Raw genomic sequence first — 106018 nt, 5'->3', positions numbered from 1 at the left:
ACACCATTGTGTTCCTGCGGCTCATACAAGTTGAATGGTACCATTTTTAGGTAAGAACTCCTTCAAAAACCTTAGTTTTTCTCGATCTCCGATTATGGTACTATTCATGCAAACGTAAAATCTCATGTTTTTGGAGATTTCAAGCTTATAGGTAGCTTAAGGAGGTCCTCACGAGGCTAGGAGTGGTTTGTTGGAAGATTTTAGACGTCAGAATAGTGAGATTCGACGAGTTGCAGGTTTGGCCGGAATATCGTGGAGTTTTCCAGCGAATCCCGTGGGTTTTAGGACTCGAAAAAGGTATGGCTTTGTTCGTCTTGATGAGATCTTCAAAATGGTTCAAATTTCATACAGTTTGGAGTTGAAATGAGGTAGAAATTATAGTTAGAAGTTTTTCCAGAAACCGGCGAACAGTTGCCGGCATCCAGTGACTCGTCGAGGAAGAAGGAGCACATTCCGTCAGTTTTGACGGAATATGCTAACGGCGTAAGGTAACGTCATTAGTTTTTAGACGGAATATTCTAGAATTTAACGAAATATTCCCTAACGCTGTTATTGCCACTGTCAGTGTGCCAGGCACGTGCCTGCGCATGGGTGGCGAGTCTGGCCGTGCCTTGGCCGGCATGTGGGGGCGCGTGGGTGGTCGGAAAAATTTTCTAAAAATATGGGGATGTTCGTGGAGTTGTGTAGATCACGTTGGTATGTTCAAACACCCCATTTGAGGATTGTATGAGAAGTTATTAGCTAGTTGTCTATATGCTTTAAATAACATTTTTATAGTTAATTCGCATATAGGTAAGACTTATCCCAATGACGAGTGCAGACAAGGGCCACTCGAGGGCTACGACCTTTCGACATACCAGTGAGTGGGATTTTGGTTTTTAGTATATATTTATATACTTGATATTTTCCCAAAAAATGCATTTAAATGAAAGTATGCCTTGAATGCCATGCATATAAATTTATATTTCGTATATAAATTAGTATATGATGCATATATATTATTGTGGTACTGTGGACGCTCAGGTAAGCCCAGGTGAGTTATGCATTGTGATGTGATTCAAAGTTGTGATTAATTGAGAAACATAGAGCTCATAAAACTGCACCTAGGGTGATTGTGATTTAGCCAAAGATATGGTACATGCATGTTATTAATGTTACCTCCCGCACCATATGCTCACATTGGATCCAATTTAGGTGCACAATCATGTCTACAGACCATTTTAGGTGGTTTCGATTCGTAGGTGACTAGCGATTAATCGCCTAGCTATTATGAGAGAATAGTATTGAGCATAATTATATTACACCAAGTCCTGTTGTACATACCTTTTCATTGGTTCCAACTCGTGTGCAGTATAATGTCGTATAGGTCATAGTAGTGACTCCGGTTAGATTTGATTATTAAGCTATGAATTCAGCCGTACAGACTTCCACAGGGGTTCCGGCTAATATGTTATATTTCCATGAATTTATTCTCACCTGAATTACTTACTCTGTTATATATTGGCATGGCATACTTATGATTATGAATATGTGAAGCATGATTTGAATTGTTATATTTACATATATATTTACGCATATGTTTATATTCTACTTCTGGGAAAATTATACATGTTTTACGGCGAGGGGTTAGAACTTTGAGAACTGAAATGGTTTTGTAAAAATTTATTTTTGCCAACTCACACTTTCTGTTTTGCGCCCCTCCAGGTTTTAGGTAGACTATTGTTGGTGGCGTACGAGGATTCCGTCGGTTCTGACCTATTAAAATAATTGTAGGACATCTTATGGTACTGTATAATTAGTAGTTGTCCTACTGGACTGCACCTAAACTTTCTATGCTCTGATTAGGAGTATTTACACTTGTATTTCACTCTCAGCACTTCATGTTATTAGTGCACATTAGTAGTTTCTGGTTTTTATTTATTCATATATTTCTTATCCTTATTGCTTCTGCACTGTGCACATGGCTACGTCACCCTCACGTGATGGCCATCATACCTTGATCTTGGTCGGGGTGTGTCAGTTTGGTATCAGAGCCTAGGTTTAGCAGTCTTGTATGGTTCATGAATATTCTAATTCTTGTGATGTCTTATTTCAGAACTATGTCATCTCGTAGAGAGCCTCGTCACTCAGCTGAGCCTAGTTTCCCTGATATTGCTCAATTAGGAGAAGTTATAGTTAATGTCATTCAGTCTACGTTCCATCCTCCTTAAATGACACCTTTTGAGACTGTGTATAACCTAAAGCTAACTCATTTGATGGGAAATGAAGGACATGAGGGAGTGAAGAAGTGGCTTAATCATGTTGAGAAGACTTTCCTTGTGATGTAGAGTCAGGGGAATCTTTCTCCTGATAGGTGGGTTAAGATGACTACTTGGTTTTTGGGTCCGGAGCCTACATCCTGGTGGAGACATGAGTCATATCAGATGACACCAGAGGTTGTAGCGGATTGGGAAGTGTTTAAACAGTTGTATTGGAAAAGGTTCATTCCTTATGAGTACATTGATCACAAGAAACAAGAGTTTACCCATTTGAAGCAAGGAAAGATGTTAGCAAATGAGTACTATAGGAAGTTCACTGATTTGTCTCGATATGATCCGGAGGTTGCTGCTAATCCAGTTGAGATGCTTCGTCGTTTCAGGTTGGGTACTAAGGAGAAATGGCGTTTTATAGCGACATTGACTCCCTGTGCCACTTACCAGGAATTTTATGAGGTTTTACTGCAGATTGAGAACTCAGAGAACATGCCTTGTGAAAGTGAGGATGAGGAAGAAAAGAATGTGAACCTAAGGCGAGATGATAAAGGTAAAGCGCAAACATCTCAGGGAGCTCGTAAGACCCACAATTTTAAGAGAAGTGGTGGCAGTTCCAGCTCTTCTAGTGGAGGTTTGAGCTCTAATATGCAGATGAGAGGTGGTAGATTTACTGGAGGCCCTAGATTTCAGAGGCAGAGATATTTAAGTGGTTCAGGTGGATCCAATACTCCTTTATGTCGTAGGTGTAATAATAGGCATTTTGGGGGAATGTAGGAGAGGCAGCGGTGGATGCTACACTTGTGGATAGATGGGTCATAGGACTGCTCAATGCCTTCAGAATCATCAGTAAATGCCCCAACAGCCTTCCTTACCACCACCTGCGCCAACCTAGCAAGCTTCAGGATATAGTGGTTATGCCCAGACTGGACGATGAGGTGCTTATCATTATCAGGGTGACGCCGCTCCTTATACCTCATGACAATATCAGTACTTTCAGGACCCTCAGTATCAGGGAGGTTGTATGTCATATTAACCTTATTCAGCCGGTGGATCTCAATGGTACCAAGGGGGACAGCCTCAGCAGGTAGAGATTATTGCTAGCAGTGTAGGATATTCGAGGCAGTTTGGTCAGCCAAGACAAGAACGTGGTGTTCATGCTAACATAGGTCATGGGAGACGACAACAGAATTAGGGACGTATCCATAACATGACACTGTAAGATGCTCAGAACAATCCTGATTTAATCATGGGTACGTTAAATGTTCTTGGTCATTTTGCTAGAGTATTGATTGATTGTGGTGCTACGAATTCTGTTATTTCTCATACATTTGCTCAAGTGACGCAATCTTATCATACACCCCTAGGATATGATTTAGAGTTTTCTATGCCTAGATGGGATAAATGTTTTGTAGATCGAGTATATCCAGGAAGCCCAGTGATGGTGAAGTATGTTATGCCGGCTAATCTTATGCCGTTAGATATTATGGATTTTGATGTTATTTTAGGCACTGATTGGTTGCACTATAATCGTGCCAAGATAGATTGTTATGGAAAGACAATCACTTTTCATCGTCCTGGATTACCTGAAGTTACATTTGTAGGAGAACCTAGCGGAGTGAGGCATGGTGTTATTTCTGCCATGAATATTTGGCTCATGTGATGTTGAACGATGATGCGGCTAGTAGTGTGGAGGATGTGCATGTGGTTAGGTATTTTCCAGATGTATTTCCTGAGGATTTGCCTGGATTGCCGCCAGACAGAGATGTGGAGTTCGTTATTGATCTACTTCCAGGTACGAATCCTATATCTTTGACTCCTTATAGAATGGCTCCTGCTGAATTAAAGGAATTGAAAGTTCAGTTGCAAGAATTAGTGGATAAAGGTTTTATTTAGCCTAGTACTTCACCTTGGGGAGCTCCAGTTTTATTTGTGAGGACGAAAGACGGAACTTTGAGACTATGCATTGATTACAGGCAATTGAATAAGGTAACCATTAAGAATCGTTATCCATTGCCTCTTATAGATGATTTATTTGATCAACTACGAAGTGCCTGTGTGTTCTCTAAGATTGACTTAAGGTTTGGTTACTACCAGTTGAAGATTAACAGTGAAGATGTCGCTAAGACCGCATTCAGGACTCGATATGGTCATTATGAGTTTCTTGTGATGCCATTCGGGTTAACTAATGCACCAGCAACTTTTATGGATTTGATGAATCGAGTATTCCAGATTTGTTATTGTCTTCATTGACAATATGCTGGTATACTCTAAGTCTAAGGTTGAGCATGCTAGACATCTTAAATTGGTGTTGAAAAGTTTGAGGGAACACCAGTTATATGCTAAGTTTAGCAAATGTCAATTTTGTTGGATCAAGTGGCATTTTTGGGACATGTTATTTCTGCTCAAGGTATCCAAGTGTAATCTCAGAAAGTGGCAGTTGTAGAGAATTGGGAGCAACCTCGAACCGTCACCGAGGTACGGAGTTTTCTTGGCCTAGCAGGCTATTATAGACGGTTTGTTAAGGAATTTTCATTGATTGCTTTACCATTGACGAGGTTGACTCGGAAGGATGTTAAGTTTGAGTGGGATGATAATTGTGAGCAAAGTTTTCAGCAGTTGAAGTATTATCTCACTCATGCACCTGTTTTAGCACTCCTAGATGATAGTGGTAATTTTGAGGTCTACAGTGATGCTTCTTTGAATGGTTTAGATTGTGTATTAATGCAACATGGTAGGGTGATTGCTTATGCTTCGAGACAGTTGAAACCTCATGAGAAGAATTACCCTACTCATGATTTGGAGTTAGCAGTTATCATCTTTGCTTTGAAGATTTGGAGACATTATCTTTATGGTGAGAAATGTAAGATCTTCACAGATCATAAGAGTCTTCAGTACCTGTTTACTCAGAGGGATCTTAATCTTCGGCAGCGGAGGTGGATTGAGTTACTTAATGATTATGATTGCACGACTGAGTATCACCCTGGTTGTGCGAATGCAGTGGTGAATGCACTTAGTAGGAAGACTTCAGCTAGACTTAATGCCATCTATGATTGTTATGTTCCTCTTCTTGCGGATTTGAGGTCCACTGAAGTAGAGCTAGACGTGGAAGATCAAGAGGAAGCCTTGCTAATTTTCAAGTTAGACCAATTTTAATTGATCGTGTGCTCGAGGCCCAGATGAATGATGAAGAGACCCAGGAAATAATTCAAGCAAGGAATCAAGGGAAAAAGAAAGATTTCAGGATTCGAGAAACTGATGGTATGCTTATGCATGAAAACATGATGTATGTGCCAAATAATACAGAGTTAAAGAAAGAAATCTTGGATGAAGCACATATTTCGGCATATGCGATGCATCCAGGAGGCACCAAGATGTATCATACCATTCGACCATTTTATTATTGGCCGGGTATGAAAAGGGAAATTGCCAAATATGTGAGTAGGTGTGCCATTTTCCAACAGGTTAAAGCTAAAAGGAAGAAGCCGTTTGTGTTGATGCAGCCACTTCCCATTCCACAATAGAAGTGGGAAAATATTACTATGGATTTTGTGTACAAGCTTCCTCGCACACAGAATGGTTATGATGACATTTAGGTAATAGTTGATCGGCTTACTAAGTCAGCATATTTTATTTCGGTGAGGGAGAAGTATTCATTAAGCCGATTAGCTAAGTTATTCATATCACAAATTGTGAAGTACCATGGAGTTCCGGTTAACATTATTTGGAATCGGGATCCTTTATTCACTTCTAAGTTCTGGATAGCATTTCAGGAAGCTTTTGGTACGAGATTACTTTATAGTACGGCATATCATCCTCAGACAGACGGACAATCTGAAAGGACTATTTAGACATTAGAGGATATGCTGAGATCTTCAGTACTTCAGTTTGGCGATAGTTGGCATGATTGTTTGGATGTGATGGAGTTCGCCTACAACAACAGTTACCATTCGAGCATTGGTATGGCACCATTTGAAGCACTTTACAGAAATCTTGTCGTACACCATTATGTTGGTCAGAGGTTGGCGAAAGAGTTTTAGTGGGCCCTGGGATTGTGGACGAGACTACTCAAAATGTTCAGGTAATTAAGTCTAACCTGAAAGCGGCCCATGATCGACAAAAGAGCTTAGCAGACAAGCATGCCACTGACTAGAAGTATAATATAAGTGATTGGGTATTTATGAAGCTATCACCTTGGAAAGGTGTTGTACGATTTGGAAACAAAGGCAGGTTGAGTCCTAGGTACATCAGACCATATTTGATCACCGAGCGAGTCGGTGAGGTTGCTTACAGGCTTGAGTTACCTCCAGAGTTGTCCAAGGTACACAATGTGTTTCATGTTTCGATGCTTCGACATTATGTCTTAGATCCTTCACATGGGATTCCTCCTCAACCTGTGGAAATTAATCTAGATTTAACTTATGATGAGGAACCAGTGACTATTTTGGATTGGAAAGATAAAGAGCTGAGGAATAAGACAGTGTGTTTGGTGAAAGTATTATGGAGAAATCATTCAATGGAAGAAGCTACTTGGGAGACAGAGGACCGGATGAGAGAGATGTATCCACGTCTATTTTATGGTTTTAGTGGATATATTGGTTGTGTGTAATTTCGAGGATGAAATTTTATAAGGTGGGTAGATTGTCACAGCCCGTCTCGAAATAAATTATCGATGATGTGAATTGACTATTTTACCCTTGGATGTGAGCATTATGGTGTGTTATGCATGTAAATGGTGGTCCAAATTTGTATTTCCCTAATTTTTGGAACAAAAATTGAAAATTGGTTTTGTGGTTTTGGTTGGTGACCACGTGGACCACTCACACACACACACAAACTCTTTCTCTCACTTCTTTCCCGTGCTCTCTCACCCTCAGACTCACTCTCTCTCATTCCCTCACGTACGGACAAACATCAAATTTAGAAGGAAGCTTGCAGATCGAGGGTTTAAAGGACGCCATTGTGTTCCTGAGGCTTATACAAGTTGAATGGTACAATTTTTAGGTAAGAACTCATTCAAAAACCCTAGGTTTTCTCGATCTCCGATTATGGTACTATTCATGCAAACATAAAATGATTTCAAGCTTATAGGTAGCTTAAGGAGGTCATCACGAGGCTAGGAGTGGTTCGTTTGAAGATTTTGGACGTCGAAATAGTGAGATTCGACGAGTTGCAGGTTTGGCCGGAATATCGTGGAGTTTTTCGTCGAATCCCGTGGGTTTTAGGACTCGAAAAAGGTATGGTTTTGTTCGTAAAGTTTGGAGTTAAAATGAGGTAGAAATTATAGTTAGAAGTTTTTCCAGAAACCAGTGAACAGTCGCTGGCGTCCGGTGACTTGTCGGGGAAAAAAGAGCATATTCCGTCAGTTTTGACGGAACATGCTAACGGCGTAAGGTAACGCCGTTAGTTTTTAGACAGAATATTCCAGAATTTAACGGAATATTCCCTAATGCCGTTACTGCCACCATTAGTGTGCCAGGCACGTGCCCGCGAGTGGGTGGTCGAAATTTTTTTCTAAAAATATGGGGATGTTCATGGAGTTGTGTAGATCACGTTGGTATATTCAAACACCCCATTTGAGCATTGTATGAGAAGTTATTAGCTAGTTTTGTCTATGTGCTTTAAATAACGTTTTTATAGTTAATTCGCATATAGGTGAGACTTATCCCGAGGACGAGCGCAGTCAAGGGCAACTCAGGGGCTACGACCCTTCGACATACCAGTGAGTGGGCTTTTGGTTTTCACTATATATTTATATACTTGATATTTTCCTAGAAAATGCGTTTAAATGAAAGTATGCCTTGAATGCCATGCATATAAATTTATATTTTGTATATAAATTAGTATATGATGCATATATATAATTGTGGTGTTGTGGACGCTCAGGTAAGCCCAGGTGAGTAATGCATTGTGGTGTGATTCAAAGTTGTGATTAATTGAGAAACATAGAGCTCATAAAACTACACCTAGGGTGATTGTGATTTAGCCAAAGATATGGCACATGCCTGTTATTAATGTCACCTCCCGCGCCATATGCTCACATTGGATCCAATTTAGGTGCATAGTCCTGTCGTACAGACCATTATAGGTGGTTTTGACTCGTAGGTGACTAGCGATTAATCGCCTAGCTATTATGAAAGAGTAGTATTGAGCATAATTATATTACACCCAGTCCAATCGTACAGACCTTTTCATTGGTTCCGACTCGTGTGCAGTATAATGTCGTATAGGTCATAGTAGTGACTCCGGCTAGATTTGACTATTGAGCTATGAATTCAGCCGTACAAACTTCCACATGGGTTTCGGCTAATATGTTATATTTCCACTAATTTATTCTCACCTGAATTACTTACTCTGTTTTATTTTGGCATGACATACTTATGATTATGAATATGTGAACCATGATTTGAATTGTTATATTTACATATATATTTAGGCATATGTTTATATTCTACTTCTGAGAAAATTATACATGTTTTACGGCGAGGGGTTAGAACTTTGAGAACTGAAATGGTTTTGTAAAACATTTGTTTTTGCCAACTCACACTTTCTGTTTTGCGCCCCTCCAGGTTTTAGGTAGACTGCTGTTGGTGGCGTACAAAGATTCCGGCGGTTCTGACCTATTAAAATAATTGTTGGACATATTATGGTACTGTATAATTAGTAGTTGTCCTACTGGACTGCACCTAGACTTTTTATGCTCTGATTATGAGTATTTACACTTGTATTTCACTTTCAGCACTTCCTGTTATTAGTGCACATTAGTAGTTTACGGTTTTTATTTATTCGTATATTTCTTATCCTTATTGCTTCTGCACTGTGTACATGGCTACGTCACCTTCACGTGACGGCTAGCATGCATTGATCTCGGTCGGGGTGTGTCACAAATCCCCTTCCTTCCCCCTCACCTCTTTGCAACTCCTCCCTCTCTTCCTCCATCTCCACCTCCCCTCTTATGGCACTCCTCCCCCTCCTACACACCCATCACCCTTTCTCCCTTCGTTTACCTTCCTCGTCTGATATCCCCATCCATCTTCCCCGTCCATCGCCCTCACGGTCCATTGTTGTCACTGTCTTCCTCCTTATGTGCTCAGTGTAGGTCAAGGCGTCACGGGTCACATTCTCCAAGAAGATCTTGGGCACTCCACGCATCTACGAGAAGACCCAGATCTCGTCGAACAACAAGATAATTGCCTAGATCTCGTCGGCTGGGTTCGGGATGGTGTAGGGGGTTGCGGGGGCGTTGGCCGTGGGGAGAGAAGGGAGGGAGGGTTGTTTAGGGGTTGCGGGTGGGGAGAAGGCGTGGGGAAGACAAATTAGGTTTTGGATTTTTTTTTAATTAATTATTTTAATATTTTTAATATTTTTATTAAGTGTTTAGCCATGTGGCATAAATGTAGCAGCTACGTCAGTACAAATGGGGACTCCTTATTTGTCATGTCATCACTTAATGATTTACTTTATAGATTTTCTAACGGATGTATGAAATTGAAATAAAATGATAAGTAAATGTATGAAATTGAAATATTTTAAAGATGTTATAATGAATTGAAATCGATCCCAAACTTAAAGGGATAAAATGTAATTTACCCAAAAAAAAGAGAGGAATGAATGACGTGAGAGAGAGCAGTGGACACGGATAAGGATGAGGGAGGAGAGGGAGGAGAGGGAATAGGGTGAGGACCAGTGAGAGAGAATAGTGACGGGAGATAGAGGCGTGGGTGCCACAGCAAGGTGTATACACAGGATTTCAACGGGCAACACTTTTCCCGCATCATTGAGCTTTTTTTTTACTTTATTGTATTATTTTTGATCTTATCGTTAATAAAACTTGTTGAATGCTTTTGATTAAGAAAAAGTTGGATGAAACCTTTTTTATTAGGGCTCCTTAAGAAACATTGTTGGTGAAGAAAAAGGAGATTTGATTTGATTGCTTTTTCTTTTGTGTACAGAGAACCCTAATGGCCGGGCACACCACTGGTATCACATGGATCAGCATCCAAGGAATCTTTAGTTCCATGAGACTTTACAAATCGACGTACATACATGCATATCACAAGCTAGTTCAACTAGATGATTGAGGACCACATACCCTATGTCATGTGGCTTGAATAAAAGTTTCCTAGGAGTCTAGGGCACCATATCCATATGGGGTGTGCTATTTACACATCCTAAATTATTTCTCACACACCCTTTGTTAATTTCTATCCGTTGATCTTCTTCATTTCGTTCGATCTGACGGCCGAAAATTAGAAAAATGTGTGAGAAATAAAATAGGATGTGTGGATATCATACCTCTATCCATATATATATCAGCTTTGGTAATTCATGAGCCGCTCAAGTTGGCTGGTTCAGGACCTCAAAGGAAAAGGTGTCCGTGGAAAATATTAGAGGCTTAGAGCATCGTGTTCACACGACCTTTTTAATCATCTTTTGCTTTATTTTTACTTTTCCTTTTTACATGTAGGTATACGTACTCTGCCTACCAGTTGTTTTCAGATTATAAGATTGTTTCGTGACCATGAAATGGTTACAAGTTACAACCCATTTAATTTGGAATTAATCTTGAGTCGTTTTTTTTTTTTTAATGAAAAAACGATATAATATTATTGATGAGTTTTCCAGTACAAAAGAGAAAAATTGGAATTAAAATTTATTGAGTAAGAGATGACAGATTACGCAAGTGTAACTGCATATACGATTTTAATCATCGAACTACTATTGTAGCCTTACTCTTATTTACCACAAGGCGTTCAGAAAGAACCAAGACCCCGGAATTTGGTTATCAACTACTATTGTTGGCTACTGTCTTCCCGCTCAAAAGAATTAGAAAGAACCAACCTCCCGATATAGAGATGCACCCCTTCCCTTCAACATCTTCCAAACAAAATCAACAATTACAATTTTTGAAATAACATCAGTAATTAAATCAGGGGCTCTCCGATCCAAGAGCTAACCACACCACTACGAAGTCCGTAACGCGCCGACAAATATGGGTAAAACAAACTCCAGTAATCTAGAATGCCAAAGCTCTTGTATCCTCCACCAGGTGCCCAATTAATACTTGACATATTTGGTGATGAATCCCGCACAAGCATCGGGCAATTTTTGTTTAAAAGGGCACAAGTCCACACAAGAAAGCAATCGTAGTGTATTTCCCAATTCATGTACCATGAAAAACTTTCCAGTTGAATATAGAGGTCTTTTTAATAAGGCCAAAATGATTGAAATTCTTTAAAAAATTAACTGAATTATATGCAACAATCAAGATCTTGAAAATGGATGCCACTAGGATATTGGAATGACAACTAGCGAGGTGCAATCAAATTCTACCGATGTATGTTTCATATCTAGAGACAAAAGAGTCAACTGAGTGCGCTATTCTATTATAACTATGTGATGCCAAAAGAAACAAGTAAAACGTACAACGGATTTATGGTTTGATAAGGATCCCAAGAATATGATGGACAAATTAAGCACAACACTTTCTTCGTCGTCAGAATGTTTGAACTGCACATGAGATTTGAGAATTGAAATAAACAACCTGGAGAAAATGACAAATTCGTCAAGAGGAAAAGAGTCCCGCAAACTTTGCTCGATCCTCCCGAATTCAACTTTTTTAGAGTTTGGTGCTAAATTCAATCTCTTCTACAACATAACGTATATATTTATTTGCACTTCAGAGCCACAAATAATAATTTGTACACTGCATGACCTTTGTACAATTTATGGCGATAAAGCTCCATATAATTACATGCACAAGTATATACTTTCCCCTATATATAGTAGTTAACCATTTTTATTGTAAATTATTACATTTTTTACAAATTAATTATACAATACAAATATATCAGAATTAGTATTTCTCACATATCTCAGACGCTATTGGGATTTCAATGGCACTTACTTCCTCCTGGCATCCATTGCCGTTAAGAGGAAGATAAATATAATCATCAGCAGGGTCGTCTTTGGTGTCAATATGAATGCATGAAAAGTGCTGCAGAGACGCAAAAAAGGCTGCTGCCATGTTGTTAAGCAGCCAGCCAGCCAATCCGTCGAGCTTTTTGTAGACAGGAATGCAACAAGAGCTTGTGTTGGTTGATGTTGTTAGGGTTTTGGGGTCGTCCTCCACGTTGGGGTCTTGACAGGCTTTGAAATAGCACAAGTTGCAGCTCTTGGAATTGGCTGTTGAATCCATTGTTTAGAAGAAAATGAGTACGATGGTAACCAAGCCATAGGCTAAGAGCTATAGAGGGACTTGAGGGTGCGAAACAATTTAATGGGTTTTTGTGATGTGTTTAAATCAAGAAGCTTCTTGATATATGCCTTATCGATATAAAAATGAGGAATCCGTAAAAGAAGCCACGGTTGTGGTAATTTTAAGCTAACACATGGAATGTTAGGTGTAGGGAAAGCTATGACTTTTATTGTGGTGTTTATTTCAAATTCTTCTTTTGTAAATGTTTATTTCACGTTAAGGTTAATGATTCGTCTAATTTTCAAATTTTTATTGTGCGATCATCCTTACAACAAATCAGATTAATGAGATTGCGAAAATGCTATAATGGGAAAATTTATAATTTAATTGAAACGTAAATAGTTGTTGGGGTAGAATATTCATGCCTCATAAAATTGCACTGGTACAAGCAAGTGGACCTAGCTACACTCAAACGTGGCTATGAATTGAGAATAAAATAGCAGACGAGAATCAGGAAAAGGAATGGCTTTATATTGGAGTAACTTAAAGAATTTACACTGGAATCTGAACTTTGGCACTAGGGAGTTTAGAAGCCATACTTTGCTTACAAATTAGTTTAAGGATCAAAGCAGCAGTATCAAGTAAGCATAGTTACGGTGGCAACGCAAATAAAAATTGGTAGTCTGCCATACTACGTAGAAGTTATCAAAACCTAAATTGCAAAACATTCTTTGTCCAGCACTAGTTGGCAAATCGAAGCGCAAGGTTGCACTAATGAATCGCTTTGTAGTCCTCCCTCATTGATTGGCAAGAGAAAACAGTGACGTGCTTCTCAAACATGGATTGAAGATATTTGTGACCTAAAGTTGTATGCTCCAACAATGAGATAAACTTGAATTTTCAGGGTATACTCTAGAGATGGTCCAGTTATACCTCTATTATGCGACAAGCCCAAATCAATACACACGCACAATAAACACATAGGAATTGGCTCGATAATGTAGATCCGTGGAGAATCTTCTCTATAAGTTTTCTTTGACGGTTTGTTTTTTAACCCACTTAAGTTGAACTTAAGCCTTAACTTGAATTATGTTACAATGCTAGATTGATTTTGGGTTGACCCTTTCACCAATCAGTCTTAACTTGCTTCAGTTGCATCTTGACACCTGCATAACATATGGCGGTTGTGGGGTTTCATAAGAACAAAAAACCTCAATTTATTTGGAAGTGGAACTACTCAATCCAAGTCGTATTTAATTTTGTCAATTCTCTATTGTAGGATTCTTACGTTCTCTAACATGTCTCTTCACGTGTGACCATTAAATAGTGAGTCATATGTGCAACTGCACCAATATTTTCTTGGTTTCCCTGAACTTTTTGTTGGGAATGAATCACACCTTGATGAGAGGATGAACCTTGCATGAGCTTATAAGTAAGTTGAGCTACTCTCCATATTACTAATTGGTTTTATGTTGAAACCTCAGCTTTCTTCATGGTATCAGAGCAGGTTGTCCCACGTGTGAAGCTAAACGGCCACACGCGCTCCACGTCACCCTATTGTGTTGTCCACGTGTTAGACTTGAAAATTCACCACACGTGAGGGGGCATGTTGAGAATGAATCTCACATTGATGTGAGGAGAGACCTTAGAACTAAGTTGGGCTAGTGGAACCTCAACTTTCATTACTTCTATCTTACCACATGCACAACATGACAGGTGTCGGAATTCCAATTGTAATTTTGAAAAGTCACGAGCACCATTCACATGGGAAGTTTCAGTCTTTTCATCAAACTTTGATTGCGTTTCAAGCTCTTGGTCACAATATTTCGAAGTATAAGAAACGGGTCTGGTCAATGTCTTCTAGCTGCATAAAGTCTACTACTATTAATTGTTTGAGAATTGTTGCAATGAGACAAGCATGCAATGGAACAACACTGTAATGAGTCCACTTCAATTGAGACTTTTGCTGCAATCTCAAACTGGGAAAACTCCAATTGAGATAGACGGGAGCATTGATACGTGCCGAAGGATGAGTGGCTGGGATATAAACAGAGGGTAACGGTCCAACTCAGCTGATCAGTTTAGAGGTTGTTAGTGTTTGTTAGTATGTTAAGTATGTGTCTAGAGAGCAAAGCAAGGTGATTAGTTGTCCTATAAATTGCTAGCTCTCTCTCTGTTGTAGGTTAGTCAATTCATTCATACAATTACACAGCAACTATTATTCCTTTTCTCTTTTGCATATTCAAGTTTATCAGAGTAAAAAAAATTTCGAGACATTTAATGTTAGTGAAAATTATTGGTGGCTAATGAAGAAGAAACTAAAGCTTCAAAGGTATGTCAAGAATGTCGTTGTCTTTAAGAAAAAAAATTTCCCCCACCAGGGCCTTGTATGCACAATTGGTCTATACGTACGATCAAATGAAGCTCCATTTCCAAGTTGCTTGCTGACATTGAGAGTCATCCTAGACGTAATCCCACTAGACATGAACTGTCAGTTACAGAGATCATTCGCACTCTATATATTGGTAAACTGTCTTCTTATTTCAACCCTTGGTCTTGGTTTTATATGGATAAAAGTAGACATGACTATCCCTTTTCAAAATCCACTCACATAAAAAGAATTAAATCCCTTATTATATAGATAAACCCCCGCTAATCAAACTTCTCACTGTATAACTGTTTTTTCTTAGTCGAACGACCTTCAAATATATAACGATGATTGTTCACTGGATAAGAAGAAGAAAAAAAGACCTCAAATTTCTTCAAAGCTCTCCTATCCACTATTTGTCATATGGAGCTCAAAGCTTATTATGGATTCTGAAAATCATATCGTTAGTCTCATTACTGCTGGTTAAACTTATCATTTTGTTGAAATTTTTCGTCTGAATTGCATCCCCTTAAGCCTTGTTGATTGGTGCAGTAAGAGTGTGGGACACAACTGATGAACCCTCTTTTGTCTTAATAAATTAAATCCCCTTCGCCATAATTGTCCTCTGCGCGCACTTTATATTAAAGATGTGTAACATAAGTTGAGAATCACTCTTTTTCTTCTGGTTTGATTTGATACTTTGTGCTTACACTAAAAAACAGAAACCCATTTCCACTCTTTTGACTCTTTTGCACTAAACGTATACATGGAGATCATTCATTGATCAACCTTTCATCGATCTATTCTCCAATTATTTCAGAGACTTTTGTACGACAGTAACATTAAGGTGGTATTGGTGTTACAAATTCACAAATGTTAAGTTATCAATATAGGAGCACTAGTTAAACCCTCGTGTTGCATCCTCCTTTTTATTTTATTTTTTCGCAAGTGATGAGTTATTTCAGTGGTTAGAATATTTAACTTCAGCCCACTACATTTGAAGTTCAACTTCTCCCCCCTACTCTTAGTGTAGTTTAGAATAGAAATATTCTTGTATCCAAAAGTAAACCCTAGCTAAACGTTTAAACTCATCTCTTGTAGTAATTGTACTTGTTATGGTTTGGGCTTGACACCATATAGTATTACCTTCCCACAATAATGTTTCCAATCATTGATCAAAACCTCCACTGCTAAATTATTGCATACTGATTGCACTAGAGCGTCCTCACATAACTTTCAGAGATTCCCCTTTTTTCGATGCAAATGATGGAACCTTTTTTTGGTCAAGTCCAAACTTTAGGCTCGGCTCTGTGTCACAATGCGACGATGAGACAACACTGAGGTTTGCTAATTGTCAGCGACAATTGCAAAAGTTTGAAAGACATGTCCATGAAGCTGAAAGACAATTATATAACAAAATCCTGCAAATGTGAATCATACTCAATAAGGCAAACCACTGAAAAAGGGCAACTGGGTAAAGGACATGAAACCACATATTTTCCTTGAACAAAATCTCAGCATGGAATGCAGACACAGAGCCAAGATTTGTTGTTGTCTTTGCTGTAGTCAAAAGCCGGTTTTGGTTTCATATGTGTGAATTCAGCAGAGGTGGGAAAGGAACCTTGGGTGTTTTCTGTAATGGAGCCCACGGCCATTACTTGCAATGCAATTATACATCATTGTGGATAACCCTTTATATTTTATGTGTTCTCTGTTAATTCATGACTATATATATATCAGTTCTAAGAGCTAATTAATTATTATCTTAATAAGGCGCTAATTACTTGTTTGAGTTTACTCAACAGTGTAATCCCATAATCAAAATCATTAGAAATTTTCAGATATCAGTATTGGATTATCTTTGCAAAATTTCATTTGAAACAAAAATCGTTTAACTCTTAACTATTATTGTAAACATTTTATTATTATTTATCAACAATTGACAACAATTAAATAATTACCCGGCTTTTGATTCAGTGAATTTTTGCAAGGATAATTTTTCAATAAACCTAAAAAATGATATGTTTAGATTATGAAAAATATTGTTCTTGAGTACCAAAGAATGGTTATGTTCGAATTAAAATACTAACTGGTTAGCTCACTTTTGACACACACACACACACATGTGTATATATATATATACAAGTAACGCTAGGAAGATGATATATTATATCACATTGGTGTACCATCTAATGTGGCAAGTAATACATACAACCAACATGAAATAAGATAAATTCATGAATCGATGTCACATATAACCACCACTTACCACATTAATGTGATAAAAAATATAATCTCCCTAATATTTCCAATACACACACACATACATGTTAGTGCTAGAATTACTATATTCATGTGTACGGCCTCAAGGATATACAGTGATTGGAAGGCGACCTGATAAATAATTGAAGATAAAAGCAAAATATCACGTGTATTTAAGTAATGAAACGTGGATTTATCGTTAGTTAACTTGGAGATCACCTTTGTGTTTTTTTTTTTTTTTTTTTTTGGTCGTGAGATCACCTTTGTTTGTTTGATACAAATACAATTATGAAATTCGTTGCTTATCAAACTCACATGCATTGAATGTTGCAACAATTATTGTTATTTTTTTTTCTGTCAAAGGTAGGTAATAATCATTAAACCAAGTCCAGACGGATGAATTCCATCTTACATGGTTTGGAAGGAACCGGCATATAGAAAAAAGACGCTACTTATGCAAACAAAGCATGAGTAATGGTTCTTCACTGCAATAATTACAAAATAGTACATAAATGAAAAAACATAAATGCGTTTTAACCCAAGATGATTAGTCATCAATCTAAAGGTAGCTAGTAAAGAAAACCCTAAAAGCCCAGGTGCTAGATGACTTGCCGCAGCTACCTGGAAACCAGAAGTGGCCAACAACTCACACCACCAATTCTGCACCACAAAATAACATTTGTTCATCTCCCATCTTTCCATACAAAGACCTTCAATAGCCCCAAATACCCTATTAAAAAATTTAAAAAAAAAAAAAACTAAAATTTGTCACCAATTAACATACAAACCGACAGAAGCAGCCAAACCGCACAATTATATCCACCGTACAGGGACCAGCAAGAACATAGCTCCAATGACGGCAAATTAGGACATGAATTCATAACCATAGAAGGAGGCGGGGCAAAACTTCACTTCAAAACCAATGTCTTTGTTTCGCACACTTTCACCTGAATGGGCGACGATTCGCTCTTAAGGTGGGCAGCGGACACAGAAGCACAGTTGGACTTCTTAATTGAAAGCGGGCAAAATGATGGTAAAAGATAGTCTTGAGGGTTGGATCTGTAGTATGGATTAAGGATTTGAGGTTTATTTGGGGCTAATGAAAATTTGTTACATAAATAGGGAGAAATTAGAGGATAATCAAATATGGCAAATCAAGTTTCCGAATTGAAAAGTTTATGAAGCCCACAAAGACCGACACTCGGAGATTGGAGCACACCACCATTTGAGAAGAGATGGGGCAAGCCACCATCATTGGGGAGATGGGGCAAGCTACCATCTTGACCGAATTGAAATACAACAAGCAATAAGGGAAAACAAAAGGGGGGAGAGAAGGGAAAATAAAAGGAAGAGAGAAGAGGGAGGGGAAGGGAAAAACAGGAGAGAAATGGTGGATAAAAGGATGGATGCGAGAGAATAAGGGAAGGGAGTAGACTAGAAATGGAGTGATATGAGGGAAGAAACATAGGGAAGGTGGGGGAATATAAAAGATTCAGAGGGTGAAAATGGAAGATGAAGGGGAAGAAAAGGGAGGACTAAAAGATGATGGGAGGGGCTGCCGCCGACCTCAAGCTGGAGCAAGGGGCGGCAGCTATGAGGATTCAGATTTTGAATTTTTAGGGCAAGAAAAGGCGCGGGGCTCCAGTTGGGGTTGTAACAATTGGGTGAAGTACTATTCACCAGTTTGTTGCTTGTCATCGTGCACAAAAGAGTGGTCAAGTTAGAAGTGGTATTAAATGTGATATAAATTAACTTTGACTTTCTATGATTCATCGGCCATATGAAACATTGATCTTTAAGTGCTTTGTACTCGATTTTTCATTTATTTTTATTAGAAATGATATTACACTAACCTGTATTAAAAGGGATATGAAAGGATTTGAACACAAAACGTAATGAGTTTGAAGATAATTACTCTACTACCAGAACAATCCATTTACCTTGTTCTCAATTTCTCTCATTTCTAAAATTTAACAATTTTGTTTACACATTAGCAATGCGCACACAACAAAATATGTGTCATAATTTTCTTGTAAACCCTAGTTTCCTAAAGCATATCATAAAGACAACTAAGGTTCCACCATAAAAGCAATTGGCAATATGGAAAGTAGCCCAACTTACTTATAGCCCATGCAATGTCTTCTTCCATCAATATAAGATTCATTTTCAACACGTCCTCTCACGTGTGGTGAATTTTCAAGCCAAACACGTAGACAACACAATAGACATGATGTGGAGCACGTTTGGCCATCAGGTTTCACACGTCGGACAACCTACTCTGATACCATGAAGAATATTGAGGTTTAACCATAAAACCAATTGGCAACATAAGCAGTAGCCTAATTTACTTATAAGCTCATGCAAGGTCCTTTTTCTCATCAATGTGGGATTCATTTTATCATAGGTCCCTTTCCTCATCAATGTGGGATTCATTTTATCATTCACACCATATACTTTTCTAGCTAACTATTCATTCTACTAATATACTAGCATGAGTTCTTGTACGAATTTCTAAAGCTAGTTCTCAATCAATAGATCCAAAAAAATGTATATATACCCAACGCTCAGTTTACTTATACCAAGAGAATTACAACTTCATTTTGGGTTGATAAACTTATTCTCTCAACTGCTCTCCATCCCCAAAAAAACTTAAGTTTGAAGCCTATCAGTCGTTGGCCTTTTGCTTTGGCTTGGGGCCAATGGCAACCCATTTCCTAGTTCTTCTCCCACCAAATTTCTTCCCTTCCCACTCATGCATCGCGTCTTTCCATCACTTACCTCATCTACACCTTACCTCTATTCTTCATCTCTTCTCCAAGGTTGTGCCTCATCGTTCTTTAATTGTAACATGTATCTCCCCTTTTCCATTCTCTTCCCCACCAATTTGTGAACAACCCTTCAGAATTCAACGAAGTAATCTTCTTAAATACGAGCTATGCCTTATGATTAGACTACTTTTGTAGGTAAGATTTGTGGTGGTGGATTGGATCCGCCTCCTATGATCCATCTTCCATGGTGTTTAAATGCTCATCAGCCAACCCATGGTTGTCCTGCCTTACCTAGACAAACTTATGGTGGACCCTTTGCGGACGTTATGAATCTTTCTTTTAGCAGTGTTATCCTCGTGATGGAGACGAGTTGATTGGTAGTCCTTTATTAGATTAGACAATTTTTTTAGTTTTAGGGCATAGTTACTTAATCATGGGGACATGTGAATGTGCAACAAAGGGATCTCTAACCTTGAAACCGTTAAGGGAAAATACTCTATGATATGATTAAGAATATCTGGCCAGAGAAGTCATTCCAAATCACATTCAAGGTAATCATACAAGTAAGAGAATCATATTGGGTAGTAGATATGAATAAACTATCAAACCAAACAATGTGATCAAGAGTATTGAATTAAAGAAATATCGTACTGCATTGTAATCCTAAATTGAATAAGTTCTCTAACCTATTTTGATTAGCGTGGGTGGTTATGACAAGCTACTAAGTACCATTCATGGTTTGTGAAAGCCTGAAGATGTATAATCACTAAAAGAAGAATTGAAAATAAGTTTCAATTCACAATCGATTAGTAAGAGTTCTAATTGCCACTACCTTACTAAAAGGAACCTAATGGATCACAAACTGTGTAAGGTAATGATTGCAGGATATAATGAAAACAGGTAAGGATAATTTAATTGTATATGGCAATGATTAATTAATATGTTAACTAATCATACGTAAGGTTCATATTGAGCTTTAAGTAAGTTTCATGTTTCATAACCCAAATAGGTTTTGGTCCACAAGACCCGTTGAGTTTAAGTTGTATGACAACTAAAACAAAATGGGAATTAACCCAAACACACTTAGCAAAACCGGCCAAAGAGAGAAATGAGTGATGGTTCACTTATTACAAGTTTGCCACACACTTAGAATGAGGTGTAAAGATAACTTTATAGCTTCATCATTCATTAGGGTCTTCTATGAGGCAAAGAGGGAGAAACAAAAACTCTCTCTTTCCTTAGAGAGGTTGGCCACCATGGAGAACATTGCTAGCATTTTGTTCTTCCATGGTCACTCATCTTCTTCCTCAACCATCCTTGGTGTAGGAACTTAGAGGCTTTCAACTTTGAAGGCTTTTGGAGAACCCATTCCATCATCCATATCCAAGAAGTCATGGAGCCAAGAAACAAAATTCATACTGGCATATCCATGGAGCCAAGGAGCAAGGAGGCAAAAGAAAGAAGGCCCTATTATGGGTGATAAACATTTGCTAGGCAAAGAGATGCTTCAAAAGTATAATGTTTCTCAAGCCATTTTGTTCTTTGAGTTGAGTCTTGGTTCACCACCACCACTAGGCTTTGAATTTCATGGTTTAAGGTTTTATTTTTTTTCTTTTTTTATTTTTTATTTTTTAAGTGCATACAAGCATGCTTTCGTCATTTAAATTTTAAATGGATATAGTATGTTGCTTAATGAACTTAGTTTATCAAATATTTTCCTTCACCGACTTTGCTGAGTTAACCATTTTTGTTCCGCATGACACGAAAACCTGATCTGATTGAGGATTAAATAAGTATCTTGTATTCTTGGAGATTCCTACAATCCAAGATATCCGTTGGGGCTCAAATTTGGGAGGTTAATAATGACTAGTGCTGTCGACCCTTAGTGGACTTGGGGTTGAAATGATAAGAACTGAATAACAAGATTTAAGTGGTTCACGTCTGAAAATTTGACCATGTCTACTGTGGTGCTTGAATATACTAGATAAAGGTTACAAATATCGGTCAAAGTAATCTGGTCTCTTTTCTTTCTCTTTTTGTTCGATAAAGGAGGACTCCTTATATAAGTCCTTAATAAGCCCTAAGTTTTTGGGCTCAAGTCTTCCACTACCTTTGCATTTAATGCACCAAGTATGTAGACGTGACCTACTAGTTACCCCACCGTTCTTTAGTTAACACATGGTGATGAAATGACATTCGTTCAGGTCCACTTGCTTGTTATCTTGGGACAACGTGTACTGAGCACCTTGCTCGGCTTTAGGGTTTGTGGGAACTGGAGTCCAACGCTTGATCAATCAGTCTTTATGTCCCTTCATAGGCTCATACTCCTGTTGATAACCACAACGTGGCTTGGGATTGGTGTCCCAGTAGGCCTGCTTTTAGGACTTCATGCTATAAAGTTGTGTTAACCCTAAAAATTACCAAGTCTACGTGGCGTCTAGGCTGGGTAACTAGTGTTCTGACTATGTTCTTCGGTTGATGCAGGGTATCCCAACTCATCGACCGATCTCGGCTGAGGAGTAAAATATGTTGATGTTACGTTGGGTGCGCTGCTGACTTCTCGATCTTGTGATTGCAGCTAAGGAAGAAACACTCTTGACCTTTGGGTTTTAGAGCCTGAAGACAAGGTTGCTAATTCTGCGAAGTTCACAAATCGTTGGCACTGGATTCAGTCACGGTGATTATATTTGTAAGGGTATAAGCATGCCAAATCAACACCAAAGTATAGTGGCACAGATACTCAAAACAGATGTACGTTTTAATTGTAAACGTGGTTTGGCCGTTAGAATGCCGAACTCTAAATCCAACTTGTGAGTATCCAATCATAAAACAACTCGACGTTCAATATGCCGAGCACTAGTAAACCGTAACACCTCACTTCACCGAAAAGGCTAATGAGATGACCTCTGCCAATAAAGACCTAAAAGTCTTCCTCAACCGAGACTTGGATAGATAACCAGTTGACCTCGACGCAGTGCTGTTTATCTAAACTGAAGGTGCTTCGCGATCGGCTGATTCTACGGTGACATTGCTATTTATCTAAACTCAAGATGTTCGGCAGTTACCTTCACAGTGCTGTTTATCCAAACTGTAGATGTGTCGACGAAAAAGAAAATAAAAATCTCAAGGTTGTTGAGAGGTTTCGTGTAAAGCGAGAGTTTGCGCATGGCAATTTGTGTGTTGAATTTGAGGGGGTTTGAATGATGCACCCCTCCCTCTATTTATAGTAGCAAACCTGTTTTTGATCAAATTAAAACTTTACTCGAATTAGGACTCCTTACCCCGATCCAATCTTATCTCGGCCAGTCCTACTCCTATTAGGACTTTGAACTCATCCCTTTATCAGGCCGTATTCATTCCCAAGTTTCAACATCCTCATCCTACCGAGACTCCTTATTGTATCAGGATTCAACTACCCTATCCTGATAGGACATGGCCGGCCCCTGAGCAACGCTTCTGGGCCAAGAACAATCCTAAACTCGGCCCAAACCAATATTTTAGGCCCAAACTTTACCCCCTCGCTTCTGAGGTTGTCGACCTACACTCCTTGGTCCTAACCTCAACCTTGAAGAAGTGAAACCAACCTAAAACAAACATTGAACCCTCTCAAGAAATACCACCATGCGTATTTATGAGACATGATCCCACGATCTCCGTTTTCCCAAACGTCCTGCCATGGTCGGTCATTTGGCTAACCTAGCAGCCCTTAATCATGACCCTCGAAAACGTGCAATCGCCAAAATGTCTCTTTTACACTAAACCCGTCGCAACACGCAATCGTGCAACCTCAAACCTCGAAAACCTTTGTTTTTTCGCCTAGATTCTCTGAATATCTACAATGATTAGCAACTTCCCGCTCGATTCGATCCCCAATTTTGAAAATCAAACGTTTAACCTTCCTTCTAAAATGCCTATAAATACCTAAATCTTTTCCATTCGTACTTTACGCTTTTTAAAACCCTTGAAACCTTCTTGCCATTTTGGTTTAAAAAAAAGCAGAAAACCCCAAGCTCTCAACCCATAAATCCTCGAGCTTTCATCAATGGCCTCATTCATTTCCTAACTTTTCGACGAATGCAACAAGTGCAAGGACTTCATTGACCGGAGCGCCGTCAAGATTTTACGCTTTAAAAGGATGCAGTGCCATCGTCCATCATCAACCTCTTCAAAGACCATTGCCTAACACATTTGCTACAAGGGTTTTATTGGTCGAAATGGTGCTTAACAAAGCCCCAAAAAGCCTGGCCTTCGACCAACGCAACATGGGCGGCCTAGGTCGAACGGATGGAAAAGTTCTTCGGCAAAGAATGGGAGGCTTTCAGCATCCAAGCCTCCATTAGACTTTCGACGATGGAGATTGCCATGGATAAAGAACTCCTTATGGCAGCTCTAAGCTTCTGGTGCTCGGCTACCAACACCATGATCCTTCCTTTCGGCCCTATCACCCCTACCATCCTCGACATCTCAACCATTCTTGGGACCTCTCCCTTGGGCATCCCAGTAGATTCCATCCTTTTTAGGTGCCCGTCGAATCTCAACCTTAAAGCACTATTCGACGGACGGGCTGTCGAGACGCTGAGCCAAGAAGGTCAAGAGCCTTCAAAAGAAGAAGTTCAGAAGTTGCATAAAAACTTCTTCAACTACAACACCCTCATCTTCCATTTTGCTGGCCGATGAGAGGAAAGTCTGTGGAAGAAGGAACATGAAGCTTTCCTATTTTACTGGTACGACAAGTTTATTTGTTGTACCAAGTCAAATAAATGCTTAGTCAAAAATATACCGGCGGCTGAAGCTCTGGCTAGTGGTCACTCTCTAGCGTTCAGTCCAGCTATTCTTGCTAACCTCCTGCGTTGTTTGGCCAAGACGACCATCAACAAGATCAACCCGTACCAGAGTGGACCTCTCTGGGTATTCCAAATTTGGCTGCAAGTCTATTTTTCCACATTTTAGCCAAAGATCCCTAACTTTCAGTCCACTGCAGCGCTTAGCCTTCAATTAGCCTCTCAATAGGCGCCTCATCACCGGGCTGAAGAAGTCTTCATATACTTCTTCAACCTAGATGTCATCTCAAATGACGAGTTTTTTATCTGTCATCGTCAAGAGTACCATTTTCCCTCAGGCTTCCATTATCAACATGGAATGAAAGTGAGGATGCTGGTCTTCGTCAAAACTGGGGATCATTCGTGATAACACACGACCCTTCCCTTGGCTACGACACTCGCCGAGTGAGCTGGAAGGTCTACCACACCCACTTTGCTGCCCGATAACTCGGCTAGCTCTAAGGTTGCCTAGTGCCTTTACTTACATCCCACTCCCTCATAAGCCGATGACGCCTCTCTGGTCCCTCAGAGAGGGAGTGCCGAGATACCGAGAAAGAGTTTCAGGAACGATGCAAAAAATTTCATCTCCGACCAACTGTTCCTGAATCTCTCGGCACTGACACCTTCGGCGACTGGTGAGAATGATACACTCACGACTTTTTTAGCACTTCGGTCGATGACTTGATCAATAAATTTTTTGGTGACCAACCTAAAAAAACCCCTGCCTCTCAATCCATAGAGACAACCCAAGGTATATGGCTATTTCTACCTTTATTCTTCAAACATTTGCTTGATTTTACTAACTTGACTTCATTTTCCCAGGCGGTCGAGTATTGAAGCAAGCAGACATGATCGTCGTGGCTGCGGCCAAGAAACAATTACCTATTTCCTCCAAGAAAACTACAATTACCACGTAAACCCCGCCGAGCAAATAGCCTAGCCAGGAAACCGAGACGACAGGTGCAGCTTCTCGTCCCATAAAATGCATCAAGAAATTGGCGAAGAAAGGGGAACGAGAAATTCATGTTATCTCCAGTCAGACCACGAGAGCGACAACTCCTAGTGCCTCTCATTCTGCTCATGTTGTCTAGGCCTCAACAGAGAAGCGACCAACTCCGACTAATCTAGCACCCCAAATTCCACCCGCCCCTAATGTTCCTGAGGCCGTGATCGAACAAGTTGCTGCACCGCTGGTCAAAAATCTTGCAGCTCCGGTGCCGACCTTTGCACCCATCTTGGAAGAGGTAACCCCTTCGGTTAGGAAACATCCCCCCAAAAATCCAAAATAATTACCAATCATCTTGGAAGAGGTATGATTATGTTGTCGATAACTCCATTCTCTCATTAAATTAAAAAAGTATTAACCGCTTTTTATTTCAGGATGATGAGAACGACGAAACTCCGCTGGCAAGTCATCCTCGACTAACCAAACCTCCTTCCATTGAGCCTCCCCCTGTGGTTGAGGCGACTGACCAAGTCAATCCTTCTGTAGCCAATCATGGAAAAAGGCCTCAAGTTGAGCCTGAAGTGACGGCAGAAACACCAATTTATCCACAGGATCAAGACCTCGGCATTCCTCCTCCAGAAGTGACTTCGGCTTTTGTAGGACTCGATTACTCTCTCTTGTTAACTTTGTTATAACAAGTCTGAACTGATAAAAATATTACACGTCAGGTGCCCAATCATTCTTTTCATCAAAAATTTTATGCGCCGAAGGGCATTATCTATATTTCCTAGCCACCTCAGTGGCCATCGAATGTAGATAACCTTCATCGGCCGTGTGAACTAAGAAGCAGTCTAAAACATTGGGCTTGGCCATTAAGCTTTCTAGGTTCGAGCAATGAACCAGGAGACATAGCCGGTATATTCTTTTACGTTTTCCTTTTGCCTAAAATCTTTTCATGTGCATCCTTCATGTGAAGTCGAGTTCGATGATCTTCTTTTGAATACTTTGAGAATGGCCGGCCCTTCGGTAGCTACAACCGGGTCATCCATACCGACGACCGAATCAAATGCTCTTATTAGGCTACAAGAGCTCTTGTCTCTATCGACTTCACAGGTTCTCGAATGCCAGGGTCTCAGTTCCATGGGTGCATGTCTGAACGATCTTGCAACTGACGATCAATTGAGCACTGAAGCTATTACTCGAGTATCTTCTACCCTGGAAAGAACCAAAGAATGCTTTGGTATTTTCGAGAAAGGTCTTCGGGCCGAAGATGACTTGAAAGCTACAATGGTCGTTTAAAAAGCTCTTCGTCCAAAGGTCAAAGTTTTGAAGGCAAAGAAAGCAACACTGGCCGACCTTGACCGCCAAATTGCCGATCTCCAAAATCGGAGGTCGGCAGTTGCTTCCAAGCTTGCAAAGGATTTTGAGTTGCGCGGTAAATCTTGCTTAACCGAATACGTGGCTAGTGTGAAGTAGGTCGAACAACTGAAGATTGATAAGAGGAATCGGCAAGCTGAGGTCACTATGGGCGAGGTGAGGTGGTTGGAGTTGAAGTCTGTTCTTGAATCTCTCATTCCTTCATCACCTTAGAATTATTTATTTGTAAACTGATCGACCAACTTTATTTGTACATCCTTTTGTAAATGAAATGAACTTTTATTCTCACATTTCCCATGTGATTGAATAATATTTCTTTAAAAACTTCCCATTCATTGGAAACTTGTGAATTACACTAGTTCAATCCCTAAGACGATATGTCCCATTTCCGAGAACTTTATGAATAACGAATGGCCCTTCCCAATTCAGCGACCACTAGCCAAACCTGGGGTCTTTAATTCCTACGGGTAATACGGTTTGCCAAACCAACTCCCCTTCATCGAACGTTTTTTCTCTGACCCGTTGATTATAAGCTCATTCAGCGATCTTCTTTTGTGCCACTAATAAGTTATAAGCATCGAGCCGAGCTTCTTCTAGATCTTCTAACTCTTATCTCATAGCCTGACTGTACTCGGCACTTAACAAACTACTTTGTTCAATTACTCGCAACGAGTTTATACTTAGCTCGACCAGCAACATTGTGTCGTGTCCGTAAGTCAATACGTATGGAGTCGTTCTAGTGGTTGACCGAAGAAAAGTTCGATAGGCCCATAACGTTTCGTTTAGCTTTAGATGCCACATACCGGGCCTTTCTCTCACCATTTTTTTCAAGAATACCAATCAAAACTTTATTACTTGCTTCAGCCTGCCCGTTTGCCTACGGGTAATATGGCGTAGACTATTCAAGTCAAATTTTCAAATTCGCTGTCTACTTTTTAAACCTGTCGGATTTAAAGATCGTACCATTATCTGTTATGATTGTTTCTGGTACGCCGAATTTAGTCACGATGTTTTCTTCTATGAAATTACAAACTTCTTTAGACGTTAACTCAGCATATGACTTCGCTTCGACCCATTTGGTGAAGTAGTCCATCGCGACAAGTATCCATGCATGCTTTGCGGACCTGGAAGACGGCGTAATTTTACCAATTACATCCATGGCCCATCCTCTGAACAGCCATGGCTTAGTGACCGAATGTAGTGATTTGGCTGGGACCCTCTATATATGACCATGAATTTGGCACTGCACACATCCTCATGCAAACTCAATGCAATCCTTCAGTATACTTGGCCAGAAATAGCATTGTTAGCGAAGCAACCATCGCATCTTTCAGCCGAACTGATGAGCTCTGTAAATCCCTTTGTGAACTTCTATGATTGCTTGGGTAACCTCTTACGGTTTGAGGCATAACAGTAATAAACTATCCTTACCCTTTCGGTATAATTCATTTTGGTATAATACGTAGTTTGAGGCATAGGCCCTTGTCCGTCGGTCGTGTTTTTCGTTGGGGTTATCAATATATTGCATAATCGCCATTCTCCAATCGTCTGGTAATGCCTCACCAACACAAACTTCAATGGTGTCCTTCCATTTTAATAACGAAGGTAAAGACATGACCCGTGTACGAATCATGCAATCGCGTTGGAAAACTTGCTGATTAATCAAGGCCGAGTGTGCTTGTCGTGACACATGTATTTCTTGACCTAATTTGCCCCTCAGGAGTTGTGCTTCAGAGGCTATTTGAGCTAATTTGTCGACATCGGTGTTATGAACTCGTGCAATGTGTTTGAAAGTAACGCCGTCAAAAGACTCAGCCAAATAACTGGTAATCATATGGTAGGTGCCAGAGTACAATTCATGCAACGAAAAGTCCCATTCAGTTGATTAATGACAAGTTCAGAGTCACCAAGAACAAGGACACGAGTCGCCCGTAAATCGTGTAGTGCACCGAGGTCGATGACAAGGGCTTCGTATTCGGCCTGATTATTCGTACAATCAAAATCGAGCTTAAGAGAAAAATACCAGCGGTTATGAGTGGGGGACTGAATAACAATCCCAACGCCAACCGACACTGAAGTACTAGAACTATCAAAGTACATCGTCCAGTACTTATCACGTGTTTCTACCATGTCGATTTCAACATCATCACCCCCGAACTCGGCCAACGCTTGACCTTTGACAACTTTCTGGGGCACATATGCAAGCTGAACTCAGAGAAGGCCATCGTCCACTTGCTGATTTGGCCCTTCACGATCGGCCGAGTGAGCATGTAACGAATGACATCAGTTTAAGCGATGACCTGAGTGACTGACGGGAGCATGTAATGTCTGAGTTTTGACGCAACGAAAAATAGGGTGAGATAAAGTTTCTCGACAATGGAGTAATTAATCTATAATGGGTTGAGATTTCGACTAAGGTAAAAAATGGCCCGTTCTCGCCCAGCGTCATTATCTTGTGCAAGAAGGCATCTGATGGATTCTTCGGCCACCGAGATATATAGTTTAAGAGGTCTGCCACATCGTGGTTAGACAAGGACATGTGGAGTTATTAAAGAGACCTTGATTTATGTAAATTCTTCTTGGTGTTCTGCACGCCATTTGAAAATGTCGAAGTCTTTAAGTTTCAAAAGCATGGAGAAGGCTTTCATTTTCCCGGCCGAATTAGCAATAAATCGACAGAGAAAGTTAATCTTGCCGAGCAACGATTGTAGTTGTTTCTTAGTCATTGGGGATAAAGCATTGATGATTGTGCGAGCCTTGTTGTCGTCCACTTCAATACCACAATAATGTACGAGGAATCCTAAAAAAATTACCAACTGATATGCCGAAAGCATATTTGGCGGGATTCATCTTAAGATTGTGCCAATGCATACAAAGGAATGCCTGACGGAAGTCATTCAAATGTGTCTGTCGACGTTTTGATTTGATTACAATATCGTCGATGTAGACTTCGACGATGGTACCAATCAAATCATGGAAAATAGTCGTCATAGCTCGTTGGTATGTGGCACTAGTGTTCTTGAGGCCGAATGGCATGACGACCCATTCGTATGTGATGAGTCCCCCGGGGCAATGAAAAGCGGTTTTATGGACATAAGCTTTGGCGATGAAAATCTGGTTATAACCAGCATGTCCATCCATAAAGGATAGGATCTCGTGGTGTGCTGTTGTGTTGATTAACAAATCTGAAACTGGTATTGGATACTCATCTTTAGGTGTTGCCAGGTTCAAATTTCGAAAATCAATATAGATGCGCATGGCATCATTTTTCTTTAAAACATGGACGATATTCACCAGTCATTCGACGTACAGTGATGTCCGAATAAACCCAGCTTTTAAAACTCAAAAGAGTTCATCTTTTATGCCGAGTTGTACTTCGGTCGAGAATCATCGAGGTGGTTGGCGGAATGGTTTACACCCAGTTTTGATGTGCAATTCATGTTCAACTAGTGTATGATCTAGACTAGGCATCTCATGGTAACTCCAAGCAAAACAATCCTTAAATTCTTTTAGCGGATTACAAAGCTCAATTTTCACATGTTGGGGTAACAAAGCACTAATGAACAAAGGTCGTGGCTCTTCGGCCATTCCAACATTTATTTCCTCTAAGGGATCTTTTAACTTGAGGTTGACTATCCTCGAGTTCGGCCGGTGCAACCTGAACTTTGTCTAGTGATAGTATGGGGCCGTTGTCTCCCTCGGCCAAAAATTTGATTAAGTTTATGCCCGAATGTTGATGCTTGGAAATAGCATACCAATGAGCCAGCAGACGTTCCATATTGGATGAAACCATGGCCCGATGCCTTTCTCTTTTGGCGTCAGTCATCAGTGTTGGTAATTAAGTCAGCCAAGCCGCCAAATCCTGGTGTACAATCTCGGCGTCTACCTCGATAGCTTTCTGGACTGAGATCCGAGTTGACCGTCCATCTTCATTAAAACCCTACAGGGTAATGTAGCCGATGTGATCGTCATAATAGCGGGCCTAAATCATGTTGGTTTTGAATGGCTGATTATCGGCTGGGTGAACCACAACCAATTTACCGTCCCAAAAAATGAGAACTTGGTATAAAGAAGAGGGAATGCAATTCATTTGATGAATCTAATCCTGACGAAGCTGTGATGTTTACCTCCAAAGGGAGCACTCATTTGGTTTGAGATTTGTCACCGACGAAGCTGCTTATGGTTATTCCTGATGGGATGAGTTCGTCATTAAATCTTCGTAATGCCTTCATGACGGATATGGGCATCGACAAAAATCTTGGAGATTGGATAACCTTCAATGTGGGTCGTACAACGGCTTTAAATGTTGAATATTAGCTGAGAATGAGTAGGGAAACAATATGGCTAGGGCAGTTTTAAGTTTGTCGTCGTTATTTGCTTGTCCATCTTTGGCTATGTTCTCAATAACTGAATGGCCCATCGGATTCTGGTCGTCGTCTTTTGGGTTATCGAGGACTGCAACATCATGTGTTAGAGCATCATCAGCCTGATTATCGTGTGCCTCAACGGGTACTTGCAATTCTGTCATTTAACCCGACCTTGCTTCCTTTTGATTGTTGACTTTGCCCTTGCAGTGCTTTACGGGCTCGTTCTTCATAGACGATCCAGACGTCCCTTGTGTCTAGGTAGGCGTCCAGACATGCCACCTGATCTTTTTCATCGACCGTAAGATCGAAGAGAGATACGACCGAAAAGACTTCGAAGTGGCGTCGTAAATATTAAAGGTCTTCAAGAGAAAAAAGAAGCTCGACCATATTAATGTCCACGTATGGATCGACCTTGAAGCCAGGGACCCTAGCTTCTCATATATGCTGAAACCTGGCCTTCATTATTGGGTCGATGGTTTTTTGGATAATCTGTTCAGCATCAGGGCAAGTTAGTGCCAGGTCGAGAGCTTCTTGACATGCCTTGGGCAGGCCATACAAGTCATTGGCATATTGTTCCTTGTGAAATTCTCGCATGTACTCCAAGGATTCGCCATGGAATGGACGGTGTAGATTAAGCTGGACCTTTATTAATGGCTCTTGCAGGGGCAATGGCGGAAGCTTGCTTTTGGCTTCTTTTCGGAAATGCTCAAAATGAGTTTTCATCTCCCTGGGCCGAATAAGGAATTTGATGTGTTTCTCGGACTCTTCAATAGTGGTTTCAAAATCGCGATCAACTGTCTTTTTCTCTTGAAGTAATTCGGCCATGATGGTCGGGGTTTGTCGGTCATCTTCTTTTCCTGTTGCCTATTTCAACTGCCACTTGGTAGTTGGAGTAACCTGTGTTACCTGTCATCGAGCCATACAATCTATCCGCTGGCATCGACATTTTTGAGATTTGGATAGTGCAACATACATGCCAGAGGGAGAGTTATCAATGTACCAATGTTGGTCACGTGGCTCAGGTGGCTTGAAGGTTTTTTAATTCGCCGATGAACTTGAACTGTAGAATTACTCGAGTAATAATCCTCGTTATAAAACGACGCGGCAAAATCAAGACGCTGTCTGATCGAGGTAGGGTCGTCTGTTCGTTCTTGAGGGTCGAGCTTACCAAACACTTTCTGGTACTAGCCTCTGCCAAGTTCCTTTGCAAGTGTCGTCGCGGACTTGGATGGTTACCATGGCATTGGTTTCTCCTTCGGTTCGGTTAATACGACGTGTGCTCTACAATTGATGTACAATACCATCAACTCGTCAGTTTCTTTTGCACTGGAGTCTGACAGATGAGCGGTTCATTAGCAAATAGATCAATTTTAAGTCGTGGCTAAAAGTTTTACTTTGGGACGTGTTGTACTGGGACAAACTCGGCCTTCCCTTTCTTTTTGCTTTTGGGCAAATGGGCATCTACCATGCCAACTGTTGTTGAATGGAATGGATCAACGTCGACCATCATTCGTTTTTCAGGAAACTTTAGCTTACCTTTGTCAATCCAGCTTTGAATATCATCACGGAACACGACACAATTGCTCCTGGTATGCTTAGTCGAGTTATGGTATTTGCAATACCTCTTTCCTTTAAGCTCTTCATCCTTGGGAATGTTATGTCCTGGCCGAAGTTTAATAATCTTTGCTAGCAACAATTGGTCAAAAATTGCATCGGCCTTGGGAATCTTCGCCTTCGGCTGATACGTAGCTGATCGTGGGATTTTTGTAAATTGTTCCTTGGTATAGGGATTTCGAGATCTTTTCCTCTCGAAGCAAATAATCATATTGCTCGACATGTTGGGCTAATTCGTACATATCTCAAAAGTTTGCCCTTAGGAATTTCTTTTTGTACTCCACGTCTAGCCCATTCAGAGCGAGCCTAACAAATTTGACTTCGGGAAGAGGTACGCGGCACCAATTCCTAGCCAATTTAAACTTGGTAAAATAGTCCATTGGTGACTCATCAGATGCTTGAGTCATCCTAACCAATGAAGAGACTGACATTTCCATCCTCGGTCGATAGAATTGTTCGTGAAATTTCTCGACCAGCTCCTCCCAACTTTGGATGGAATTAGGTAAGAGGTTGATATACCATGCAAATGCTAAGCCTGTCAACGAAAAGTTGAACAACGCAGTTTATGGAAATCACTATTAACATCTCCACATTGCGCAGTGAACCAGGCCACATGTTATAACGATGACAAAGACGATTCTCCAGCAAAAAGGTTGAAATCTGGGATCTTGAAGCCTTTAGGATATTCGAATTTTTCCACATAAGATGGATATGGATGGATGAATTTCGGGAACTTCGGCCCTTTTTTCATGGCCGAATCTATCATCCTTTGAACCTCGATAATATCGATGGATGCTATTTCTATTCTCTACTCAGATCCGTCTGACCTACTACTTGATACTCCCTTTTTTTCCAAGTCAATTGTTTTGGGCCGAATATATTCTACTTCGACTTGTAGCGGATTACTTTTTAGTGGAAATTGTCGAGACTGATCAACAGGTCCCCCTGCAAAGACTCTGCTAACTAATAATTCGAGCAATTGAGTGTGTGTCTCACCATTACTTAGTATGACCTCGAGCAAACTATTCATTTTTTGGATAACTGTCTGTTCAACCTGCCGAGATTGCTCGTCTAGTCATCTTCGAAGAAACGGCCTAGTTGGAGGGTCAAAACCTTCACCACCATCTTCGTCGCAGTCCTCCATTATTCCTTCAATGAAAACGCATGCTGTTCGGTTAGGTATTTTTATGTTTCGAGGCTGGGTACCAAGACAAACTTCCTTTTCTCGGTGTGTCACACTTGCAGTCTCAAAGGTCACAGCAACGAGTGGATTTCGCGCATGTGACACTTATTGTCCATGACTCTGAACTGGCAGATCGGTCGTTGACTTTCCCATGTTAGTTTTCTTTTTAACCGATCATGTCTCGATGGTCATGAATTTCGTAGTTTTAGCACTTGGTCCCACTGGGCGTGCCAAAATGTTGACCCTAAAAACTACCAAGCCAATGTGGTGCACAGGCCGAATAACTAGTGAGCTAACTACGTCTTTCGGTTGATGCGGGGCGTGCCAACTCGTCAGCAGAGCTTGACCGAGGAGTAAAATATGTTAATGTTATGTTGGGTGCGCTGCTGACTTCTCGATCTTGCGATTGCGGCCGAGGAAGAAACACTCTCGGCCTTCGGGTTCTAGAGCCTGAAGATAAGGCTGCTAATTCTGCGAAGTTCACAAATCGTCGGCTCCAGATTCAGTCACGGTGATTATATTTGTAAGGGTATAAGCACGCCGAATCGACACTTAGAGTATAGAGGCACAGATACTCAAAACAAATGTACGTTTTAATCGTAAACGTGGTTTGACCGTTAGAATAACGAACTCTAAATCCAACTAATGAGTATCCAATCATAAAACAACTCGGTGTTCAATGTGACGAGCCCTAGTAAACCGTAACACCTCACTTCACCGAAAAGGCTAATGAGATGACCTCTGCCAATAAAGACCCGAAAGTCTTCCTCGACCGAGACTTAGATAAATTACCAGCCGGCCTCGACACAATGCTGTTTTTCCAAATTGAAGGTGCTTCGCGATTGACTGATTCTACGGCGACAGTGCTGTTTATCCAAACTAAAGATGTTCGCCGGCTACCTTCACAGTGTTGTTTATCCAAACTGAAGATGTGTCGGCGAAAAAGAAAATAAAAATCTCAAGGTTGTTGAGAGGTTTCGCGTAGAGCGAGAGTTTGCGCAGGGCAATTTGTGTGTTGAATTGGAGGAGGTTTGAATGTTACACCCTTCCCTCTATTTATAGTAGCAAACCTGTTTCTCATCAAATCAAAACTATACTCAGCTTAGGACTTCTTACCCCGATCCAATCTTATCTCGGTTAGTCCTACTCCTATTAGGACTTTGAATTCATCCCCTTATCAGGCCGTATTCATTCCCAAGTTTCAGCATCCCCATCCTACCAAGACTCCTTATTGTATCAAGATTCAACTACCCGATCCTGATAGGACACGGCCGGCCCCTGAGCAACGCTTATGGGCCGAGAACAATCCCAAACTTGGCCTAAACCAATATTTTGGGCCCAAACAAGTTGTCAGTATGTCAACTTGCCATCATGACCGAAAAGTACTTTATGTGGAAGCAGTCGGCTTTGTTGCTAGCAGGCAAACCAGACCACCAAGTAATCAACTATAATGCTCGAAATCGTCCTTTGTAGTTTTGTTGGGCCTTGGTCTTTCTTCCTTCCTTAGGGCCTGTACTATTGTAGTAGTTGGAAAGGACCATATGTTAACAATATCCTTTTGGATTATCCCAGTATAATACAGATTCCGTATCCTAAAAGGTCTCTCCTAACTAGCATAAATATACACTTTTAGGATTTTCTGGCAATACAATCGCATACTCTATTCTCTTGCCCACTGCTTGAGTTTCATATATTTCTTACTAACTTGACAGTTGGAGAGACTTGGCTAGTACACCGATGACAAAGTTGTCTTACATGTGTTTGCTCTTTTATAGTTTGTCAAGTTTGTGCATCTCCTCCACATGGTGGTGCACGAATTTGGTCCAACACTCGGCTTTAGTTGTGGTGTTGTGTGTGCTTGCGGTAGTTTTGTGATAGCATTTAGGGGGTTTAACTTATTTATCAGTTGTGTAAATTAATCTCTACATTAAGTAATTGATGATTGGAAAAATGTACTCATATAGCACCTTCGTGTATTTGTTTGGTTCGTATTAATAAAATTATTTGATCGTTGTTAGTAAAAAAACACAAATGGAACTTTAACGAAAAGTTCCCGGTACTGTTCACTTTAATGAAAAATCACATTTTTATATTAAAAAGTCAATCATGGTACTATTCACTTTATCGTTTATTTTGTCCTTATCATTAAAACTCAAAGTTTTCAAACTATTTTTATTAATTTTCCCAAAAAACAAAAGGAATTTCAACTTCGAAATCTTTTGACTCAATCAAGTACTGCCTTTCGGCTGCACAAAACCCTAAACATATATGCATGCCTTAAACTTGCATTATTCTCTTTATTTACTTTATTTTGCTCGAGCGTGCTTTATTATTTATAACTGTCTTTGGTCAAATTCGGTAAAGATAGGTATATTTTTTCTGTTCTCTTCCTTCATTAGCAAAAACATGATTATTGATTCTAAAAAAATCTGTGTAAATTAAGATCAATTTGTACTTTCATTAACCTAGATTATTTCTTCTGTCAAAGTAGTACGGCACAAGTGGCGCAATTGATTGTCAATTGTTAGACTGCCGAGTGTGGATGGAAGAAAATATATTACTACATATCGTATTATTCTTACTTTGTTTCATGATGCAATAGTTTTTCCTCATGTATCAAATATATATTATATCACTCCTTAGTTTGAAGTCGGCTCTGTTTAATTACTGCATTATAGTGATACTTGATATATAATAGACAAAAGGCTGGTATTGTAAGAAAAACTGTTAGAAGAGGAACCCTTTTTTCATGAATTGAGTCAACAGGTATAATTACGCGTAATTAATCTCAAGATCTAAGATACTGAAGTCGAACGGCATAAATACTTGGTGCTGCCAAAAAAAAAAAATGAAAGAAAACCATGCATGATGCACATGTCATGGTGACTTATAACATGACTGCAAAACGAAAGAATGAATGGTAAACGAAAGAATGAATGACGTTCTAGAATATGACTGTCAAATGGTTTTTATTCTTTTGAATAATCAACCAGAGTAAAAAGCTAAAGAACATTCCAGTTTCGTCGACCCCTACTTTCGGTGAGATTAAATCCATCTAAAATTTTTTGTGACATTCCTGTAACCTGTTGACACTTATTATTTATTTGAATTCTACTTAACATATTGTTAACTCTTAATAAAAAATAAAAACTAAAGATAAATTAAGTCAAATAACACGTGTCACTTCAGTATATAGGTCATAGAGAAGCCATAAAGATTTTTAGATGCAAAAGATTTGAACTCAATTTCGATATAATACTTAAAAATCTCTGCTTTGATTGTTAAATGGTTAATGTATTAAGTAAAAGTCAAATCCTTAAAGCTAGTGAAAAAATTGAACATAGAAGTATTGCCACAGGAGATGAAAACGGGCCAACTTTTGGCTATCCCATATCGGTGGGGGAAGTAAAAAATAATGACTTTAAATAGGATTACTCCACTCTAGCTAATACTGAATTTTTTTGTGATAAAATCCTACAACTGGCAGATTAAGTATGTGGTAATTATAGTGGGCATGCCGAGCCCGTTTATCTGAAAATTTCAACACCGACTCAAATGAACGTTCTAATGCCATAATAGAGAATACAGGAAACAATAGTATCATAGTGAGGATTGATATAAGCTTCTCCAAACTTAATTACCTTATAACACATTGTAAAAAAACCTTTTTTAAACACACATTGCAAGGAACATGTGTTTCGCACACAAAATCATGTGTTAATCACAAAGTATTGTAATTATAAAACAGATGCTGCCTGCAATGGATGCACGCAAATTTTCTTATGCATGCAAATTATTTTCAAAATCAAACATCAAACTGAATTATACTTTATTTTGCTTGAAGTATGACATCATTAGCTAAATATAGTTTTCTTCTTCAGTTTATTCTTAACCAACAAAGAATCATTTTTGGATTCGTTGGCCTCTTTCATGTTTAATGACCGAAAAGCCTCTTCAAGATGTTCAAGTGTAGGTCGGCTAAAGCCATTAATCTACCAACAACATGCAATGAAACAAATCCCCGGCGATATCAGCAAGACGAGTTTTCACACCTTTTTATGTTTGATTAATACTTCTTTCAGCGGTAGCTTCTTTTTTTTTCCTACCAATTAATTAATTTGGTCATAAGCTAGAATTGCATGAAAATAATAATCAAAATTTGAAAGAAATAGAAAAAGTCTGCCTTTAATTAATTATGTTTTATCAAATACATTGTGGCCTATTACGTACAAAACGTTTGGGTCCTTAAAATTCTGCTACATAAAGTCGTCCTTCTATCGCCCTTAGTTCACACAATCATAGAGCCTAAAATGGTCATCTTGTTATCCCATTTCTAGAATTCATTAAATCTCTCACCCTATATATGCCCCTACCCTTTGCATATAGCAGTGGTACAATAACACAGAGAGAAATGGCCGGATCAGTTAAAGCCCTCTTCTTCTTAGTTCTCGTCCTGTGCTCTACTTTATTAGTCTATGCAGCAAGACCAGAACCAGCTTTTTCAGCAGTCAATTATGCAAAAACCCGACTCGAGGTTTGTTAAGTTTTAACGTTTTTATTGTGTTTTAGTATTACACTGTGATGTTTTTATAATGTTTTAGTACTGGGATTATGAGTTTGATATATAGTTTGTGTGTGTGTGTGTGTGTGTGTGTTAATTAGGGTGTTGAAACAGAACAGGTTGATGAGGTGATGGGTGAGAGCTGTGAAGGAGTTACAGAGGAGGAGTGCTTGATGAGAAGGACTCTGGCTGCTCATGTCGATTACATCTATACACAGAAGCATAATCCTTGAAGTTTCTTTGTTAACTACATGTATTGTGATTATGTACTGAATATGTACGAAATACTTGTTTGTAATAACAAGAAATATTCTTAGCAGTTTAGCTGATATTATAATTAAAGTATCCCGTGCTTTCTTTGTCTTTCTCTCTCTCCATCATACTCTCTGGTAATACATACTGTAAATTTGAACCATTGATCGGTTTGGTTCTTGCTCAAATGTATCATCCCAAATTTATATTTTGACAAAATATGTATCTGGCAACATGTTTAGTAAGAGAACATTACAAAATTAGTCCTGCAAAAGAACACATAAATGTGAAACTTATATATTTAATTCATTGCCAAAGTAGTAAAGAATGATGTTCTGTTATTATTGCCAAGTAAAAAGACGATATAAAAAAAATAAGCCAACCATAGGTCATGAATCCCTGCTTATACGACCATTTACCATTAACCTTCAGTAATCTAGATTTATATTTTGTTTTTCTGGTAATCTAGAAAGTCCGCCAGCATGAGGCCCCAGAGTCCTTGGTCTATATGTCAAAGCATTAAAGGTGAGATTAAAATACCATGCAATCTAGAAACTTTATCTTCCAGAATACATCTTGAACTTTTCCGCATGCAGCATTTTACAAACTGTTATAATTACATCACCATATATAAAAGGCTTTTTAGTCAAAATGGTCAATGAGATTTGTATAACACATCACTTTGGTCCTTGAGATTGAAAATCAATAGAAATTGTCCCTGAGATTGTCCATCATTCATTAGTTTAGTCATTCAGTTAAAAACTCTGTTAAGTATCCTGGAAGTTTGGGCAATTTTCAAAACTTCGTAACTCAATCGTTTCTTAACCAAATTTGACCTATAATATATCAAAATGAAGATAGTAAAGTGTAGAACAAGATTATACCAATTGGAAGGCCAATGGTTGCCGGATATGGCCGGAAAATAGCCTAAAAGGTGACTGGTTCGAGGGAAAACTGGAAAACTCGCTGAAAACTGGGTAAACTTTAAATGTTCATAACTTCTTCAATACTCAACGAAATCGAGTGATTCAAAAGCAAAAATAATACTCCTCAATGAGACGAAGAGAATGGTATCTTTTGATATGGATAATTCGCAGTGGTTTAACCGAAAATGGCTAACTCTAGACTAAGACAGCCATTTTCGAGCCATTTTCCTGCTAAAATACGGCGAGTTAGCTGTCGAGAAATATATCATTCTCTTCATCTTGTCGATAAGTATGATTTTTGTTTTTTAATCACTCGATTTCGTTAAGTATTGAAGAAGTTATGAATGTTTAAAGTTTGCCCAGTTTCTGGCGAGTTTTCCAGTTTTCCTGCGGAACAGTCACTTTTCAGACTATTTTCCAGCCATCTCCGGTAACCATTGGGCTTCCAGATATATATAATTTTGTTCTACACTTTCCTATCTTTATTTTGATATATTATGGGTCGAATTTGGTTAACGATTGCATTACGAAACTTTGAAAATTGACTAAACTTTCGACCAGGAGCTCCGGGACACTTAACGTAGTTTTTAACCAAAATAATGGATGGTGGACAATCACAGAAACCATTTCTATTGATTTTCAATCTCAAGGATCAAAGTAATATGTTATACAAATCTCAGAGACCATTTTGACTAAAAAGCCTATATAAAATTAACTTTAAAAAAAAAAATGAAACAGTACATGGTCTGTTTAAAACCAACCATCTCTTTATTATTCTCCGAAGCTAGCTGCTGCTTTCAAACTTCCTACTTTTGCTTTTATCAAAGCTTAATTAAGAGTAACCTGGGAAGGGATTTAGATCCTCTCTAGATCCCATTTGGGAATGCTGTGGATCAATGCATAGTAATCGTTTATCAAAGATCGTGTAGCCATAATTTTTTCTTTTTTATATTTTTTAAGCAAAACGAGGTTGTTTTACTTTTAAAAATATAAAAAGAGTAAATTGTAACAATGGTCCCCCAACTTTAATCAAATTAGAACATTGGTCCATCAACTAAAAATTCATTACCATTGGTCCCTCAACTTATCAAAATGTGTAGCTATAGTACTTTTCATCAATTTCATCAAAATTTTGTCAAAATAAGTTATGTTGGAATAACCATTTATATAATTAGGGCCCATCAACTCATCAAAATGTGTAATTATGGTCATTTTCGTCAACTACGTCAAAAATTTTGTCAAAACGAGTTATGTTGGAAGGACCATTGCTACAATTTGGTTAGAGTTAATAGACTATTTCTCCAGTTGAATTAAAGTTTAGGGACCAATGGTAATGAATTTTTAGTTAAGAGACTATAGCTGCACATTTTGATGAGTTGAGGGACCAATGGTAATGGATTTTTAGTTGAGGGATCATTACTCTAATTGAGTTAAAGTTAAGGGACCATAGCTATAATTTTCTCATATAAAAAATATTCAATTGTGACCACACGATATTTGATGAACGGTTACTATGCATTGATTATGCATTGATTCCCAGTATTCCCAGCGATGGGATCCGTAGAGGATCTAAATCCCCTGGGAAGTAACCAGTAGAAGTGAGTGTGGTTGAACTGCGTGTGAATTGAATGCTTTCCTCTTCCTCATCTCTACACCTGTAAGAAATTCATGAATGTCTGCAACCACTTAAAAGTAATTTCAGTTGGGGTTCGTTTACCAAAGGTGAAAATCAACAAAAAACAATTATTGTTCTCATCGGTGATAAATTGGACAACGTCCAACTCAAAAGTTATAAGTTATTAGGTGAAAGTATTTATGTCATTCATAGTAACATTACATAGATCATTCTATCTGTTTTTATCTGCGCAATTTCTGGTTTCTAACTAAGCTATCTATACTAGAACTCATGGGTGCTATATTTTTTGTTTTACAATAAATCTTTGAACAAGATTAGAGAACCCTTAGATTTCTTTTTTCTTTTGTTTTTGTTGATTAAACATGAAAAATGAGAAGTTGTGATTTGCTACCCACCCATTGAGGTTTGGATGTGTCGTACAAGCCTAAGGAGCTTCAGACATGCTTAATATGACATCAATATAACATGATAGTAAATCTTTCTCCTCTAACTTATTTTCCACACAACCAATCACTTTAGTGCTTACAAAGTCACACCACTACAAGTACAAACTATTTAGGCAAGGTATAAATTAACCAAACTAAATAATTTGTTTTCTTTTAACTCTCCAGTTGAACTCCAAAACTGAGACAAATCTAAATTTGTTTCCATACCAATGGTTACAATGCACACATATACTTGTATTAAAAAGTCATATATATAAGGAGTAATTAGGTTTTCATCCTTATTTTTACTACTCTATTGATTAAAACCTTTTTACTTTTCAATTTTTGATCAAGGTCCTTTGTATTAATAATATCATTAATTATTTCAATAATAAAATATTTTTTATTTCTAAATATATTCATTTAATATTTAAAATGTTACAATTAGTATATTTATATTTATGGCTAAATTTTTTATCATATATTTTTATTTTTAGTTTGTACCCATTTTTAATTTGCAACCCTTTTTTAATTTGTACCAATTTTCCTTTCAGTTTTAATTTGTACCCATATATTAATTTCTTTTTGTGCCCATATTTTTTAAAGTTTTATTTGTATTGTACCCATATTTTTTTATTTATTTGTACCCATTTTTATTTTTGCTAAATGTACCCATTTTGAAGAATGTACCCATGTTTTGATACAATAATTTTTTGGTTATTTTTATGAATGTACCCATGTTTACACACACACACACACTAGTATATTTATATTTTAATATTTTTAATCCCACAAATTATGGTTTTTTATTTAAAATCTCATTACTATAAACAACTATAAATTTTAATTTTTAATTTAAAAAATATAGTAACATACATAGAAATAAATTATCAATTAATTTCAGGGACTTGGATCAAAAATTGAAAACCAATAAGGTTTCAGTCAAAGACTGTTCATAACTAGGGACCGCATCCAAAGTCTCCCTATATATAATCATGTTGGTAATTTTTTCGCAAAAAATGCTTAGCTGGTATTGTAGGTAGGCTCATATAACCAATAAGAAGCCTTTAGATAGCTTTTAAGCGCATGTGGTTTGGGGTTTCAATATTCCAAAATCTGAAAAAATAGTTCTGACCCTTGCTAGTGGAGTTTGGCTTTTTTACAGCACTAAACTAAAATTAAATCAGTGACGAATGAAGTTAGTTGGATTGTAACTACATAAACATGATGGCTCTCCTCTCCCACTTTAAACTACCACCACTCTATATAGCTTTTGACTATGACTCTTCACGCTGCACGCTCCGATTTTATGGTCCTTTGCATTGCATCAGTTTGAACTTTATCTGCAAGTCGCATAGCTCCTAAGTCTAAACGCGTACAAAGTCTATAAAAATTGATCAATGATCGAACAATGAGGTAAACAGAATTTTGATCTCAGACAGATTATTACATTGTTCTAGACAAGGATGTTTTTCGTGTTGGCGGGACACACTTGGATGGTTTGCAAGAATTTGGTAATGAAGTCCATATGATTATAGAAAGCTCATATGAGGTTGTTCCAGCTACGTTGAGGTGATATAATATTAAAACGGGGTGTGATATCCACACACCCCATTTTACTTCTCACACAATTTTTTAATTTTCGGCCGTCGAATCAGATGAATTGAAAAAGATCAACGGACATAAATTATCAAGGAGTGTGTGAGAAGTAAAATGAGGTTTGTGAATAGCACATCCCTATTAAAACTAATTAGAATGTGGAAGCTCATTCACCTTTGACCTTCCTTGTATTCAACTGCTTCAAGATAGTACGCGGTAGATGTGCGACTTGCCAATGCGCGTACGACCATCCCATGCTCTATACATTAGGTCGGTATAGATGGTCCTCCAATTTTTAGTCGGCTAGAAATAGAGGCCAGGAAGAATCTAAATGATGTAGTTAAAAATGGAAAAGTGCAATAAGATAAATTGGACATAAAGTAGATGCATGGGTGGGGGTCCACAGCTATCATCTTCGATATTCCTTTAATATCATGACCCACTACTAATCAACATCGATATTGTCTTAAACCTAGAGTTTGAGATTCAATCCAACTACTAATCAACGACGATATATCATAAACTTAACCACATGTTGTTTCCCTCTTTTAGACTGGGTTGGGCAGCCTAGAAGAGCAATCTAATAGGGTGTAGGATTTTTCAATTTGTGGTCCCAGTTCGGGTTTAATCGTGACTAAAACTCGGCTCTCTATTGTAACATGTCATGCCCCAAAACCAAGTACGTAAGATTGTCGTGAATATAAAAAGTACACAAGAATATAAGGTCCAAGCATTCAGAAGATTCTTAAAAATTTAATGTAAATGGTGCTTGGGAGAGTGACGAAGAGGTTGAGTGTGTAGGGGTTGTTGTTCGTGACTTTATTGAAAGCTTTGTTCGATGGTTTAGCATGTTTTAACAATGTTTTTTCTCCCCAGCTCGTCAAACCTTAGTTGCAAGGGAGAACTTTGGCGTTGTACTTGTACAAGGTGTTACCTTATAAATTTTCCAGAGTGAATCACTCTAAATCCTTTCAGCTTTAAAGATTCGACTTCAAACATGACTAGCATTGGCTATGTCAAAGATGAAAATTTTTCTTTTAAATGTCACCGGTTACTCATATTTCGTCATGCCAATGAAGTTACACATTATTTTACTCGTTTTGCATCTTAAATTCACCAAGTTATGATAATAAAGATTTAAAATTGGGTTTAGAGGATATAACACAAAAATAGGTAGCGAATTCGATACCAAATTAAATTACTCATTGTGTGACTTAGCCGAATTATCTCTCTCTTCTTAGTATAAAAATATCGATGTTAAAAATATCGATGTACTAAAAAACACACACATACAAATCAACTCGACTAAACTCACATATGCACCCTAGTTTTCTCTTTTACAAAAGGGGTAAAGTTGTCTTTGAATAAAACATGCGGCAAACCGGGGGAAAACCGATTTCTTCCAAAAGTTGCAGCAAACCGGTCTAAATTACAAACCCTCAAAAGCAAGAAGCTGAAAACCCCTGAATTTTGGCAAGCATACAAATTGCAACGAGATCCAGAGTGTTTGTGCAGAAAATGTTTCGAAGACGATTCCTCTCGTTTCCTTTGGTAATTGGAGCAGCCGTGTAAGTCCCTTTCTTTACGATTCAAGTCGAGTCTGTTGATTAACAAAATGGAGCAATACCCTTTATGTCTTACTGTGTTCATCGGCGATCCTGCACTTTCTTTATCTCTCAGAACGCTCCATTTGGTGTTTGGGTCTTTGGCCCAGATTGATTTGCAGATGCATACATGATATTTTTGTTGATTCATTGTTTGTGCTGTTTTTGTTTAAAAGCGTTTGGGTGTGACTGCCTGCCTGAAGTTCTGATATTGTTAATTTTGTGATTGATTGACATAACCAACTCGATATGTAAATTGGTAGGAAACGGCAATGTGGAAGTTTGGAATGTGCAGTAGTTGCAGATAAATCGATAAAAGGGGAAAACAAATCTTTATGTGGTGTTTGTTATTGTTTATCATGGGCTATGTATTGGTATAAGATGAGACATTTGTATTTAGGGTGCCAAGACATGAGACGTTCCTTCTTTGAAACGCTTCATAGGCAATACGTAACGTGGCTTTCAATGCTGCGCTCGTAGGACAGCTATGTGCAGTTCATGAGTAGTTTCTTCAATGGCAATGATTGTCTGCAGCAACCCTCGTTTTCTCATGTGTACATTGTTTTGCTTTGTTTATTTATAAGGTTAGTTTGCTTCATCATTTGCCTTTCCTTTACATTTTGTAACGGTAATCCCTGCATGAAATTGATAGCCGAGATCCTAACAGGCTAACACGATGAGTTATTTTTAAACCCTGCATGAAATTAATGTATTCAAAACTGCAACTGTCTGTTTAGTCCTATGGAAAAAGTCTGGCCATTAGCAACTTCTTGCAGGTTCCACTTTCTTATTTCCATTCATGAGGCATATAATATATTTGATATTATGGAACCACTAGGTCCACAACGAAGTAAATGATAGTCTGTGGCCTTTCTTTCATTCTGGCATCTATTTACTGGATTGGTGAGTCTACTCTCTCGTGATAGAAGTACCTCAATCTCTGTGTTTGTGATTGTGATTGTGCTGTGGTTTTTTAAGTTCTTAACTGCAAGCATAGTCTTGTAGTCTGTTTTTGTTCTTCTATCTCTTCACTGGATTGGTGAGGTTACTGAATCCTTGAGATAGGGATAGGGAGATCTTGAAGCATTCAGGTACACAAAAAGTGCAGTGACTTTAGTAGAAGCAATTGAATTACCAAAAACAACTGCATCTTATTTACACTTTTTTCCAGATTGCGTATATTGTTCTTTTTACTACAGATATATATATGAATGAAGAATCTGTATTTTGTGTTGAGATTCCTTAATAACCCAATATTTGCATTACATCCCATCGGTTCTTTTTGTGTAATTTGTTGATCTTGTTACTGTGTTATCTGTCCTTTGTGTGTAGAGAAAATGATCTGACATTAAGACTAGGAGACCTTCAGTCATCTAGTTGATTGTTAATGAGAGAATCATTAAAAAAATTGCATTTCGTATCAGATAGCAATTTGAGCTTAGTTTATTTTCTTGCCTGAATTTCAGCTATGAATGGCCTAACAAAGTTTTAATGCTGGGATTTACCCTTTTTCATTTAATATAGTGTCCCGAGAGCCATGGTACTTGGTATCCTGTTCGTGTACCTTAATATTTCCCCCCCCCCCCCCCCCCATTTTTCAGTCAGCTATAGAAACTTGTGTGCATATTTGTGATCTGATTTTGAGTGACATTCAAGCTAACCCGACGATTGTACATGAAATTTGCAGGATTGGAGTTGTTTCAGGCAAGGCAATATTTGGACCCCCACTTGATGAGTACTGGAAAAAGAAGCAGCAGGAAGATGCAGCGGCAAAGGAGACTGATGCAAACTCAAGTTAACCACTGTATACTGAAACCTCTCATGTTCGGTCGTTTCATAGAGTAAAGCGATGGGATGGGAATTGTTATTTCATTTGTTTGCACTTAAACAGTAGGATCATGGCAACAGCTAACAGCTAGTTTTTTTTAACACGTTACGTGTGGGATCCCGTACGTTTGTTGGGATGGAAAACGGGATACTAACATGACCAGAAACCGATGTCGTTGGACTATCGATCACAATCGTGTGTGTGGATATGTCTCAGAGAAGGGATGGAATGATTAAGCGTTGGAATGAATTTCCTCTGACACTGCCATCAGTCTTATAGACTTATACTGAAGAGGCATGAAGAAGTCTATATAAAACTGATGCCATTGTCAGAGAAAATTCATTCCAACGCTTAACCATTCCATCCCTTCTTTGAGACATTCACACACACCATTGTGATTGATAATTCGACATCGGTTTCTGATCTTGTTTGTATTCCATTTTCCAAAGAGATTTTTTAGTATCAGTACACCAAATGTAATAATACAAGTGATTGGATACTTGAAAATTTTCAACCACTTATGTCACGACAACTGGAGTATCGGGCTGTGTTTCTAACACGTTGAAATATTTTTCCATTTTCCATCACGTTGAGACTGTCATAGTGAGGGTGCTCAAAATCTTTTAATTCAAACAGGGGGAGGCCAAAGTTGAATTCCTGTTGTGGATTGTGACGAAGCAAGTGATCGACGACTACAACTCCTGCAAACCTTGACTATTTATTTAGTTGGACAATTTCTTGGAACTCTATCAATGAAATCCGGGATGATGATCCAAAATCCCAAGGCAAAACTATCCATAACACGTAATGTAATGACCTTACTGAGAAAAGATGACATTTATGGATTTGGAAATAATATAATTTTTGTTGACCCTGGATGTATTCTAACCTCTCAACCGAATTCGAATTCTTTTCCGTTGTTTCTTCTTACCAACAAGGCAAGCAAGTTCTCTTGCATCAGACATTCAGGTTAAGAACCAAGTTCAAGAGCAAGACTCATTTGGTGTCTATAAATGGATTGGACTAGATAGCGAAAATTTCTACAATACTTGAGTACTGGATATTTCCGGTGTTTTAACCTTGAGATCTTTGTTTAAAAATACAAAAATCAAGATTTAACGGTTGAAATATCAAGAGTACTGGTTTTTTGCTGGATAACTCATAGCTATAAGTGAAGGTAGAGTTAAGTGATTTTTCTATTGAGAGGATTAGGGATTAGACATTGAAGGAAACTCATCCCTTCTAATCTTCCCATTTTGTGGGACTGGAAGGGGTAAGTTTTCTTCCAAAGTAATCTATCGTCTACCTTAATTTATACAAAATTTCTACATTTCTGCCTTCAACGTACCTTAAATATATCAAGTTATCCTATCCACTTTAATTCTAAGCACCAAACAACCCAAGTTCCAATCTACAAATGTACAATAAATCAACAACAGTACTAATCTACAAGAATTAAATGGTTGAATATATTTGCAGTCAGAACAAATGAGATGCACAAACATGTAATAGATAGCAGCAATCATATAACATAAAATTATTATGTTCTATAAGTAAGTATACTGTTTATGATTCATCTAAACAACAATGAAGGTTCTTTCTTTTGCAAATTCTGAAACGTTTGATCTCACCAACATCGACCGGTGCAGAGCAGCATGTCATCAAAGTTGAATCACCCAAACATAAATTCTCCTCTGTCGTAAGCAGCCGACTCTAATCAGTTCTTCGATCGAATATCCAAATGAAATTTACGGCCTTAGACGGAATATGTACAAGCAGTTTCCAAAAGATAAGATTCATGGCAAACTAAGATGGAACCAATGCCCATGGACTGTCAAGTATGTGTAAGCACAAAGACAGAGATATAGTAGCAATAACAGAAGATTTTGCAGCAGCATATCTCACTACCTCAAGACCCCTGTCCACGGTTTCCTCACGAACAGAATTAACGCATTTTTTCATCCCATCGTTTAGTCTGTCCAACAAAAACTCCAGGAATGATCTGACTGTTTCAGATGTAACCCTCCCGGTGACATCAAGAACAAACCGCCGGTTGCTTGGCACTGCCAAAGTAGTGGACACTTTACCAACCCAACCGCTATTGTTCCTCTCATTCTCCACATTTCTTGCCTTTGAATGCAACGATAATGCCTGTTGCCTCAAGCCCTCGTCTCTAGTTGGAGTTGAGCCTTCATCAATTGCCAAATAGGAACTCGAGTTTGATTTCGAAGGGTTTGCATTTGAAGTTGAATCTGTTAATACTTGGTGAGATGTTCTGATAAGAGTTTCCACCGCGCCATTGCAGACAGACGACAGCATGTCTCTCACTTTTGTTTCATGCTTGGAGTTGGTTAACCCAGAAAAGATGTCATCATAGGTGTTGATACCCATGGTCTTGTCAAGATAAACCGCAACAGCTGTGCTTACAAATAACTGGATACAATCACCAATCAAGTCTCTGAACTTTTCGCTCGAAACCACATCCACCCATCTCGGAACATCATCCATTTCCGTCACATAATCGTCCATACTCGACGAATTGTTTGAGTTAGATCCTCCACCAGACTTCCCATCTGAATAGAAAGCTAATACCACATTCCTAGCAAAGTTTCCAACAACAACAGAAGCAAAACCCGACCCGGCCTTGGTAAAAAGCTTATCCATAACCTGGTCTGTAAAGCTTGAATCTCCACCATCCCCATCACTCGTTGTGTTCAATCCATAACCCCGCAATACCCCCAAACTTACAGCCTGCGTGACCGTAACAACAGATTCCGAAAACTCATCACACCTAGCGATTTTCGATAATTGCTTTAAACTATTTGGAATTTTATCAGAATCAGACTTCAGAAAGTCCTTCAAATCCTTAGACACAACTCCAATTGACTCAGCAGAGTCAGAAACTACTTCAGCTACGGAAACTAATGCCCCTAGAAGCTTTAAAATTCTCTTTCTTTTCTGAGATACTGAAGGCAAGTGATATAACCTATACACACCATAACCGGAGAAGCCTAAAGCGGCCGCTACAACGAGCCACTTCGTCCTTTTCCGGGAAAAATCGACACCGTTTATCGCCAATTGCAGGTCCATCAAGAATTCGAAATCTCGAGGACCCAGTTTTGATATTTGCTTCAAACTTTCACCAGCTATTTGGTTCCTGCTAAAAGTGTGCAAGGCTTGCGTCTCACGGTGTTGGATTTAAAGAGATAAAGACGAAGTACTTACCTCAACTGAGACCAATAGCTGAGCAAAGAAAGCATCAAGATTTCTATTATTTTATGGATACCAAACACAAATGGTCATTGGCTTTTTCAACAAACAGTTGGGGGTCTTTTTATCCCAAATTTGAAGACTACGTTGCAGAGAGAGAGAGAGAGAACCTGTGAAAGTGAGAAGCGGATGACCTAAAAGCCGTTGCAGAGAGAGAGAGAGAGAGTATGCGTGTACTAGTTTCTCTGGTTCTGATTTCTGAAAGGGTTAGAGGTGAGAACGCAAACGATCTTCAGCGTCATTTTCTTTCTTCAACCACCACCGTAAGCAATTTATTTTTGTGGCCTTTTATTTTCGCACCTAAACTTTACATTATTGCCAAGGATTATTACATTTTTTTTAATAAAAATAAATAATAAAAAAAAAAAAGATCACTTCGTTTTTCTCCTTCAAATGGAGAGAAACTCTCATGTGTAACAAGAGATACTTTGTGTTAAACATTTATTGGATAGGTGAAGTACTTTTTAAGCACATAATAAATATTTATTGGACGACTAATGTCATTACAATTATATAAGAGAATTTCTCTCATTCAGAAGAGGTGCTATGCACACTTTATGATGAATGGGACATCAACACATTTCTTAACACGACTACCTAGAACGGAATGACGAGAATTTTGTGTATGCAAGTTTTATGTAACAATTCGACCAAAAAGAAAATAGGTTTCCTTTGTGCAGGCCTTTTAAGGGAATAGGTACTCATTTTATTCAAAAAACGGGGATTAGTTGTGGGACCTACTCAACATCGAACTCCAACGATCCAAACCGTCTATATTTTAAGTCTCGATTCATGGATCATCCTTACAAAAATTTCTTTCGATCTGCAACCATTTGACTATTCAATTATCACGATGAAATTTTAATGTTTTTCTTAGAACAAAGTGTTCGTCAATTTCTTTGAACTTAATTAAATGCCTCAAATATTTCTGATTTCGTTAATATTTTGCAAGGATAATCTATGAAGTTCAACTTGAAAAATAGACGGTTCAGATCATTCAATTTCGATGTGATGTGGGCCACACATCTCCCCTTTTTTTAAAAAAAAAAAAATGGGAATCCCTTCCTTAAAGGCCTTCTCTTTTGTGACTATAAAACCAACTCATGTTTTTTAAAGGTCTAGGTTAGAGTCCTAATGCATGCAATTTCTTTTGGTGGGGATCTATAAAAACCAAAAAATGGGCTAAGACCCCATCTGTAAGTCCTCAAAGAGGCTTGTGTCTGCCCTTATGATGGGGTAACCTTCCCTCTCCCTAAACCTTTTGTCAGTGGTGGAGTCAGCATGGGGTCATTGGTTGTCCTGGATCTCAACAACTTCAAAAATCTCATGTATATTTGTTAGTGTATTGTATTTACCCCTATAAACAGTTAAGGCAAACTAAATTACAACCTCCTCCTTCTACTTCTTCTATTTTCTTCTATATATTTATCTTTCTTTTCTCTCTTCTTGTTTGTGACTCTATTTTGCGCATCATGTGCTCGGTAAAATACTCTAGTTGAAAAGCCTTGGCAAGCTTCAATATTACTCTACAGTATCCTGCATCTACCCTCGACAAGTCTCCACAAATAATATTAGTTGTTGACATATGTTGCATAAACTTTTGACATATGTTGACAGGAACTGGCACGTGCCTACTAGCTGCTCAACCTAATGAAGCTTTTTTTGTTTATATTATGACCCCATTATTTTAAAATCCTAGCTACACCACTGTTTTTTTTTTTTTTTTTTATCAAACAATTAGCTAGGTATCATTTTTAGGGTTAGGGTTGAAAATTTTATGACATTACACAATAACAAAGAAGAAATTAAGGGGTGATCCAGGAACCTTTCTTGACTCGTTTATTAATTCTTAACCGAAATTTGATTTAGAAGAAACTGAGTTGATGAGAATCAAAATATGAATTTCCATTATAGTTGTTTATTGAAATTTTCTGAAATTGGAGTAGAAACATTGATTCCATATAAGTTGTTTCACTAATTACCAAAAGAAAAAAAAATCATATAAGCTAGTTCTATATGAGTTGTTTTTCAGAATGAGAGTAGAAAACCCTATATGACATTGAAAACGTGAATGTAGCAGCTGAACCAATCTACTATCTATTACCAGGAGCCTCAAAACAATAAGATTCATACACACATATCCAATTGGAGTACCTTTCTTTCAAGCATTTCTTATAGTTGAGACAATCTTTCGTCATGTCTCCCTCCTTATTGTAGAACATGCATTTGCGCTTATCGGTATTTTCCTTGTGTACTTAAGAAACACCATTGCCTTTCTTGGCCTTTCCCATTGCATGTGTCAATCTCTAAGGATAAGGTGAGCTTCAATGTCCCTTCTTGCCCATAATGTGCTCACACACTCTTAGGATTGTCGTGCTTCATGCTAGAAAGCTAATGCATCACGAACGGTGCTAGCAAGTGCCTTATTAAGGGACAGTTTGATAACCATTTCATTTTCTATTTTTGGTTTTTACTTTTCATTATTTTGAAAATTGAAAAACTGAAATCTTTTTTTATAACTACCTTTAGTTAAAAAAAAAATCAAAACTAAAAATAAAAAAAAGTAAAAACTCAAGATCAAATTTTGAAAACTCAAGAAAGTAATTTTCAATTTTCAAAACAGTGTAAACAAAAATTGAAAATAAAATGGTTATTAAATAGCCCTAAGCTCCTCATCTTTTTGCATTCCTGGGATTGAACGCTTTTACTTAAGATGGTCCCACCATCTTTTTTTTTTTTATAGTTGCACGTCTTCGCCCTTTTAAATAGTCTCCATCATCTTCTTTTTACTTTTTTTTCTTCTCTCTTAAATATCACCTTTATGTTTACTTTTATGAGGTTTTATTACCCTATTTTAAGATCACACCACATATACCTTTATTATGTACCTAAAAGGTTAAAACTCTCACTTTTTTGAAAAATGACATTATTTAATATTCAAATTAATTAGTTTATATAATAAATAATAAATTATTCAAATCCGCCTTATCCGACTAGGTTCGTATACGAAAATAACTATCATCTTCACTCTAGTATTTTCCCTTGGTGTAAGATGTCGTCTCTGTAATCTAACAATTCACTCATTTATTGAATGTAATAAGTAACATTGTAACAATAGAAAAAATGATTGGAATTTAGCGTACTGGGTATGGACTTCTCTTTGGGTTTGAATTGGTTGAAAAATTAGATTATGTAAACTTAATAAGTGCATTTGCATCTATAAACGCAAGACGGGTAATATTTGAGTAATGTTTGTATATCTTTCTTCTTCTTTTTTATATTAATTTGTAATGATATTTGATGTAATAGACTTTTCATGTATTTAATGAATTTTTTTTTACACATGTCAATGAACAAAGGGTCGGGAGTCAAAGAACTCTAGGGCCCCACTTAGAAGGCTCACCTAGGGCTCCCAAATTCCTAGGGTCAGCCCTGGGACTAGTGCAGCTCACGTGATGTAGTAATAGAATGTAAAACCAACACACAGTCTATTCCATTGTTTGAATGTCTCTACAATGGACTTGTGTGCCTACATAAATTAATGAGCATTGATTTCTTGTGATAACGAATTGACATTTGATGTTGAAATACCTTGTTGTCACTTGTATTGCAAGGTATCTATTACATACTATTATTATAATATTTTTGAAAATTATATACTTGTTTTACTGCGATGGGAACATCATATGCTTCCATGTTAGCTTCTCAATTTTGTGAGTATAAATCAACATCGGACAAAGAAGGAACTTTTGTGCGATTATAAGTTGTTGCAGGGCTAATATTGTCAATTAGTTTTATGATGAAACCTCAACTTTCTCCATAGTATCAGGACAAGTTGTCTAATGTGAAATGTCCAACAGTTACATGTGCCCCACGTTCTCTAATATGTGTTGTTCATGTGTTAATTTCAAAACTCGCCAAACATATTTTGTATCAATTGATCAATTTTTTTAATGTGATCGAAACCCCATAATGTGAGCTCATTTGTAAGTGTTCATTTACTAATGTTATATCTTTGAATCTAAATCGTCATCTCATAACATAAATCATTTAAGTACGATAAATTTTTTAAAGTGCTGGTATTCAAGTGGGTACTTCATCTATTATAACCAAGGTCTAAAATATCAATGATATTGGAAATATCGATAGTCCAAAAACACGGAAATTTCGATGAAAATATCGGGATATTATCGATATCGATAAAAATTGAATAAAAACCATGGAAATTGTAAGAAAAACTTGGAAATTTTTATTGAAACTTTGCAGGATGTTTATTTAGTCAATTATCTATTAGTTTATCACAAAAAATTGGAAGGAAATGCATTGCATGATGGATTTAACTGATTTAAGTTGATTATATAACGAGCTGGCAAACATTGTGGGTGTAGAAAATATGTAGTAATTAATGAAAGAAGTTTAAACACACCATAATCATTTATATATAATGAATTAGTACAATATTTTACACTTTATACATTGTATGGTAAAATACATGAGTGACTTAGTACCATATAAAGTTCCTATCAAGGTCTAAAATATCGATAATATCGGAAATATCGGTAGTCCAAAAACAAAAAAATTTCGATGGAAATATCAGAATAATATCGATATTTTAGACCTTGATTATAACTAATACAAGTGAAGAAAAACGCAAAAATACATTATTTTCTCTACTTATATTAATACCCACCACTTGAAAATATCTCTCCGTAAGAATTTTTTTTTAAAGTATAAACACATAAACCGGGGGAGGTGCCGACTGCTGCACTGCAAGTGGCATTAGATCCAAGAATCGAAAAGACTCAACCAGGTCCAGTGTACCATGATCTTGCCACATCATCATCCGGTGTCCATTTGAATGGCTTGATGGTTGCTCTAATTGGAGAGAAAGAGCCACGCACAAAGGTTGATGAGTCTTGGCTGACCAAGTAAAACCCTAAGATGACCAAACCAATCGTCGACAGAAAACATGCTCGTCTCTCTAATAATAGCTGTAATCCCGAAACAGATTCTAAACCACAGTCTGGAAATATGGATGTGGACTTTTACAAACGTTGATACAACGAGCCGCCGCACTTTCAGATAACATCGATCCTGCAAGAGAAGTAGGATTCTCTCATTTCCTATTACCATCTATCAGAGGCTGCATTAAGAGGGAGTGAAATGTGCAATCGCACAAGACTCCCAAATTTAAAGGGCCCCCAAAAAATTTTTGCTATCTTATATTTATATGTAATAATGTTATATATTAAAAACACTTTTATTAGCATTTTAAAATCTTATAGTGTACTTTTTATAAGTGTAATTTTTTTTTCTTTCTAAATAAAAAAATTTGGAGTGCACAATGAGATAATAGGAAAGCCAATAACAACACCTTAAAAAATGATTTTCTTTTCAATTTTATTGTATAATAATGCTATATATTTAAGCAAAACTTTAAAGTTAGAGTTTTTAAGCTTTTTTTTTTTCTTTATTTGGTTGCTTAAGATTGAACTGTTTTTATTATTTAGTGAAGATTATATTTGTAACTCTTTTTACTTATTTAATGACATTTGTAAACTTACAGTGAGTTTCAAAGGTTGTTTTGATTTATGTTATTATTTTCTAGTACTAAAATATTGTCCTACTTTTAAAAAAATAAAAACTATCTTAAAAATGGGCCCTTTTATAAATTTCGCACAGGCCCCCAAAATCCTGCCATCTATTTTCATCTCCTCTTCTCACATTTTTCTTTTTGTCTTATTTTCTATATAAAATGTTCAAAACAAAATGTAAACGTGACGTAATCGTAACTGTTTATATAGAAGAGAATGAAAGGGAAGAGAGATTAGGAGGGGAGAGATTTCCAGTCCCATGTAAAATTGAGGAGTCGGTGCCCTGCCACGTGGCGGCACGGTTCGTACGTGGCTCATTGGCAGCCAAACTCTGAGTCCTCCTAGGAAACCCCAATCACGCCTATGAGTCTATGAACAACACGTTTGTTAAAGTAAAACCCCAACAAATACACTAAGATAATATTGTGAATGTGAAAACTAAAATTAAAACAGAAAAAGAAAAAAAATGAAAAAAAAAAAAAAAAAGGAGCTGAGAGTTGGGTGGGTCTTCACAGCCCATCTGTTCGGTTCTGTGTTTTGTGACCAACAAAAACTTTCTAAACTTAGAATATATACAAGAACAAACCCTTCTGAGCTGCCTCTCTCTTTCTCTCTCTCTCTCTCTAGTTCTCTGTGAATTTCGCTTCTGTACTATCAAGCAGCAGTGTCTGTATATGTGAGTGTTTATCTTTTTGTTTGTTGATTTATATTGTTAATTTTTTTGTTATCTTTCTCCGAGATAGAAAGTATATTTTGATCAATGTCGATGAATTTATAGTGCTTATTCAAAGATTTGATCTGGGATTTATTCTTTGTTTTCTAGATTCTCCATAATTAAATACTCTCTTTACAACAGAATTTAATTCTCTTTACTATACAATTTCTCAAAATTAAGTAATTGATCTTTTTTTTTTTGATACGATATTGGGAAGGGGATCCAAACTCAGGGCCTCCTGTGCAAGGAATTTTTTATGTCTTTCTTGGTTGAATAAAAGATCCGCCTGGTTTTGTTTTATTCCTTCTTCTTCTTTTCTTGATTTCCTCCATTCTTCGTGCTTCCTTGATTTCTTAATTTCCACAGTTTTTCCGGGTCAACCAATCCTTTTCTAGTAGATTTCCTCCACCATTAGGAAAATCTTAGTCTTTCCCTAGAACAAAGCTATGTATCTCAAGGATTTGTGATGTAACTTCGAACACTGGATAATATTTTAATCGTATAAGATAATCATTAGGTGCCGTAATTCATCTCTATATGTTTATTAGTTGACTTAACAAACAAGCTAATGGCTACAGACGACGCCGCTCTTTTATCACCTCTACAAGTTATTTTGTGTCTACGCGTTGTTTCCAGCATGTGTTTTGAATGGTCTCAAACACCTTCTTATATATACATATCTGTACAGATAGGAATTAATAACCTCCAGCAAATGATGCTATCTCCTTATTGTAACAAAGCTGCTGCAAATTGTTCATACATCTTCTGAGCAGAAGAACAAGAAGAAGAAGATATGGAAATAATTTACCAGCCCTATATTGATCCGGAGTTCGAATACCTCATTGAAAGAATCTATCCTCCATGGTACGTATATGAACATAAGTTTATTAATTTTGTATTGGAAATTGCTGGAGAGAATCATATAATTGGGTTGGTTTGGAATCCGCAGGGTTTGTATCGATAATGACTCATACAAAGATTGCACGCTTGTGAAGGTTAGATCATTGTTCATATTATTCAATAAATTCAATCATCTTTTTAGCTAATTAATTAGTCCATCTTTTATCTTGTTGGTGGGTGATGGACATGGTTTATGGAACTTCTTTATCCATTTATTTTGTTTGTTGGGTTTTATTTTCTAGTGGCAAAGTTTGACACCCATAGATTTAAAAACAAAGGTCGTTGCTAGTATTGAATACGAATTTGCAATAAATACTTGATAGGCCGAAGTTATCGACAAATAAATACTTATAGATTAGTTACTACCTACTGCAGATTACTAAACAATCTTTACTCTCCAAAGAATTATGTAGATACATGTCATGATCAATGATGATCATTAGAAACTAAAGACTAATTAAACAATTTAATCTAATTTTAAGTAATTAGCAACTAATCTAATATTAAGTAATTAGCAGCCCACAATCCCACTCCTCCAATCCCAACTTGACCTGCATATAATAAATAAAGAGAAGAGCTGCAGAATATAAAGTAAGAAAAACTAATGAAAATAGCCTGAAAACTTTATGTTTTAATTAAAATGACGAAAATGTGTTGTAAATGAATAGTAACATGAGTGACTTTTTAAAGTAAAAATATTTTTTCCGTTAAAAAGTGAACAATATTTGAAATATTTCATTAAAACTCCTTAATGAATATAGGAGACTATTCTGTGATGTCCACCGAGTGGAGGGCCACTAGAAAAGTAAGTATCAAATATTATTTGTTTCTAGAGAAAGGAGGTGGTAAGCTTTTGTTGTTGTCGTCATTCATTTACCCTTTTGCTTTTCAGTTTCCACGTCAGAGTTAACAGTTCCATGCACGATATCATCTTTGTTATAACTTTGTCCATCCATATGCAACTAAGTTCGTGGCATGCACTGGCAGAACCCTAACCAGATGACGTCATCTAGTTGTATACAAACCATGTATAAAAAGTTAGAAACCCTTGAAATCTACAGGTTCAGTGAACTTAAATCTGAGAAAATGACAGACGCATGCAGGAAGAGATGAAATTAGAGTTTTATGCATAATGTTGTTTTTAACGGTTTTAACTGATATTTTGCAGGTTGACAGTGCAAACAAGCACGGGATTTTACTGGAAATGGTCCAAGTTTTGACTGATCTTGATCTTCTTATTTCTAAGTCGTACATATCATCCGATGGTGGATGGTTTATGGACGGTAATTACACTCCCTAATCCCCTTAATCATTCTTCAAAATCATATATGCAGTCCTTTTGTTATATTCTAATAACATCATCGGATTTTATTATATAAAAAACTATGTTTCTGAATATTTCTATTGAGGATCGGAGAATTTTGTATATAATTCTGATAACTTTCTGAGATATGTGTGTCATCAACGAGTACTATCTGCCGGATTTTCATGTGGGTTTGTTTTGATTGTATGGTTGTTGCAGTGTTCCACGTGACGGACCAACTCGGAAACAAAATCACTGACGAAAGCCTCATACTCTATATTCAGCAGGTTTCCTCCCTCCCTCCCTCCCTCCCTCTCTCTCCCAATCAGAGAAATTTTTGTGTGTGACGTTAACACAACGCGGCGGCGTGCCATACATATTCATCTAAATTATATGCATAAAACTCGATGGGGTTGTAGTAGTTTCGTAACACCATGTTGATAATCACATGGTAATGTATAATACAACTTTTTCTATATCTGTTATGTACTGATTTTTAGAGTGTAGTGATTCATTTTGGTTCCTTAATCTATCTATTTAAATCGAGCCCAACAAGTTGAGAGATTTTTCAGTGTATTAGGAACATGACCAGGTACACAAGTGTCGATTTTTTTTTTCAAGTGTCCACTTGGATAAACTGTTGATGTACTGGACCTTGTTCTTGATATACTGAAAATTTATCCAATAAGACTAGTCTAGATAGAGTAAGGTTTGTTTCCTTGGGAGACATCCAACAAAATTGTAACGATGTATAGTATATAAAGCCAGGCAGCAAGTGCCAAACAAAACCCATAATCCCTAACATTTATTGTTCTAACAAATTTTATCATCTCACGTCTTACCCTCATACTCTTCGTTCTGTTCCTTCCCGTGGTGTTAATTATAATTAACAAAATTCTTCAGGCACTGTGTGCAAGGAGAGGTGAGATTTCAAAACAGGCGAGAGTATGCCTACGAAGAGAAGTGACACCGGAACTGAAGGACTTGGCCTTAGAGATGACCAGCAAGGACCGACCGGGACTCATGTCCGAAATATCAGCGGTCCTTGTGGAGTTGGGCTGCCACATTACTGCTGCCATGGCTTGGACCCACAGTGCCCGGGCAGCCGGCATTTTCTACATCGAAGACGGGCTGAAAGGAGGGCCAATTACGGACCCAGTAAGACTTGCCCATGTAGAGGAGCAGCTGGAGAATGTGATTGAGGCCCATCATGAGGAGGGTGAGAAGAGGAGCGTAAAGCTGACCACCCCGGCGGGCGGCCACACCCACACGGAGCGGCGGCTACACCAGTTGATGTATGCTGATGACGACTACGAAAGCTGTCGTGGTTGCGACGGAGGTGGTAGTAGTGCACACAAGAGGGGTTGCGATCGGACACATGTGAACATCGAGAGTTGTAAGGAGAAAGGGTATTGGGTTGTGAACGTGAGCTGCCGAGACCGTCCTAAGCTACTGTTTGACACGGTGTGCGCCCTAACCGACTTGCAGTACGTGGTGTTCCATGCGGTGGTTTCCTCCAGGGGCACCATGGCTGATCAGGTACACACTTTTCATTGACCTTGTACATGACAACTGAAATCTGTCACGTTTTATGGTGTTTGATGTTGTTGACATACGAATGTTGGAATGTCGCGTCACAGGAGTATTTTGTACGGCACAAGGACGGATACACTTTGAACACAGAGAGTGAAAGACACAAGCTTACCCTGTGCTTGATTGCGGCAATAGAGAGGAGGATCTCACAGGTATGTCAATTTATCCAACCGTTGGATCTTATGAATCTTACGATTAAAAAATGTCATCTTTCTAGTGTTACTCGATTAAATTGTGAATAAAACATTTTGCAGGGACTGAGGCTAGACCTCTGTGCCAAAAACCGAATGGGGCTGTTTTCTGACATCACTAGGGTTCTGAGAGAGTACGGGTTATCAATATCAAGATTCTCACTTGGAATACACGGTGAGAAAGCTGTAGGATCAATCTATGTCACAGATGCCTCAGGACACGATATAAGTCCGAGCACGGTGGAGATGGTGACAAAGGAGATTGGAGAATCCGTCATCGCAGTTCACAAATCACAGAAGTGGGCTCTTCAGGGTTCCTCGTCGAGGACGAGCCAGAAGGCAGCCAAAAGAAGAGAAGAAGAAGAAGAAGAAAGACCAAGATTTTCACTTGGAGGCTTGGTTTGGTCTCATCTGGAGCGTCTTTCCAGCAGTTTTGGACCCATAAGATCATAAGTTGCTGCTAATTTCGTGGTACTTTAATGTGTTGTATGTGTGGTTGTGCCTGTAAATAAGTCTGTAATCAGGGTCTGCATCGCCGTTCTCCTCTTCGTAGCTTAGCTTAGTTGATGTTTCATTGTAAAGCTTTGTTTTATTCTTTTTTGTGTACTTACTAGGAAAAAATGAACCTCAGTCTCCACCCAAGGGGCATTTATTGTACAGGTAAGTTTTCGTAATCGGATCTTCTCCACAGGTTTTTTTAACATCTATAAGCTCCCACGTATGGGTAGCTACCATCATCACCACCGCAGCCACCACCAGTACGGGTACCTACAGGACATAACGAAAGCCTGCCGAACCATAACGTTTTCTTTTCCCTGTGGACATAATCTAAGATATGAAACAAATACGAAAGAAAGAGCATTGTTTAGCTCCTTACACTAAAACAGCCATTTCTCTGACTGCAAGTCGCAACATGTTGTGAAGTGAGTTGTAGCCAAACTCACGAATTAATGCGCCTCTCTGATCGAAAAGTTATAAACACGGAGATGCGCTGAATAACAAACCAGAGAAGGGGAAAAAGCGAAAAACAAAATCACAGTAAACCTCCATAAAGGTCGTACCCAGTGCAAAAGGCTCCCGCTTTACGCAGGGTCTGGGAGAGGTGAACCTCCATAACAGAAGAAAAACATGAGCAAATCACAGTAAAAGCTTGAGAGAACTCGAGCACCAAAAAGGAATAAAACTCACCACTGGACATTAAACGGATTTGAACCTCACCCTATAAGGTGCAAGGAAATCGTTATTCTGGAATACAAATTCGCCCAGTGAGGGCCGTGGCATTATGCCCCGATTTAGACATCTACTCATTAACATTTTACCATATTATCAAAATGATTAATAGAGGTTTATTCATGCGAAACTAATGCAAAACTAAGACATAATCAGAACACACCGAAAACTATGCCACATAAACCTTGAAATGAAAATAAGATTCGACCAAACATGAGAGATTAGTCCTTTGTCGGTATGCTTAGCATATCTCAGGTCACAAGCTGGTATGATAACGAACTTTAAACAATTAAACAGTGAGCTGATTTCATACGAATATATGTGATCACTCTTAGTCGATATACTTAACATCTATCAGGATCCAGCTATTATGATAACCAAACTTCATCAAGCAATTAAAGGCACATGCATCTCTAAGTTTCTTTCAACAAATGAGGAAACATTCATTACTATCTTAGTCCTTATAAAAATCTTCAACTTTGGCCATCAACGAATTCTCAAAAAATCTAACGTCCTGGAGGGAACTATAAAGGATTAGAAGTAAAACCTCGGCTATTAAGGGTTCCAGCATTGACCAGAATGAGCTTAACAAAATATAATTTCATATGAAATAAATCAAGATTATTGCACGTTGTTGTATCTCACTACATTTATAGACACATTCTTCACCAGAAACAGTAAATGCAGTATCAGGCGTTATGTACAATAATACAGTTTCCGTAGCCAACACAATTTCATCATCTATTCACAATAATTAGGGATGAATGGAAAGAACAGGCCATATTGACCTAAAAAGGGTTCTTATGAAGTCATCATATAACATCAATGTCTTCAATGTCAAGCCAGTCATTCGATTCTTTGGTCTCCAATTTACGAGCACTTACCTGGCCAGACCCAGAATGTCTAATCTCAACAGAGTTGCTGTCCCTATCCAAATCGGCAGAGGCTCTGCTAAGCTGAACCCAATCTCTTGAGTCTTTTGCCGAAGAATCAGAGCCAGATGTGACCTTCTTGTAACTTGATGGCACATCTCCATCATCCTCAAGATCACTGAATGATACATCCTCATCATTCTCTATAGGGATGGAGGTTCCACCAACACCATCCATCTCTGAGGTTTCCTCTTTCAACCAATCATCACCATCATCCTCATATTTCTCATCCACGACTTTAGAGGAAGAATTAGAGAGTGGCAGCTGATATTTGGTCTCCTTCACAGGTCCTTCCTCAATAACAGGCTTGTCAATAATTTGGATTTCACTACTCTGGACCGGGTGCTTGTCTGTCTCAACATCAACTGCCTGTGGGAGAGGAGCTGATCTGGTGGTAGATGTATTGGGAGGTGCTAAGTCAGATTCAGCACTAGGTGGTACAGAAAGATGGTGTTCTTTTGGGGAATCAGAAACTCCTTTCGCATAAATAGCGTCACTTCCTGAAATGTATGTCTCTGGCTTATCACTAGTTCCCTTCTTCAGCTGATGAGACAACATGCCTCTAGCTTCCACTATCTGCAGACATATAATCAAGTCAAGCAAACCATAGGTGCTCAAACAAAAAATAACTAAAAAAACAATGGCAATGAAAAAGAACAACGAAACGGAAGTGTTTGGTCAATACTGCAAAGAATCAACTCACCTTGGGTGTAGACAAAAGCTCGGCGTCATGTTTACTGAGTCTAGGATGCAAGAGCACGAAGTAAATCATCCAAAAGTGAGCCTCACTCATATGCTCAGGGCACAGTTCAATTCTGAGAGCAGCCAACGATGGCGCAAGCCGTTCAACAGCCAGCGCATGCTCTTGTTGAACATCAGACAATTCAAAATCTGGAAAACCAAAACTCACAATGTTCTTATTTCGGCTCCATACAAGTTCTCAATTATTGATCAAACACATCAAGAAAAAGATGATTTTCGATATTCACCCAAAAAATTATAGTTTTAAGCCATTAAATCACAATCTGAACTGAGATTTACCTCACTATACAATGCATTAAATTCAAAGCTGCAATTGAAACAAATACGAATCGGAAACTCCACATGGGCAACACAAATACCTCAAATTGAACATTTACGAACACTCCATTGACCGCAAATTAACATTAATTTACAACAAGATAGCCAAATGATTCATGAAAGCAAAGCACATTGAATTGAATTACCCAAAAATAGGTAAAATCGAAGCAGAACATACCATCTGAATCTTCGTCGTCATCGGAGAGGGGGAAATCGAGCCAAGTCTCCGGATGCAAAGAGATATTCCTGACGAACGCAAGAACTTCCTGGGTCACACCAAGAGCAGCGCCAGCTGCCTCCGCTTCCTCTTCCGATCCAAACTGCAGCAAATTCGACGCGATCTTAGTGAACTCCGAAACCCCTATGTTACTCGACAGCTTCGAGATGCCGGTCTTGAACTTCCCGCCGATCTCCGCGAAGTCGCTGCGGATTCCGGCGATCACGTCCTCGTCGGAGGGTGGATCGGAGGGATGGGCAGGGTCGGACGCTTTGGGAGCAGGAGGGGTGGTGGGATCAGGAGGCGGGGCGAGGAAGGATGCGACGCCCCAGAACTGGCGGGTTAGGGTATTGGTGAGCTCGGAGATGTCACCTTTGACGGTGGGAGCTGATGGTGAACCGGATTCGGGTCGGGTTGAATTTGGGTCTCTGTCATTGTTGGAGCTAGGGTTTGGGCCGTGGTAATCGTCGTCGTCGTCGTCGTCGAGCTTGAGTGAGTTGGCGATGGATTTTGCCAGCCATGACATTGTGGACAGAAGAGATGATCGGCGATTCGGAAGTTGTGTGAGCCCAAAGGCTAATGATGGTGTTCCTACTGACTTGCACAGCCGGCCTTCTATAACGGCGATATAAAGTTTCTCTTACGTCGTCGTTTTCATTCATGTTAATAAGTAATCTTTGTTTTTATTTATTTTAGGGTATATTTTAAGTATTGTAGTTCGTCTCTTAAAATTTTAAATTTAGTTTTTCTACATATAAGTTAAACGTCTTAAATTCATCTTATTGTGTTGAAAAATAAAATTACATTAACAAACTTTCAATGTAACTTGGCCCAATTATATTATCACAAAAAATCACAAATTCTACCAAAGGAATAAAATGATTCAAGATCATCAATTTTAGCTTTAGAATATTCTAAATAAGCAAACGCATCAACTACAAAAAAAGAATTAAATGAATCAAGATCACCAACTTTAGTTTTAGGATCTTCTAAATAAGTAAACGCATCAACGACAAAATTAATCTTTATCAAGCATAAAACCAAACTTTGTAAAAGATGAAATTAAGTGATGGATATCTTTTCAAGTAGTGGATTGTCCTGATGACTAAGACTTTCCTCTTTTAACTCATTGCTTTTCGAACTCAAATCCTCTACCATCCCAAACTACAACATCATCGCACAACATTGTAAATTCAGCTAGCTCATGAGCAATTTGATTACAACTCCTAGGAACATAAGAAGTTGACCCTCGTTATCTTGTTGGTTTCTCTCTCTCTTTCCATACAAAAATCATGCGTTTAGGGAGGCTAATTTTGTGACCACTGTCATAACTTCTCTTAATAATTCAGCTCAATCTCCATCTTTGTAGTTCAAATTCGATTATTAAAATATTAAACTAATAGAAAAACAAACAAAATTATATGTGTAATAATGATACTAATAATTAAGCTCAATCTTTGAAAAAGAAAAATAATTAAAGATCCTTAAGCTCAAACTCAGCAAAAATCCAACCTTTGTAACCAAATGGCCTTATTAGACAGATAGCCTTTTCTATAACCTCACAAAACAAAAAAAAACCTTTTCTTTTTATATTTTATTTTTTATTAACGAACAATATTATTTACTTTTTTTATGAACGAATAATATTATCTACGTGGGGAGAGGGTGGGGTTAGCCTCACAATGGATTAGCAATAATATGGTTCAGATTTGTTTTTTGTGAGAATCGAACTTAAAACCTCTAACTTACAAGTAATTTTAATAACGATATACAGTAATTGAATAGAATACCTTTGCCTTCTCTTCTTTTTTATTTTCTCATGTCTAGTGATTTGCTTTGTTTGTAGGTTCGCTAAAGCTCCAGCTAAAGCTCCAGAAGCTGCTCGAATGGATTGGTCTGCATTCAGCAAAGGTTTCTTTTGGAACAGACATAATCTTGTTACCGTCCTGCTCCTTGTTGATGCTAGTGTTCCGCCTCAGAAAACCGACCTAGATTGCGCTCATTTGCTTGGACGTAACAATGTACACTGCTCTCCGATATGAAATACCTTTCTGTTAGCCCTCATCATAAATTGCTCATAATTCGTGTGCTCTTTCGGCTTTTAGATACCAATGACTTTTGTCTTCACCAAGTGTGACAAAATAAGGGCCGGCAAAGGTAAAAGGGCAGATGAGAACCTCAGGGATTTTCGGCAGTTTATCAAAGAAAACTACCGCGTACTCACCTCCCCGTGGATCATGAACTTTTGCTTCATAGGTCACAACTTAGAGACTACTGGGATCAATAGCTCTGCATGACCATAACACTGGCTGATTTCTCCTCAACTTCAGGAGGGACACGAAGAAACAAGGAACTTCTACCCGTCTGCGATAGTTTTTCACTTTTTGGTGCTAACAGTTACTGGTTACCGTAAACTTTCGGGAAGAAGTCCTCGGATAAAAGTAATTCAGATTTGTAATTTTGGCTGTGAAAAGATGTACTATTCTTTGTGTATATATAGATGAATGGTGTTCTTAGATTATGCAGAACATATTCAGTTTCATCTGTGCTCTTATCTATATGGAATTGATAAGCATCTTATACACCTCTGTTTAATTTTATCAGTTATTTTTGTTTGATTTATTCAATTTGATGATCAGAAATAAAAGATGAGTGTGAAATTCAATTCCGATTTATCTAATCAAATTCGGGCTTTTTGTCCTTCCCAATGAGGTTGAGTTGCTGAAAGTTTCGAGTTTCTTTTCAGAAGTTTTTTTGAATTCATCATCTAGTACCCTGACAGCATCTCAAGTGAGAGATGTAAATTGGGCTACTATTTATTTTTCTGTTTTTTGAATGGTGCAGTCCACCTTCAAAAGATGTAAAAAAGATGTAATCTTCATGTTTTTTTACATCTTTCAGCCAAGATAGGTTGTTTACATTTTTCTCATTGGAGGTAAAATGTCTGAACATTTTGCATCTTCGTAACAAAAATACACACAAAACACAGACCAAAAAAACCAAAGGACTTTTCAGTGACCATGTAGGATAGACTCACATCCACTTGTTTGCAGAGGCTGGTCCTTTGAAAAACTTTTGTGGCGGCAAATTTCAATCATTGTTGCGTTGTGGCAGTTGTGGTTACCGATCTGCAAGACTGCGACTATACTGTACATTTGTACCCCACCGGCCAATGTGGTAACATCAAGGTGAATGCTGACCATAATACCGCGTTTTAATAAATAGTGATGGAGTCAAGATTTTGTAATAGTGGGACCATGATAAATAAACTTTCGACAATAATAAAGAAATACATGTGGTCAGTGGTTATGAGTCTTAAAAGAGGAAGAAGATAACCTTAGGTAGAAACCTAAAAGAATTTCAAAAGGTTCACATCGACATGTGAATGAGAAACTTTAAAGCTTTATAAAAGTTAAGGGTCTATTTGGTATTTGACTTGGATCCAATTTTTTAACTCAAAAACAAGTTTTGAGTCACAATTTTAAAGTTCTTGTTTGGTATTTGATTTGGATCCAATTCTCAAAACCACAACTCAAATTTTTTTCAAAACAAAGCCTTTTGTTGAAAACACAAAAAGTGTGTTTTTAGACCTTTTGGATCTTCTCTCACGTCTCTCTCCTAATCCCCACTTTTCCTTCTTGCCTCTTAGATCCTCTCTCTGATCTGTCGTCTCAATTGGCGCAGCCACATCGAACGTCGAAACCTGCACGAAGAATCATTGATTTCGACTACCAAGTTCTGGAATCCAACCCAAAGCCATCCTTTATTTGCAGGACCAATATCGTCTATTGGGCGAGAATGTTGCCAAGATCATAATCGATCTCATGAAGGAGCATCTTACCACTTTCCGAACCCACTTGGAAGATTTCGCTCGAAAGCAGCAGGTCCCATGTTTCTTCTCAGTCAATCAATTTTAGTATGAAATAACCCAGCTTTCAGATCAAAATTTCATATATGAACGAAGGTTGGAGTGAGAGAGATGATAACAATGAGTTCATCAATGTTGGGCCTAGGTGTTCAAATTTGTTTCTTTTTTGAAAGAGCATGGTAGAAATTTTGATTAGCTTGAGACACAAAAATTGCATACCAAACAAGGTTTTGGATTTAAATTTTTTAAATCAAAACATGAGTTTTTAGAGAAAATAAAAATTTTGAGTTAAGCTCTCAAGTAAGATACCAAATGGGCCCTAAGGGTGTAGTTAAGTTAGAATTTAGAAGGATTAATTTGTTAGGGATGTGTTGATGCACAAAACTGGAGGTCTTGGAACAACGTAAATCCAACCGTGAATCTGCAAGAAATGTAAATAACACAAGATGTATCGTGGTTCACCCTAATGTTTGGGCTACGTCCACACTGATGTTGATTGTATTTCTCTCTAATTGTATGTATGGGTTACAAAGTTGAAGGGGAGTCCCCCAGAGAAAGAGAGAGTTTGTGAGGGTATTGCCCTCTGTTGGGTTCCCTGAGTCCCATTTGTAAGGGGGGATGAGTCCATTTTTATAGAATAAGGGGCTCCTTCTTTTACATAATCATATGAGCTAGGTAATGAGGTCCAATGTATCAAAGTCTGAGACCCAATATGTGTGGTACCAACAGTAGTCCCCTAAGTCTTCAATCAAGAGAGTCTTTTGGCTGGAGACTTCAAATCCAATCCATGTACGGGCCGAAGTGGCTAGATGTCTTGAACCAGTACTCAACCCAAGGCAATGCTCAACATAAAGCAATACTCGGCTAGAGGTATCACACATTACGAGATTGCTCGGCTGGAGGCGATGCTCGTTGCGAGGCTGCTCGATTAGAGGCTATGCTCGTGGAGGGGCGTTTGCTCGGCTGGAGGTGAGGCTTGTTGCGAGGTGGCTCGGCTAGAGGCTATGCTCGCTGCGAGGCGGCTTGGCTCGTGGTATTCCTCATTGCAAGTATCTACTTTATGTCGACATGCACTCAGTATGTGTTGATTCTGGACATAACTCGGGTCCGCTTGTCGGGTTCGCATATTGGGTCTATGTGTTAGATCCGCGGATTGGGTTTGTAAGTCCGGTCTTTGAGTCGGGGCCATACGTAGGGTCATCGAGTTGCGGCTATCTGTAGGGTCATCGAGTTGGGTCCGAGCACATAGGTGTCCCCATAAGTGAATGTCTGAGCAAGTGGGTGTCCGGTCAGACAAGAGATCACCATGAGCATGTGGCTTATCAGTCTATAAGTTGGTAGACTTCGTTAATCAGCAACAATGTTGATCAGTGGACCTAGTTGCTCAATAATTCATGACAATAAATGACAGTATAAGTACGACCGCATAATGAATAAATCAAATTGACAAAGTTTGGCAAGGCAAAATATTGTACTATGTGGCTTCTATAAATAAATAATTTATTCAGTCGTGTGGTAAATGATTTGTATCATATATCAACAATATATTAGGTACTGCCTAAATGTGTGTGTGTGTATATAGATATAACTTTATGTGATGTGCTTTGTAATGTTTTTGATAGTGAGCATGTGATAAAATCATTACATAATATAAATAATGTAGTGGATGTATAGACTTTTATCACGTTTTATGATAATGGTCATAAAGTGACCAAAGTAATGATGACCGTTACAAACAATAATAATAATAATAAAGTAGTAACAGTAAGAGTTTAAGGCCATGTGACCCGACATAATGAGCACATAAATGTAATCATGTAACCTTATTATAATGACAATAGGGTATACAACTAATATAGATATATATATATATATATATATATATATATAGTTTTGTGAGTGCTCATTTTTCCACTTAGGATGACAACCTGTTTTTAATATCGATATAAACGACGCTAAATCGCAAGTTGTTTTAATGCATAGTTTATGTGGCTAGATGGCAGCTAGCTAGTTAAAGCAGAGGTTGGCATGTAAACGACATTAAGCAATTTCAAGGCTCGATGTCAAGATTATAAGAGTTAAGAGTATCTGATAATGATAAAATATTAAAAAATGAACAAGTTGAGGAATTAGAAAAACTTATCTTCTTCTTTATTGGTTTTCCTCCAGACAGTGGGGATGGCAACGCATGTGATCACAGTCGTAATCATGCTTTTAGTGAAGGCTTATTCAGCAAAATGGGAACATACACTCCAGTTGGTGGGCATCTTCTGGTATGCTTTTCATTTTCGAATACTGAGGACTTCCATCTCCACCACTTCACCAGCCAAACCCACCGCCAGCAAGAAGGGTGAGTGACCACGTAACAAGAGAAGCAGCAGCAGTTGCGTGCAAGTTAGGGTCGTCCCATTGGAAAACGTTGTTGAGTCCAGTGAGTGAGGTCCCAAATCCAACAACTCGAGGAAACCAGTGAGAAAATGAAGATAGAAACCGCTCTGAGGATAAAATGCGAGCAAGGAGAGAGTGAAGAGACGAGGCTTTGTTATCATTGGTGTTTTCCTGGGCTGCTCGGATGAGTGGTGACATCACCTTCTTTTCTCGCGTGAGAAACAGCTCTATCGCGTGAAGCAAAATCTTCATTTTCTCGGCATCGTCGCTCTCTGTGGCGGTCGAGGTGCATTTGGCTGCCCTCAACTGCGTATTTGAAGGGGCTAGGGATAGAGCTTCCCGTATAACGCACTCGTATATTATCACTTTCTCTTTGGATATGCCAACACCGCTTCATTCACCTTCTCCGCAGCTACTGTAAGCAAAGCTGCTAAAGCAACTATACAGCCTTCAACAACGTTTGCTTATGCCACGTCAACTAGTTCCTTCGTCTTCTCACTGAGAAGTCTCACAGTCGTCAAATCCTTTTTACCAAGAATAATAACCAAGTCCTCAATGGTGTAATCATCTGAAGTCCAAATCACATCAATCATCGACGGTGGGATTGCCATGGCTGTTGAAGATCTGCCTAGCCTTGACGCTCTGGATCGTCGCCATGGATAAATGCAGAGAGAGAGATATATATATATATATATATATGTGTGTGTTTGCTTGGCTTTGGTTTCAACTAGGCGTTGCTGTGAGGTCTGAGTGGAGGAGGACAGTGAGAGTCAGAGAGCAGTGCGAACTTGCTGTAAAAAAGAAAGAATCTTTAAGGCTCTTTGGGGCTCTTTTTTGTGCTTGAGTTTCTCTTTCTCTCTGTAAATTGAATGGGTGTGTCTCTGAGGGTGGGTGTCGAGGATCCTCCTTGTAATAAGGCCAGACCTAGGTTGGTTCCAATCAGGTATCTCAGCTTGTCGTTCGGCCTTCAACTTGTTTACTTCCTTAAGAAGCGGTACGACAAGAGGGTCTTGAGTGGAGTCATGTACCATTGGAGCTTTCTTTTGTAAATCTCCATCTCCTCTTGGAAGTAGGAAGGTTTGATCAAGAGTATGTGATTTTTCCTTAGACTCGCCGTACTGACTTTTAAGGTATGTCTGTCGAAACATCTCTGAGTCCCATATACCTTCGTGTTTCTCTAGGACTTGTTGCCCCTTCCCCAAATTGGTAGCCAGCCTGGGACGTGGGAGGGGACCGAGTTTTTCAGAAACCCTTGGGTCATTGATCTTCGAGCTTATGTAGAGGGGATTCTCTCGACGTTGCTTTAGGAAGTCTCGGCAATCACGATAAATGGCTTTTGATCCTTCCAACCTTTCTGCAAGAAGGTGTCTTCCTCCACTTCTCCTGCTTCGGGTCGAAGTAGCTGGGTTGAGAGAAGTCTCATGTTGATCAATGTTTTGATGATTAACTCGCTCCTCATCAGGGATACCCATGTCGAAGGAAGGTGACCCTCCTTGTTGGGAGACATCCAGATGATGGTTGATGTCCACAGGGGTAACGAGTTCGCGTGTTTGAATACGCCTAGTTTCGTGGAGCATCTCAAAGAGCTTCTCATACTGCTCTTGGAGGACCTCATTCTTTATTGCTATCTTGTTGTTTTGAGATTCTAGCTCATCGACTTTAGCTTGAAGAGCAACCCTCTTTCCTTCCTTCTTTCGTTGCTTCGCACTAGGTGCAAGAGGGGTGTCATTCTGTGTGTTGTGGCTTCCTTCGCTCCCCATGTTGGAGAGGGATGCCTGATCAAAAGAAAGTGTACGAATGGTGGAAACCAGCTTAACAAAGTTGTAGAGAATGGGAATAAGTGTCGTTCCCACAGACGGCGCCAAATGTTGATGCACAAAACCGGAGGTCTTAGAACAACGTAAATCCGATCGTGAATCTGCAAGAGATGTAAATAACACAAGATGTATCGTGGTTCACCCTAATGTTTGGGCTACGTCCACACTGAAGTTGATTGTATTTCTCTCTAACTGTATGTATGGGTTACAAAGTTGATGGGGAGTCCCCTAGAGAAAGAGAGAGTTTAGGAGAGTTTGTGAGGGTATTGCTCTCTGTTGGGTTCCCTGAGTCCTCTTTGTAAGGGGGGAGGAGTCCCCTTTTATAGAATAAGGGGCTCCTCCTTTTACATAATCATATGGGCTGGGTAATGAGGCCCAATGTATCAAAGTTTGAGGCCTAATATGCGTGGTACCAACAGGATGCATTACAAAAAGTTGAATAGAGAGACTCGAAAATGACTAGAAGTAAGACATTTAGGAGAACATTCAAACAACAAATTGAAAAGCTGTCATTTGAAAGTCCTTTGCTTAGAACTCATTTGGCGTCTAAGATTTGAATGAATTCAATAACTCATAAAATTCAAGGTTTATTGAAAGTAGATGTGATTTTTTTTATTTTTTATTTTTTGAGGGAATTAGACAGGATTTGAATGAATTCAGTAACTTAAAAAATTCAAAGTTTATCCCTTATAATCTACTATGGTAGGGATTTGGATAATAACTCTCTTTAATGGGTAATCCATCTTCTACCTTCAAGTTAGATTGATTTTTTCATTTCTCCTTTCAGTATGTCTTAAATATAGTGGGTTATCTAATTTCAATTCAATTTTAGACACCAAATGAGACATTAGTTTTATGCATTTATAATTGTTTTAGTACTAGTTTTTAAGTGCTTGAGTAATTACCAATAAGGGTTGGCTCCGTTGGTAAGACCTTTGTCTTATATGTCACTCCACCAAGGTTTGATTTCTGTTGCTAGCAGTCTTTGTTGGTGAGCAATCTGTAAATTTTCACGAAAATTCATACTAGTGATAGCTGACAGTTAGGTGACGAGCGAAACCCTTTCAGCCCGAGGTTGTCGGTATGCCTTGGCGCTAGTGGTAAGAATAACCAATCCTCTCCTAAACTTTTGTCACAAAAAAAAATAATAAAAAAAAATTAAAAAAAAACAAAGTGCTTGAGTAATTCATCAGTAGTGATCTTATAGTGCATTTTCAACGGTTGGATCTAAAGGTCGTCGTCCAAATATTGTATAAAAGTTAGGACAACATAAGAATTTACACATTAATTTCTCAACTAAAATGGTATCATGTGAAACACTCTTAACACACTTTAACACATGAACAGATCTTGCTTAAGTGAAATGTGAGTTAAGCATTTGCGTGGAAGTTCATCAAATTCTGCATAAAGGATTCAGAAATGTATGCTCAATTAATTATTTCCTTGATTTCATAATTAATTTTACATTAACAATAACAGGAATCTGGCCAAGCTTGTCTGCAATAATGCAAAGCCACTCACGTTATCACATACAGCCTATAGCTGTGTTCTTATTATACTAGGAGTCTAGGATGATAAAAACCAAAACAAAAATTAATTAAAAATGCCACAATTTTAAGAAATTGGGCTCACATAATAATACAGTTTGGGATTTTAAACTAGTCTTAAACCACACTGCTATCTTCCAGGGTGGACAGATTCCCAAGAAACCCAATGATTGGAAGACGGCGACTGCAAATTCAGTCTCAGACAACTCGAGTCCACCGTGCTATCTTGCACTTTCTCATGGCGAGGCATCGGACTCAGCTCCAATGTATCCGACAGTTCCTTGTATATCACGGAATATGGTGAACTGATTTCAGTTGCAGCTGAAGAACAACAAGAAGAAACATGGTTTGGAGCAGAGGACACATTTTCGATCTGCGAAGAAGAAGGGACATTAATTGGTAGAGAGGACATATTGGTATCGATAGGCGGAGGCGCAACGCTTTGGAGAGACCGAGGCTCTAAAAACTCTGGCGCGGTGGTGAGGCTGTGGACAAGCTCCCTGAAGTTAATGGGGTCGACTTTGTAGACTCTTGGTAGGGTTGGTGGAAGTGGTGCAACTGCAGGCTTCTTCCTTGGCTTCGACGAAGATTTTCGGACAGAGTGGAGTGGATCCTTTGTGGGTTGCGTGGTTTGGGACAAGTATGTGGTGGTGGAGGAGGTTGTGGAGGAAGAGGAATAGGATTCCATGGGACTTGGATTGGAAGTCTGCGGTTTGGAGGAACTAGAGAATGGGATTGTTATGTGGGATTTGAAAAGTGAAGGGAATGGAAGCGGTGGTTTGGTTGTATTTAGGATTGGGAAGTGAGTAAAAAAGGGCAACGACCTAGAAGTGAAGCCGTTTGAGAAGAGGAAGAAGAAGAAGAAGAAGAAGAATTATTAATTTTGTCTTTGAGCCGTCGGCCGTGACGATCGAATGAAATTGACCCCTTAAATTATATTTTTTAAATTATGTTTTCAGTAAACTATCGTGGTCCAAAACATTGCAATGTGGTCCTGGGCTTTTATGTTACAATTATTAAACTGCCCCCATGAATAACTCCTCAGTTGAAATTGACCCTCTAAATTATGTTTTTAGTAAATTAACTCATCTGAACTATTTGAAATCAGCTAGTTAACCCTTCATTGTATGATTTGATGAAATTTCATCCACTTTACATACTGTTAAATACTGACACGAGTTTACCCTTAAAATTGAATTATGTGTTAGTCGCGTTTCAATATTTGATGTCAAATAGATGAAATTTTATTGAATCTTACAGTGATGGGTTAATTAACTAATTTTAAATAATTCAAAGTATTAATTTACTAAAAAAGAAATTAAGAATCAATTTGAACTAGAGTAACAAATCAGATGATATGTAAGAGTAATATATTTTATTATTCTCCATTATTGGTGTTTGTCCCTGTTCTGTGATTCTTTTTATATATGTTTTGGCCATTGTATGTGGAAAGGGACCCTTTCCGGATTCCTTTCTCTTAATCCATCAAATCAAGAAATTTATGTTATTGAAATTTGATCTAACGGCTACAAACAGGATGTCACTTTAAAAGTTATAACAACTTTAACCGTTGGATCAAATTTTAATGATACGGATTATCTGATTTGGTGAATTTGTAGGAAAGGATCCGGATGATCCCTTCCCATTGTATGTATGTAAGATGGTGAGTGGTGTGAATTAATAAATAAAATATGATGGTTGGGTGGTTCAATCACCAAGCCATATGCGTTGCATTGCTGGTGGTCAGCACCTGAACATTGGCCTTAGCCTTCTATTGGCTTGTTTTTCAACATATTATATTAGGTTGGATGTGTTTAAGAAATCGAAATCAATGAAAATATCAATATATAAATTTGTGAAAATACTGACGAATATATCAAATATTGATATTGATTGCTTTCGATGAAAATAATCAGAATCCATCCTGAAATTTTTGAGGCACGGGACGATGACAAAAAAAGTACCCTAACTTCATATAAGAAAAATTATTTGTTTTCACACGTAAGACTTCGATAAAATTGTACTTAAAAAAAAAACTTCAAACTCAATAATTACAAACACGGAAAAACTAATTTTTTTTGTATTGAGAGAAGGGAACCATTTACAATTAGATAGATGATGGTTTTGTTTCAATTATATCTAAATTTTAAAGTTTTTATACAAATCGTGATGTGTTTTTTCTTATTTACTAATCTTGTCAATATGGAACTTAATCATATTTTTGAGTCTTAATTGCACTAAATTAAACATATTGGTGACACGTCATATGATTTGCAAATTTGGTCCAAAATTTTTGTCTACACATTACTCTTTGTTGAAGATTAGACTTAAATTGGAATGAATGTTTAAAAACTGCAACCCACGTAACTATTCACTAGTAATTAAAAAGAAATTAACAACCAAATAGAAATTCAAAAAATTGAAAAAAAATAAACATGCTCATAGAATTTTGCAAATTTGGTCCAAAATTTTTGTCTACACACTTTGTTGAAGATTGGACTTAAATTGGAATGAATATTTACTGCAACGCATATAGCTATTAGCTAGTAATTAAAAAGAAATTAATATGCACATAGAATTTCGAACTCAAGACCTCTCATTAATTTTAAGCAACAAAAATTATTCTTCTGATTAATCTTCTCAATTAACCAAATTTTATAAATTAAATTCTTATAAAATGAAATTTGTAAAAATTGAAAAAAAAAACACGCATAGTGTTTTGAACCCGAACTTCCTCGTTAATTTTAAACAGCATAAAGCACCACTTATGGTTAAACTTTTTTATCATTTAACGAAATTTATAAATTTATACTCTTATGAAAATAAATTCGTAAAAATTGAAAAGTAAACACACATGAAAACACTAGTTCTAGTTAAACATTTTAATCATTTAGCCAAATTTTCTAAATTTATACACTTATGAAAACATATATAAATATATCACCCTTATAATTCTGGTGCCCCCAATTTTTTTGCCTGGACGGTGGCCCAACCTGCACTGGGCCAAGGCTAACCCTGGAAATGATGAAAATTTAAAATGAAACTTTAGGGATTATCCAACATTGATTTGAATGAAATATAAAAGTTTATCTGATATTTAGCATATGTGTCATAGCCCGTCCCAAATTATTGTTATCGATGGCGTGAAATGACTAATTTGCCCTTGGACGTCGAGTACGTTATGTGGTGTTATGGCTTGAGTTTGGGTTTTAAACTAATTTAGTTAGTTCCTAAATTTTTGGAACTTAAAGTTGATGGTTTTGGTTGTGATTAGTGACCCAAAACTGGATCACACACTCACACTCACACATCCAAACTCCCGTTGACTTTCTCTCTCCTCCCTATCTCAGATTTCCTTCCATTTCCGTACAACCGTACGGACAACCTTTGAACCTTTACTTCTAGTCACGGATCGAGGTTTTGGAAGCTATCTTTGTGTTCCTTGCAAGTCCAGGAACTCATCTATACCTTTGGTTGGACGTGAAACCTTCGAAAACCCAAGAACCCAAGAACCCCGATTTTGTGTACTGTTCATGAACTCGTGATTTTCAAGTTTTCAAGGAGTTTAAGGTTATAGGAAGCCTTAAATCATCTTCATGAAGCTCGCGGAAGAAAGTTGGAGTGTTTTGGACGTCGGGAATTCCCAGTTCGTGAGTTTCAAATTTTGGTTGGATTATCGATGGTTCTCCAGTGAGATTCCGTGGATTTTAGGGCTTGAAAGTGGTATGAATATGTTCTTCTCATCTTAAGCTTCAATTTGATTCAAATTTCATGATTTTGGTTAAGAAATGAAGAAGATATTGAAGTTTTAAATTTTCCCAGTTTTTGGCGATCGCAGCGGTGACCAGCGCTAGACTCCGGCGAACCAAGGAAGAAGGAGAAGAATATTCCATCAAAGTTGAAGGAATATTCTAACGCCGTCAGGTAACTTTAACGGCATATGCTACTTTTTAACGGAATATTCCCTAACGGCATTAGGGAATCCGTTTGGTGTGCCAGGCACATGCCTGCGCGTGAGCCATGCATCTGGCCGTGCCTTGGCCGGCGCGTGAGAGCGCGTGGGGTCACGAAATTTTTTTCTAAAAATATTAGGATGTTCCTGAGGTTGAGTAAATCATGATGGTATATTCAAATATCCCATTTGAGCAATGTATGAGAAGTTATTTCTTAGTTTTGTGAATGTGCTTTAAATAACGTTTATTCAGTTATTTCGCATATAGGTGAGACCTATCCCGAGGATGAGTGCCATCAATCAAGGCTCGAGGGCTACGACCCTTCGACATATTAGTGAATGGGCTTTTGGTTTACCGTATATACCTATATACGAGAGATTTTTCCCAGAAAATGAATTTGAATGATTATAGGTTTTTGAAATGCCATGCAAAGTATATGTCTATTTCATTATGCATTAGTAGTTACATATAATTATGATTGGTGCTGCGAACATACAGGTAAGTGCCAGGTAAGTTCATAATTAAAGGTATGAGATTGCTTCAGTTATGTGAGATATGATGTGATGTATTGAGAGCTCATAAACCTGCACCCCGGTGTTAGTGCTCCCGCCCAGAGTTAGGGCACAGTCTTTCACATGATGTTCACCTCCCGCACCATATGCTCACCTTGGATCCAAGTTAGGTGCACAGGCTTATCGTACATACCACTTTAGGTGGTTCCGACTCGTAGGTGACCCGCGATTATTCGCACAGTCTGCACGTGATCGTAGCACTAGAACATATTTATTTTACACCTAGTCTTGTCGTACAGACCACTTTAGGTGGTTCTGACTCGTATGCAAGATTTTTTTTGATTTGATACGATTGAGATTGGTTATGAGTTATAGATTCAGCCATGCAGGTCACGTCAGGTGGATCTGGCTGATATGATGTCTGGCATTGTTATATTTTTACTGGATTACTTTGGCATTTCATTGTGATACTTTGGCATGATATATTTCTATGGATTTTCATCCTAAGCATGATTTCTGATATAGCATATATTATATTTTTCTGGGAAAATTATACAGGTTTTACGGCGAGTGGTTAGAACTTTTGAGAAATGAAATGATTTTGAAAAGCTTTGTTTTTGCCCACTCACACTTTCTGTTTTGTGCCCCTCCATGTTTTAGGTAGAAGTGCTTTGGTGGATGATGAGGATTTCGACGGGGGTTCTGACAAAACATCATAAATGTAGGATCACCCCTTTGGGTGTTGTATAATTAGTACTTGTCCTGCTTGACTGCATCTAAGATATTTATGTTTTGGTTGTGTATTTCACATTTAATCTCGCATTAGCACTTTATCTTAGCTAGTTCTGCTAGTAATTTGGTTTTTATTCCTTTGCATTTTCCCCTTATATCTTTATTGCTTCTGCACTGTGCACATTGTTACGTCACTCCCACGTGACGGCTAGCATGCCTCGATCTAGGTCGGGGTGTGTCAATATGTGTCTATGTTGATTTTATCCTGAACTTGTTTCTCTGATATGAGGTGAAGTTTAGACCTCACCCTTAGTTTCATATCTTTATTTAGTTTTTTGGATATTTCCATACAAATATCAACCATGTCGAAGAAATTTTAAACACTACACATAAGAGCAGTTCTACTCCTTCGGATAATAATTGCCTAAACAATTGGGCAATAGACAATTACTAGCTTAGTCAATAGTAATTGTCCAAGTGCATCCTGTTAAATAAATTGCCCGATCAATTGGTATTAATTTTTTTTCTAGATAAATGAATAAATAATAAAAAACAATATCATTTTATTATTAATTTTATTTTTTACTTAGTTTAGAAGCATCTTCATCTCTCTTTTTCTCCGTCTGTCCCACTCTCTCCATATCCCTCTAAAACCCAAAAGATCCCTCCACCACTGCACCCTTCTAGTCCGGCTTTATGAGACTGATCTCCATAGCTTTGGGTTCGAGTAAATTTGTTTGTCTCCTCTCTCTCTCTCTCCCTCTCTCTCTCTCTCTCTCTCTAAATTCTATTTTTGCTATTGTTTCTATTTAATTGATGATAACGGGTGGGAAAGACTATTAAGAGATTAACATAACAATGAAAAGAACTGAAGAGAATGGTAAAGGCAATGCTCAATAGATCTAATATGATATGTCTCTAAAGTAGTGGTATATATACAATCTTACATTGAGAGAGGTAATTATATATACTTTAATCTTAATCAAACTTTAGGATATAAGTACAATTTTAAATATGAAGGAAACTTGTACGAACAACAACCATCTTCAACTTGGTGCAAAATTATCACGCATATCCAACCTGTCAAGCGAGATGTAAAACACTCTACTTGAGGCTATCTTAGTAAGTACATCATCCATTTACTCTCAAGTCTTCAAAAAAGAAAGGCCAATTCAGCTTGCAATAATGTTAAATCAGATTCATTGCACTATCAATTATAACCTTATTATCATCATACAAACTGGCTTTTTAAGCTTCAACTCCGATATATGACAATACAAACTATGTCAATAATTGATATTGCATCACGTGTGTTCGTTCCCATATAAATGATTAGAAAACATCAATCTTTTACTAGGACCATATTTCAACTACCTCAACACATTCAAAGCATGCATAAACTGACTCACTACATTAACTCCATAAATTGTGGTGTTGCATATGAGACAAATACATCAATCATTCCACAAGCCTAGGATCTCTCCGCATTGGCAGAGACTCGATTTGGATACAAGTGGAACTTGCTATATGAGAGTGTCAATACTCAATAGAATACAATCCAACGTACATAGCATATTATTCAGTCATGAGACCCAATTTGTTTTTCCTTTTTGAGATAGAAAGAAGGCATACTTTAATCTAGCAACTTATATTCCAAGAAAATACTTCCCAACTCTTTCATTTCAAACTTAGTTGCAAGGTATTATTGAAAACCATTTTAATACCTCGTGACCATGATGACCCCATGTAACCACCATATCACAAACATAAATAATTAAAGTAGCAATTCTTTAAAGTTTCAAAGATGGTTGAATGAACCATTATTAATCAATATCGATAATGCCCCTAACTTTACTATAGTGTGAGGTTTAATATAAAGGCCTTAGTGCACTGAGTAGGGGAATCATTCAATATAAGGGGGATTTAACTTCATGAGGTTTTCGACGTGTAACATATGCTTCAATGTAACCCTTACCTGAGATCACTTTTTAATTAGTGAGCCACATGTGAAGGCAACACCATATCATGTAACCTTTAAATATTTCAAGGACACAACTTGGGACTTCGAACTTTGGGGCTGCAGTTGTCCTTAACTCAAGATTTGACTTTGGGGTTTTTCTATTCGTGGTCCTAATTCAAGTTATACTAATTTAAGTGTAAAAGATGTGAAATTGGGTACTAGGCGGAATATCCTGCAAAGAAAAATTAACTTTGCACAGTAGACTAGTCAAATGAGCTAGTCAACTAATTACAAGTTGGTCAGTGATATAAAGTGTGGTTGCAAGAACAAAACCTAACTGACCAATATGTCCAACTAATCAGAGTATGCCAGATTAGTTTCACAACAATACTTCATAAACTTGAACACGTTTACATACCAGTATGCAAATAGCAATGACAAAGCAATTATGAATTAAAGTATGCTGGATTGACTAGTCAAGCTTACCAGTCAACTAAGTACATATTCGTCAGTTAATCAAACAGAAATCTATGAATTAAACTTAGTTCACTACAAGTTATCATAGTCAACAACAATTTAGTTCATTGCTCATAATATGTAGTGTAAACTTAATCTCTAACACATCAAATAACAATTCATAAGATGCATGAAACATATGAAAGTAAATAAGATATGTGGACAAACTTAAGAGACAAAGAACGCAAGAAGTTTTTGGCCGAAAAAATTCACCTCTAGGTTAAAAAATCGGGGACTCTCCACTGAGTCCAATTCACTAATGTAAATAAGATTCTTACAAAGTACCAGCATAGCTTAATTGCTAGACCTAATCTATAGAGCAGCTTTACCTTTATGCAACCTTACCTTACACGAGACAGATTTTGGTCTTCATGAAGTGACAGCTTCTCCTGAGCTCTTCACCTTGTGGCACCGAAATGATGTCGTCTCCAGTCTTCACAAGATGGCAACTCCTTCTGAACTTTTCACATTGTGGCACCAAGACCAACACACAAACTATGCATATGATGATATGAAAATCATATGCAGATTTGGATTAAAATGTCTAGTCAGTTTCACCAGTCAAACACTTGAAAAATGAAACTAAAGCGAATCCAAAAAAAGGTCAGTTTAAAACTTGAAAGACTTGACCATAAACTTAAAACAAATCACAATGACAATGCTACCCTAATATGCAACGGTTTAGGTGTTTAGTGCATGAGTGTGATTTTGTGGCTAGGGTTTCTGATAAGGAACTCAAAGAGGTAGCTCAAAGCTAAAACAACACTTTTTTGAAAATGTAAAACTCCTAGCCAAAACAAATGAGCATATAAAACAAATTTAAGCAAGCAATTTCAAAGATAGATTTAGAAATATTCGATGAAGAACATTAACCATAAAATATGCTTGATGCTCCTAAGAGATCTGAGATGAAGATGAAAAATAAAGCTCTAAAAAACTTTCCAATCTTAGCCCCCCAAAAACCAAATGAGCCCTAGCTGCCCTTTTAAAGAGAGGCATGTATATTTCAAATAAAGGGAGTAAGGAGACACGTGTCAAAGCCAAAGCAATTGTTTCATATCAAGGGTTAGAAAACCACACTCAGAAAAAGATGTCAATCAACCCATGTGAGTTATCTTAAAGTGTGTGCCCGCCGAGCAAACTGGAAAGCAACGAGAAGTTTTGACAAGACAGAACTACTAGACAGAATGAATTGGAAATATAAGCATGGAATGCATATGCATGAATAAACCATTGATGTGAGAAGTCAAACCCTTGAGTGAATATTTCCAACAATGGCGGCCCTTAGTGCAAAGTATGTCCTAATACTAACCTGAGCATGTGTGGTACATATTACATTATTGACAAGGAAAACCAAAACTAAAATTCTAGAGTTCACAATCTCCCCCTTTGGCTTTCCTTGACAAAATACCCCAAGCCTAAAACTAATTTTACTTACCCATACTCAAGAGATGAACGAAGGAACGGATCCTGCAAAACAACAAATCTTGACAAGAACAAGTGAAATCTATCATGGGTAAAAAGCTTGCAATGTATGAACACACCTAAAATTTTTCTCCCCCATTTTATCATGGTAAGAGACAAAGTTAGGGTGAAATATCACATTCAATTTCCAAATAAGCATCCAGACCTTAACTTCACATATGTTGAGCTTGTACTTGGTTAAGTTATGATAGTATCGGTGCTTAGACCCATTATTAGGTCGCCCTCTCTCTAAAACTTTCTAATCCTCATCGCAAAAATGCCAGTCGAGGGTGATACGACCAAGTTTTGTACATAATTATACCGACCTCATTCTCGTTTTCAGCCACCTGATTTTGATGGTAAATCTCCGGCCATTGTTATTATCAATCTGCAGTAGTAAAATTCGGTGAGGACCCGATCAGCCAATATTGTAATATTTAGAGTTATTAAGATATCACTTTATCTGGCATTATTCCATTGATTCATAACTTTACGTTCACATTAAAAGACTTCTGAACTAGCTAGCTAGCTAGCATTGCAGTCAAACTTGTGTACATGATTCTATGCATTGCTGCTTACATTATTACATACAACCTATAGCTGTGTTCTTAATAAGCTAGAATGCTAAAATTTAAAACAAAATTAGGATTTAAAAGTTATAAAAAAAAAAGGCCACAATTTTAAGAAATTGGGCTCACATAAATATAGCTTTGTGATTGAAGTAGTCCTAAAGAACTTCGGGTCGTTCGATACTGGACAAAGTCCCTGGGCTGAGCATAGGGAAAGAAAACCAATGATGGGAAGACGGGGACTGCAAATTCAGTCTCAGGTAACTCGAGTCCACCGTGCTATCATGCACGTTCTGTTGGCGAGGCATCGGACTCAGCTCCAATGTATCCGACAATTCCTTGTACATAACCGAAAATGGTGAGCTAATTTTTTGTGAAGAAGAAGGGACATGGTTTGGTACAGAAGACACAGGGATATCGATCGGTGGAGGAGCTACGCTCTGGAGAGACCGAGTCTCCATAAACTCTGGCGCGCTGGTTAGGATCTGGACAAGCTCCCTGAAGTTAATGGGGTCAACTTTGTAGATTCTTGGTAGGGTTGGTGGAAGTGGTGCAACAGCAGGTTTCTTCCATGGCTTCGACGAAGATTTTCGAACCGAGTGGAGTGATGACTGGTGATTGGGAAGCTGCTTTGAGGTTGAAATTGAACCCTTTGTTGGTTGTATGGTTTGGGACAAGTATGTGGTGGTGGAGGCTGAAGAGGAAGAGGCGTAAGATTCCATTGAGAGTGAAACTTTGAACTTCTAGGGTTCTTGAGGACTTAAAAGTGTGAGATTATTCTTCGGATTTGGTTATTGTGTGTGATGAAAATATTAGAAGCACTATATATAGATTGGAAATAAGTAAAGAACGGCAACGATCTGGAAGTGCAGCTATTGGGGAACGGAAGATGAAGAAAGAAGAAGCAAAGAATTTCAATGCTGCTTGTCTTGAACCGTCGGCTGTGACGATTGTATGCATTTATAATGTACAAAATTGGAATGTGGTCAAACCAATATGTTTGACCATTATATATATAAGCAATTTTAATTGTGCTCCTCCATTATTGTCTCTTCGATCTCTTTGAGGGTTTTAATACTTTTTTTGGGATGGTAATCTGCAGATGAAGTTGGTGATATGTGGGCCAAGCCGCCAATATACTATACATAAAGGCCCCTTTATTTAATACACGTGCAGATATAAGTTTGTTCTACCTTTGACCAATGGGAAACCCTTAATTTAAGTAATGGACAATTATGCATCCATGATTGTGATAGCAAAACATCCAATTTGATTTAGTCTTAGTCAAGGTTCTAAAAGACGCTAGGTTTGAGGCGGCTGGGCAGGACTTACGCGGGACTCTAGGCGGACTAGGAGAATATAAGTAAACTTATTAATATTTTATAAATAAGTGTATGTTTATTCTTAAAAAAATACATAATTGTATTAGAATACATAAAATAAAAAATAGAATGAGATACAAATTAGAACGTGTTAGAACATATTGAAAATATGGAGAACCATAGTATAATGAGTGTTCATCCAAATATTCAACAAGTCTAGTACAATTTATTAAAAAAAATGCAAATGAAAGTAATCTATTCTCTATCTAAGTGAGAGTCACGATCTAAGTAGGTGTCTAGGTGGGTCTAGGTGGGCTAGGCGGGCTCTTAGATAGGCTACGTGGGCAAAGCAGGTCTAGGCGGCATTTCTTAATTTTCAAATACCTAGGAGTTAATCAGGGCAGTAGCCAGCGGTGCTAGACCGAAATTTTTAGAACAGTGGTCTTAATATTGCATTTATTATGATTTTCATTTGTGTATAATAGATAAACAATCTAACGTAACCTTTTTTTTAAATAAAAATTACTATTATTAAGGGAGGGGGAAATTTACTATTATTGTGATAATACAATCTAACATAATTTTCATAAAAAAAATTATGTCGGAAGATTATTAATTGAAATCATATTTTGTAAATCATATGATATGGTTGTTGATGATTGCATTATTACTTAAGTGTTGATTAATGCACTTATGTACTATTAGTAATACATTACATGATTTGCAAATGTTATTTAACAAATTAGTCTACCTAACATTACTTTGAAAAAAAAATTAGAATATTAATGGAAAGTCCCTCACAAAACTTTTTGTTTATTCAAAAACTTTGAGACAACATGTATCTTACCCCGATATCGATATTATCCCGATATTTCCATTTTTTTTTAGTACCGATATTTCCGATATCATCGATATTTTAGACCTTGATAGGAACTCTATGTGGTACTAAGTCACTCATGTATCTTACCATGGAATGTATGAAGTGTAAAATATTGTACTAATTCATTATATATAAATGATTATGGTGTGTTTAAACTTCTTTTATTAATTACTACATATTTTCTACACTCACAATGTTTGCCAGCTCACTATATAATCAACTTAAATCAGTTAAATCCATCATGCAATGCATTTCCTTCCAATTTTTTTGTGATAAACTAATAGATAATTGACTAAATAAACATCCTACAAAGTTTCAATAAAAAATTTCAAGTTTTTCTTACAATTTCCGTGGTTTTTATTCAATTTTTATCGATATCGATAATATCCAGATATTTCCATCGAACTTTCCGTGTTTTTGGATTACCGATATTTCCGATATCATCAATATTTTATACATTGATAAGTACGACTACTTTTTGGTTTTTATCTTTATAATACCAAAAATGAACTTAATAATAAGAAAAGTTGTTTAAGTATTTTTCAATTAAAATTATTCTGTTAGGGACTTTTTGTTAGTTCTACTTAAAAACATATCATCTCGTCCTTTTTCAATAGGAGAAATATTGCTTCTATGCATATCATGCGTAAGTTTTTGTTTTACTTTATTTTTTATTGTATATCAGAATTTTTAACTGTTGACTTTTTATTTAGTAGATCATTAATTAAACATTCAACTATTCAAGTTTTGATGTACGTCATATATTAGAACATAATCATGTAATTACGTTACTATTTTTTTAACATTGAAACTAATTACGAGTATTCTCGAGGTATCATTAACCTAAAACTAATTACGTTACTATTTTCATAAAGGTCAAATTTTAACCTATACCATAATACAGAAGGAAAATCATTAACCCAAAATCAAATACATCATATAAAAGTGCTAGGGAAGCTAAGCCATCAAGAACCATATATATATTTCCTTCCCGAAAGATATGTTAGATTGAGAGTGATGATGATAATTTATAGGAAATAATTCAAGAAAGTTGAGATTTCATTATAAAATCAATTGGTAATATGCAAAGTAGCACATTTTACTTATAAGACCATTCAAGGTCCCTCATCCTATAATGTAGGGTTCATTCTCAACACGTTCACTCATATGTGGCGAATTTTCAAGTCTAACACATGGATAATACAAATCGGATGACATGGTCTCCTTTGGACTTTACACATAGGACAACCTTTGATACCATGAAGAAAGTTGAGATTTAACCATAAAACCAAATAGCAATATAGAGATTAGCCCAATTTACTTATAAGCCCATGCAAGATCCCTACATTCCGAACAATTGGATTGCCTAATTACAAATCTATAGGTGTATCACCATTGGAATAGACCAATCCATCAAAATTAACATAATAATTTTTTGAGGACTCCATCCATAAGATTTAATTAGTCTTGCTAAAAAATATTCAAAATTGTTTAATATGAATGATGGCTTCAATCAAACTAGCAGAGAGCACACACTTTGTGTGTGTGAACCGCCCACCTCCTCCCACGTTCTCCTTAAGCGCAACCGTTTCAGTTCATTCAAACTATCCAAGAAACATTATGATTTCACTTACCTATATGAAAAAATGATGGTGGGACAATTTCTCTTAATAAGGGCATATTTTTATCTTATGTAAATATTCGATATAAAATTACTATTTTGCCCTCCTTATGTAAATATTATGTATCAAAAGTGAGGGCAAAAATAGAAAAAAAGGGAAAAAGATACAAAATTACTATTTTACCCTCCTCATGTCAACATTGTATATTAAAAAATGAGGCCAAAATAAGAAGAAAATGGGGCAAAAAGTTGACAAGTCCTCTTCTCTTAATAGAATAGAATAGATTAGGAGATTCATATAAAAAAACTATTTTTTTTTATATTTTATTCTGTTGATTCCAAACTTTCCAACAAGTGGTAACAAGTTTTTCAAAAAATAAAAGTTAGACTCTGTTCCATATTGAAGTAATTCAATAATTAAATCGATAATATAAGGTGGAGATAATTTCAAAAGTTTTTTTACAATAGCCAAGTAAAAATTGAAGTTTAGGAGATTATAAAATGGAAAAACTGAATTTAAAAAGGGCAAAAATAATTCGGTTCCAAAAATATTTTAGCCAACGATTTTGTCCTTCATTGCATCAAATACTTTATTATTTTATTCTGCTTAATTCACGTGAAGGTAGTTCATCTTTGTCTCTAAATCTAGTCGAGTTAGAGACAATGAGCTGTAATAAACGGGGCCAAAGAGAAATGCAAGAGATGGAATGAATCGAGCAGAGATGACTGCGTTGGATTTTTTTTACGTGGACTGTTTGAGTTTTACTGTAGAACTGCAAATGGAATTTGGAAATGCATAAAAACACCTTTTAAACAGGCTCAATAATTGATTTGCCTCCTGAAAGTTTCATTTAGTCTCATGTTATTCTTTAAAGTTGGTTTTGTCTCACTTGCCCAATTAAACTGTCATTTTTGTTTCATCAAGTCTCAGTTCACTCTATTTTCATCAATTTCATCAAATAAACGTTAATAAAGGGTAGTACGGATATCTTATTTTTGACATAATTATGTGCCTCCAACTTGCCTGTGAAACAATCTCAATTACATTTTCGATAACTCTAATCCTAACTCCCATCTGTCTATCTTGCGTATTGGTGTTAAGATGTAATAGTATGAGTATTACTATATCATAGTACTACACAACATATTTACTTGATTATCAATTATTTTGAGGCTGCTCAATGGTGGACATCACCACCACTACTAACATTTTCATGTACGCAAAGCTAGAAAAAGCTTCCAGCTCATTATTTATGCATCAAACAGGTCCCATCGACCCAATTGCAACCACTCAAATCTTCTATGGAATTTAGAAAATCTTTTATGGATCTTATTATAAAATAAGAGAACTGTTATTAGCATTCTAAAAATCTCATTCTACACTCCTCATAAGTGTATTTTTTTCTTCTAATTATAGAAAGTTTGAAATGCCAAATAAGATTTTAATAGTGCTAATAACAATTTCCTAAAATAAAGTTATTTAGTTTCTGTAAGCATTGACGATAGGAGTAACAATGTAATAATTAAATCTTAATTAATTGTTAATTTGTTGTCATATACTCTTGCTTTTCTGCATTTTCTTTGGTCATAATCGTGCTGTGTCAAGTACTCCAAAATGAAGGGAGCATTATTTTATATCCTTCGATGAATAAGGAAATGAAGTTGACTATGTCAATTTTGTTCAACAGTCGGAATAATGAAATGTCCAAAAAACATGTGATTCATTCAAAACCAAAGCATAATGTACTAGCGGTCTTAAAAAATGGACGACTTTCTTTTCTGAGGAACACATACAAGATTCGTCCATTAATTACTTCATTTATGAATTTCATAGTAATAGAAATACATGTTCTATTGAGATAAAGTTTGTAACTTGCTATTCTCTTACCTAGCAAACAAATATTTACTTTCGTGAAAAGGATAATTCATTAGAATCGATATAAGAGTCCAACTACATTGCATTACTAAAATTCATATCATATTTTTAAAAGAAGTTGACCCCCTTGCTTCTCTCATGTTACAAACTCATGTATCTCGTTTTTATATTCTATAACTAAAATATGTGAATAAACGAGTAAGCCAACTCACAGGCCACAACCTGGAACCTGCCATATCCGACACAGGGATCTAGAATGGTTGTTAAAGAACGAAAAACAGTACGTTCTATCAATTAAGTTCTAATATGTTAAATCTTATGCCAAATTTGCAATCGCATCTTCTATATATAAAATTAACTTCTCCCACATATGCATACTCACACACACACGCAAAATGCAATGGATATCCAACTCATACGTCTCCGTGTTTTGCCTGACAAGCTGACTTTAGTTTTTTTTTTTCCTTTTTGAAAAATACTCTTGTAACTTTTATTTTCTAAACATAAATCCATCTATCTTTAAATTAGGGGTTAACACGGTTTGGTTTGGCATGGTTTTGGGTGAAGTCAAAATCAAAACTGAATTTTTTTGCGGTGCCAATCAGTGTGGTTTGGAAGCTTGAACCAAAATAGAGCCAAACCATTTGATTGCGGTTAGGTTCAGTTTCAAATGGTTTTGCTTTTGATTTCAAACCATTTGCAAAATAAATGCTTTATGCCATTAGTAAAACCCAATTGGAAAAAGAAAAAAAAATCATGGTCACCACACTAAAATTCAACATTAAAATGCCTTATGACATTACTTTAGTACATTCAAACGATAAAGTTAGGTTTACCATACTAAAACTAAAGTTCAAACAAACTTGAACATCAAAATGCCTTATGGCTTTAGTAGTACAACCCAAAAAAATAACTTGTTCATGCAATTCAACAAAAAGGTTTCGGTGTTTTAACTTTCAAGCCACTACTTTGCACTGTTCAACCCTTTCTCTTTCCCTTTTCTTTTGGACACTTACTCTTCAAAGGTTGAGGAGGCATTTGAGCTTGTGAACGGACTTGAGAAGCGATACTTGGAGAGACCTTGACCTTGTGAAAGTGAAATCGATGGAGGAGAAGTCACTAAACAATATATATTACATTAGTTGTTATAAACTTTAAAAAGTCTACAAAAGTAACAAAAGACATTGAAAAACAAAACAAAGAAAGCCTACAATATAAATTACCTAATATATTGGTATTGCATAAAATTTTCGTTTAACTTTTGCGATGTGGTTCGGTTTCAGTGCAGTTTTAGATGTTCATAACTGAAACTAAACCATTTTTCCAACTACAATACCTTAATTATTATGCTAATGAATCATATTATTACATACAACAATGATGAATTTCGTTGGGTTTTAATAGGCATGATTTCAAGGTTTTTTTTTTATTCTCCCGTGAAATCCTTATTTCCATCTAGCTTTTGTTTAAGCAATCTAACATTTTGAAATTCAAATAGTAGGTGCACTATATATGAGAGTGAAAGACTGTAGTTTTGTGCCACTTAGTACTACGGTTTAGTGAGATTCCTCTTCACTTGTAAGTGAGAGGTTTTAGGTTCAATATTTGCCAAATGCGAATTTGAACGACACCCACTGACACACCCCGTCCCGAAGGAGGGCATGCTGGCCGTCACATGAGAGTGACGTAACCATTTACACAGTTCGGAAGCTTTTAAAATACAATTATTAAAATGGAAACCCTCGAGGGTGAGTCCTACTTTTGTGAATTCTGTCAGAATACCGTTGGATTCCTCGTGGCCACCAAAACTCTGCTATCAAGAACCTGGAGGGGCGAAAAACAAAATTGAGTGGGTCAGTAAAACCAAGCTTTTCAAAAACATTTCGCCAAAAATAATTCTAACCCCTCACTGTAAAACCTGTATACTTTTCCCAGAAAATAGTATAATAACATAATACTTTTCATAAATCTCGAATCATCAATTTTTCTTTAAAACTCGAAAGTATGCCATGTTTTAATTTCGAAAACAAAATAAATGATGCATCAATGTAACAGGTGAAAAGTTGAATTAACCGGAGACCCTGCAGTTGGTCCTGTACGGTTAATTCTATAACTCAACATCCAATCCAACCGGAGTCACCTCGATGACCTGTACGGCACTACACTGCAGATAAGTCGGAACTACCTGAAGTAGTCTGTACGACATGGATGGTGTAATAATACGCTCTAGTGCTTCTCTCATCAATCATCTGTGCACATAATCTAAGGTCACCCACTAGTCGGAATCACATCTAGTAATCTATACGACTAGCATGTCGGAACCCTCACTTGGTCTGTACGACATCCACCTACTTGGATCCAAGACGAGCGTGCGGTGTGGTGAATAATATAAGCACTAACACCATGATTGCAGGTTATGAGCTATCCACAATATACACATCAACAATGCACATGAATAATATAAAACTCACCTGATACTTACCTGTGCGTCCACAGCACCAATTCACATATATATATACATCATACATCAATTCATGCTTTTCATATACTTCTATGCATGGCATTTCAAATCATACTTTTCATATAAATCTATCCATGGCATTTTAAATCATACTTTCATTTAAATTCAATTTCTGGGAAAACTCAATAGTATATAGGTAATACGAAAACAAAACTGCCCACTCACCTGGAGTTCGCCCTACAACTCCCTAGCACAACTCATCAAGGCGTCATGACGATCGCCGCCTAGAACAATAATCAAATCCAACCTCAGAAATCATATCGATAGAATATAACTTATATAAAATACGTCACTACATAGATTGATCCGAAAGATCTGCAACTCAGATTTTAAATCCATAACTTCCAGAGGTCCACAATATATCCCTAGGACAACATCCTGAAATTTCATTACCATCCAACGGTCGGATCTCCGTCAATTTCCAAAACTAAGTGACGGTTAACATTTTATTTTATGAACTTACAACTCCAATTCTGGAAGATCCGTAACTCGGATTCCCAATCCGTAAGTTCCAATAATCCTCAAATATTACGTATTTCAACGTATCAAAGTTTGGTGACGATCCAACGGTCGGATCGTCAATTCCCATTTTCACCTAAAGGCGAAAACTATAAAACGTTATTTAAAGCACCTAACCAATAATCGTAATAACTTTCTCATACGGTGCTCAATTTGGGTATATGAATATACCACAGTGATCTACTTGACGTCACGAACGTCGACATATTTTTAGATTATTTTTTTGATGTTCCACGCGCCCCCACGCGCCAGGACAAGCACGGGGACACGCGCCCCCACGCGCATCATCCCCAACCTTGGTTCGCCGGACTGGTTTTTCCGGCGGCCGGAAAACTGGGGAATTTTCAAATGCTTCGTTCTCCTTCGTTTCTCAACCATTTTCTTCGTATAATATATCAATTTAAAGCCCTCAACATGTAGAATCACAATAGACTAGTTTAAGGCTCTAAAAATCAAGAAATCTCACCGGAAAAATCCAAACAAAATCGGCCAAACTTAACCCTCGTGATCCCGACGTCCAAATCCTTCCAACGAAGCACTCCGAGCTTCCTTGGGACCTCACTAAGCTCACTATAAGCTTAGAATTCCCTGAAACACAACATATTACGAGTGCATGAACAGTGACGAAAAATATAGGTTCGGGTTTCACGTGATTTCGAGGGTTTCACTTCCTAAAACTAGTACCAATCGACTTAAAATGACTCAATGATGAAGATGCATACCTTGGTTGCCTCGATCCGTCGAGTTTGGAAGATTTTTGGGTGTGTCCGTACGTATGGGTGTGTGTAGAGAGAGAGTCGGGATGGAGGAGAGAGAGAGCCACGGGATAGAGAGAATGAAAGTGTAAGGGTATAGGTGACCAAAATCAATCCACACCATCCATTCTCTAAATCCCTAACCAAACAAACAATCCAACTTTTCAATATTTTTATCCAACTTAAATGACATTTCCAATAGTTTAGGAAAAATATGAAATATCCAAAACATGTCACACACACACCTTAGTGACGTCAAGGGTATTTCCGTCATTTCACACTCCTGATATGAAAATCTCGGGACGGGCTGTGACAATCTCCCCTCCTTATAGAATTTCGTCCCCGAAATTCCCAGAACCAAATAACGCACTTAATACCCATAAAATAACCTTGGGTATATCTCTCTCATCCGATCTTCCGTCTCCCAGGTAGCTTCCTCAACAGAATGGTTCTTCCACAACACCTTCACCAAACTAACCGTTTTGTTCCTTAGAACCTTATCTTTCCAATCCAAAATCGTGATTGGTTCCTCATCATAAGTCAAGTCCGGATTAACCTCTAGCGGTTGAGGAGGGATCACATGAGAAGGATCAAAAATATAATGTCGAAGCATAGAGACGTGAAACACATTATGGACCTTAAATAACTCCGGAGGCAGCTCCAACCGGTAGGCAACTTCACCAACTCTTTCAATGATCACATAAGGTCCAATGTATCTCGGACTTAGCGTTCCTCTTTTCCCAAATCGTACCACACCTCTCCAAGGTGACAATTTCAAAAACACCCAATCACCCACATTATATACTCGATCAGTAGTATGCCGATCCGCTAAACTCTTCTGTCGATCCTGGGCTGCTTTCAGGTTTGACTTAATTACCTGAACATTTTGAGTTGTCTCATCTACAATCTTTGGGCCTTCTAATACTCTTTCACCAACCTTAGACCAACATAATGGCGTTCGACACGCCCTACCATAAAGTGCCTCAAATGGTGACATACCAATGCTCGAGTGAAAACTGTTATAATAAGCAAACTCCATCAAGTCCAGACGATCATGCCAGGAATCACCAAATTGTAATACTGAAGATCTCAACATATCTTCCAACGTCTGAATAGTCCTCTCTGATTGCCCATCAGTTTGAGGATGATAAGCAGTGCTATACAGTAATTATGTACCCAGAGCTTCCTGAAAAGCCACCCAGAATTTAGAAGTAAATCTCGGGTCTCGATCAGAGATAATATTTACTGGAACTCCATGATACCTCACAATCTTTGTGATGAACAACTTAGCTAATTTATTCAAAGGATACTTTTCTCCCACTGAAATGGAGTGTGCTGGCTTGGTAAGCCGATCTACAACCACCCAAACGCTATCAAATCCATTCTGTGTACGTGGAAGCTTATACACAGAATCCATAGTGATATTTTCCCATTTCCACAGAGGAACGGGAAGTGGCCGCATCCGACCAAAATGTTTCTTTCTTTCTGCCTTCACTTGCTGGCAAATAATACATCTACTTACATACTCAGCAATTTCTCTTTTCATACCAGGCCAATAATAAAATGGTCGAATGGTATGATACATTTTAGTTCCTCCCGGGTGCATCGCATAAGCTGAACAATGAGCTTCATCCAAAATTTCCTTCCTCACTTTTCTAGGCGTCAAGTAGACAATCAACTAAAATCAGCCTAACTTGAAAATTAGCCAATAAAACTTCTTCTTAACTTTTACCTTAAGCTTCATCCCAGTAGGTCTCAAATCCGCAAGAAGGAAAACATAACAAGTATACAAAGCATTAATTCTTACTGGAGCTTTCCTACCAAGTGCTTTGGTCGCAAAAATTTCAAGATCACCCTGGTCGTGCAATCATAATCACTAAGCAACCCAATCCATCTTCGTTGCCTAAGATCAGATTCATCTGAGTAAACAGATATTGGAGACTCTCATGATTCGTAGAAATCTTACACTTTTCTTCATAAAGATAATGTCTCCTAATCTTCCCAGCAAAGATGATAGTTGTTAATTCCAAATCACGAGTAGAGTAATTTATCTCATGAGGTTTCCATTTGTCGCGGAGCATAGACAATTACCTTAACACTTGCACTTTAACACTTCCACTTTAACACATCCAACACCACTCAAAGAAGCATCATTAAAACCTTCAACAAACCATCTATAACACCCTGCTAAGCCAAGAAAATTCCAAACTTCAGCCACGGTTCGCGATTGTTCCAAATTCTCAATCGCTGCTACCTTTTAAAATTTCGCTTGAATACCTTAAGCATATATAATGCATTTTATAATTGTTGTTGATTCATACAACATTGACATTTGCTAAACTTAGCATACAATCAACGTTCCTTCAATCTTTGTAACATCAACTTAAAATATCTAACATGCTCTGCTCTCGGCTCAGAGTATCCCAGAGTATCGTCAATGAAAACAATAACGAACCTATCAAGATATTCTTGGAAAACTTCATCCATCAACTTATAAAACAGCAGGAGAATCCGTCAATTCGAATAGCATCACGAAAACTCATAATAACCGTAACGAGTCCTGAACACAATCGTAGGAACGTTATCATTAACTCTTCAATCGGTAACAACCAGACCTTAAGTCAATCTTAGGAAATACGCAGACCTCTAAGTTGATCAATAAATCATCAATACGCAATAATGGATAACGGTTCTTGATCATTACCCGATTCAATTACTTATAATTAAAACATAGCCTTAATGTCCATTTCTTCCTCACCAATAAACTGGTGTTCTCCCAACGTGATGTACTTTGAATAAAACCTTTATCAACTAATTCATGTAATCGAATTTCCAATTCTCTTAACTCATCATAAACCAATCTCTAACATAAAATTGGTATCTGGATACAAATCAACATTAAACTCTATATCTCCGCCCGACGGCAATCCAGGTAATTCCTCAGGGAAAACATCGAGAAAATGTCTAACAGGATAAGATTCACTGGCATAACTACTTCTTCCACCATCACTGGACACCCTGAATGTGTAATATTATCATCTTGTTCTTCATTAGAAATACATAAATACGCCTCGATCGTGCTCCAACATTACCCTCTTTGGCAACATCGTCCATGATAAGAAATATATCAGCCGGAGTCAGCTAGAATGACCTGTACGGCTTACTCCTCAATTTTCCAAATAATATGTTCGCCGGATCCACCTTTTGTTGCCTGTACGGCTGGACTTATAACTCATCAATTATCCTTGTACCCATCGCCAATCTGACCAAACTACTAAGTCCATAACCCTGCTGGATCGATACTGTGGTGTCAGGGAAGACTGCTGGGTAACAACTGATTCTAAGGACCATTCATACCTCTATGTCTCATCCAACCACATAAACACATTCACTGATTCCCACACTCTCCAAAGTGTCTAATATTGTACATACGGTACAAAGGTACATTTCTCTTATTCAAATCACCTTATCTCTGAGATCTGGGCTCACCAATAAATCTATCACTTCGCCTCTGACCAGTGGCATTAAAATCTCAGCTGGAAGAATTAGTTCTAACTTCACTTCTTTTGAAGCTCTGAGTCTTTCGATGTCCTTGATATGACGATTCTTTAAACTTATCGTCTTTCCTCTAATCACCATTTTTTTCTTATTCTTCTTTACTCACGCTGATCATGTTCTCAGAGTCCTCAACCCTCAACAACATCTCGTAAACTCTTGATAGACAGTACAATAGATAGTGGTCGCCAAAGAACGTCACTTCTTCTTATTATCCAGCCTAAAACAACATAACACTTCAACCAACTTAGCAACAATATCCAAATGGAAACGAGGCAAGTCTAAAAACTTTCTATAATACTCATTTGCCGTCATCTTCCTTGTTTCACCTTTGCAAACTCTTGCATACTACCATCATAATATACCGGAGGAATAAATCTTTTCTTTAACAATTCCTTAAATAATTCTCAATCAGCTGTTTCCTCTGGTGACAACGAATAATACTCCTGTTTCCACCAGGATACAAATTCATAACCCACAATCAGGTAGTCGTCTCGACCCACCTGTCAGAAGGAAGATTCGTTTTACTTGCATAACCCAAAACGTCTTTTCCAAGTGAGTAAGCCAACACTCTGCTCCCTCAGGTTCATAATTTCCATAAAGTGATTCAAATTCAACTTATAACCAGTCTCAAAGGGTTTCTTAGATAATAGACTGGATTATATTAGCAATAGTTTCCCCCCCTAAGCTACTATATCCGGGAAACTAAACTCATCCCAACTACGTGGCTCGCTACGAGGCGGTAAAGTTCTGACAGAAGACACAAGGAAATTCTAAAGATGTCCAAGATTGAAACCTAGGCTCTGATACCAACTGACACACCCCGTCCCGAAGGAGGGCATGCTGGCCGTCACATGAGAGTGACGTAACCATTTACACAGTTCGGAAGCTTTTAAAATACAATTATTAAAATGGAAACCCTCGAGGGTGAGTCCTACTTTTGTGAATTCTGTCAGAATACCGTTGGATTCCTCGTGGCCACCAAAACTCTGCTATCAAGAACCTGGAGGGGCGAAAAACAAAATTGAGTGGGTCAGTAAAACCAAGCTTTTCAAAAACATTTCGCCAAAAATAATTCTAACCCCTCACTGTAAAACCTGTATACTTTTCCCAGAAAATAGTATAATAACATAATACTTTTCATAAATCTCGAATCATCAATTTTTCTTTAAAACTCGAAAGTATGCCATGTTTTAATTTCGAAAACAAAATAAATGATGCATCAATGTAACAGGTGAAAAGTTGAATTAACCGGAGACCCTGCAGTTGGTCCTGTACGGTTAATTCTATAGCTCAACATCCAATCCAACCGGAGTCACCTCGATGACCTGTACGGCACTACACTGCAGATAAGTCGGAACTACCTGAAGTAGTCTGTACGACATGGATGGTGTAATAATACGCTCTAGTGCTTCTCTCATCAATCATCTGTGCACATAATCTAAGGTCACCCACTAGTCGGAATCACATCTAGTAATCTATACGACTAGCATGTCGGAACCCTCACTTGGTCTGTACGACATCCACCTACTTGGATCCAAGACGAGCGTGCGGTGTGGTGAATAATATAAGCACTAACACCATGATTGCAGGTTATGAGCTATCCACAATATACACATCAACAATGCACATGAATAATATAAAACTCACCTGATACTTACCTGTGCGTCCACAGCACCAATTCACATATATATATACATCATACATCAATTCATGCTTTTCATATACTTCTATGCATGGCATTTCAAATCATACTTTTCATATAAATCTATCCATGGCATTTTAAATCATACTTTCATTTAAATTCAATTTCTGGGAAAACTCAATAGTATATAGGTAATACGAAAACAAAACTGCCCACTCACCTGGAGTTCGCCCTACAACTCCCTAGCACAACTCATCAAGGCGTCATGACGATCGCCGCCTAGAACAATAATCAAATCCAACCTCAGAAATCATATCGATAGAATATAACTTATATAAAATACGTCACTACATAGATTGATCCGAAAGATCTGCAACTCAGATTTTAAATCCATAACTTCCAGAGGTCCACAATATATCCCTAGGACAACATCCTGAAATTTCATTACCATCCAACGGTCGGATCTCCGTCAATTTCCAAAACTAAGTGACGGTTAACATTTTATTTTATGAACTTACAACTCCAATTCTGGAAGATCCGTAACTCGGATTCCCAATCCGTAAGTTCCAATAATCCTCAAATATTACGTATTTCAACGTATCAAAGTTTGGTGACGATCCAACGGTCGGATCGTCAATTCCCATTTTCACCTAAAGGCGAAAACTATAAAACGTTATTTAAAGCACCTAACCAATAATCGTAATAACTTTCTCATACGGTGCTCAATTTGGGTATATGAATATACCACAGTGATCTACTCGACGTCACGAACGTCGACATATTTTTAGATTATTTTTTTGATGTTCCACGTGCCCCCACGCGCCAGGACAAGCACGGGGACACGCGCCCCCACGCGCATCATCCCCAACCTTGGTTCGCCGGACTGGTTTTTCCGGCGGCCGGAAAACTGGGGAATTTTCAAATGCTTCGTTCTCCTTCGTTTCTCAACCATTTTCTTCGTATAATATATCAATTTAAAGCCCTCAACATGTAGAATCACAATAGACTAGTTTAAGGCTCTAAAAATCAAGAAATCTCACCGGAAATATCCAAACAAAATCGGCCAAACTTAACCCTCGTGATCCCGACGTCCAAATCCTTCCAACGAAGCACTCCGAGCTTCCTTGGGACCTCACTAAGCTCACTATAAGCTTAGAATTCCCTGAAACACAACATATTACGAGTGCATGAACAGTGACGAAAAATATAGGTTCGGGTTTCACGTGATTTCGAGGGTTTCACTTCCTAAAACTAGTACCAATCGACTTAAAATGACTCAATGATGAAGATGCATACCTTGGTTGCCTCGATCCGTCGAGTTTGGAAGATTTTTGGGTGTGTCCGTACGTATGGGTGTGTGTAGAGAGAGAGTCGGGATGGAGGAGAGAGAGAGCCACGGGATAGAGAGAATGAAAGTGTAAGGGTATAGGTGACCAAAATCAATCCACACCATCCATTCTCTAAATCCCTAACCAAACAAACAATCCAACTTTTCAATATTTTTATCCAACTTAAATGACATTTCCAATAGTTTAGGAAAAATATGAAATATCCAAAACATGTCACACACACACCTTAGTGACGTCAAGGGTATTTCCGTCATTTCACACTCCTGATATGAAAATCTCGGGACGGGCTGTGACACCCACACCCCTTTAGTGTAAAAATATTGTTTGTTAAAAAAGAAAAAGAAAAAAAAAACTGTAGCTTCGTTCAAAAGTTGACTAAGATAATTATAAATTTACTTGCCTTCATGCACATTTTTTGAATCACGACGTGCTACGTGACTTACACGTTTTAAATGTATTTATATGCGTGAATTGACAAAAAAAAAATCAAATATTTGAAGTAAATGAATAATCTTAGATCATGCTATAAAAAAACCCATCGCAAACCAATCAAAGCAGCTAAATTCACATAATAAAATCGGTCTTTCAATTTCCATCTACATTCTATTGAATTTACATTAAGAATAGAGAATAATATTTAATAAACAACTTATTGAATCATATTATTGTTAGCCCATTGTGAAACTAAGCCCAGCCTGTGACAGCCTGTCTTAAATTTTACGTTTTTATTAATTTTAGAAGTGTGAATTTACGAAAATGCCCTAGAGGCAAGGACTTTGACTTTTGCGGATTATCGGTTAGAGTGTCATATGACTTATTCTTTTAGCATATCCTCGTAGTACTCGTCACTACGAACGTATAAGCGAAAGCCGTTTGCAAGTCCGAATTATAACGGTATAGTTACGGACGTTTGAAGTTGGTTATTTAAAGGTAGTTAAATTATTTGAACTCCCACCTTGTGGGAAGACTAACCAATCAGCCTTTAAGCAAAGAGAAAAGGGAACCAATCACATAAAAGGAGGACAAAGCCTCTAGCCAATTAGAAAAAGAAAAAAAAAAGGAAAGCTGGAGCTTTCCTGTGGGTTTTTCTGCTCACAACCACCCATTTTTCAAGGCTGATTTCGGCCAACTCCGGCGGAGTTTTTCGAAGCCACCACCACCATCTTGAAGCTCTCATTCCCTTCTACAAAACTCACCCAAGAACCACCTTGGTTAATCCCTATACGTGGCGGTTCGAGGCCACAAAATCCGATGAAAACCAATGGTGTTTCGACCACCTTTTTCATTTTTTCGGCGAATCGGCAAAGCAATGGCCGACACCACTACTTAGGCTTTGTAGCCCATCATCCCAGGAGAATATCACGACCAGCCTTAGCCCCGTTGGAGCACCGAGGAAGTAGAATCGAAGTTCACCCAAGTATAGGGTTACCGACGGGTTTTAACAAAATTGAAGCTCTTTTCGGCCTATTTGGCCTAGGTCACAAGTATAAATCAATTCCTCATGTTGTTTAGATGAATTTTCATGTTTGGATTGTGTGATTTGGTGGAAAATGAGAAAGTTATAACGATTTAAAATTTGCCCAGTTTATGGCGACCTCTGCCACTTTTGAGGCGTTTTCTGGCCAAATCACGGTGATATAGCCATCGTGTAATATACCAATTTCTTCGTCTCGTCGAGAACTATGATTTTCATTTTTGAATCACTTGTTTTCTTTGAGTATTGACAAAGTTATGGACGTTGAAACATTGCCCAGAAAGTCCGGCGAGTTACCAGTTTTCCTGCGGACAGCCGTCTTTCAGACCATTTTCCGGCCACCGCCGGCCACCATTTGGACTCCAAGCTGGTATAACCTTGTTCTACATTTCTCTAGCTTTGATTTTGCATATTATAGGTTGAATTTGGTTGAGAAACAAGTGAGATATGGAGTTCCAAAGATCGCCAGGAAATCTGCAAAAACTGCAGAATCAGGCAAAGTCCCATTAAGGTCCACCACTTGATTACAATAGTAATGAACGATCCGACCGTTTGATCGTCACCAAACTTTAATACATTATAGTAAGTAATATTTAAGGACCATAGAAACTTACAAATTAGGAATCCGAAGGACGGATCTTCCCGAATCGGATGTGTAAGTTTATAAAATAAATGTTAACCGTCACTTGGTTTTGGGCAATTGACGGAGATCCGACCGTTGGATCGCAATGAAATTTTAGTATGTTATTCTAGAACCATAGTGTGGATATTTGGAATTATGGATCTTCTAGATCGAGTTATACAGGGTTGTAGACCCTACCGTCGATCTTTGATCGAAGATTGACTTATGGCCAAAGGGTCTCAAACTATTTTAGAATGTCCTTGAGGATTTGTTTTATGTGAATTACGTATTCTATTGATGAGGATTTTGAGATGTGGTTGATAATTTGCCGCAGGCGCCGATCGCTCGGGACGTCCCGATGGTTGTGCTAGGAAGTTGTAGCACGGACTCCAAGTGAGTGGATCTTTCCTTGCTCATCTTATGTTTCTTGATTGATAATTCTATAAATGCTTTTAAATAAAGCTGAGAAACTTATGCCATGACATATATATATATATATATATATTTATATGTTATAAAATACTATGAGATGGTTGAGTTAGATTTCATCGTGATCTATCCATATGCGTATTACTATAAATGATTATTGTGAACTACGAATGGTTTGATCCCTGTTTAGGGTACGTAGGTAGTATAACGAGACGTTAGATGCAACCATATAAGAAATGAGATTAAATAATCGTGACCATAGTCTTGTTTAAGGAATCGAGCAAGGTGTGTGGGCTTTTGGTTTTAAGTATATATGTATAGGCTTGATGTTTTCCTAGAAAATGCAATAAAATGATTTATGCTCTAAAAATGCCATGCCTATTAAATAATGCTTAAACGATGAGATGAATTGTTTGCATATATATATAATTGGGTGCTGTGAATGCTCTGAAGTGCAAAGGTGAATGTTGGACATTCAGGTAAGTTCAGGTAAGTTCAAGTAAGTATACGGTATTAGTTGAATTGATGGGGTTATAATATGACTACATTTACGCTTTTAGCAACTCCGACACTGTCGTACAGGATGCTATAGTAGGAAACTCCGGCATTGTCGTACAGGTTGCCTATGAGTCGTACATGTTGTATTAGATGCATTTAGAGCTCATAAACCTGCACCCTGAGTGATTGTGATTTAGCCAGAGATATGACACATGCCTGTATATAATGTCACCTCCCGCACCCTATGCTCACATTGGATCCAATTTAGGTGCACAGTCTTGTCATACAGACCACCATAGGTGGTTCCGACTTATAGGTGACTAGCGATTTATGGCATGGCTATCTTGATGTGCGTAGCATTGAGCATAACTATATTACACCCAATCTTGTCATACAGACCTTTTCAGTGGTTCCGACTTGTGTGCAGTGTAGTGCCGTATAGGTCACTAGAGGTGACTCCGACTTATGTGCTAGCAATGATTGATGAGCTATGATTCAGTCGTACAGGTCACTAGAGGTGACTCCGACTTATATGCTAGCCATGATTGATGAAATATGAATATGTCGTATATGTCACTAGAGGTGACTCCGACTTATATGCTAGCCATGATTGATGAGATATGAATATGTCGTATAGGTCACTAGAGGTGACTCCGACTTATACGCTAGCCATGACTGATGAGATACGTGATGAGATACGAATATGTCATATAGGTCACTAGAGGTGACTCTGACTTATATGTTAACCATGATTGATGAAATACGTGATGAGATATGAATACATCGTATAGGTCACTAAAGGTGATTCTGACTTAGGTGCTAACCTATATGTGATGAAATGCTAGCATATATATTTATGATGGAATATGTGATGAAATGCTAGCATATATAATGAATATATATGATGAGTTAGCATATGTGGTGAATACGTGGTGAATACGTGATGAGTTAGCAGACGTGATGAATATGCGATAAGTTAGCATATGATTATAAATATGTGAAGCATGACTTGAATTGATATATATATATATATATATATATATTCTAATTCTGGAAATTTTACAGGTGTTGTAGCGAGGGGTTATAGAAATTTATATGGTTTCTATTAAAATTTTAATTACTGGGCCACTCACATTTATCTTGTCTTCACCCTCTAGATCTTCTTAGCTGAGCTTTCTTATCGTTGAGGAATTGTGGCGATTCTTAGTATTGGAGATTATTTCAAGGGTACGATTCTTAATTCACTCTTCTGTACTTGCTTATGCTCTAACATCACGTGTGAAGTGGGTTCGTTCCCACTCACCAGTGCACTCTGGTATTTAGGCACTCTTAGGTTTAAATTTATTCACTATATTTCCACATCATCACACTTTATGGCTTTGTCACCTTCCAGGTGTCGGCCAGCACAGCTCGATTCGGAGTCCTAGTAGGCATTCCGGGTTGGGGTGTGTCACACCATTTCCCTCTTAGTGTAGATAATATTGTTTGTTCAAAAAAAAAAAATAATCATTTGACAACTAATTTAATCACATTATTATGCGCGTGCGAAAGACTTTTTTATAACCGATATTACATGCCTCTTAAGATGTTTTGAACGTGTTTAAAATAGAGAAAATAATATTTAATGAACAACTGATTAAATCACAATATTGCTAGCCTATTTTGAGGTACTAATTGTGACATCCCACATCACCCAGGGGAGTGATCCTTAAATGTATATTCTCATCTCTTCCTAGCATGGGGCCTTTTGGGAGTTCATTGGCTTCGGGTTCCGTAGGAACTCCGAAGTTAAGCAAGAAGAAGGCCAGAGCATTCCCAGGATGGGTGACCCACTGGAAAGTTGCTCGTGAGTTCCTAAAAATAAAACCGTGAGGGAATGGTAAGCCCAAAGTGGACAATATCGTGCTACGGTGGTGGAACGAGCCTAAGATGTGGTGGACTCGGGCCAGGATGTGACAAATGGTATCAGAGCCAATCCCTGGCCGAGAAATGTGCCGACGAGGACGTCGAGCTCCTAAAGGGGGTGGATTGTGACATCCCACATCGCCCAGGGGAGTGATCCTTAAATGTATATTCTCATCCCTACCTAGCACGAGGCCTTTTGGGAGCTCACTGGCTTCGAGTTCCGTAGGAACTCCGAAGTTAAGTGAGAAGGAGGCCAGAGCACTCCCAGGATGGGTGACCCACTGGGAATTTGCTCGTGAGTTCCCAAAAACAAAATCGTGAGGGAATGGTAAGCCCAAGCGGACAATATCGTGCTACGGTGGTAGAGCGGGCCCGAGATATGGTGCACCTGGGCCGGGATGTGACAAAATGGTATCAGAGCCAATCCATGGCCGAAAGTGTGCCGACGAGGACGTCGGGCCCCTAAGGGATGTGGATTGTAACATCCCACATCGCCCAGGGGAGTGATCCTTAAATGTATATTCCTATCCCTACCTAGCACGAGGCCTTTTTGGAGTTCATTGGCTTCAGGTTCCGTAGGAACTCCGAAGTTAAGCAAGAAGAAGGCTAGAGCACTCCTAGGATGGATGACCCACCGGGAAGTTGTAAGTGAGTTCCCAAAAATAAAACTGTGAGGGAATAGTAAGCCCAAAGCGGACAATATCGTGCTAAGGTGGTGGAACTGGCCCGGGATATGGTGGACCCGGGCCGGGATGTGACACTAATTAAAAAAAACACAGTACAAAAAAATTAATTATTAAAAAACACTATTAAAATGATGAAAATACCCCCATCATTATTTTAGGTTGCTTTTGAAATTTTTTGTTTTGGGGGCATTTTTGTCCAAATTTTTTGGTGAAGCTTGTGACCCCAATAAAGGTTGTTGGCTTTATATATAAAAATGATATGCGCATAATTTACCTATATTTTTATGTAAAGTTTAAGTAAATCAGTTTTGAATCATATAACATATCTTTATTTTTGTACTAATTAAGTTACCTATATATTATGATTAGCACATTATTTTTGAGCTTTTTAGCCAAAATGGTCCATGAAATTTACATAACTCCTCACTTTGATCCCTGAGATTTGAAATCAATAGAATTGGTTCTTGAGTTTGTCCATAATCAATCATTTTGGTTATTCTGTGAAAAATCTCCATAAAATAAGGATAAAATGACAAAAATACCCTTAATTTTTGTCAAATCATTTTGGCCTATTGTTTATTATATTGAGGGTAATTTTTTTATTTGGATCCTTATTTAACATAATTTTTTACCGAATGACCAAAATGATTAATGGTGAACAATCTCAGGGACCACTTCTTTTGATTTCAAATCTCAGGGACCAAAGTGAGGAGTTATACAAATCTTAGGGACCAAAGTGAGGAGTTATGCAAATCTTAGGGACCATTTTGGCTAAAAAGCCTTTATTTTTGTAAGTAAATTATTTTGCATGTGTTATTATTTTATGTGCAAATAATTAACCTATATTTTATGTCAAATATAGGTAAATTAAATTTATTTTGAGCAAGCGATAGTATCTCCACTAAGACTTACTCCAATCCTTAGAGTAAAACTCAAATTTTAGGTTCTAAACCTACTTCAACCCTTAGGCCAAATATGAGTTTTAACCCAAAACTCATTTATGAGACAAATTTAGCCTAGAATTTCC

At 37.8% G+C, this 106018-nt stretch overlaps 6 protein-coding genes and 4 long non-coding RNA genes across 10 annotated transcripts; 4 read left to right on the top strand and 6 right to left on the bottom strand.

The window, feature by feature from the left end:
• The first annotated feature begins 2363 nt into the window (after positions 1 to 2363).
• LOC139191321 (uncharacterized) lies at positions 2364 to 3912 on the top strand. Its single transcript, XM_070811986.1, has 3 exons — positions 2364 to 2967; positions 3027 to 3336; positions 3534 to 3912. The coding sequence occupies exons 1-3, from the start codon at positions 2364 to 2366 to the stop codon at positions 3910 to 3912; spliced, it is 1293 nt and encodes a 430-aa protein (XP_070668087.1).
• Positions 3913 to 38406: 34494 nt separating this feature from the next.
• On the top strand, positions 38407 to 39076 carry LOC103455684 (uncharacterized). The gene is made up of 2 exons (XR_532190.4): positions 38407 to 38686; positions 38815 to 39076. It is a non-coding gene; the product is annotated as an uncharacterized lncRNA (long non-coding RNA).
• A 5850-nt stretch (positions 39077 to 44926) lies between these two features.
• Positions 44927 to 47515, top strand: LOC103415375 (uncharacterized). Its single transcript, XR_526200.4, has 2 exons — positions 44927 to 45119; positions 46843 to 47515. It is a non-coding gene; the product is annotated as an uncharacterized lncRNA (long non-coding RNA).
• Positions 47516 to 48789: 1274 nt separating this feature from the next.
• On the bottom strand, positions 48790 to 50073 carry LOC103415374 (protein PHLOEM PROTEIN 2-LIKE A10-like). The gene has a single exon (XM_017326829.2). It carries the CDS (start codon positions 50071 to 50073, stop codon positions 48790 to 48792), a length of 1284 nt encoding a protein of 427 aa, XP_017182318.2.
• A 6313-nt stretch (positions 50074 to 56386) lies between these two features.
• LOC103415377 (ACT domain-containing protein ACR1) lies at positions 56387 to 61223 on the top strand. Its single transcript, XM_008353712.4, has 8 exons — positions 56387 to 56523; positions 57251 to 57426; positions 57512 to 57557; positions 58631 to 58745; positions 58985 to 59052; positions 59669 to 60304; positions 60406 to 60510; positions 60613 to 61223. The coding sequence occupies exons 2-8, from the start codon at positions 57356 to 57358 to the stop codon at positions 61000 to 61002; spliced, it is 1431 nt and encodes a 476-aa protein (XP_008351934.1). The 5' UTR covers positions 56387 to 56523; positions 57251 to 57355; the 3' UTR covers positions 61003 to 61223.
• A 1141-nt stretch (positions 61224 to 62364) lies between these two features.
• On the bottom strand, positions 62365 to 66083 carry LOC103415376 (uncharacterized). Its single transcript, XM_008353711.4, has 3 exons — positions 63970 to 66083; positions 63415 to 63602; positions 62365 to 63287 (listed from the first exon to the last, which is right to left on the bottom strand). The coding sequence occupies exons 1-3, from the start codon at positions 64532 to 64534 to the stop codon at positions 62592 to 62594; spliced, it is 1449 nt and encodes a 482-aa protein (XP_008351933.1). The 5' UTR covers positions 64535 to 66083; the 3' UTR covers positions 62365 to 62591.
• A 7675-nt stretch (positions 66084 to 73758) lies between these two features.
• Positions 73759 to 74316, bottom strand: LOC114820991 (uncharacterized). The gene has a single exon (XM_029092489.2). The coding sequence runs from the start codon at positions 74314 to 74316 to the stop codon at positions 73759 to 73761; it is 558 nt and encodes a 185-aa protein (XP_028948322.1).
• A 9176-nt stretch (positions 74317 to 83492) lies between these two features.
• Positions 83493 to 84056, bottom strand: LOC114823072 (uncharacterized). The gene has a single exon (XM_029098381.1). It carries the CDS (start codon positions 84054 to 84056, stop codon positions 83493 to 83495), a length of 564 nt encoding a protein of 187 aa, XP_028954214.1.
• A 6612-nt stretch (positions 84057 to 90668) lies between these two features.
• On the bottom strand, positions 90669 to 92909 carry LOC139190438 (uncharacterized). The gene is made up of 4 exons (XR_011574676.1): positions 92796 to 92909; positions 92540 to 92661; positions 91720 to 91778; positions 90669 to 90857 (listed from the first exon to the last, which is right to left on the bottom strand). It is a non-coding gene; the product is annotated as an uncharacterized lncRNA (long non-coding RNA).
• Positions 92910 to 97131: 4222 nt separating this feature from the next.
• LOC114823762 (uncharacterized) lies at positions 97132 to 99484 on the bottom strand. Its single transcript, XR_003771710.2, has 4 exons — positions 99325 to 99484; positions 99069 to 99190; positions 98249 to 98307; positions 97132 to 97386 (listed from the first exon to the last, which is right to left on the bottom strand). It is a non-coding gene; the product is annotated as an uncharacterized lncRNA (long non-coding RNA).
• Between the last annotated feature and the right edge of the window lie 6534 nt (positions 99485 to 106018).

This window comes from Malus domestica, chromosome 02 (genome assembly GCF_042453785.1).
Source record: "Malus domestica chromosome 02, GDT2T_hap1".
Classification (NCBI taxonomy): Eukaryota; Viridiplantae; Streptophyta; class Magnoliopsida; order Rosales; family Rosaceae; genus Malus; species Malus domestica.
The sequence above is the reverse complement of the archived record's forward strand: the minus strand, read 5'-3'. Positions and strand labels throughout refer to the sequence as shown.

What these genes read in the sequence shown, in the direction of transcription:
- LOC103415374 (XM_017326829.2), bottom strand. Translation starts at nt 50,073, where the DNA reads ATGGACCTGCAATTGGCGATAAACGGTGTCGATTTTTCCCGGAAAAGG.
- LOC114823072 (XM_029098381.1), bottom strand. Translation starts at nt 84,056, where the DNA reads ATGGAATCTTACGCCTCTTCCTCTTCAGCCTCCACCACCACATACTTG.
- LOC103415376 (XM_008353711.4), bottom strand. Translation starts at nt 64,534, where the DNA reads ATGTCATGGCTGGCAAAATCCATCGCCAACTCACTCAAGCTCGACGAC. An exon ending in TGACGACGAAGATTCAGATG is followed by an intron (nt 63,603 to 63,969) that starts GTATGTTCTGCT and finishes TTGGTTTTCCAG; the next exon opens with ATTTTGAATTGTCTGATGTT. An exon ending in AGCTTTTGTCTACACCCAAG is followed by an intron (nt 63,288 to 63,414) that starts GTGAGTTGATTC and finishes ATATGTCTGCAG; the next exon opens with ATAGTGGAAGCTAGAGGCAT.
- LOC139191321 (XM_070811986.1), top strand. Translation starts at nt 2,364, where the DNA reads ATGACTACTTGGTTTTTGGGTCCGGAGCCTACATCCTGGTGGAGACAT. An exon ending in GAGATATTTAAGTGGTTCAG is followed by an intron (nt 2,968 to 3,026) that starts GTGGATCCAATA and finishes GGGGGAATGTAG; the next exon opens with GAGAGGCAGCGGTGGATGCT. An exon ending in AAGGGGGACAGCCTCAGCAG is followed by an intron (nt 3,337 to 3,533) that starts GTAGAGATTATT and finishes TCATTTTGCTAG; the next exon opens with AGTATTGATTGATTGTGGTG.
- LOC103415377 (XM_008353712.4), top strand. Translation starts at nt 57,356, where the DNA reads ATGGAAATAATTTACCAGCCCTATATTGATCCGGAGTTCGAATACCTC. An exon ending in GAAAGAATCTATCCTCCATG is followed by an intron (nt 57,427 to 57,511) that starts GTACGTATATGA and finishes TGGAATCCGCAG; the next exon opens with GGTTTGTATCGATAATGACT. An exon ending in GGGGCACCATGGCTGATCAG is followed by an intron (nt 60,305 to 60,405) that starts GTACACACTTTT and finishes GTCGCGTCACAG; the next exon opens with GAGTATTTTGTACGGCACAA.
- LOC114820991 (XM_029092489.2), bottom strand. Translation starts at nt 74,316, where the DNA reads ATGGAATCCTATTCCTCTTCCTCCACAACCTCCTCCACCACCACATAC.